This window comes from Tauraco erythrolophus, chromosome 6, assembly GCF_009769465.1.
Source record: "Tauraco erythrolophus isolate bTauEry1 chromosome 6, bTauEry1.pri, whole genome shotgun sequence".
Taxonomy (NCBI): Eukaryota; Metazoa; Chordata; class Aves; order Musophagiformes; family Musophagidae; genus Tauraco; species Tauraco erythrolophus.
In genome coordinates, this window is record NC_141470.1 from 34,364,908 (window position 1) to 34,474,702 (window position 109,795).

At 46.5% G+C, this 109,795-nt stretch overlaps 1 protein-coding gene across 1 annotated transcript; it reads right to left on the reverse strand.

The window, feature by feature from the left end:
* Nucleotides 1-21,471: 21,471 nt before the first annotated feature.
* On the reverse strand, nucleotides 21,472-101,496 carry GALNT16 (polypeptide N-acetylgalactosaminyltransferase 16). The gene is given in 19 exon segments (XM_086613352.1): nucleotides 21,472-21,609; nucleotides 28,662-28,778; nucleotides 30,231-30,372; nucleotides 31,405-31,491; nucleotides 33,673-33,765; nucleotides 34,712-34,808; nucleotides 34,811-34,847; nucleotides 39,119-39,195; nucleotides 39,198-39,220; nucleotides 40,222-40,254; nucleotides 40,256-40,304; nucleotides 41,268-41,355; nucleotides 43,410-43,531; nucleotides 44,581-44,646; nucleotides 47,041-47,067; nucleotides 47,070-47,107; nucleotides 54,900-54,998; nucleotides 58,587-58,762; nucleotides 101,287-101,496. Coding segments are annotated over 19 exon segments (1,719 nt in total).
* Nucleotides 101,497-109,795: the final 8,299 nt, after the last annotated feature.

Genomic DNA, 109,795 nt, shown 5'->3' on the forward strand with positions numbered 1-109,795 from the left:
AGGTCAAATTGACTGCAGTAAAGCTTTAATGAAAATAGCTTCACTTCAGTGATAAGTAATAGCTGCTGAAGACTTGGTATCAAATTACTGAAGAGAGAGAAATTCTTAGAAAGATATTGGGAGAGGGTGTTAAACTTTTTTCCCGCAACACAAATACAAATTGGAGATTAAACCTACTAACTCTGCAGTTGCAGTGATCAAGAATCGATTCAGTCTGTGAACATCAAAACGTGCTTCCTTTGTAATAAATAGTGATTTTCAGAATGAAGTTGGTCAGAAGTATATTAATCCACTTCAGGTTACTTAAATCTGTAAATGCTTCTGTTTGGAAGTTTTATATTCAAATGCAGCTTGACACAGTAAGTAAAACACAAAATTTGCTATTGCCCCATATAATAACATTGAAGTTTAATATAAGCAATGTTACTTAAACAGCTTGTATAGCTTATCCTCCTATATAACAAGTAGTAGAATAACATGTTCTTTCCAAACATGTTTGAGGTTTACTTCTAGTAAATGTTTACCGTTTTTGGGGTAAAAATTCCAATATCGTCATGGTGGATCATTCAAGGTGCTAAATAGGATGCATATTTGCAGTCTTTTAATGAAGGAAAATAAATATCCCCTCTCACATTAAAAATACTGATTTAATATTTTCCTCATTCTGTGAGCTTCTTTTCAGTTTAAGAAAATCAGGAAAGAGCCCACATGACTGGTTATGAAAACTGCAAGGAGCATGCTGAATCTGTGCTAATCAGGAACTTGTAACATAAAATCATAGAACCATAGAATGGTTAGGGTTGGAAGCAATCCTAAAGATCATCCAGTTCCAACCTCCCTGCCATGGGCAGGGACTCCTTCCACTACACCAGGTTGCTCAAAGCCTCATCCAGCCTGGCCTTGAACACTTCCAGGGATGGGGCAGCCACAACTTCTCTGGGCAAGCTGTTCCAGTGCTTCACATCCATCACTGTAAAAAATTTCTTTCTTATATCCAATCTAAATTTACCGTCTTTTCAGTTTAAAGCCATTGCCCCTTGTCCTGTCACTACATGCCCTTGTAAAAAGTCCCTCTCCAGCTTTCCTGTAGGCCCCCTTTAAGTACTGGAAGGCTGCTAGAAGATCATCCCCGAGCCTTCTCTTCTCCAGGCTGAACAGCCCCAACTCTCTCAGCCTGTCTTCATAGCAGAGGTGCTCCAGCCCTCTGATCATCTTCGTGGCCCTCCTTTGGACTCACTCTAACAGCTCCATGTCTTTCTTGTGTTGGGGGCCCCAAAGCTGAACGCAGTATTCCAGGTGGGGTCTCACGAGAGCAGAGTAGAGGGGCAGAGTCACCTCCCTCAACCTGCTGGCCATGCTTCTTTTGATGCAGCCCAGGATACAGTTGGCTTTCCGGAGCTGCCAGCACACGTTGCCAGCTCATGTCCAGCTTATCAACCAGCACTCCCAAGTCCTCCTCTTCAGGGCTGCCCTTAATCCGTTCTCTGCTCAGCCTGTATTTGTGCTTGGGATTGCCTCGACCCACGTGCAGGACCTGGCACTTGGTCCTTAGGTTCTCACAGGCCCACCTCTCCAGCCTGTCAGGGTCCCTCTGGATGACATCCCTTCCCTCCAATGTGTTAACCACGCCACGCAGCTTGGTGTCATCTGCAAACTTGCTGAGGGTGTACTCGATCCCACTGTCCATGTCACCAACAAAGATGTTAAACAGTGCCAGTCCCAATACCAATCCCTGAGGAACACCACTCATCACTGGTCTCCACTTAGACATCGAGCTGTTGACCTCAACAATTTAAGTGTGACCATCCAGCCAATTCCTTATCCACGGAGTGGTCCATCCATCAAATTCATGTCTTCAATTTAGAGACACATGTTGTGCAGGACAGTGTCAAATGCTTTGGACAAGTCCACGTAACAGCTCTCCCTTCAAAGAACCTAACGTTCAGTCTAATAAAAAATTATTCCTCTTTCTTGGTTTTGATTCTAGTATAGCAACTGTGCAAACTAAGACCAGTAAACAAGCACAAAACATGAATTTCTCATGTTAGAGCAGAAAATGGGAAGAAGGTGCTTTAAAGCAGGAAGTAATAAGTCTTTCTCCTTTATGAAAGGGACTTTGTGAAGGTGGTTTTTGGAAAGTTAGAAGGTAAACAAGCTTTAACTTCAAGGTTAATTTATGTGAATTTTTATGTTGTGGTTTTGGGTTTTTTTCCACTTAAACTTTTGTGGTCATCCCAGTAATGGAAGTTTTCATGGAATTGGAAAATGCAAGTAAATGTTTCTTTCATACCTCTGGAGCCGGACTTGGCTTTCTGCTGATGTAAAGAATATTGTCTGTAGACCACTTTCAGAGAAGGGACCTTTGTGTCATCTCTCATTTCCCCTTTGTCACCCAGCTACAAGTCATCTTCCTCCCCCACTCCCCGAAATAAGCTACTAGTTAAAACTCCAGTGCATAGTTCTTGAGCTGCTGTTCTCCATATTCATTTAGAGTTGCCTTTCACTTTATTAACTACTTGTGAAACAAAAGCTTTGTTGCTTAACTGAGCAGCTGACTGAATACACTAGAAGGAGAAAAAAAAAAAATGCTGCAGCATCTACCCGGTGTACAACTGGTTAGCAAGAGGATCTGAAAAGCTGCCTCCGACTAATGACTGCCTTCAAAAATATAGCGAACAGGGTTATGAGCAATTGGAAACACAACATGCTAGTAGGCATTCTACTGGTACCTAGTAATGTAGTCTGCTCTAGTAGGCCAGTTGAAAAATTACTCTCCAGTTTGCTCCTTGGCTCTTTCCAGTAAAGGATGACAGCAGTGTCATCCTTTGTCCAGTCGCACCTGTCCTTAGAGGCGTAAGACATCTTCATATCTTCTACTAAGAGATATGAAACATTTGCCTGAGTTCTGCTACTTTAAAAGTGAGTTTTGTCAGCAACACTTTGCAAGTAAATCCATAAACAAATTGCATGATTACAGAAAGTATGTCAGAAAAGCATCTGCCATCCCATGCATGCTTTGCCTGTTGCAGATTGTCTGGTGCATCCTGCAGGATAGGTACAAGTAGCAGCGTAGGTCCTACCTGCTACGGTGTGGGAGTAAGCGATAAAATAAATTATATTTACTGCTGTTTCTGCAGGAGAGTGGTACAGTATTGTAAAACAGGGATAAAGAATGGAATTCAGAGACCAAGTATTTCCAAGTGTGGAGATACTTAATTTTTTTTAAAATCAAGTCCATTAAGCAAGCCTAGCCTCAGCTCCATGAGATATATGAGCCCAACCAGGAGTACAGAGCAACTGACGTGCTTGCCTGGCTTCAGCTTGGCTTATGGAGCCATGAACCATGCTGCGTCTTTTTTAGTCACAGAACAGAATAAGAAAACCCTCATGCAGTCTCTGAACTGGCTGCTACGGCTTTCAGGTCAAGGCATGACCAGAATGGTACAACTCATTTCTCAGCACAGCTGTGCACTAAGAAAACAGTAAGGAGAAGTTCTGTGAGATGGCCGAGCTAATCTAACAGTTCACTGTCCTTGAAAGGCATAGGCGACTCCACGCTACCGGTCTTGGGTGTTGTGGGGGAGGGGAGAACAGGACTGCCAATCAGCACCAACAAGCAGAGTAGCTGGTCATTTAAATTAAAAAAATATCTCATCGGAGGCTTTGAGAACAAGGTCAAGCATGGTAGAGGCTGTTGCAGAAAACAGTAGATAAATCATCATATCTATATAACAGACCAGTTTATCTACCATTGCGTGCTCCTGCCAGTCAGTAATGCACTGGGGCAGAGGAGGATGCCTGACACCATTCTGTCACTTACATCAATTAACCCTTTGGTACAGGCCGAAATCTTGGAGTCAGTTCAAGGACCTAGGTCTGATGTAACCCTGCTAGGATTAAAATTTGAGTCGTATTTGACACCACAATAACAACAGGATGGATCTCTTACAGGAGCCTCACTCTGCCACCTCCTTCAGTATGCTGAAAGGATCGCGAAGAGCAAAATTGAGTTTTGTGTTCCTGCTTTGAGGGTGAAATAAGCTAGGTAGTTAAAATACTTGTCTGCAGTTTCTTCCATCATCACATTCTTTTAAAATAGACTGAAATCATGACATCCATCACAACACTTCGTAAGCACAGCAGGAAAGTAGCAGCCCTGTCATTACATCAGTCTGTTCTCATACTTAACATCTCTGTCATGTTCAGTGGGGAAAAAGAGTAAGTAGTAGTCGAGACCACTGTGTTATCTTTGTCAGTAGCTAATATATATGCTTTAGAAAAACCTATTTAGAGCAAGAGGAGACTTCACCACTCATAGTATTTTTTGGGTTGGAAGAACCACCAGACTTTTCACTCACATTAGGAAGAGGAAAGTTGCTGGTTGTGATCTCATTACCATATGCCAAGCAATGGCCTAGTTTGTGATGACTGAAAGCAAGGATGCTCCCTAAGATCACTTACTCCCGGAGGGAGGAGGGGAATGCTCCATCTACTTTGCTTTAGAGCAGGTAAACAGTTATGTACATTTGCAATTCCCACCGAGTGGGGCCTGATTGTAATGGAACTCAGCTATGTTAGAATCTCAAACAATCCATCAAGAAAGCTAATAAACAGCGAAAAATCAAGGGTAGCTGGATTACAAGTACAAAGTTATTTCAAGCTCCTGTTTTGCAACTGCTATGAAACTGTTAAGTGTCTGCTAGTCCCTGGAGAGCATTAAAACAAATAAATTATAAATTCTCTGTCTTACTGTTGTCATAGGTTGGAGGAGGAAGTATTTGTGGGGCCAGGGAGTATAATTTAGTAATTCTTCATAATTTAGCAGGAGACAAGGTATGGCTGAGGCTAGTAACTGAGTCTGAGATTCTCAGCCTCACTGAGCATCTGAACCACTCGCCTTAGGTACCCACTTTCCCTTGAAGTCTGGAGTGCTGACTTCAGTATTTGTCTCAAGATAAAATGATAAATAACTTGTACTAGCTATACATAAACTGTGAGAGTAAATCTGTTGAAACAGGAAATTATTCTAAAGCTCTGCCATTTTAGTCAATTCTCTGAGGTTTTCTACACCGAGTGTCTGGTCTGCTATAACGTTATGTAGTGTTGGCTGAATAACACAGAAATAGCAGAGGAATGAATTTGCCACTGAAATACACTGAATGGGGATGTTTGGTTTTGTGTAGTACACGGTAGCTCTCTATTCTGACCCATCAATAAATGCTTCATCCTCACTATGTCTGAAAAGGATTGAAGCTAAAGTAAGGCCCATCTGGATTTGTTACAGGGAAGCATCATATTCTAATTAGTTTTATCATTACTGTAGTCTGAGCTATGCCTGTATGAACAGTTTATCTAGATGAGGTTTGGGCACAGCTCCAATTTATAGGTTTTATTCCTACGCTTTGTGCTGAGTTTGCATATGACATGCAAGTAGAACTTGCATGCCTCATAACCCAGCTCAGTGCCATCCTTGGTAGAGCATTAGCAAGGATTTTGTTGTCAATTTTGTACGCTCCCTAGTCAATCTGCTGCAGGAACTTCTGCAGTGTCTCCATAGTCCTTCCAACTAAGACTGTTACTGTGCAGTGTCACCTTAGCATCAGCCATCGGTGACATACAGTGCTTCCGGAAGCCTGTGTAGCTCCTGCATGCCTTTTGTTTGTGCCATGTAAATCAACAAGACCTGGAGAAAAGAAAAAATTGGGCTATGTAGTTAGAGCCTATGTTTCTGGACTCTTATCACCAGCTAAATATAACACTTGTATGGCTCAGATCTCTAATGCATCAATGCTTCCATCTAGTGTATTTAATTCCTGTTCAGATGGCTTCTGCATCGCCCCACTGACTGTGCAGGAAACAGGCTCCTCAGTCTAAATCATCGCTTTCTTAGTTACCTAGGGGATTTGGTTTCACACACTCCTAACACAAACCTGTTGCCCTGAGAGGCCAGGGAATATCCATCCTTGGAGATGTTCGAGACCTGACTGGACACAGCACCAAGCAACCTGATCTGGTTAGACCTGCTCTGGGCAGGACTTGACTAGATGACTTCTGGAGCTTTCTTCCAACCTAAATTATCCATCATTCTATTAAACTCACTGCCAGAACATCCCATATCATGAAAAATGGGAAACCTAAGCGTTGAATCCCTACTCTGACCAATTCCATGCAGCCATTTGAACTCGGTGTTCCCCAGGCCACCTAGGACAGTGCTGCAAACAGCAGCCTATCGAGTACTTGGGAGCGGGTTTGTGTGACACAACAGTAGTAGTCACCTGGCTACAGAAAGCACAACTAATCCCCAGTGTCAAAGACAGGGTGCAGAATAGTCAGATTTGATCCTGTTCTGATATTCTCTTTGAAGGAATGTTCACATGGGACACTGAGAATAATAATAATGCTTTGTTGAAGAGGTTTAGTCCTGAGAGGTCATCTGACCTGCCACCCAGATGCAACCCTGTGCCAGCCCCCCATACACTCACACACACCTTTCTAGCCCTCAACAAATTAAAAAAAAAATCTGTATAAGAGCTAAAAGGCCTCAGAAATCTGTGATGTACTGATAGGGAAGCTCAAGGACATTGCAAAATGCCAAGGGAAGGTGAGAAACAGGCGATGCATGACAATGGAGAGAAAAACAATCACACCTGTGTCCCTGCCTCCACCCCAACGCTGCCTGCTAATCTCATTGGGAGGCAAAGGCATCCTAATACAGTATCCAATAACGTACTTGCAGGGAGAAGAGGAAAATCAATGCTACTAGGACTAGAAATAAACCTCGTTCCACATTTCATTTTTAGCTATGCCTAGTCTCAGGTTCTGAGCAGGGAGAGAAGGGGGAGGGGGGAGAAGAAATCTCTTCTCTCTCAATACATTAACTTGATCTCTGAGGGAATTCTTAGCTTGTACATCTATTCCACTGTAACACTGGAATGCAGAAGTAGCATCAAGACATAACCAGAGTGTAGCAAGCAGAGCCAGCATTTGAGTCTTCCCTTTGAAGAAGCGCATTTCTCAAATCCAGAATTGTTTCTTTTCCATTCCCATCATCTCCCCAGGTTTAGCCAGTGCCAGACCAATGCAGCTTTCCTTGCCTGGCTTGCAATGCTGCTCCAGAACGTGCTTCTCAGCTCTTTAGTATCCTCCTGAATTCTGAGCCAAGTGAGTTTAATTTCAATTTCTACCCACTTTGTGCTAGTAGTATCTTTTTGTCTTCTTTCTCCAAGTACTTCTCCCCTCATCTCCCAGGAATAGCAATCATTCCTCATCTCAATTTTGCTAAATTAGTAACTTGTGATTGATAGTATCTTCTAGTACAACAAGTTGCTTTATCTCCTGCTCATCCCAGCAGTTTTCTGCATCTTTTCCTGTTTAAGTTTGTCTTTGATTAAACATGGCTATCATTCTAGGCACCTGCAGCTCTAAATGAAGTTTACCAATCTTTCACACTGTGGTAATGATACCTCCTTGGTCTTAACCAAAAATGAATCATTTAAAGCCTCATAAAATTGCATGTGTTGGTTTTGTGTTTACAACACACTTAATTGTTCAGTGATCATTCAGTGCACCCTCTATTCCGTTCCTTTATCCTCTCTAAGTAAAAGCATTCATCATTCACACAAAATGAAACATCTTCAGCTAGAAAGCTTGAGAGAGACACACATGAGAATAACCCAGCAGTTGATCTTAATGAGGACGCTTACCTGGGATATTCCAGAGGACTCAAAGCCTGTCTGAAACGAGGAGAGCGAGGGCTACATTAACCACAAAACTGTGTTGCTCTGTTTCTTGGCAGAAAGGCACCCAAATCAGGTCAGCCATAGCTCCAGGAAGTATTTCCCTTCAGAAAACCCCAAGGAAAAATAGGCCACTCCCTCCATCTTATAATTAATGGACTAATCATCTTGTTACCATCTTGCATAACCTAGGCAGCTCTCTGCTCAGCATGCTGGCTCTATGTCTGTCTTACTCCTCAGCCCTAATCCTCCCTAACCAGGGGAAGCCTAGGCATCTCATTTAGAGCCCCAGATTCCTCCTGTGGGGGAACAGCAGCCAGTAGAATTTTTATCAACCTCCTCCTGCCCCCCAGGACACCTGAAATAAAACATTTTAAGCTCCATAAGCCTGAGTTCTCCATTTAAACTGTTTCTGTAGAAAATTCATTACTACCTCCAGGCATGCTGTCATTCCAAGTTAGACACTACTTAAATCTAGCTGCAGGGAGAACAAAGGTCTGGCCTCAAAGGTGTTTGACATGTATTTCAGATTGAAAAACTACCTGTGTGACTTGTCCAGGCTCTCGTCTAGCTCCTGGAGTAAAATAACAATAATTTTACTGTCCCAGCCCAATACTGGCTGAGCGCCTTTGTCCAATTCCCTCTTTCCTTCTCTCACACATGCATTAACCTAACTAGTATCTCTTACCCTACTTTCCATCAAACACTGACACTCACCCTAACAAGCAATAAGTAGTGCTAATTAGTTAATGCAGAATACCCTCGAAGAATTGAAACACACCCATCTTCCTACTTATTTAGACAAGCCTCATAAAGAGAAATCCATCAACGGTTGTTAAATGCAAGGTTGCCATCCCCGGCTCGGGATGTCAATGCATTGGAAGTTACTGAGGGCCTTGTGTTTTGGGAGAGTGGCACCACACGATTGCCCTGTTCTTAGATTTTTCCCCTAGACCCTTGGTTTAGGACACTGACAGAAACAGGCTAATGGAGTAGGTGGCACTTTTATCCGATCAGACACACATAAGCATTCTATGTTGTGGGGTTTTTTCCTACTTGACTAAGGTTTTCCACAGATGTTTTGCAAAGTGTCTATGCAGACCTAAGGTAGATAAGGAGGTGCAATAAGCAGCATCTTTCTCCGTTTTGTATTTTCCTCATTGTTTCCACTAGATCGGTGTTTTGGACACAGTATCATGAGAATGAGAGAACTGGAGATGATGTAACTCTATCTGATCTAGTTCCTGTTTAGGAGCTGTTTACCCACGGACTTCATGGATACCCAGAAATACTTGTCCCAGAATGCAAGTGGTACTATAGATTAGTTGAAATATCTGCTTCATGGCACTGAGTGGTTTTTAAAATTACTATTAACATGGCAGATAACTTTTTTGGTAAACTTAAATGCAATTAATAGTACTGATTTAGCCACATGCGTGTTTCTTTGAAGTCTAATGCTTCTGCACTCTTACAATTACTTCTCCAGATGAGTTCTAGGGGCCTTGGCAATTGCTTGCTGCTGCTACTTAGATCCTATGCCCTAGGAGTATAAACTCAGTTATAGAAACTCCATCTGAGTCCATCTAATGAACTACATGAATCAAAGCCCTGCAATAAAGCCCAATTAGAAATGAGAGCACAGAGAATATTGATCCCCTTAAAACCTTTTACAGCTTTCAGGAACTGCTTGGTCACTCATCGCTACAGCAGGCACCGAGCCTTTCCTGACAGTTCCCTTTCATTAGCTTGCTGGGATTATGGTCAGATTAAGACATGACTGAACACATCATCTGGTGAGGGCCCTGGGGTATGAGGGAGAGCCCCCAGATAACCCTTCTCACATATGCTCACAGTCCTCTGGGTCAGGTTTTATTACCATCTAATTCAGAGGAAATTTCTACTGCAGTGCTTGCTTCTCTTCTGAGCAACACCAAAAAAAAAAACCCTTTGAGATTTTGTAATCTGTTTTACTAATGGACACGGTGTCTGGAGGCTCCAAGTTCACAGAGGTCACAGATGATAGCATTACCATGCACAGCAAAGCCATGAAAGGGTCCCATGAACTCTAATAACTCAAGACCTTCAGCCTTATTTGGAGTATATTACAGGATAAAGAACCTCTGAGGTAACGAAGCAGACATTATTCAAATGAGACATTTAAACAAGAACTTTGAGAAGTGTGCATTAAGAGGGATGTATGGCATCCTAGCCAAAATGTAGGGCTCAAAGTCAGATAATTTCAGACTCTTTTCCAGCTGTACCCTGGATGATGTATAGTGTCCAGAAGCCCAGATCCAAAGGGTGTAGGTGGGATATGAATCATTGAATGTCACACTGGAATCCAAAAAGCCTCTATTCAGCTGTTGTCCAAAGCTGGACTCACCTCAAACGTACGTCTCAGCCTTCACAATTCAGGATCTGCTCCAACACCTGCCCAGAGCACTTTAGCCTCAGCTGTGTTCAGATCATCTCTGTGAGTAAGTGCTAAGGGAACTCATAAACAAGGTGTTCCTCCTTTTCCCTGGATTTGGTAAGCCTTCCTGGAGCAAAGCCATTGCAAATAAACACAAAAATAAAAGAACAGTCACTGTTTAATTTCAGCAAGCTTGTCTGGGGCTGGCAGGAGGGATTAGAGGGCAAAACACTGAACGTCTTATGGTGAGGCTCTTTTTAAATCCTTGGTATGGAATATCTGAGGATGACCTGCACCAGAGGGAAAGTAATTACAGTTTTCTAGCAGCAGCTGGGGCATTTGCATGGCAGGAAGATCCTGTGTTCCAGGCACTGCTCCAAAGCCTGTTTATGACTTGAAATCAAATGGTTACAGAATAAAAAAGCAAAGTAATTCCTGAAGCAATCTCAGGCTCCAGGCCTTGCTCCAGAGACAGAAAGCTCTTGAACCACTAGGCTAGAATCATACATCCTTTGTCTAAATTAAGTTTTATTATCCTGTGAGGCGTAATGTAGAGCAGCTTCAGCAGGTAGGGCTAAGAACGGCTCCACCTTGAGTCACCCCAGTTTTCCCAGGGAGTCTGTTCCTTTGGTAATATATTGCATTGGTACACGGGTGCGAGTGATTCCTGACATCCGTATGAGGTGTAGTGAGCAGACTCCTATGGATTTCCTCGAGCAGGGGGCTCTGCTTGCTGTGGGAATGCTGCTACAACAGCCCTGGGGCAGCCCCATGGAGTTCATGGCATGTGCTAAAGATGTTCCTGGGCCAGGGACTACGTCCATGCTGGCAGCTGCTGGTCCTGACAAGGGCTCTCGGATGCTGCAAGCAGCCACCAGTGACCCAGCTGTGTCATCTTCTGACCTGGGAAAGAGGAGCTGCAAAGAGAGGGGAAAGCCAGCTTTTCTACCACCCTGCCCCTCATGAACTCAGTGCTAAGCTCATCTCCGATTTGGGGACCGAGATTAAGCTGGTGCCAGGTCAGTGTCACTCACTGACACTATTTTAATAAGATCAAAATGAAGCTGGGAGGCAGGGGAGAAGGGAAGAGTTCCGCAGAAATTCAGACTTCTCTCTCAGGACAAAGGATTTGTGCTCAAGAGGCTTCACAAGCTCTTCAGTGTTGGCTCAGCTCTTGCAGACACCTGACAAAATCCTGCCAAAAAAGTTGAGAGTAAACAGAGGTGATGTGTGACACGTTAAATATTGTTAATGAGCATCAGGTGTTTGCAGGGGAAAATGGCTTCTTGTCTAAGATATGATAATTATTTAAAGATCTATTTAGCATTTAGATTGCTTGGGGGGAAAGGAGCTTGGAGCAGCTGATTGCCTTGAAAAATGCCCCTGTATTAAGTGGGTCTCTTTGAACATTGCTTTCATCTACTCAGACAGAAAGCAGAGGTGACACTTCAGCTTGGGATAATTGGGACTTTGACATCATTTGGTTGTCCTTGTCAACAGCATTATAACCCGTAGCCTCTAGTTAAAAAACCCGCACATAGCAAATCTCACGCAATAGCATCTAAGAGAGTTAAAATACAAAAGATAAAACGTGTTGCTCCGGAGCCTTGAGAAGAGCCATGAAAGAACCAGCTGAACGTTCGTGCTCCATAACTTAATCCCAAGCATAAGCCCCTTTGGTATGCTTTCAGATTTAGCTATGTCTGTCGCATTTTTAATGCCTATTTTCATCAACAGACATTTACGGCTGCAGCATCAGCAGCTCTCACAGGCTGTGATTTAGACTAAACAAAACTCTTGGAGGTGAAGGCTCCCAGGAAAATCCCAGATATAGCAGGAGGTACGAGCGATTGCTGAGCAAGGGACCGCACTCTCTCCCATGGCAGCTGAGTATCTCAGCCCACAGCCAGGCTAGCACTGTGCTGCTCTGTGCCAGCAAGCCTGGTCTAGGGGATGGTTAAAACTACTCAGGGCTGGCCAAAAGGACAAAGCAGCCTGCAAGCCTGATACACCAGGCTGAGCAAATCCAGCAATTTGGAATCGAATTTCTGCTACAATTTGCTACTTTTGCTCAAAAATCTGAGAAATGACCTAGAAAAAATGACTTCTGCCTCAAAAAGGTCCCTCCATGCCTGAGTTGCTGAAACGCCATTTACATGCTTCCTGCCCTGCAGCATGTTTCAGCAGCAGAGGCAGTCCTGATGTATAAGGCCCACATAGTCGAGCCTTCATCTACGCAGCAGCTGTCATTAAACTGATTTAATGGGGAGGAGTATCCATGCAGATGAACAACCTGGGCTAGGTAGGTTGTTTCAAAAGGGGAAGAGAGTGATGCTGGACACCGAGGGAGGATCTGTACAGAGCATCCCCTGAGCAGTGCCAGTACAGAAAGCAGACCTGCTGCAAGCATTACTGTATTTGTCTCCTTCCTTGTAGCCATTTCAATATTTAAATCATATTAATGGTTTGCTTATGTCTGTGTGCTGAAGAAAAACCAAGCGGGGTGACCACTGAGCTCTCCCCTAGCTGCCCCTTGGGCCAAACTCTCTGCTGCTTCTTCTGCCACAAAGCCAGCGGCTGCTGCCCAGCAGCATTCTCCCAGCCACTCACATTTCTTAAATCCAACAGCATTTAAATGCACAATCAGAAATTTAATCCAAGCAGCAACAATGATTTAAACTGAGTCTGTTTCCCAAAACTGACAAGCGTATGCACTGAGTAACACAACCCTGCAAAAAGAGAAGGAAAACGCAGCAGTGAGGAGAAAGCCCACCATCAATTTCTGCTGAAAAAAACGTTTCTCTCTGTCCTGTCTCCTCACCCATAAAGTCTGTTTTAAGACCAGAAGGAGAAAAGGAGATGTAAGTGAAGATGATGGCAAAACACACAGAGCCTAAATAGAGCAGGAACGTCACCCTTGTTGTCCTGCCTGGCTGGGAAGGCAAGGCAGGACGTGCAGGTGCACACACCTGCGGCAGGGTGGTCGCTGCTGTGGTCAGCACAGCCAGGGGATCTGCACAGGCAAACCTCCCTGGCGTCGGTGTGGTGGCTCAGGTACCTTTGCAGCCCACCCTGAGCTCCGGGCAGCACCGGAGCCTTGCGATGACTCGCCAAGCCCGGTGCCTGTGGGAGGGCTTGCTTTTCTCACGCTGCACTGCGAGCCCAGCAAATTCGGAGATTGATGGAGCAAAGAAAAAAACTCAACAAATTGTTACACAACTTGTAGGAAAAATTGATTCAGAAGCACCGATAACAAAAACAGTTCTTCTTTGCCACGGAGAAAGTGCTTTTCTAAGGTGGCTGAATTAAGTTCACTTCATGTGGCAGCCAGATGGAACCGTCCCAGCTCCAAGAAGGGAAGAGAGTACTGGGAGCTGATGTGACTGGGTTGCAGTCACTGAGGATCACAGCTGACAGCACAACACATCCTTTTTGCTCTGACCCTTGGTAAGACGAGGCAAAACTCAGAATTAACTGTCCCCATTACATGTTCCCCACTAAATTTCCAGCTGTAGCACTGGTGGCTCTTGTGTTTATTTAAAGGGAAGGAATCACTGGTATGAGGAGCAGAAAAGCTCTTTTAGTTCAGACCTGGCCACTCTTGACCGTCCAGTCCTCACAGATCCTGAGAAACAAGACTCAGGAGACATATTTCAGAGACATCCAAGGAGAGAAGCAGGTGGGGGTGCAACTAGGTCCAACATCTGGGCTGGGACATTCAGCCTCAGCTCACCCCGGTGGCCCCACCTTCTGCTGCAGCCTGAGAAACAGACACCCTCATACCAGTGCGGCCCTGCTGCCAGCTGCGTGACATCCCTCCTCCGGTGGGAGCCAGCCTTGAAAGTTGCAGCCTTGTCCTGCCGGCTGCCCAGCACAGGCCAAGCTGTCCCCCGAAACAGAAGGGGGACAGCTTGCAGAAGGGCTGGGGGCAGCAGGGATTAGAAACAAAAGACAGGTCTATGTTGTCCTCAGAGCCCAACCCACAATTTTCTTGTCCTAGAAACACTCCCAGCCACCATAGGAAGACACACCTGTCTTTCACACCCCTTTCTTCTTTACCCTGTTGCTCTACTACTGATTGGGCTCAAAAGCACTCATCAGCCATCTTCCCATTTTTTCCACTCTGAAAACCATGGCCACATTTGAGTGCTCTCATACCTATTTCAGCACTTTCCCTTCCACTGCTTTTCTGCTTGCTACAACACTGGGAACAACACTGCTTCTTTTTAGCAAGGGCAAAATTCAAACTATTGCCTTCAAACACACCAGCATTGACATGATTTCTGGTTTGCCCTCATTATATGTTGGGAAGACTGGGGAACAAGGTGTTTTGGTGAATAAAGAAATTCACACAAACTCTGGCAAAACATAAAAAGATGTCACTTCTTCAAATAAGCTGTTTTCTCTACTTTGCATGCAGCTGCCCCACTTCTTTGAAACGTTTGTGGTCACTTCCAAAATACAGCTATACTGCAGGGCCAGTTCTGGTTGCTCAGCTGCTGAAGGGAAGCCAACGGCAGACAGCAGCATGTCTAGAGGTTAAAACTAAATAACAGTCAGGAGATCCCATGGCAGCCTCACAGGGCAGTGACGTGAGATGCCATGCCACGAGGTGAAGAGGGATCTCGAGAGCTGAGGTGAAGCCTGTGAGAGCTCATGGCCACCCTAGGAGCTAGCAGTCACCACGCTTACAGGGAGCTCAAGCTGCGACAGAAAAGGTGTTACTGAAATCCACACATTGGTTGAGACCAAGACGGGGAGAAGACAAAGCAGACCTGGGCTCTGACCACAAAATTCAGGGAGAAAACCCCTTGGGTAAAGAAAGCTGAGACAGATCAGGAGGTGTGAAGGGACCCATGGGTGGCTTTTTGGGTCAGTGGCCGCATTTTGTTCAGTTCATGCTCAGGAATTTGAGCCTCCCTCTAGGCACTGGCCAGCTCATCACCCAGCCCACTGCTACTGTTGTTATTGCCAAGCTCAGCCCCGCTGCAGGCACTGGTAAGCAGCGTTGCTGTCCTAGTTTCCATGGAAATCAAAACCAGAGAAGCTGGTTTCCACCAAAATCACATTAAAACACAATTTCGTCCCAAGTGGATTATTTTGTTATCTTTTCTCTCGTTCTTCTTTTCGCACCATCCAGTACAGATGAAGCTGGATTTATTTTAATGACTCAGATATGTAAGGCACAAGTTTCATCGATATGTCAAGCAGAAGCCACTATTTCCATTCGGATGGGATGTCCCTGACTCAAAGACAGGCAGATCTGAACACTTATCCAGTGTCACTTCCAGCACAGAAATACTGCCTTGTTCTGGCCTGGTTTTAATCACCAGTCAGTCGCAGGTGAGATTTAAGCAGCGTTTCTCAAACAGATGCCCATCAGTCAAAAAGCAAAAGGTTGTTAAGCTCCCTCCCGTTTCCAGCCTCCCATCGCCCAGTGGCACCTTTGCAACACGCTGCTGCACAGAAACGCTTTTCACGCAGCTCTGCTCTGTATCTCAGGGGTTTGCAAAACCCCTCACAGAAACAAAGCCCTGGAAACATGGACGACAGCCCTGCTACCTTGCACCCAAGCTGGGGGAGTGGCGGAGGGGCAATGCCTCCTGTCCCACAGAGCTCTTCGTTGCACAAGCAGAGCCAGAAGCCCGGCATGCCGCAAACACCCTGTTTATTTTCATGGGGCAGTGCAGCGCTGATTTTTTGCTACCATAGCAGCAAAACAAACACGCCGAAAACAAGTTTTGTTTCAAGTAGATCTAAACATTGAATTTCAACATTTGCAGTTCTCCAGGGCTTCTTTGCTTCTGTTTAAAATGCTCACAAGTCACAATAGAGGAGTGAATCTTGGGTCTCCTAAGAGGGAGGGATACAGGCACTCTTCAGCTGTGTTGGCCAAGCAGTACAAGATGAAAGCAAAAGGATGCAAGAAGTGTATTAGGATGCTTCCCCGAGGGAAGAGCAGCAGTCAGGTTTCCAGAGGCTTCTGCAATTAGTATGTACTTCTAAAATGCTGAAGAGGTCTGATTAGAGGGACAGAGATACCCACCTCAGCACAACCTGTGGCCCAACAGCAGAGGGTTTTGAGAATGAAGAGACACATAAGGGCTTTGCATAAAGCAAGTCCCTTTTAATAGACTGCAGAAAAAGGAGATCTCCTAGCACCTAATTTCCTTATTGAGCATAGCCTGGAGAACATCTCTGTTTCTAAGAAAATAATATGCTTTGTGAGTGCTAAAATGAACTATTTGAGCATTTAAAAAAAAAAAAAAAACCAAAACCAAACACCACAACGAATCCAAACAACACTTGATTTGCCTTTTAAGACAAAGCATTTACCAAATTTGACCCAACTACGTGACCGCTGTGGATGAGGTGCTTCTATGTTTTAACTTCCTGCAAAGAAATTACTCCCCTATAATTTTCCCCACATAAATCCCCTTTGATGCAACTCTTTTTACTCCAAACTATTCTCTCCCTCATTTATGTGCCAGACCACTGCATGTCTGACCCTGTCCTCCTCAGAGGGGAACCCATCCCTCACTCATTTCTCCTCCCTTCTTCCTCCCCTAGTTTGGCTCTTCAGAAGATCAATATTTCATTTTCCTAGACAAGACTAATTAAAGTTTTCCCAGCCATCATTACAGCCTGAGAATCTCCTGGTTTCTAGGACACTGCAGCAGTCATCACTCAGGGTGTGCATGGCAGGACTCCAGGGACATAGACCAATGGATGTCCTGCTACAGAAGCAGCACTAAGAGAGAAAGCTCTGACTCTTTTCCATTTTTATCGAGTTCCCAAAGCACTCAAACACCAGATATGTTACCAGGCAGCATAGGGAAGCACTGGTTACCCCTACACCAGCTAACTTCCAGCACACCTTCACCCTTCTTCCCTAGACAGAGGCTCTGGCACAGCTGCTTTCTGTAGAGGCAGACCCAACTGATCCTAGTTTGAAAAAGCCTCTGTGGGTGAACTAGCAGGCAGTTAAACTCTGATTTTAAACTCAAAGCCTCCAAATTGACATTGCTTGCTGGGCTTTTTTTAAATTTTTTTATTAATAAAGTGAGATTAGGAAAGCTTACCAGCCTACTCGGGGAGCCACAGTACTTGAGGCTCAGCAACGCACATGCTAGGAGGCATCTGTGGGTGGTGATGCTTCCCTGCCCTCAAGCTAGAGGCAGAAGAAAGACCTTCGGGAGGCTCAGTAAGGAACAGGCAGGCTGATAGCCTAAAGAAAAGATCAAGGAGGGAGTTACAGGAAGAATTAATTCTCCCCACCTCCAGCTACTTCTTTCAGCATGTAAAAGCCAGTCCATTAACTGCTCTTAACTTTTGCCAGAAAGGCACTTTCCTGCCTAGCCAGCTGAGGAGAGCTGCTTCGGTCATTTTCAACTGATAAGCCATAGTATCCTAGAAATTTCTCTGCTAGCTCCTGCAGTATCCCTCTAGAAGCAATCCAGGAACCCATGCAAACAGGTAGGGTATTTATGTCTAGGGGGGCAATGCCATAGAGAGACAGAGGCAGGGACCAGGCAAGAAAGGATGGAGGCTCTTTTCTGATGGGAAGTAAGGGGGAATAAGAACAGGCTGAAACACTTGTTTCAAAGTGGATTTTATTCCAGGCATTAAACAGATTCTGGCACATGCTTTCGTCAAGAAAAGGGAAAACAAATCTGGGCTCCACATAAATTACATCTGGCAAAGTGCAGCTTACAAGTGAGTGGGGAAAATAAACCTTTTGAAATTGATTTTGTACAACAGTAGTTTCAGCTCCTCTTAAACAAACCCCCATTGGTTCACAGCACATGAAATTACCTTGGATGATCTAATAGGGTAACAGCTTTCTTAAAAGGTATTCCCATGCAAATGCTCTGTCTTGACAGTCTAGAGGGCTGTTCAAAGTAAACAGGAAAACAAGGGCGAGCATGCTTGTTCTGACTGTTAAAGAAACAAATGACTGGGCCAAATTTGAGAGCTCAGTCAGTTTGCTTTCAAAAACCTCACCAGAGTCCTGTTCCAAAACATGGCATTGCATGGACCTTGAGGAAAAAAACACATATAACATCATTCCTCCTTTCCTTCAGTGCAAGGGAAATTGAAAGTACGCTAATAATGAGTCTTTGGACAGAACTTTGTTTATTCTAAGAAGTTTAGTTTGCCCACACTTGAAAGCAGCCTTTTGTAATGTACCTTCTTTATAGCAATTGCTAAAATCCATTGGAAACCAACGGCTTCCAGAAGATGATGTGGGGGGAGGACCTGCCTATAGGAAGGTTCTGTGAGCAGTGCTTTAGCTGACAGCAGAGTAAGCAGTGGGGAGATGACCTCAGGAGAACATGTTCAAAACCAGGTAGAGTTAGGGTTCTGGTAGCCCCTAACTCCAGGGACCGTTTAAGTTATTGACATCTAACGTATGGCCACCTTTTCCCCTTTCTCCCCCAAGCTGGGGCACCTGGAGAAGGAGGGTGTCCAATCTTCAGCTGCCCCACTCACAGCCTCAAACGGACGCCAGCTCACACTCTGCCAGGTGATGAGCAGCAGGAAGAGAGGCACAAATCAACACAGCTAGTCCACGTGCCTCTGCTCCGGGAGCGGTCAGTAACCTCCAACACTGGAGCCAAGCACGAAGTCAAGGGCAGTAGCCAGCATGCTGACAAAAGCCCTTTGGACCAGGGCTGGCCCACAGCTTGGAGAATGTACATAAGCAGGGCTCCTGTGGTCTGCAGCAGCTGCGAGAATTGTTTGTAGAGGAGCTGGGTCCTGGTCCCGCTACGGTTATGAAGAAGGAACTGCAAGAAAGCTGCACACACACAGTGGAAGCAAGAAAGAAGGAAGCAGTACCTGGTGGAGGAGCAAACACGCTGTTAGCTGCAACCCTTAAGCTGCTGGAGAGTGAAATGGGGGAAGCTCAGATGTTCCACTTAGGATGCGTTTTGATGAAAATATGTAATCCTTTAGCACTTCATTGTATACAGAGCTCATACACAGTACCTGCACAATGGCCTTTTGTCTGTCTTTGCATCAACTTTTTTCAGCAGGTACCTGAAAACTTGACTGTTCCTGTCTCCTACGGCTTAATGATGCTGTTCTGGAAGTAGCATCTCCTGCATATTCTTGTTTAAAGAAGCAATTGCTAGTAGGATAGCATCTCTCCCCCTTGACAGGTCTGCCAGCCCTGCCCTCTTCTGTTCCGTGGCTATTTTGTTTCCTTCTCTACTCTATCCTGGCCTCAGTGGTTCAGGCCCAAAGCTCCTCTATATAGGGAAAGAGAAGTCTCTGCAGAGTCAGTCCCCCCATTCCCACACAGAAGTGCAGCTGCAACATGCTGTAAGCTTGGAACCAAAGGGAACTGCCTCCTGAGTTTTCACAGTGCAGGCAGGTCATTCATCTGGTTAATCAGTGTTGAGACAGTGAGCTGATGTCAAAGTGAAGGGGGGAAACAGGAAAAGAGCTGCCACCCGGCTGATTTAATTTTTTAAATAAAAGAGCTCCTGCCACCTGGCTGATTTGATTTTTTAAATAAAAGAATCGAGAACGGAAAACAAATCGTCCAGTTCTCACACAAGCACCTTCAAGCACATGCAATGTATGAAGAACAGTATCTGTTCTTTTGTCAACTGTTTGGGCTAATACCAAAGTAGGATAAAGAATTAAAAAGGGACACAAGCATGATCAAAAGCAGCCAGCTGTTCAGAATTCAAACAAACATTCTGTTTCTCTTACATCAGATCAGAAAGGATCCAGGCAAGCAATTGCCTTCTGAAGGTGGCCCCACCATCTGGTTCTCCCTCTTGGAGAGGAGGGTTGGTTTATAAAACCTAGCTCCAAGAGGAAAATTTAATAGACCTGGTAGAGGAAAGTAACGTGTGGGTATTTTTTTTTTTATTTGAATGGTAATCTTCCTCTGGCAGGTCTGAAAACCCACACTCAGCTACAGCTGATAACTGGGAGCAGGACTGGGATGCTAGCTAGAGACACCAGCTGTCTTCACTATTTCCAGAACACAAAGGCAACATCTCTCAGGGCAGGCTTGTACTGCTGCAGTATTTGTGCAGGTGGCAGTTTCACTAACTAACCTCCCCAAGGTGCCAACCATAAGGAGAGCTGGGCGTCGCGAGTAGACCAGCCCCAGGCCTTTCTGCCTCCTTTTTCTGAAAGAGATGGGGGAAAGCAACTAGACAGAGGGATTGGGTGGCTTTTCATGCCAGGCTGTGTTCACAAGGGCCATGCAGAGCCAGAGAGCCAGCAAGAGGGCTGTGCTTCTGTCCAGACAGCAGCAGGAAGCTTGTGGTGACCCCCTTTCTGCCTCTGGCAGCAGGGAACTGGGTGGGCTCCTGCCACAGGCCTGAGCCAAGTGCAGTGGCACTGTCAGTGTGTGCTGCCCACACAGCTCTGTGCATCACCTTCAGTGTCTGGTTGCACCAGGAAAAGCAGCCAGAGAACAGTCTCAGCTTCCCCAGCATCCTGAAGTGTCGGCACACCTGTCTGACCAGCTCTGCAGGAGTGTGGTACCCTGAACCCAAGTCCAGCTGGGCTGCCTGCAGGCTTGGATCGCTCGTGGAGGCAGGGCTGGCTTTCCACCTGTAAAAAACTGGAAGCAAGAATTCAACAGGGAACAGTTCCCAAAACAATCCCTGGTTATGCTGCTAAAACAGATTGTCCTTTTTCCAGCTCTCTTGTCAGCATTGTGCCCCATTTCCCAACCTCAGACCATTTGGCTGTAGGGCAGCTACTTTGGGCAGAGGAAGGAATGGGTTACCACAAAGAGGTTACGGACTGGCTCCCAGGATCTGCTAGTTCCTTCCCAGCCCCTCCACTCATCATGATGATTCTTCTTCTGGTCAGTCCTCACTGAGATGCACATGTGCATAAATGATGCACAATGTTAGAGTGAAAAGCCAGGGAAGCCAAAGAGCCACCAATGTTTGTATAAGCCTCGTTTAAGGTGTTGGACTGAAGGTAGTGGAATCTGGATGCAGAGAAAGGAATGGATGGGGAGAGCTGCAAGGCAGTTCTAGTCTCTCCGAGTATTGGGCTGGGTGTTCCCCCCTCTCTGAGTGCAGCTGTGCACAGACATCAGCTACAAAGGAGAAGTTAAGACAACAGATGGGAAGATTTCAACAACTCTCCTCATCCTTCTCTCACCTCCAGTTTCTTCTCTGAAAAGCTCAAAAACACCAAGTGCTCAGCTGAAATGGTGGCTTGCAGATGGGCACAATGAGAACATTTAGGGTCAGACACACAAAAACATTCCTCCCTTCCCGATTCCTCTCTGTTTCCAAGTCTCATGCACAAAGAAACAAGGAGATCTCTGTGCTACCATCATGTTGCTTGTAGCAGCTCCCACTGTTGGCCAGGTACATCTGCTTGGCAAGGGTTGGTCACTACTCTCCCAGTCTGGTTCTCCAGGCAGAGACCGCTGACAAAGTGTTGAATGAAACTGCCTTTCATCTTCCATTTCTGTGAGAAGACAGAGAAGAAACATGCTGTTACTTCCATTTCACCAGGAAACTGTGCCTCCAAGCTGGAGGAGAAAGGTTGAGCATAAACCTCAAGTAAACTCCAGCAACTGGGGAGACTGAAAATCTGGGTATGGGCAGCAACTCTGAACACTCGTTTCCTGTATTAACAATTCCTGAAGTTTGAGTGTAGCTGAATTATAGGGCTAGATATTCAGAAGCATTTAGAAGGTAAACAACACGCAACAGCACAACAGCATTTAGAAGGCAAACAAAATCAGCAACTACTGGCATTTTCAAAGCATATTATATTCACAGTTCCCCTGCCATACTTTGTCCTGCATCTCTAGGTATCCAGACGCCTGTCAAAACCTGAAACCTTTCTGTGGTTTCTTTCCAGTCTGTAGAAAGCAAAGCATTGAAAGCTATTGCAACATGGAAAGCAATCCATTCACAGAAAGCAAAAAATCACACTTCTTGCTGCTTGGCTAGATTGTATCTCTCTCTCTTCCATGTCCCCTCACCTCTCCTCTCATCAAATTCAAGATTTTTATCAGCACTACATTGAAAGCTCTTCATAGCTCTGCACCTTTCTCAGTTGGCTCTTCTTCATAATCTTATCTGTCCTGCCAACATTTCAGTTTTTAAGTGTCCATTTGACGGCTTCTCGGTAAATATTGCTCTGCTTTCTGCAGCGCTGTCCTCTGGGTCTGCTCCCCTCAGAGCATATCCACAAGGTCCCACATGCAACCCTTTCCTGAAGGCCCACTTTGGTTGTGCTGCTTTCCAGGAAACAAAACATATGTCCTAACCTTGAATTGTAAATTCTGCTGGGAAAGGGCTGCACCTTCCATCCCTGCTGGAAAGAACCAGGACTATTGTGGCTGGCAGTGAAGAGAAAAAAAGTAGAAACAAGTCTGTGGACTTGGGATCTCCCAGGTGAGGCTGTGCCATTTCCCTGCAGTGGGGCATAGCTGAAATCTGCAGGTTATTGGATTGAGTGCTCCAGGCTCCAGTGATTTTCCCATCACCCTTTTCAGTCACACAGATGACCTAGTTAGAATTAGGGTCTGCGTGCTCAGTCAGTAAACTATGACTATGAGGATATTTTGGCTAACCCACGAGACTGATGGAGAAAAAGAAACAGCTTGACAGCACTGATGGGCCTCAAGGTTGTTGTAGAAATGATATTCAAAGGGAATTAAAAAATTCCTGCAATATCCAGACAACGTCAAAACCCACCAACACTTTAATTCTTGGTAACACAAACTGCCACATGCTGTGTTCTTTAAGACATCCAGTTATGTTCACATATTGCTGGCAGCTCTCCTCAAAATCTGCATGCTAGTTATGTTTCTTGGAGGACAGGGCAGTTGCAAAGCCCAGAGTAATATGTATCACATATTCCTTCAAGACTAAATACCAGGGGCAGGATCACTTTGCCAGCAGTGCTAGCCCCGACTGACAGGACACCACGAAAGGAGAGCTGTTTGTGCAGCAGGAAGAAGCTGGCTTTAATAGGCAAGAGGGCAGAGGAATGTAGTGATGATGGAGAGGAAGATACAACACAGTCTGTGCACAGCAATGCCCTCGCCAGCTGCTGCAACTCAGTGCCTACACAGGTCCCAGAGCCACCGGGCTCTCATCTGGCAGAAGTCTCTGCAAACAGCTGAGGAAGAGTTAATACCATAAAGCTGAAGCTGTAATGACACAGAGTACAAAGCAGGAGGTCTCCCCTGGAAAGCAGCACACTGTACCGAGCTGGTGCAATCTCTGCACAACGGCCTCCCCCACCACTGTTTCACAGGGTCACAGACACCTCAGCGAAGAGTCTCTTTACCTTCTCCAAAGCACACCTACTGTACAAAGGGAAGCTCTTCCTGTCCTCCACCCTCCCCCTGCCTCTCTATACTTGCAAATTGCCAGCCTTCTCCTTCGCCTTCCTCTGTGCATGTGCTAGAGAATGCCTGCCAGCCACCCCTCCCACACACCCCATAGCTCACCAGAAGACTCTGCAGTAAAGAAATAAGCTGTTATGAGGGTTGAGATGGAGGACAAGGGCACCAAGACACACTGGTTTTCTTCTCCCCCCTAGCCATTCAGGAGAAAACTAGCATCGCTGAGAGGTTCGCTCATGTTATTCCTCCAGATCAGAGACCTGCTGCCGTGTCATCTCACCATGCTGAGCAGGTATCCACTGTGATGTTTGCAGGGAGAGTCTACAGCAACAGACACAGCAGGACACCAATAAACACTCACCAGAGCACCTTTTCTGCTGCTAACAAACTACACCAAATCAATCCACTTTTCAGTGAATCACACCACTGGAAGGCGCAGCGTTTCAAGTCACCCAGGGTCCCTATGTTCAACAGAAAGTGAGGCAAGGATGGGGAAGGGGAGAAGAAATGCTGAAAAGGTGATGGAGTTGAATATAAGGCTCATCTGCGCTGCAGGGAGGTGCCATGCATGGAGCTATTACAAAGCGTACTGATAGTAAAATCCAAAGTAGGGCTTCTTATCTCACATGGTAGTGGTATTTTGGAATGATGGATTCTACCCTTCTGGTCAGAAACTATGCTTTGCTGTCCTCTGTGAGATACCAGAGCAACTCTCCTGACTTCACCCGAACCTTTCACAAGACCCCAATGCCTGACTGCCAGACCACAGGATCACCAAGGACAGCCCAACACCTAACCCTGTAGGGACACATCATGTCTCAAACCCTTGAGGAGGGTGGGGAGTAGGAATGAGCAGAAACCCACCGTCAGCCACCTCAGAGCTGGGTACTTAGTCTAAACTAGTCACCTGGTGACGTACTTATGGAGAGGTCGAAGGTACAAGCACCTTCTGGGAGGGCTCAGCTTTCTGTACAGACCACAGTGGAAGCCTGGACGGCTAACTTTTAAATGACAGTGATGATGTCCATCTTTAGGAAAACCAAACAAACAGAGCAGACACTTCCTGCATACCCAGCCAAACATTACAAGGAGTCCTCTCCTCTCCTACGCCCAGACATTATGACTGGCCTATACTTGGAAGGAAAGCTTTTGGAAGATATACGCATTGCACAAACTGAGAAATTTTGGCTTGAAAATATTCCTTGGTCTCCCTTTCTTGTGCAGATGGAGATAATACAGTGTACTGGTCACAACAGGTTCGGAGCGGAGATGGAAAACTAAGAATCCACATTTTCTTTGAAACATTGTGTCTTGATCCTCCATCTTTATTATCTATCATTGTAAAGTACTTTGAGGTGACTAGAGAGAAGCACTCCATGTGCAATTACTAAGACAAAAGTCAGAAATATCCAGTCCTTGTCTACTCAACGTATATGAGAGTTGAAAGTGTTCACACTAGTGTAATTTTTCAGGGTAATCAAAAGTCAGGTGCTTCCAGAACAGACAGGTTTTCACTACTTCTCTTTTCTGATAGTCTATGTAGAGTTGCATCTGTTTGCACTTTGGATAATATGATGCACTGAGAAGCAAGGTGGGAAAATTTCCCAATCACGTCCAAGGAACACAGGACTTCAAATACTGTTTGTCTCACACGAAAACTTAGTGTCCTCATTTTCAGGCTGGGGTCACATTCCTTCAGCACATTTTCATGAAATATGGCTGTTTAATAGGATTTCTCAGCACGCTTCTTGTTCTGTTGGGGAATACTGTGCCAGTGTTTCTCATTTTCATTTTCTTGTTTTAGTGTCTGAGTCTCACTTTGCCTTCTATTTGTCCTCGCTATAATACAAATTAAAACACCACTCCCACCGTCAATCAGAGCCAAAAACAAAGCTAAAGGCAATAATTTATTGTGCATTCAACTAAAAAATGCTATTCTCCAAATAACATTATGGATAACATCCATCTGGTTTGAAATCTAGTTCTGATTATGCAGAATAGCTCTTGGCTGGTCTTCTGCTAGCAGTGTCAGCTGTTGCTGTTGAATGATCAATGGGATCATGGTGCCAAATAGATTTTGTTCCTGGTTCCTTTCAATCCAAGAGAGAATTGTCTAACAGAACCAAAAATCACCTAAATTTTGACCATTTTGACCATTGTATCCTCCTACTTGCAAAGTTCTAGTCTTATTTTGAAGTAATACTCTGGATACTTCACTAGAGTATTACATGTGTGTTAGAGGGACTATTGTTAGCACTCAAAAATAACAACAAAACTATCTGCCCTGTGGACACACTTAATGCACAACAGCTGTGTAGCATGAGCCCAGATTCAGTATATTTGAAAGCAGAAAGCAACTTCAGGAGCTGTATGGTGCTGTCATAAGGATCTAACCAATCTATTCAGGTGACACTAAAAAACAAAGCCATCACATGCCCCATCTTTTGTCAGAAATCTTGCTTTTACATCACTCAGATATAGACATGAAGTCTAGATCTAGAAAAGTCCAAATGTCTCCCACCACAGACCTCTGATGACAGTGACACCAGAGATGTTCAAAGCTGGGCTTTCATCATGCCACCATCTCCTCTTAAGATATTGTATGTGTAATGTGCATTTCTCAAACTCCTTCCACTCAGACCACCTACTCAGGGCTCTTGCTTGCCACCTCCATATCTCTGAAGTAGCTCAGCTTCCCTTTCTACACTTTCACTCAGCCCCTCTGACTTTCTCAGAAGCCCACTTGAACCAAGGAGTGGCTACACTCATGTGTAGTTTGAAAACACTGCTCTCCCCCAGCACTCACACTTGGGGCTGTGAGTACCCATGGGGAGACAGGCAAGTTGTGGGGCAACTGAGGGAGTTTGTTCCCTCCAGCTTTGCTCTTTAATTTCACACTTTAAGTTTCTACAGTAGTGGCCATCTCCTTGAAACTCAGCCTCCCAAATATCAGGAGCTGGGCTTGGGTGACATCCTAGACAGGGAGTTCTGCACAATGACAACCCAGGAAGAAAAAACACTCTCTGTTTCGGCTTTCTGTTGCCAGAAGCATGCCTTGTCGGCCCAGACATACACTCTCAGATGACCCCCATAAAAGTTGTTAGCTTCACTTTCCGCTCTAGCTCAGACTCGGCAGAGAAAGAGTCAGTTCCCAAAGTAAGCAGAAAACATTCCGTTACCCGCAGGTGGTCCCTCTAGAAAAGAGATGGAGGAGAAAGAATGGAATAGTTTGCTAAGACGACTGACTTCGAGCTAATTAATGTCAGTATTAACAACAATTACAGTTGTGTTTATGGAAGGAAGGGACCATAACAACATTCCTCAAGAACACAACAAACTTAAGCACTGCAAGTTGAACTGGCTTTATAAGTAGAAATCTGAAATGGGAATGTGAGACTTCCAAAGAACCCTAAACATTTCAGAGCATTTCAACCTAAATTAGATTAAAAATTCAAATGCATTTCTCCCACCTCATCCCCATCTCATCCCTTCAGCTGCAAGGCAGTTTGGAACGACAGCTGTGATTCAAATCAGTCTCTAATTATTTGAAATGCTTAAACAAAATCCTTGCTTATAGTCAGTTGGCTAAATCATCTGCTAGGTCAAGTCCTGATTTAAGCGCAGTTTGTTCGCATAAGGTAATGGAAAACAACAGCTCACATCCTTAAGTGCATGTGCATGTCTTATAATGAGCCTGTATATAATCAACACATCAAGGCTCAATAAATCCTATTCCAGCAGCAGAATGAGCCTGCTTGTGGATTAATCTCTCTTCTGGTTGATAGAGCTTGCACTCCACCCTGCTTCAGGGGACCCTTGTCCTTCCATGACAGGGGAGGTGGAGGAAAGAGAGCTGATTTTGGCAGCTGCTAGAGTGCTCTCTGCTGCCAGGGAGAAAAACGCTGCAAGGCACCTAAGGGGAGGCTAAGTGACCTAATTACACAGCAAGGAGGTGAGTGATTACCAACAAGAAAAAGGAGCAGGCAAGCACAGCCCACCTGGGATATCCTTGCAAGCCTAATCCAAACTCAGAGTTTTCCCAGCGTATTCACGGTGACAACTCTTCAAGACGTTCCTGCATTAACCAACTCTCCAGAGGAAAGTCTACACAGGCTTTCCATAAATGGGGAAAACTGGATTTCAGCGCTTTCTTTCAGGAAGAACTAAATTCAGAGATTCGTATAGCATTAAAAAGTACTGTACAAAAGAGGATGCTGCTGAGGACTGGTAGCAAGCTGAGCTGTCTCCTACCTTCGGGCTATCAAAACAATAGATGTGTCAGAAAACACAGAGCCAGCATAGCCTTAGATGACAGAAAACATGCTCTCTTTTAGTGTAGAGGGAAGCTACAGGAACTAGGGATGAAACAAGCCCAGTCCACTGTCTGCCAGTGCCGCATTGTCACCTGTTGTTCTGATAAAAAGGCACATCACATCTCTGCGAGGGCACCCTGGCCATCGCAGAGGCTGTCTCTTACCTCGTTCTGTAAGGCAAAATGACTTACGTGTCCTGACAGATCAGGGATCTACATCTTGGAAACAGTGTAAGAGTCACTGAGCTGCATTTTTTGGGAACACTGCATTTTGCTGGGCACACTGCTGCCGTGTATTTTTCCTCAGGGAGCAGTTTGGGTGGAACATATGATGCTTTATGTTAGTCGGTATTTCTCAAATGAGTTGCACATGCTCAGTTCTAATGGTCTGTTCACATGTCCAAAGACAGCACAAAGAACATAGAGGTCTCACTTCTAAATAAGTAAACAACTGATAGCAACACCACCCCTTCCCTTGGGTATCTCAACACATTTGCTGCTTATCTATCCCTCTCTGATGCTGTGCTCCATCCATGCACCAATCTGGCTGAACATAAATGTATCCAAGCAGTGAGGCTGGGGTGCTACTGAGCTGGAGCTAACCATGCTGCTGAGGGCCCAGGCAGAGCAAACACCCACCCGCTATGTGTGGTCTGCGCTCCCCACTTTGGCTGTGGGCAATCTCATACCTCCGAGTTTATTAAACACACCGGAGAGGGAGACGGAGAAGATGGGACTATCACACACTTGGATAGTACTAGGTTTGGCCCTGCAGGCTGCACTGATGTAGGAATGCTGGTATGTGGCAAGGGAGGGATTAAAGATAGGTGCACAGTTACCTACCTGTCTGCCGTCTTTTTGATTGCAGGCTTCCAGTGTGATTTGAGAGCCAGTAGAGAAGGAGGCAATGGAAAGACACTTGTCCTGCTGTCTAATTAGAGGATCACTGAATACCCACTCCTTTGGCATAAGAAAAAGAAAGGTACCATTAGGATCATAATGGTGATCAGATGAGGGAGAAAGAGTTTTTTCTATCAGGTATTTCAAAAACTTGTATCCTTTGTTCAATTCTTGCCAAAGGCTCCCTGGGAAGACTATGGCAGCAGTCTTCACCTGATCAGAAGTTTATGCTCAGGTCCATGATATGCTCAGTCCAAGCATGAACTCAGGTCCAAGTTTATGCCCAGTCATGATGGACCATGGCTTGGTCCATGGCTTGGTCCATCATGACTATTTCAACGCCTGGAGCTTGCTCCCCTGGCCATCTGAGCTGTCCGATTAACCTTGGATCCCATGGAACTCCCTGCTCTGCAGCTTTACAGACTCAGGCCTACAAAGCAGGGAGGAACCCAACCACTGATTTAAATGACGTTCAACTGCTTCTGCATATTTTACATACCAGACGTTCTATAACAGCTACCTGGGACCTATAGATTGTCAAGTAAAGCAAAATACATGCAAGTGTATCCGTGGATTAACATATATCACCAGCACACATAAAGCACAAGCCACTTCATTTTTCCCCCCTCTCACTAAAACGGATAACCAATCCATCTAACGCAATCAACCATTATTATTATATTTTCCCCATGGAAGAAATACAAAATGCAATAAGTTTCAGAGATTTCAAATGGCAATGACATGGAACAATGAGTCAGATTAAATGGTATGTTGAATGCTGGCTGCAAACTGGTTTCCAACAGTTAACAGATGTGAATATGTATTTCCTGGCATGAAATATCCTACTGTGACCCTTAACTTTCTCAAGCCGCTTCTCTGCTGCTTTTGGTCACCAAAAGAAGAGGCTGAGTGCAGATCCTCAGCTGGTATAATCCAGCACAGCTTCACTGCAGTTAGAGGCGCTGCACCAAATTACTGCAGCTGGAGTCTTGGCTATTTCAACTCTATTTGGGCTTTATACTGATACACATCTGTAAACAGCACAATTCAAGCGGTCTGCAGCTACAGATAACTGTCAAACCAAGGAACATTTCTTACCCACGTGCCAGGGTACTAGCCAAGCACACCCCAGGACCTGTTCTCATGGGTTGGACAATGAAGCAGAGGACACCCAAGCAACGGTCTGAGTGGGAACAGCTACATGACTCAACTCTGGCCGCACGCCTACTGCACAGACTAGTCACACCCCTGAGCAATTCAAGCACTACCTGTTGCCTTTGAGTGACGAAAACCCTCCCACTGTATGCCTGACTGCTGGGTCTGTTGAGCCAGCAGAGCTCTAAGAGATGGGCAAAGCTTCTTTTTCTGATTACTATTAAAATTATTAACATGGCCAAATTCGTCCTTCATTCACCTCTGTACAAACCCACCAAGGCCAGAGATGACTTTTGATTCACCAGTAATAAAAAGGGCAGAAGCAGGAGCAAAGCACCAAACTGAAGCCTGCCTTACCTGAGTGACAGGTGGATTGTTCACTGTTCCCTTACAGATTCCCATGCCAGCCAACGTATTCCCGGTGGTATCCTGTGCCCGAGACTCCAGGCAGTTTCCTCCTTGTTTAATTATTCCTGGAATCAGCTCCTTTTCAGGAACCCTTGAAGTAAAACGACAGTTGCATGGCACTTCATACACAAAAATGTTCAAAACACACACACATTTAGAAGGCCGTAAATGGCTCCTTACTGAAACATAGTTCCCTTTATTTGACAGAAATGAACAATACTATGCTAGCTATCCACTGGAAATGTCTGGAGGAGGCAAAAGTCAAAGGAGGACTTGGTCAGAGGGCTGGCACCCTTTTGTTTCAGAAGGCATAAGGTGCTTTAGGTGCACCCCAAGCAGTTCAATGTGATGTCTCTTCTGAAAGAGGTCATTGCCAGTAAAAAGCCATACCCACACTGATTTATCCTGCTTCTGCCTCCCCTATTTCCAGACCCTTCCCCTCAGTATTAGCACATATTCACTGTCTCATTGGTAGTGAGACAGGAAACACAGGAGAGATCAGCCAAGGCCAGACTACAGCTGGATGTTTTAGGCTCGTCCCATGTTAGCCACAGACTTTGCTTGACTGAGATGTAAAGATGCGTTGTCAGAGTGTGTTAGCCAGCAAGTGCTAACAACACAGCTCTATCCAGGCTACCTCCCAGCAGAGCAATGCCACAGCACTACTGCATCCTGACCTGGGGCAGGGGAAGCCACAGGCACAGCCGGTTCTGGCACTCACCAGGGCTTTTCACCACCCGCACCTTTGCAATGAGGCCGTCCAGCTCTGCTTGGCTCAACTACCTCGAGGCAGAGCACCCAACAGGCAGAGATCAAGCCTTAACAGGGAGGGATGTAGTGCTCTGGCACTTGTCTGCACCCTGCACCTCCAAAAACACCACTGTGGCACATCTCTGAGGGACAGCTGTGTGGGAAGAGCAGAGGGCTCCCAGAGGCAGGAGCAACAAAACTTTTCCAGAGTTGTTGTGATGATACAAGCCAGGAATCACAGGAAGTTTCTCACCAAAAGAACAGAGGAAAATCTTTCCAAGCATGTCTCTCTTGCCCGCTGATGCAAGGCTCAGCTTCTCATTGTGACCCACCTCCCAGAACCTTCAGAGATTTCTACAAGCAGAGAACTGACTCACTGAGCTCAGGGTAGACATTCTCCAGATACCACTGGAAAGATTTACAGTTCAGTTTGCGTCGCTGCTCCACTCGGTCTGCAACACTGGAAACATGTGCAGGTTGTTGAGGATAAGGTAGTGAACAGGAGGGAGGAGAACAATGAGATCAGTCAGGAAGTTTGAGGGAGACTATATGACTTTTTCCCCCTTACTAATTCTCCCATCTAGTTGTTGCTGGGTTCAGAGCACTAGCAGTGACTGATGTGAAAAGGTGCAGAGAGGCAAGTGGCAGGAAATAGAAAAGGAAGACAAACACTTTCAGAGACCAATTCTTGCACTTTCGTTGGCTCAGAACGATGGCAGAGCCCAGGTCCTACCTCTTAATGTCTTAAATAATACATTAGAGAAAAAACTACCGTAGCACCATGAAAGTGTTTCTGCCTCTGGGTGCTCCTGGTAAAGGCATATCTTGAAACTTGCACAACCATCAGCTCCTGAAAAGGCCTAGAAAGTGTTGGTGCTCAGGTATGTACAAACAGTTAACCTGTGTGTGCTAGAGGTGAGGGAACACAGCAGCAGCTCTAGGCTCAGCTGAGTTTCAGACCTAAAGACCACAATTATTTGTTCTTAGGCAGTTTTGGGAAAGGAAAGGAATATAAAGGGAAATTAAATGAGCATCTCGGTAACTGTCTGCTGCAGCAGTCCTCCCACCACTGATTTGCTTGGCTTTAGCTGACTGAAGAAGGGAGGACTTCCCTCAAGCAGTCCTAATGAGCAGTGACTAGGGACTCTCCTCTTCAAGCTGTACCATTACATTTGTCTGTTGGGATGGACTTTCAACTGTACCCATACTCCTGGCCATCCTCAGCCCGCAGAGGCCACTGTACTGCCATACTTCAGGAGGAATGTACTTAGATCCTATATTCACATCAAATTATGAGGAAGAAGGGTCTATTTTAGGCCTAGTTGACAGTGATGGTGTCAGTGGCATTTGCATTCTAAAATCTAGATTTAATGCAGGTTCATAGGGCTGTTACTACAGGTCAAGAAATCGCCTGGAAATCAAACGCTACAGCTCTGCTGCAGCTCTTATTCAGCCAATGCTGCCAGTAAAGACACTATGAAGTCTGCGTGAACAAGAAACTGCAGGCTTTGGCCCTAAAACACATTAGCAATATATCCACGTCCAATATGCAATAGTCAGGTTCCCTTCACAAGCAGCAGGGTTACTTGCTATTTGGTCTCAGCCCAGCTGCTGCAGTCAGCTCAAAGACAGATACTTTAGGTAGGCAAAGCTATTTGTACAAAATATGTAATGGATCATGTTAATAAAGAACGATGTAAACCAAAAAATGTGTGTGGGTCAGAACAAACCTGCTTGTCGTTAAACAAGGCAGGAGATGCATCATTACCTAGTGCATGTAGCTACACATTTGAGATAAAACCACAATTGGCAAGTCCTTCAGCTGATACAACAATAGTCTCTTGTTCACAGACTGATATAACCTGCAGATATAATCCACAGATATACACCAGTCCTAGGATTTTTTATATTTACTTGTGAGCTATAGGGGTTTGTTAGCACAGAGAGCAAGCTCTCCCCTCATCCCAGGTTTGAGGTCCGTCACTGATTTCTGGGTCACAAAGAATGCTTAAGCCCATAACAGCAAATTCCATGTGGCCTGGAAGTGTCTTTAGCAAAGGTGTTGTAAGGACCTCAATTCTCCATAGAAGTGGGCTCAGCAGGTGGTGGAGACAAGTCACAACTAGACTGTGTTTCTAAATGAGATTTCTCACCATTGTCCATGCTCTCTCCTTCCCTACAAACCAGGCACACCACCCATTCACTCATCAGGAAAGAGGGGGATGCACCAAGTGCAACCTGCCCCACGTGGCAGCTGGCTGTGCTTGCCCCAGGATTCTGCATCCACACAGGAACTTTGGATCAAGCTCTAGTAACGGCATAGCTCACATTTCCAGAGCAGCAGCATGCTGTGTTAGAAATATTCTTATTTATCCACTTAAAATGTCTGGCCTTTTAATTTCATTATAGATCACTTCAGCCTTCTGCTAACAAATTATTTATGCAGGGTTACTAGGGGAAAAATAAAGTGGATTACAAGCAAAACTTGTTATCCTGACACTCAAGCTGCAACCTCCCTGGCAAGCCAGCAATTCAGAGCATCTCTGTTTCCCAGACGTAGCCCCAGGGAAGATCCAAAAACTATTTCTTGCTAGCGAGGTGCTTACCAGAGCCCTCCTACCAAGATTTGGGGGCTACTTACCTTCCAAATGACTTCCCAATGGCAGATGGCCGGGCCTCATAGTAGTACTGCTTGTATTCATCCATCCATACCTCTGCTGTGCGCTTGGTGTTCCTGCATGGGGATGAGGAGATGCTTTGCTGAGTGCTGCTGAAGAAGCTGCCCTCCCAGCGAGAAGGCACTGGGTGGGCAGACCCAAGGCCCATCTGCCAGGAGGGAGTGAGGGACAGTCCCAAATATGACACACAGTGGGCAGTATAGATGGATATAAATCAAATGTGTTAAGTCTACAAAGCCTTGCAAGGATGTTTCAGTTTAGAAGTTAAAATTTTAACAGCCACAGTTTACCATGATTTTTTCACACGTGCTTCCTCTGCAGAGACGCCTGGACTGACTGTCACTATCATCCTGCTTTACAGTATCCTTTTCCCCAGACTGGAATAAGACCATGGAATAATTCAGCTTGGAAAGCACCTCTAGGTATCACCTGGTCCAGCCTCCTGACCAAAGCAGACTAGCTTCAGGTTAGGTCATGTTCTTCAGGGTCTTGTCTACTTGAGTTTCGAAATCTCCAAGGATGGAGATTTCACCACCTCTCTGGGGTCCTGTGTCAGTGCTTAACCACTCTCATTATGAAGCACTTTGTCTCATCTTTTTCTCCTCCCCACTGTCCTGCAGTGGAAGTTGTCCTTAGGGCTTGCCTCAGGACACATATAACTCAGTACGATCTCTGGACTCAAAGGCAGTCCAGAGACAAGAGACGTGACTGAGGACTGCTGATAGGGCAGTATCCACGAACGGCCAGGGTCCCTCTCTAGGCTACTGCTCCTTCTTTCCATTGCAGGCTGAGGAAGAACAAGATGCACTAATACAAACAACAGAAAAGGGAACAGGTTTTGTTCACAGAAAACAGCAACTCATCCTTCTCTTGAGAACAGATGCTCAGCCACAAGCTGTTCTCCTCTGTCATCAGGCAGAAGGACATCAAAGAATTCAGGCTTATTTAGACATGCCCAAATCAAGGTCACCTGGCTGCTACCAGGAACAACCCAACACCTACTTGATGTAAGTCAGCGCATTGCCCTCAGGGAAGTCGTAGGGATGGCGCTTCCTGAACACGTGTCCCACTCGACTGCAGGGAACAATCTCCAAGCTGCACCGCACATCCACACTCGGAAAGAGAGCTCTGGAAGAGACTCAAGAGTCAATACAGCTGCAGGCGGAACAATAGCATTTCCAAGAACGGCAGCTTTAGCGGTGTGCCTGAAAACCTTGCCCCTCTGCTCTAGATGTATTGCCTGCAACAGCAAAACCAGGTAAAGTGATGCCATGGTGAGAGTGGAAAAACTATCCTCCCTTTGTTAAAATAGATGCAACCCTTGTGGCTCAGAGACTTCCTAGCCTTCTCCAGTCCCACTCTTCTCTTTGGTCTCCCAAGCATTTCAGTGAGACAACCTTTCCTTAGACCAGGTCCTTGTGGCTGCTGTCAGGCTTTCAGGATGGAATTTTGGCAACAGACCGAGATCACCCCCATGACCACCTTGGTTTGGACTTCTGTAACTCTCCAGCGCTGCACACGGATGGCAGGAAAAAAAGAATTCATCATGTAAAGCAAATTGTGTGAGGAAGAAAGGGAGTTTAGGAGACAAGGAGAAAGAAGATTACAAGATGAGAGCATAGAAAGTGAATCAGTCTAGAGTAGAGTCCTCTCGCTCACACCTCTATGTTATCCACTCTACAATATCTTGTGGTTCTTGTTCTGCTTGGATCTGCTAATTAAAGAAAAATTTAAAAAGGGTGACTGGGTTACAGTTTGCCACCAGTTGCCTCTGTTGGGGGAGCTACTGAAAGCAGAAATCAGTCTAATGGTGTGACTACAAAAATACAGAGAGAAGTCCGCTACTTGAAGAAATCCAGCTGATCCTGAAGCGAATTTAACATTTGTTAAAGGATTAGAAGAACATGGAGCTTGATGTACAGGCCCTTATTTGCATCACAGAAGAGATGTGACCTCGCTCAAGCTTATGAGTCTGTCCTCGAAAGTTTAATCACTGCCACACCGGAGGGGTTTTCCGCTTGTGTTTCATGTGTCGGTGAGAAGAGAAGAAGGAAGAAGGAAAATGAAAATTAGCTGGGTAGTTTGGTAGTCCTTACCAAAAGGGCTTTGGATTGTGCAGACTGATTACTTCAAAAACTTTACTCAGTTGGGATCTCCCTCCAGTAATGCCTGAATTACGGGGCTCTGATGTTTACAAATTAAAAAGAAATTATGTATCCAGATCTAAAGGCTGTTTCAAAGCATGTACACACACTGACATCTTCCCAACCTTCATCTTTCGCTATAGCTTTCCTCTCTAGCTCCTGGGAAAGGTTGTTTAAACAGTGTGTTTTGAGGCGGGAAGACAGTGTATTTAATCTAGCTTCTAAGTAAAAAGATATTTTATTAGACTGTGTTTTGTGGCATTTCTTATTAGCTCTTGTCTCTCCTTGATTCCTTCCTAGAGCTTAGTAGTTTTGTCTCTTTTCAACAGGGAGTTCCAGCTTCGAAGAGAGGAAGGACTTTAAAAACAAACAAAAAAAGGCCAAGACACAAGTTTCTGTCTGGTGGTGTATCCAAATGGCATTTGCTCTCCTGGAATGAAGTTCTGACTCACTTTGACCTGTAACAAACCCAAAACTTTCAATCTAGCATGCATAACTTTAAGTGACGTCCATTTCCCAAGAGAAGATTCTTCGTGCCATATTGATGTCTTTGGCGCACAGACAGATTGCATGTCCAGGTTTGTAAATGATAGAATTCTTGAAAGAAAGGGTGAAAGAATGCAGATTTTGGGCACAGAAGAGAAAATGGAGATCAAACGTAGCTTATTAAGGACTTTCACACATCCTCTGATAGAAAGCATAGCAGAATTTTTTGCTGTATATTTTCCAGGACATGATGTAGTCCGTATGGGTTTTAAATTACTTCATCACTGTGGCTTTTCCCCATGGAAAGTGGGGAGAAAAAGGGGTTACCAGCTCACATCCAGCTGGAAGGATATTTAGGCAGCTGGCAATTGCTGCCTGATCATTTCTGTGTATCTGCTGGGTGTGCAGAGCTTGTCTGGCTCTGTGCCCTTCCCATACACTCTCTTATCCTGGCTCCTAACAGGTAAAAAGTTTCAAAGAAGTTTATTTAAAAATGGCCTTCGTGGGCAGGGAATGGCCCATCTCACCCCACTCAAATTATCCAGAACCACTTTTCCACCTCAGCTGCAAATGGTGACCTTATCCAAACAGTCCCTTCCCACACAAAATTGTAATTTGTAGTAAAAATAGTGTTTCAGACCATTATCAACATTTTTCCTTGATCACAAAATCTAATTTTCAATTAAGTATGGAATTTATTTTTAAGAGGTAAATTAACCATTCTGAATACATGAAAGAAAATTAACACTTTTTGTGGTCAAATACAGGTGGCTTCCACTCCTTTGCCATGCAACAGCAACAGGCTTGAGGTAGAAGCCACTGGTTGATTGTTGCCTCACGTTAAAGTTTGCTTTAGAAAAAGAAAAGTAGTCCGTTTTGTCTTTAAAATACCTTCCCATTGCCATCATCACAGCGGTGGTGTGGCAATGAGGCTCAGGGACAGACCCCATTAAATAGAGCATTGTGGACTTTTATCTTTGGCCTCTTAAGTGAACAGTGGAGGTGCAGGATAAGAGACAAGTGATAAGAGACAACAATTCTACAGGGAAACCACACAACAAGACAAAACTGGGAAGCCCTGTACACTGAGCTCAGGCCAACATAGCCTGGCCTAGCCACTGCCAGGCTTTACAAGAGCAATTTGAAGAAGAATGAAGCAATTCTGCGGAGGTTTTGATCAGCTCCACGTGCAAGATGGGCTGTGGGTGCGCAGGTAAATTTCTGCCACTTATGGCAGAGCTCTGCTTAGCATCAAGCTGCTGACTAGGCACCAAACAACAACACTGGGCTCCCAGGTGGGCAGAAGCAGAGAACCAAAAGCTTAAAGAAATATTCCTCCTCCACCTTTGGGGTTTACAATTTCATACAGCTGCAGCTCAGAAGCTGGAAAGGTGGCCAAGTGGCTGGCTCTGCAGCTGGAGCAGGGCTAGTGACAGCAAAGAGCTGAGTTAGGCTGTGCAGAGGAGTCTGAGGGACACAGGAGAGGGGACCTTTATGCTCAGATAAAGGCTGCCTGTTAATTCTGTCTACAGTGCTTAGCTGATGCTACTAGCACTGCTGAGATCCCAATTCAAGCCCCATTTAATATCTTTTTAATATGAGTATCATAAAACCGAAGAAAGACCTCAGAAAACAGAGAATACAAGCACTCATTATTAGATACTTTTTTTAAAAAAAGTACCTTGATATTCTGCTATCAGCCAAAAATATTATTCCTGGCTTCAGAGAGCATTTCAGAAAGAGGCAGGTCTCCCAGCTGTGTTCAGAGAAACAAAAATTTCCTCTTCTTGCTATTTCTTTCTTTCTAATTGGTCCTCCAGGTGCTAGAAAACACCATATAAATTCTTCTCTAAAGGAATTTTTTTTACAAATCTGTGACATTTATGGAAACTGCAGAAAACAGAATCATTTTCTTGGCAGCTTTAGCTACAGAAAAGTCTATTTAAGTTGACTGCAAAACAGAGTAAGGCTTTTATCTCTTCAGCTCCACCTGCATCATTGCTAAATGAATGTCCCAAATACTTGAAGGTCTCTGTGAACCTCTTTTCAATACTCTTCTTTCTTTTGTCACTAACACCTGGTGACATTGCAGCATCCCTTCACTGGGGGCAAAGAGATGCTTGGATTATCTGTGCCACCATTAAGTGCAAGGAGATGGGTTCAAGCACCATGCCCTGTAACATAACAGCACTGGATTGGACAGACTAGCCCGGGCTTCTGAATTCTCAGATGTTCAAGATGCCCCAGTCTGCTTCTAAATGTTTACATTCTGAAGCTATTTGTACCCAAATTCCACTTACAAAAGGCTTGTTTTATTAGGAAAAACATCCTTCTGATCTATCAAGCTGGGAGAGCAACCTCAGGCTTATCTGGAAGAGAGGAACAGGTGTAAGAAGAGAGCATAGGAGTGACTGTCCACTTCAGAGCTGAGGCAACACAGACTGTCATGTAAAGGACTGGAGGAATGTTCTCCCAAAACAAGCAACACTTTAAATATCAGGAGGTACCTCTTTTTCACTTGTACTGTGGAAGCACTTGTATAATAGTGCACGTGCCTGTAAGAGAGTGTTAGCCCCCGATTGCAAAAAGGCCTCCATTTACTTTGCACAAAGCTGACAGCGATAGGATTCTGAATGGCACGGGGATTACCTGACCACATCTCTAGCCTTACATCAACATGCAGATCAGATCTCTCAAAAGGAGAGTTCTGGTAGGAGATGAAGACTTGGAACTGGTTCTACATTAGTGTGTCATTCCCCCTAAAACACCCTGAACTTACCAAATTTTCTCCTCCCCAGATGTCCATTTGAGTATCATATTTTCCCAGGTGGTTAAACCAGGACTTGTCGATCACAAGATGCCTCCTGCTATGACAGGGGTTCTGGAACAGAACACACAAGCTCATACAAAATACTCACACATATATGTAGCATCACCATCTTCATTTTAGAGGGAGGACAATCTGTCCAGGACTGACAAATGTATCTCATTTAAAAGAGAAAGATAATAGAGATGGGACATGAACCTACAGCAGGCTTCTGAGATCCCTCTCACTAGATCACCCTCCTGCCTTGCTAGGTGGTTCTGCAAAAACTACTTGCCACGAGTAATGTTGGGTCTTTTGCATTTGTACAAATTTGCACAGTGTGAAGGAATGACAGGGGCACTGTCTGATGACTGTGTTCACCAAGGAGACACGGTGTGAGAGACTTTGCTGAATATACTGCTCTGCTGTTAGTAAGCTGGTTGCTTCTGGTGTAGAAAACAGAGACTCACAAATTACACAGAGGAACTGAATGATACTTTTATGTTACAACAGGGAGTTGTCTGCCTATGCAGACAAGTATTGTGACTTTTTATATCAGTATTTGTCACATTCTACATGCCCCAGAGCCATGTATACAGCAGTGAGTCTGGCAATCACCATTCCAGCCAACTGAGCCTGTTTTGTCCATGGAACATATTTAGGAGGGAAGGATAATTCTGTGCCCAATTACTAGGCAAGATTCAGTCCCAGGTCTGCTTTACACTTCCTGGGTTACTGTTTAACTGCTTCGTTCCTTAATTGTTCACATGGAAGATGGAGGTAATTAAAAACCCCAAAGGGATTTCTGAGAGATGCAGAGTGTTGAGTGAGACCACAAACCAAACATAGAGAAGAAGTGGCATGCCTACAAGCCTATGATAGAATATAATTGCTATTCTTACAATATTCAGGGAGTAATACTTGCAGAATTAGGTTATAGACCTCAATGCATTCAGAAATAATATGAAGAGTTGTCGTCATCAAGTGAACACTGTAGCATTTTGTTCTCAGCAAGGCAGTCCCTGGCACTCCTTGCCATACAGGTGGAATGCTCACAATTCATTGAAGACAGCTACCTTATAGACTGAGTTGGGTCGGTTCTGGACATTCTGCTCTATAGGAATCTGCTCCCACTTAAAGTGAAGGCTCCAGTCAAACCCTGAGAAGGAAAAAAAACCATATGAAATAGGTTATTGTATCTCTGCTAGCTTCAGTGATAGTCTCCACCTTTACGTCACAGGACTATCCTTTTGTTTTCCTTCCCTGTCCTCCCTTGGTGGTCTACCCAAATGGCAAAGTTCTATCCCCATGTAGCTAAGAAGTCCACCAGCTACTGTCCTTGGCATCCTAATCCCTTAGCATTACAGATCTCTGCTCAATTCCACTCCATATCTTCAGGAGGGGGTTGTTAGTGCGAGATGTAATTGCATTTGGTCAGTCTGTCTTACACTTTCCTGTCTGCCAAAGGTATGAGGCTTTAATCAAAGGACTTTGCAGAATGTGATGTATTCTGGGAACAAAGGCCTGTAGATCATCACCTCTTTCAAGACTACCATTTATTTATAGTTGGCCTGTGGTGGATAGTTGAGCACATCACAGTCGCTAACATTATACCATTGCTAAGGGTAGCCACAGAACAAGCAGCCTTTGGTGGGCAAGCAGCGCAGCAGTGAACCTCAGCCACAGAAGAGGCAGAAGAGCACCAGGCACTGTGGATGACCACAGGAAAAGCTGCAAGGGGGTTCAGCTGCCACGAGAGAGGTGAAAATGCTTTTCAGAAGATGCTATGAGATAGCTTGGCAGACAGGAGCAGCAACTGGAAGTGCCTGTCATGTTCCAGTGTACATGTAGTGTAGGGAGGGTATGATGATATGTTTAATCAGTTATCTAAGCCCTGAAATTGCAAAATGTTGCAGTGATGCAAGCTCAAGAGGAAAACACTAGTTAGTTTTTGTCTTAATTCTGCAAAAGATCTGACTTTGCAAGTTGCAGGAAAAAAAGAACAGAGAACCCATCAAGAAAGATTATCACTCTGTTTTCTCAGAAAGCTGAAGAGAACATAAATTTATTTTTCAGGCACCATCCCTCAGGCCTAACTTACACAAGCATTCATTATACCCACCTCCTCTCAGATCGGCTGATGCTGGCCAGGTAGGCAAATTATCCAGGCTGATAACATCTATGATTGGACTCCACACTCGGGTATAATCCTGAGGGATAGAGAGAAAGGGAAAAAAAAGGAGTCAGGCTTTTCTTGAAGGTCTGGCAAGGCTGCCAGAAATCAGAAAACACAAAGCTGCACACCGTAAATCTTTGTCTGCTTCTCCAGTACAGTTCTGGTAGCTGAGCAAAGCGATTTGTGGGCCACTACATCCAAACATGGAGATGGTAGGGTATTAGTCAACTGCACACATGGACATGGCAATGGAGCCTGGGACCTCAACCACCCAGGACTGCTGATAAGAAACAGCTCTCTACTTCCTGCCCAAGTCACAGGACACGAATCACTGTCTCAAAAGTTTTGTGCTTGGTTTCGATACCTACTGACAGCACACCTTCTGCTCAGCCATCCTTGAAATACCTCAGCAGCAGCAGCAAAGAAATGATCAACTCACTAATAAAGCATCTTCTTAACAAGTACTATGAATTAAGAACCCACACTTAAGAATCACAGTGCAAAATGAGAAAATCCATGATATAATATTAAGATATTGGGGATACTTTATTGTTATAGGGGTATAGATATTTACAATTTTCCTTTGTAATTCTTTTATTAGGTGGAGAGATTAAAACACTTTTCAACATCATGAGACAGGGTATTAAAAACATTCTCATGATAACTGAAATACGTGATAAAACTGAGAGCTGGCAATGCCAGAAATAGCACCTTGTTATCGGATAGCTGCCAGCCTCCATGCCTTTCCTATCAAACCTCCATTTTGTGCCTTGCAATAGCTCCTTCTGCTGTGGCCTGCTTGGTCAGGATGGCACATCCTAGGCAAGAGCCTATCATTCATGCATATTCCCCTTTGTGCTGCAACAGCTGCACAGCAAGGGTATGTCTGCATAGCCTGAGCGCCCCTAGAACCCATCTGGCAGAGCAACCCTGTGCTCCAGCCACTGCTCCAATCAGCCAGCATTGGGCTGGCTAGGGCAAGTCTGAAAGCTGAACCAGAAAGCACACCAGAAATGTAGACAGTAGGTCTGAAATAGGCTGACTTGAAATCTGCTCACTAAATAACACTCGAGTCAACACTCAAGCTTTTGCAACTTAGACCCTTCTAAGCTGAAGAAACTAGCGAGGTCCTTCTGCTTAGGGAACCCTATGCTGATGCTGCTGCAGCTTGATTAAAGAGCAGCAGTAAGGCAAACATTTATGGGCTTCTGAGATGAAGGATTTATTGAGCAGGAATAAAAAGTAGAAGCTTTCAAGTCATCAATCCTGAAGTTTGATCTTCTTCCACTCCTTCACATTAAGCAAAGCAGACATGAATACAGGCAGCATTAGAGCCTCCAGCCCTTCTCCTGGGACCCACTACTCCATGGGATCCTCCTGTCAGAGAAGGGTATCAATTCCAGCTACTTGCAAGCACGGCTGTGACTTCTCCCATAACCTCTCCCCAGTTTGCTCTTACAACAGAGCCATGTGTCTCCCCTCCAGCCCTACAGTGCAGTCAGGGTGACAGCTGCTAATATTACTGCCTTGTTTTCACTCTTCCAGTCTCACGTCAATCCTTTCCCAAGAGAACCAGCAAAGGGACATCCCCGAACTCACAGGCAGTTCCTCTGTGCTAGAAGCTGCATGCATTCAGGTGGGTGTGTTGGCAGCTTGGTGGGAGCATTAATGAAACAAAAATTTTGGCATTGACAAGGCAGAGGGGAAGTTCCAGGAGCAAGAAGGAAGATGGCAACCATGGAAAAGTTGCACAGTGTGTGCTGCCAAGTGGCTACCCTATGAAGTGGACAGGATTGGAAGCACAGCTCCTGCAGGAGACATGAGGTACAAGTTGGTGGTTCAAGCGTTTACCACTGCGTCCCATCACTCAGCACCTTCTGCCCTGCCACACTGGCAGGAGGATGTAGAAACTCATCATGGATCACTCGCCCATGTGGCTCAGGCTGTACCTTTCTCTGTAACAGCCTGCCCGAGGAGCACCTGGCAAGCTCTGTCCTCACCAATACTGCTGATGGCATGTGAGGACAGAGGATCCACCAGCACAAGACAGGCCAGCCACATCCATCCCAGAGGGGACACAGTGCTCACCTCTTTTACCCTCTGAAGCATTGGCTGCAGCCACTCACTGTTGACTTCACAGTGACTGTCCAAGAAGGTGAGGATATCAGCAGTAGCCACTTCAGCTCCTCGAACCCGAGAGCGAATCAGCCCTACAATGAGGAAAGGACAGCAGAGGAGCAGGAAGGTCAGAAAGGGAAACAGCTGAGCCTCCTTCAAAAAATACTTTGTGTGGCCATTACAGAGAAGGAGCAGGTGGTTCTCCTATATCACACCTCCATCAGGAGCAGAGAGCAGCTTTAACAGAGCATCCACTGGGGGATACTGTCAGCTGAGCCCTCCCAGCACACAAAGAATGACCTTGCCTGTCAGTTCTGCCCATGCCACTGAGCTTTCATGTGGTTCCTGCTGTGATGACATCCCCTCTTCCTTCCAGTCCTCTCCACAGGTACCTTGCAGCTGCCTGCTCAGTATCTCTTCCATTAGAGTACCCTGCTGCCTCTCTCACCACTTCCACGGGACCAAGCTTTACTCTCTGCTTGATGCCTTTCTTACTGCTTATCTGCTTTATTCCTATTTGTCTTTTATTCTGCATTCTGCCCTGTGGGTCAGAGATACCAACCTGGCTTTCAGATGTCTCCTTACTTTCTTACAGACCATCCCACTACCTGGGATGCTTTTTGTGAACTAAGCAGTGATTCCCATCTCCCCTTCCACATCCTTGCTCCAGGCCTGCTGCTGTGCACTGACAGCTTTAGAAATGAGCCAGCACAAGTGAGTTAAACCAAAGAGCAGCTGAGAAAGTCAGTGTTACCGTTTATGCACATAGGAGATATATGAGAAATAACTTTCCTTAATTGTATCTCTTTATGATAGATATATGATTGTTTTTCTCTCCTAGATGGCTTGTTATCTTGCACTCTGAGCTTAAAAGAACAAGACTTACATCTGCATCTATATTCATAAAGATCTTAAAATGCGGTCCTTCTAGCCAGGGTCTCTGGACACCACTTCGTTATTTAAAGTATGAAATGAAGTATGAAGCCTGAGAGTTGATAAGCCAGGTTCTCCCTCTACCAAACTCTACACTGAAAAAACAAACTGTAACTATAAGAAATACCATGTAAACAGCTGGTAGGCAAACAGGGCCATGTGGGAAAACCTGTAAAATCTTTGTACCTGCAAAGCTTTCCATACTCACCTTCTCGCCGAGTGTTTCGTAGACACTTAACCTTTGGGATCTTGGTAAGGAGCTGGCAGTCCTCAGCTTAGGGAAGGCAAAAAACATTTGGCGTACATGCATGAATTATTTGGCTTCAACAGAACGCTTCAATTAACTGTTCTCCTGCTTCTCCAAGGGAGGGGAAATTCTGCTTTCACTTACATCACATTAATCAGCCTGATGGCCTTAATCCTATTGTCTAAAAGAGTACACAGAAGAGCACTGCCTGCTTGCTGTCCTCCTCGGATAGCTGAGCCTCTGTCTCCTGATATTTGGAGCAGCCAGGCCTTCGCCCTCCCGCACTCAGCATTTCACAAGAACAACGGGGCATGTGCTGGCAACGTGGCACCGAGCACTGATGAAACAGAGGGACCGCAGAGAGCCAGGGCTGCAAATCACTGAAGCACCAAGTAAAAGAGAGTCCTGTCATATAAAGTGATCTCATCCACTCTCTTTGCCTTCGGCGGTTCGTCTGGGCATTTCTCATCACTTGTTCTCGGGGTAGTTTCTGCTTGGTTTTTTTAATAAAGGCCACGGGGATGTGACCCACTTCCTTGGAGATGCCATTACATTAACACATGGATGCCTAATGGGGGGCTTCACTGGCAGCTTGCCAGAAGCTCATGCCATCCCTCAGTTACATTGCCCAAGGAAGATGACAGAGAGGAACAGCTACCGGCTCCAGCCCAGCTGTACCAATGAGTGCTGGGTCTTTGGTTCTCTATTATCCTCTCTCTATTCCTGCCCTAGCAGAGGTCACAGGAACAACAATTTCTAACTCACTGTTTTCCCTTGCTCCACCAAGATCACTCCAGTTTCCATTTTTATTGTTCCTTCTTTTTCATGTCTCACACCTCCCCTTTCCCGCTGTCATCCTCCCACAGACTAAGTGCTCTGGGAGAATGCAAAAGCCATTAGCCAAAGTGCATCTCTTGGTGTGTTCCTGCAGGAGCATTTCCATTCTCAAGGATACATGCAATCTGAAATACTGCTCTTGTGTGGGCAGTTTGGCAGCCGCTGCATCATCCAGGCAATGTGGCAGGTGCTCTTAATTACAGAGCACTGAGATTTTGCTGGACATCTGCTACAAGAGAAGGCAACAGTCATCTTGGCCAAGTCACAACTTCAAGTAGTATGAGAATCTCTCTGTATCATTGGAGAAACCAAGGTGGATATTAAAGCAAAGTATGAGACCTCAAACATGCGCTAAAGTGCCTCCATGCAGGTGTCTCAGGGGAGTAGCTGCATACTCACATATCCAGTTGTCAATGAGAAAAATGAGAGCTGTCATAGGATGGGGCTATTTAAAAATCTTTCCATTTATCTAGGAGCCTAAATGGGAGTTTCTGGCTGAGCCCTGTGCCATACAGGTCCCAAAAAATCCATCAGTGTTGATCTGGTACACTTTGGCCACTGAGAATTGAATTTCCAGACGCCGAATATGGGACATTTAGGACTGTTTGTTGGAGGTGCTCAGAAACACCCAACTCCAACAGCTGTGCACAGCTGAGTACTTATCTAAATCACACTCTATAAGACCCTCAGAAAGTTAATCCCTAATCTCAGCATCCACCTTTACTTTTTTTTTTTCGGCCAAAGCTACATAGGTATTTAGCTGCAAAATCAAAAGAGCAATGCTTCCTTACCTCAGCAGGCCAAGGTGGGCATTCTCAGCTATCTGTAAAGTATTCTGAAGGAGTAATTATCAATTATTATAAGTGGCACAGAACTAGATTGTCTTTGAATCTAGCGCACATCATGGGAGAAGCAAGATGTCTTCTGTCCCCACCACCTCACTACTACTACACAACAGCCAGGATCAAGAGCAACTGTACAGATGGGAAAGAGTCTATGGCCTCCAGTTTGCAGGTCTGGTGGGACTCATGCAGAAGACACTCTATCCCTGTGTCAAGCAAGCTGCAGGAGAAGGTATGGCGTTGCCCAAAGCAATAACCCTTCCACAGCCTCCCACAGGGACACCTAGGATCCCAGACGCACGGAGGCAGGCAGGCAGTCTCGCCCCAGTCTGCCTGCAGGACCCCAGGCAGCAATTTTCTGTAGGCTCCATTGCATCCTCTTGCTCTCCGTTGGTTTGTAATTACCCATTCTGCTCATCTTCACCATTGCTACATATATACCTGTGCGAAACAGCTCACAAAATGGTGCATAATGAAAGCAGACAGAGATCTCTGGCAACCTGGCCAAAACTGCCAAGCTGACAGAAAGGGGAGATCCAATGGAAAGGAAAAAAAGAGGAAGAAGCTCTGGCCTCTGCCATGCATGGACATAAACTAAACACCGAAAAACTTCCTCCCTTTCCTTTTTCTCTTGCATACAGGCAAGAAGGAAACTTGATGAGGGAGGAGACTGAACAGAGCAAAGAAAACAGGGAAAACAGAAGGGAAGAAACAAGTGCAAGGGAAATAGGTCCATACTTACGATCTGAGCTGAAGTCATCTACCAAATGATCTCCTGGATGAGGCTAGGAGGGGTCCGGTTCAGGACGCTGCAGGGACCCAGGGAGGAAAAAGACAATCTTTGTGAGCTGCCATAATAATGACAACGGTAGGACTGATACAAATCTGCTGTGCTTTGCATTACAGCAGGAATACCAATTCCAGTAGTGTGGAAGAGGTAACCTTGCCCTTGTACCCAGGTTCATTGGCAGGAGCCAAACCAGGAATATCCCAGAGAGCTCTGTCATTTCAGCCAGACTTTACAACCACCCCCAGCCAGGAAGGTGACTGCAGGACTTGCCTGGGGGCAGCTAGCAAAGGACGCTGCAGCATGTTCTCACTTCTAAACAGAGAGGCAAAGAGAACACCACCTGCCCCGAGGCAGTCAAGAGGCAGTTCCCATCTGCCAGGTTCTGGGCAAAGCTCATCGCTACCAGGGAAGGAGCGGAAAGAGAGCTGCCACTTTCCCCAGCAGGAGCTCAGTCTCAATGCCACAGATGAGGGCTGCTGGGGCTTTCTAACCCGCTCTCTTCCTTGGGAGGAAGGCAATTTTTTTGGCAATACTGTGGATTTGGGCTTTTTTTTTTTCCTCTTTTGCTTGTTCCTTGTCTTTCTTCCAAACCAGCCCTCTTATTTGCTGAGAGCACCCACCTTTCCTCAGGCTGTTCACACCATACCCCACAATACCCTCGGGACTGCAGAAGGTTTGCATCTGCAGGTCACAGGGGCTTTCACACACAAGGAGGGCAAGAAAAGCTTCTGCCCCCCTCAGAGGTTGATGCATTCTCGTACCCTGGAGTCAGAGCACTCTGATTCTGACCTCTTTGTCTTTCTCATTGTTTAAGACACTTGAACTAATTTTTCATAACCTTCTTCAAGTCCCTCCCCTGGCTCTATTACAACCACACATAATATTCCTTTTTCGAGCCTCCTTTTCCAGTGCCTCTATGCACAAGCAGGCCCTCATTGCCTTCAACGAGATTGCTCAGTCACATTCCGTCGCTCCAGCGATGAGGACAGCTATGCAAACTTTAATATTAAAAGACAGAGGTAAACACTGTTCTCATGGTTCTTGCAACCCACCTCATTTCAGTGGCACCCACTCTTCTGATTTTGAGCAATTCTGCAGAAAGATTATTGGCTTTTTCTTTTTTTCTGGCTTTTTTGTTTTATACAGGAAACAGAGAACAAGAGTGTGCCGGGTTTATGTGGTGGGGTTTTGGTAGTGGGGAGGGGCTACAGAGATAGCCCCTGTAAGGAGCTGAGAGAAACTCCTGGGGCTCCAAGTGAGACCTGCCTCTGGCCAGGGCTGAGCCCATCAGCACCTCTGTGAATGACACATTTAAGAAGGGACAAAGAAACCACCTGATGTGGGACGCGCAGTGAAGAGAGGGAGAGGTGGGGGCCTGGCCCCCAGCCTCCCGCACAGGCGGCTGCCCTCGCTGGGCTACTGCCACGCAACTGGAGATGGCCACAGCAGCGCAGCTTGGAGAGCTCCAGAGTGCCTCGCTCCCGGCACTGGGGAGGGTCATTGGGCCGGTTGGGCCCGGTGTGGCTGCAGCAGAGAGAGAGTTGAGATCTGAGAGAAACAACTACACAGACACCAAAGTCAGTGAAGATGGAGCAGGAGGAGGTGTGCCGGAGCTGAGATTCCCTGGCAGCCCATGGTGAGATGGCAGGCAGCCCCTGCAGCCCATGGAGATTAATGGTGGAGCAGAGACCCACATGCTGCAGTGGGTGGCTGCACCTGAAGGAGTTTGTAGAGGACTGTCTCCCATGGGAAAAGGACCCCACACTGCTGGAGACTAATGCTGGAGCAGAGGTGCATCTGCAATCTGTGGAGGACCCCATGCCAGGGTGGGTGGCTGCACCTTAAGAAACCATGACTCCATGGAAAAAGCCCACACTGGAACAGTCTAATGTGTAAGGACTGGATTCTGTGGAAGGACTCACATTGGAGAAGTTTGTGGAGAACTGTCTCCTGTGGGAAGGGACTCCACATTGGAGCAGGGGAAGAGTGTAAAGACTCCTCTCCACCTGAAGAGGAATAAGCAGCAGAAACCATGTGTGATGAACTGACTGCAATCTCCATTCCCTGTCCCCCTGTGCCGCTGGGAGGAAGGAGGTAGAGCTGGGAAGAAAGAAGGGGTGGGGGGAAGGTGCTTTTTAAGATCTGGCTTTGTTTCTTGTTATCCTCTCTGAATAAACTAGTAACAAATTAAATTGATTTGTCCCCAAGCCAAGTCTGTTTTGCCTGTGGCAATGGTTGGTGGATGATCCCTCCCTGTTCTTTTATTGATCCTCAAGTCTTTTGTTAGATTTTTCTCCTCTCCACCCCACAGAAGGAGCAAGGGAGGAGTGAGTGAGCGGCTGGGTAGTGCTTAGTTGCCACCTGGGGCTAAACCATGACAAAGCAATCCCATAATCCCAGGAATGGAGCTGTAGAGAAATAAACTACCATCTTGCAAAGTAGCATCAGTGATGGCTTTGCACACAGAGCCAAAGTTTCCTCAGTTTGGGAGTGTTTTCTGCTGTCTCACACAGCAAAACCCTGACTGCTCTGCTGCTCAGTATCACATCCCACTCTATTTCAGATTTATGCTGCTTCATATGTCTCTCAGAGTATTTGTGTTTTGAGCTTATATGTCCCTAGATGACTGAGCTTGCATTTTTCAAAGCTGAATCTCATTTACTTCTCTTGGTTTATACCTCTCTGGATCTTCTAGCATGGTGGGGTGGGAGGTGGGGGATGTTCCTCTTTGCATTTATAAGTGCAGCTTCTCCCAGCATAGCCATCATCTGCATATTTTACAGACAAGCTTGTCCTGCGCTGAAATTCTTGTCTGTGCAAACTCAATGCAAAACATCACCAATCCAGACAGGCTGCATCCTGCAGTATAATGGCTGTAAATGGTATTCTACACCATCTCCCACTAGCCTGACTATTAGTAACACTCACATTTTCTCCACAAATTTCAGGTCTTCTAACTCAACATAACTGGGGAAAAAAAAAGCAAACATTTTGTTCCCTCTTCCCCAGCTGTCCACTGGTTCCCCAGTAGAGAGAAAACACTCCTTGAGGAGTTCACAGCTCATTGTTCAATGCCAAATTTTGCTCTCAGCTCTGCAATGATTTGCTGTGGATCCCTAGGAAAGGTACTTAATCTTCTTTGCACTTTGTCTTGTCTGTCTTTTTAACAAGGAACACAGTAATCCTAGTATTTCCCTCCAATAAGGTGCAGAGACTGGCATGACAATCGACTACTTTTAGGCACAAAATGTATTATTGGGACTCCAAAATCCAAACGACAATTGCCTCTTACAGCAGAAACACAGACTGTTCTCCCCTCAACTCATGGTTTCCCTACCTCCTTTGTCTTTTCTCACAGCTTCCTTCTTTCAGTATCAGTGCCCTTACTCTGTCACATGACACATAAGCATTGCCAACGAGTTTCTCCCCTCTGCTGATCTGTCCATCCCTCGTCAGCCCACAGATAATCTCGTTTATTCCAGATGTTAGCAGAGGAGCATCTCTTTTTTTCCTTTGCTCTAAAATAATCTCCTTTTTTTGCCATTATTTAAATTCTCATTGTAATGAGTTGCTATACTAAATGCTCTAGTATTACAACAGCATCCTTTTAATCAGAATTTATACAGGTTTTCTGCATAGGCACCGAACCACTGACTATTCACCTTTACATTTGCACCAAAGACAGACAGTAACCACTGAAATCAGAAATAAAGAGACAGAAAGAAACCAAGACAACAAAGCAGTTGATTTTCCCTTCTGCAAGAATGGTCACTGCAGCAGAAGTGATGGTATCGCTTAATGACTAATCAGGCATAGACATCAATCACACAAAATGCCTTTTGAGTGACAGTTACTTCTGAGAGAGAACAGGATGCCAAGCAAGTAACTCGTTTGAGAGTGACAGCTGAGGAAGAGGTATCATACAGGCAAGCAGCTCTTGACTGACACATCTCCTGCAGGACTGAGGACACCAGCAACAAGCCATTTGAACTGGCATGTTCACAGTTTCTGGTGGATAGCTCATTTCCTTTTTCTTTTTCTCCCTACTTCCTCTTCTTAGTCTCTTGCTGGATATTTTAAAACCAATTGTCCCCCTCTACACTGAAAACGAACGAACAAAATTTATCTGAAGGACTCCCTGCATGGGATCAGTAGGATTTGGGGCAGCATGGCCTATTGGTGTGCTGGCCTGGTCCCCCGGCAGCTTGCAGGTTGAGTAGCAGGTCCAGCTGCCTGTTGCCTTTACCTGAGGCAGAGGAGGAAAATGGCTGGAGCCCACAGCAGCAGGCAGGCATGCAGTCCACGCTGGCTCTGGGGACCAGGAGGGACAAGTGACAGGATGCCAGAGGGAAGACATTATTCCTTCCCACAGTCACTCCTCTACTTCCCCCTCTCCCTCTTACGCAAACATTTCTCTCACCCTCAAGTGGCAACAACACCACATCGCTCCCAGTGCATCCACCTGGCAGCAGAAATCCCAAGGGCAGCAGGGAGAGCCTGGCAACTGCTGAGCTGTCTGGGTGCTTGTGCAAGTCCATGTGTGCACACATGCAGGTGTGGTTAGCAAGAAGGGTCCACAGATCAGGATCTGGCCCCTACAGCTGCCACGTTTAGATCACCCTGAAATAAACTATAATGCAGGAGTCTCATCTCTGGGTCACTTCCCGAGACCTTTTGGTACCAGCATTGCCACTCAGCTGAGTTACTTTGCATAGCTGTCAGAATAACACAGTAAGACAGTATCTAGCTCAGAGGAGCACATTTAAGCTCCCCCTAGTCTTCATTTAATATTTCTTCCATTCTGGTACCCTTTTTATATATTTTGTCCTAGAATTTCCTAAAGTTTTACAGCTATTTTTGAGTGCCCAAATTTAGACACTCACCATCTAGGTTTGCAAAGATCTCAGGTACGAAAACTTCACTGGTAGTACACATTCTACCCTAAATCTAAAGACTGGGCCTCTAAAAAAGTCTTCAGCCATAGAAAATTCTGCTCATTTCCATCAGTTGTCCTCTTCCACCCCCACTTCTCTCATAGCATCCTCATAGTATAATTACGATAACTAACCTTGAGGAAAGGCCCATAATAACAGTCAAATCATACTTAACTTTCACCAGATGCATCTCAAATGGTTAATTATAATTACCTAAATAATGGTGCTCTATCTGGCTTAAGAAGGCTTTTATCGATATAGAAATAATGACAAGCTGCAGGCCTGACTAGTCAGCAGGTAAGCAGGCAGTGCAATTTTATGCCTCCTGTTGCTTAATATCACTGTGGTCCTCTGCAGACTCACAGCAAGGTCACAAGCCAAACAGAACAGAAGAGTCCGGTTCCTTTGATACTTGACTTATCCCGAAGTAAAAATTACATAGCATTTGGTGCACTGACTGCGTAAGCGAATTGAGTGACAATTATACTCACAGCAGTAACTCAGCCTGGCACATTCGGATGTGTTTTGCTGAAAGACAGGACTCTCCAGTTACAGAAGAAGCCTTGAAGAGCATGTGAAATCTTCAACACCCTCTACAACATCAGTGTCAACCTGCAAGTGGGACTCAGCCCCATGGTTGCAATGGTACTGCCACGACCTGAGCCTTCACCTCAGTGTATGGTTGTCAAAACTCCTGTGCCTCAAAGACAGGGCTGCTAGCCAACGCTCACTTGGGTGACACTGCAAATACTGTAGAGCTCAAGAGGAATTCAGCCTTCGGGATCCCTCATCAGACAGGGATAAATCATGGACACTTCTGACATTTGATGTAAGCAAGGAGTAAATCAATCACATGCACTGGCTGTAAACCATCTGGCAATGAAGGCTCCAGCTGTAGCCAGAGGTTTGAGAGGAAATGCCATCCAACTCACCATTCACAGCCGAGTGCAGCCACTCCCTCACACAGTGGCAGCAGGAGTGCAGGGACCAGTTTGAACAGATGGGTCATCCATTTTTCAAGGTCTTTGTTAGGGAAACTGTGTTGCAGGAGACCACATCTGAGAGCCTGGTAATACCACAGCTTGAGTGCTGTGTCCAGTTCTGGGCTTTCCAGAACAAGAAAAGGGGGACATGCTGAAGCAGGAAGAGAGAACCACTAAGATAATTAAGGAACTGAAGCATCAGATGTATGAGATGAGGTTGAAACAGCTGGGGTTGTTTAGCCTTTAGAAAAGAATGCTCAGAGAGGTTGCAGAATCTCCATCCTTGATGATACTAAAAACTGACTAGGCAAAGCCCTGAGCAACTTACTCTAGTTGCCCTTGCTTTGAGCAACCCTGGCCTTTTAATGCATCAGCAACACTCATCTGTTCATTAGTACACATCACCTCCATAGGATCTGGATATCAATTTTTCTCTCTATGCATTACTGATGCTCTGAATGTCATGTTCTTTTCATTTTAACTATCATGGCATTTGGCTATTTGATTGGCTGCCCTGAGATTTCCTTAAGGATTCCACTACCATGGTTTCTGAGCACCTAACCATTTATTGTCTGACCTATGATGTAATCGGCAGAAATCTCCTCCCGTTGCCCTAGCAGCACCGTAGTTCCAAACAAGTCTCTCATTTTCTGAACAGTGGCGCCGTAGAACTCATTTTATGGTTCAAATGAAAAGGAAATGATAGAGGTAAAAAGGCAAAATGTGTTAATGCAATATATACAGGTCTCCAAAAAAACAGCAGCACCAAACCTGGCAGATAGAAACCCAGCCTTCTAACCGTGAGGTCAACTTCAAAAGCCTGTTATTTATTCACAAAGTACATTTCTCTAAGGCCACAGGATCTGACAGGGGAAGAAGTGGTGATGATGAATAATGCATTCCTGTTAGTGATACCATCAGCTGAACCTTCTAACTGGACAATTCACTCTTCCTTTGGCCTCCACAGGCTGTTCCTGGACCTGCTTGCAGGCTTCAGAGACCCTTTGAGAAATGACTTGCTAAGTTAAAGAGGGCAGGGGGCATTTTTTTTGTGTAAAAACTAAAAGGAAAAGAGCCTCCCTGGGTTCTGTGGGGGTGATGGGGAAGGGAAGGAGCAGATGGAACGTTGCTTTGTGGTACAGATAATTGCATAATTGCATGCTCCCGTCTACTTGGGGACTCTGACAGGCCCCATGTCACCCATTTACTTGGTTAGATTGGCCACTGCTGATACTCAGATACGAGGAGACACTGGAACAAGATAGCAAGTGTCCTGCAGGTTCAGCAGGGTCTGTGTGCAAAACCCCAGGGCCCTCAGGTTCAGCAACTGTTTACCAGCAAGTGACTCTGAGCACCTGCTCAGATTGCAGGGGCTCGGTCTCTATGAGACTTTGAGTTGACCACCTTCTGTTCGAAAGACTTGTGAGCCGTGCCCCCTGCCCTCACTGAGACAGCCCCAGCTCCTGTAACTCATGCCCTAGCAGGGGGCTGGCTGCTTATTCCCGTTTATGGAAGACAGTCCCTCCCAAGCCCCTTCCCTCGTTTGCATCTAGCAACACACAACATCCCCTTTGGTCTCTCTTCACTCTTCCAAACCAGGCTCATACAGACTGTTCCCACCTGCGGATATAGGCCCAGCAGCCCCGTCCCTGTTGCTAATGATTCCCCTCACAGGGGCTACATAGCGGCTAACCGCAGCTACGTTGTTTTTGAAGATATGCCCACTCCACCAATCCAAGCCCCTGACCTGTCCTAGTGGGCCAGCTCGAGCGCAGATCACAAGCACTTGGGACTGCAGCCACTCTACTTGCCTAACTGGTGGAAAACATCTAACCCTTCACCAGTACTCTTCCAGGCACCATCACGTGAGCCCAGCACCCCTCGCTGAACTCACCTCTTTACCGTGCGGAGCAGGGTGGAGCGCGCCTCGTTGTGGAAGGTGATGATGAGGCTGGTAGCTGGCAAGTCTGTGTCATAGCGTACAGAAGTACACCTGCAACATGGGAGAGCAGAAGTGTAAGCCAAACATTGCCCAGCAGCAGCCACTGCAGCAACATACCTAGAATTTCTAAAGTAGAAGAGAATAATACACGAAAATCAGAAACAGCACAGTTGAGCTGCAGTAAGGGAGACCTCAGCAGCCCCTGCACCAAGGTTGGCAGAACTTCAAAAGAATCATGCCTGCTCAAAGGCAAAGTTTTGAGGCTGTGATAACTAACGTTTGATGCTACGTGCTGAGGAGAGCATGTGGGTTTCATGGGGATCAAGGGTTCAACATTGTGGACTCCACTCCCTGGATTCCCTTGTGACTCAAGTAAAATCTTGTTTATTCATGCACAGGACATATACATGCTAAGGATGCATGGAGCTGGTACACCCAGGCATCACTATATGAAGCATTTCAAATTCTTTGGGCATTGGGCTTTCCAGAAAGGGAAGACACTATGTAGTACTGTGATCTGCTTTGGGGAGTTGCTGAGGTTCAACACTAATACCTCAGGTGCCAATGAAAAGCAATTCCATCCATCTTCTTATCTGACCTTCTAATGTAATGTACATACATTCATTCTCATACTCAGAACCAAGAATTAACTCAGGATCAGCTTGCACCAGGGCCGCACACACCCTGTGGAGAACAAGGATACTTGGAGGAGAACAACTCACAGATGTGAATCCTGGATCCAATTCTGGCAGATATTAGGAATGGCAGATTTGGGCTGATCTGCACCTCCAGATCGTCCACCTTCTTAACTTCCAGCAGTCAGTCTGCACTAATTCCCTGCCCAATGAAGAACCCACACCTGAAATTATGGCCTAGTGTTTTTAACGACTCAACACCATTCATAGACTGAATCCATCCTGGGAGGGAATACAATTCCATTCTTATAGCTGCTACTTATACTCCCATATTTACTTAGTATTATTTTATGGCTATTACTAAACTGTTACTGGTTTTATCATCACATTCAGTCCTACCAGATTATGACTTTTTCACTGCAATATTTTATTAAGGGAATAGCAGCTTCTTACAGCAATTTTCAAACATATAAAGAAGCCTTGATAAAGACTAAAGTGGAAAACCTGAGACCAGACAGGAGACATACCACATTTACTATTGCTTCAAAATAACTCCATCATATAATGCATATAAAATGCATTAAGGCATCAGGAAGTGGAAAAGCAGAAGAGATTGGTGTATGTGTTATTTGGGGAAGTCTTCCCAAGATCTCAACACTATTACAGCATCACACAGGACAAGGATAAAGTTTGTGCTTGAAAGTTGGCCATCTCTTTGCTTTGGATCAAAAAAATAGCCACGTGCTAGGTCAGAGAGAGCTTGTAGGATGTGGAGCCAAGTATGCCCAAGCTCTGCTTGAGTGCCTGAAGAAAAAGCGACATATTAGTGACCTATTGATCCCTCATTCCTTAAACAGAGAGCCAGGTGCATATGTGACAGAAGGATGGGCTTCCCTCAAACCACATCTAATTTGTACCAGCTGAAATAAGTCCTCATCCTAAATTGCCATCCCAGCAACCATCCCAATAATGCTACAAGACAAGGTATTAAAAAACAACTCCCTCATCCCCAAACTGCTTCTCCTGCAAAGGAGAGGCACATGGAAATAGGTTTATCTGCTCTGACTGTACACTGCTTTGGACTCCCAATTGCTGAAGAGAACCGTTGCAAAGCTGAGGCTGAAATGGGCATCAATTTCCAGGGAATCACATATATGTTGGTCTTCAGATTGAAGTGCACAGATGAGGCATTTCACAAAAAGCATGCTCTGCATGCTACCACAGATCAAAATAAACAATGATTCACCTTTGAAGTGAGCTGGTTTTAGGCCAGAACATGAAAGCAGATTAACAGAAAATGGCAATTCTGCATGGCAGTGAGACTTGTCGCTAACACAGGACATGGCACTGCTGCCTCCGAGTCTCTAGGAAGCCAGTCCTGAGTACTATGCTGGGGAGCAGGAGCACAAGAGTTCCATCTCACAATGAAGGTCCCAACTGCTCACAGTCACAAAGCACCCTGATGGCTGTCAGTGCTGGCAGGCTCACAAAGCTCCATGTCTGCTGACATCCCTTTCACAGTTTCAATCAAGTCAGATGCCTGGTTTCCTGTTCCCAGCAGCTGTGAGGTGTTGCTTTACAACCCTAGGTAGGGTCTAGGTTCCAGCCCAGATAGACGGGCATTTCAGACATGGTTAGTTTGCTTCTGTTTTTCTCCACTGAAGTAGGCCGTTTTACACTACCCTATCACTAGCAAACCTACAGTTTTCAAGGTACAGCATTATCTTTTTGTACTCTAGAAAGTACAAAATAATCACCTGAGCACTATAAGCAATTTAAGGATGACTTTAGTCAGCACAATAAGGACAGAACAATGAGCACTTTGCAAGCAATGAAATATTCACTGTATTCACTAGTTAGTTTCATCCCCACCCCAGCAGCATTCATCCAAACCGTAACGTTCAGACTGGAAAGCAAGCCCCAAACCAGCTTCAGACAGCCAGGAGGGCACAGCAGGTGAGGAATACCAGAGCAAAGCGAGGCTGCAACAAAGGCTTACCTTGCAGCCAGGACAGAGGGTCACTGAGAGAAGCCATGAGTGTGAGGGGACTTGTGCAAAAAACAGCTGCCAGATGAGCAATTTGAACTGCAATGGAGGGGCTGTGCTGAAACCCAAAGCTGAAATAACAAGACGGTGCATGGACCTGGCAGAAGAGGTGCTGAAAACGCAACAAGTTGGGGCCAAATTAGTCAGAGGTCTCTGAGTATTTGAGACCTTCCCAGATTGGCAATGTGCACTGGCAGCCCAGAAAGCCAACCGTATCCTGGGCTGCATCAAAAGGAGCGTGGCCAGCAGGTTGAGGGAGGTGACTCTGCCCCTCTACTCTGCTCTCCTGAGACCCCACCTGGAATACTGTGTTCAGCTCTGGAGTCCCCAGCACAAGAAGGACATGGAGCTGCTGGAGCGGGTCCAGAGGAGGGCCAAGAAGATGATCCGGGGGCTGGAGCACCTCTGCTATGAAGACAGGCTGAGAGAGTTGGGGTTGTTCAGCCTGGAGAAGAAGGCTCCAGGGTGATCTTATAGCAGTTTTCCAGTACTTAAAGGAGGCCTACAGGAAAGCTGGAGAGGGACTTTTTACAAGGGCATGTAGTGATAGGACAAGGAGCAATGGCTTTAAACTGAAAGAGGGGAGATTTAGATTAGATATAAGGAAGAAATTTTTCACTCAGAGGGTGGTGAGGCACTGGAACAGGTTGCCCAGAGAAGTTGTGGATGCCCCATCCCTGGAAGTGTTCAAGGTCAGGTTGGATGAGGCTTTGGGCAACCTGGTGTAGTGGAGGGTTTCCCTGCCCATGGTAGGGGGGTTGGAACTAGATGATCTTTGAGGTCCCTTCCAACTCTAACCATTCTATGACTCTTATTAACCATGAAACACAGTGAAGTAATGGACCAGCCCTGGTGAAATGAAAACATCCTTTGTCAACATTGCAGAACAACACAGGAGGGCAGCAGGCTTCCCACACCAAGCAGCAGCTGTGGCTTGGAGGAAGGGCTGCAGGGTACCTGTAGTGCCTGGTGTCCCGAATGGGCCGATCACTGCTGAGTTTGTCGCTCTCCAGCTGATTAAAAGCATGCTGGCGGTAGGGGTCTTCTCCGGCCTTCAGCAGCTTTGAGGACAAGTAAGCCTTTTCATCAAAACCCTTCCGGCTGTTCTTCTCTCCTTGCGGAGCCCTTGTCATCTAGAGCAGAGACAAGTATCAGAGCAGCTGACTCATGTTTAGACACAGGTTTAAGCTCAGACACATATACGGTAAGGCACGCCGTTCGCCACACATCTGGAAGTGGCTCAGGTATGGGGAAAGGCAGGACAGGCAAGAGCTTGGAAAGGAAAGCAGGAATCCCTCACAGATGTGGTGTTACAATTGCTTTCTCCGAGCAAAATTGTAGGCCTCGCTATCTTTACCAACTAAGCTTGAGATGATAGTTGCTTCCCTGATAGCACAGGCAGAGCCAAGTTCCCTTTAGCATTTGTGAACGCAGAACATGCGAGACTGCAGGCACTTGGAAACAAAACCCTTTCAGGTGTTTCAGAGCAGCCTTCAGCCACTGTGGCTGAAACACAGTATTTTGAGGAAGAACAGTTTCAGTCCTTCAGCAATCACTATTGCATACAAACACAGAGGTAGTTGATAGAACACATTCACTGTCGTACCTTGTCCAGCTTTGCCCAGTCTCACAGAGGTCCATGATAAAGCTGGAAACTGCATGTGACTGTTACCAGTCCCACGCAAGAGCTAAAACACCTGGACCAACCCTCTCTTCTCCTAATTTTCCTCTAGCTTTCCTAGGCCACAGAGTCAGTGAGTGCAATGCCAGCATCTGACATTCACTATGGCCACTGGGAAGGAGGACGGGCACAGTCCTAGCCTGTGCTGAACTCTCGGAGACGAGATTTTGGTTGGAAACAACCTAGAAACTGTAAAATTTTATTTATACAATAAAAGTAGTTTAACAAATTGTCTACGGTAGCTGTTTCATAGACCAAATCATGACGAAGCCATAAAATGCTCCAGCCTTGTACGAAGGAGTGCTAGAGCTCCCTAAAACTGCTGGAAAAGGCAGATTCTGGCACATCCACATCTCATCCAAAGAACTTGGACAAGCCCCATAACTTGAGATCCTTCCATGTAAAACAGTTTGGATATCCTCTAAAACTAGGCTTGATCACGTTTCTTCCTCTGCTGCAAAGCTCCTTTTAGGAGTTTTAGAGGGCAAGAGACCAGGGACTGGTCCTCAATATCGCACAGCGTTTTGGTTGAGCCATCTTAGTGGGTTGGGAAACAACTCAAGAGACCCAGCACAACAGCAAATTCCTGAAGCAGGAGAGCACTTAGAAGAACAAATGTCTCTGCACCTTACTCTGAGAAGGGCTACCCTGCAGTGCAGACAACCCTGAGAGAACCAGACAGTTGGGTAAGACGGTGGCAAATGAAATTCCGCATAGAAAAGTGCAACGTAATGAATATTAGAAGAAACAAAGTGAACTACTCATGCACACTGATGGATTTCAAATGAACCGTGACTACCCAGGTTACGGATCTGAGCATCCCCGTGGACAGCTCAATGAAACGCCATGCTCGGTCCGCCGAGATGGGAAATACAGCAAATTGAGTGCACTGCAAATGCGACAGAGAAAACTGAAACCATCGTGAATGCTGTTACACAAAATCAGTGACAGCTCAGCAGCCGTGGCCAGAGTGCAAGTTTTGTCAAACCCGTCTCTGGAAGGAAGCTACTGCAGGATGGAGGGAAATTACGGTTAGGACTATTCAATTTGGAGAGAATATGAATGAAGTGAGAAAAAAATTGAAGAAGGCCCATAAAATTATGCCTAATACAGTCAAGGTCAGCCTGATGCACAGATTTCCCTTTCTTACCATACAAGAATGAGGGAAATGTCTTTTCATAAGGAAAAAAAAAAAAAAGACTCACTATTTTCAACACAAAGAAGCTCATTCAACCCCTGCACAACCGAGCTGCTGCACAGGGATTTACCCTGGCGCAGGACTCGCGTAGGTGCGCTCTGGCAAATACCCTCCCTGCGTTCCGCCCCTCTGGGCAGCGAGTGTGCTGCCCTGTCCTGCTGCCTCTCAGCGAGGGATGCTGTCTTCCCCCGTAGCACCGGCCAGGCACGTCGCTGGGTCAGGGCAGCGGCTCAGCTATCTGTACCACTGGCTTCACAGCCTGCTGCCCACGCTCTGTCTTGAAATTGTATTTTCAGTACGAGGAGGAAAATAATTACCTTAGTACCTCTAGACATTGAAACGGTTTCCTCCTTTAATTCATACTAGGTGTTTTGTCAAGCTTAGCTTCCATTTCTCTTTTTTCCTCTTGCCCTAGAAAACAACACTGATTTGTAGCGAAAGCCTGGCTTATCACGCGCCTTTAAATATTTTGCAGTCACTCGTCTGCCCTTTACTACTTATCTCTGTCTCCCCGAGCCCTGGAAAAACAACAGCTGGTTTTGGTTTATATTGCCATGAACGCTGTGCAAAAAGCTGGAAGCAGCAACAAGCCTTCGGAGCCATTTTGTCAGGGCATGGGTGAGGGTTCCCCATGGCGGGGTCAGGGCAGCACCTGGCAGCCAGGGCCTGTCCCACCCTTCGGCCAGGAGCGGGACAGCTGGGGGGCACCAGAGCAGCTCCAGCCCCGGGCATTGGGCACCTCTGTGGGGATGGGCCAGGCTGTGGGCCCACCTTACTCACATTACTCAGACATAAAATTTAAAAAGTGGTAAAAGCACTGGGAATTAACTGTCAGTTAAGAACATTTCTCGTTTTTATCCCTGCCAGTATATTTTCGTGCTCTCTTCAAGGAGGGAAAAGGGAGGATTCGGGGGACAATAGCTCAGAAGGCTGAGCTTCAGCTTCCAGACAGACAGCTAATCAACAGGTAATCAACAAGTAATCAAACACTCATCTGTGAGCACCAAGAAGATAACAAGGTAATAAATCGGACCCAAGTGAGATTTGTCAAGATCGCATCATGTCAGACCAACCTAATTTTCTCCTGTGATGGAGTAATCAGTCTTAAGTGTGTGGAGAAGCTGTAGATAGATACATCCTGACTTTGGTAAGGTTTTGATAGAGTCTGGTAAGACCTTGTCATTAGCAAGCTAGAGAAATAACAGTCTAGATGAAACTAATGCAGAATGGGTGAAACTGGTTGGAAAGCCACTGTCAGAGCAGAATTACAGCTGTTCACTGTCAGAGAAGAGAGGCTACCGTGAGTGCAGGTCTTATGGGTTTGTTCTGGATCCAGCGCTTATTCAGTATTTCATAAGCACCTTGGATATTGAGACAGAGTACGCTTACTGAATCCATAGGAAATCCAGCAAAGTGTCAGACGTATTGGGGAACAGGATTAGAATGCAAAATTATCTCAACAAATGGGGAAAAGAAGTCTGAAAACAATAAATACAATTCAATAAGGCTCCATAGACCTCTGCGTTCATCAGGTTTGCACTAATACAAACAGCAGGTAGTAGCTCCTCAGAAAAGCCCTAGATATTACAGCTCACTAGAAAGTGCACGATGGCAAAGCCCAATAAAGAGAAGAGAGCAAACTCAAACCTGAGTGAAGCCAGACAGCTACGAATAAGCCTGGCAAAGCGAATATAAAGCTTATCTTTAAGGACTGACTCGCTTTATCAGATTCTTTTCCTAGAATATAGATGTTTGACTACAGGACATTTTTTCACTGTTAATTGAAAACACACTTGACAGTAGCAGCACAGGTTCTCTATGAAATAGTAGTCAGTCCCCTGCCAAACCCTCTGAGGAGGGCAGACTGACATCCACTCTCAGTTTCCTCTCCCTTCACATTAACAGCTCTCACTTCAGGAAAAAGGCAATATAAGCAAATATGAGCTTTGGGTATATTAAAGGCACAGTATGTACAGCTGAGTGCAGAATAAGACTTTACCACAACAGGACAGTTCATACCTGTAAGCTCTCTGTGTAGCTACACACCCTGTATCCCCATGCTTGAGGCTGGAACAACAAGTGGGACTTACGGGAGCAGAAGAGCCCAGTTCCTTCTGACTGATGCTCTGTGATAGGCAAAAAAATTGCTAGATGAAAGCAGAAATAAAGATGATAGGCACTGGAAATGTGAGTGTCTAGACTGGGGTTTAGCAAAGCAGTTTGCACAATTAAGGTTGTCCCAAACATTGCTGAGACCTCCAACACAATTCACGTACCAGAACTTCAGGAAATACTGTAAACCTTCTAATCTCATTTCACCACATACACCTTTCCACATACACCATTTTCACATACACCTTTCCCTTCAGTGACAGAGTGGACTGAGTTGCTCTTCTGCTGTTGAAAGCACGTTCTTATTTGTATTTTGACATGGTTTAAGAGATCAGAAACTATTAAAGTAGTGAAATTAACTTTGTAAGCAAGGGATTAAGGGAAAGGAATTAATGGCATGCACATCTATTGAAAACCTGAGAGGCTCATTTCTCGACTAGCACAGAGATATCCTCTAGGCCTAATCACTTGCAAAATAGCAAGACTACAGCACAGACAGTGCCACTCACCTCCATGCATTGTCACAGTTTGCCACCAGAAACAGGCATGCCAGCTCCAACATCGTGCAAACAGCCACTAAAATCAGAGCAGCTGGGCACTTCAGGGTCTCAAGATAATTTTTTGTACCCGCAGTCTTGGCCAAATTCAAAAAGGATAACCATTCTCCAAGGGTCATGAGGAATCATTATTCAACTAGAGTAAGGTATAGAAAATTCTCAAAGGTAAGTGCAATTAATCATTTTACAATTACTGTGAAGTTAGTCCAACAGCAGTTTTATATGACAGGACGTATTGCAGCTTTTGCATATATTTCTTGCAAGTGTTTAGCTCTAGTACAACAAATGGAGCAGGGGGCTGCCATGCTTCTCTTTTGTTTCAAGCTCTTTTCATGATTGTGTCAGCTCTGTCAAATCTGAGGACAGAAAAGCATCAATTACAAGCTGTCCCAGTAAGTGTCTTTTCCTGGAAGAACTAACTGATCAGGAAGATCTAACTGATGAATATGGACACAACCTCACCAAACCTTCCTCCCTCTTAAGGTCTCCCTTTGATTTATCCTGCTGCCGCAGCCTCACATGCTGCCATTGCCATGATCTCCAACTCTGCCAGCTCCTCCCTCCCACCAGCCCTGCAGGTCCAACTCTCCTCAGCAGGTCTCCCCTCAAAATGGTTTAATGCCAGCTTCAACCCGTTGGGTTGAGATACAACCTTGCTGGCGGAGCAAATCCTCTTCCCTCAGAGGCCAGGGCTGAGTCACCCCGGTAAACCACAGTGGAGCTGCTGGGGCCCACACAAGTGACATTTTTCTTCATGGGCTCACTCCACTGCTCCATACGCTGTCCCAGTGACCTGAAGACAAGTCTCAGAGAGGATAGGACAGCACAAGCCCCACCACTAGCAATCAGATGCTGGGGAGCACAGCAGTGCTTGGGGTGCTATAGAGACAGGTGCTGCTCAGCTCTGTGACCCATATGCTGGCACATGGATGTGCTATGAATGGCACAGAGCATGGATAGGGCAGGACTGAGAACTGCAGCAACTCCCAAGAAATTCCCAGGAGATCCTGCTTGCCCAGGGAGCAAGTTACTCTTGATGGGCTGAACCTGCAAGATACCGTCTCTTGAATGCCTGTTGCCAAAGCTTGTGTTTTAGAGGGTGTGTTGCATTTCCAGTTGGGTTTAGGAATCCCAGTGTGCACATGGCTCTTGTTACGTCTCATGAAATAGTTAGTATACTTCTCTGAAAAATTGCTCAAAATACTTTAAGAGCAAAGGCTGTGCCTGACAGCACAGGGCCTATTTTATTCATGCTTTGTTTAACTGTGTAAATCATTTTAAATGTGGTTTAGGAACTATGCTCTTATGGAACTTCTGTTATGAAATGTTAATAAAAATTACCACAGTTAAATAGAACCATCCTTGTTCTTCGAGAAGTGCAAGTGCTGACAGAAGAGCTCAGAGACCGATTCGAATGTTTTGTTTGTAGTTTGCACAAACTGGAGTAACACAGTGGAAGCAGTAAAGCGACTTGAATGGATCAGCTCCCACACTAGCTTATTGGTCACAATAGATTTTCTACTGTCATCGACACTGGACAATCTTGAGGCCTGCTGCCAGTCCCAAATTGGGCTTGGAAAGACCAGTGGTGGGACCCCAGCAGAGGCTATTTTCAATGCCCTCTGAGAAAGGGCCATGGTTGCCAGCTCACAGGCTTCTCCAGGCCTTGTGACAGAGTTGTAGTCACCAAGGGATGGTGGAAGTGAGGAGCAGGGAAAGTCTGCTGAGGCTTGCTTTCCAGCACTACTGCTGCTTGTCCAAAGTGCCTCTCCACCTCCCTATTCTTTTCCACTGTCTCCTGGCATTTATTGCCTTCTGTGCATGCAGAGGCAATGCTTTGCCAGACTGCATCTCTGCTCTCTTCTGGTTTAGCCATGAGAAATCCTTTCTATCCATCCCTGCCTTATGACTAGGACGTCATGGGATTCCACCAAACATTTTCTATTTTGTTCTTCTCTTCTTCCCTCATAGTTTTGCCAGACATAGAGCTGTTGACAAAGAAGCATCCTCAAGCATCTGGCCTGAAAAGGTGGAAATCCTGTATAAGGCAAGAAAGAAGAAGCAACTATTTTTTCTGTGTTGGTTTCCACAGCAATGTTCTCCCCACACCCATTAATTTTTGGATGCTACTTTCACGGCCTCCTCCAAGAGACACAGAAAATGGCACAGTGTTTCCATGTTATTGCCTACAGCCTGGATGAGTGAACATCACACTCTCCTATGATATCTGTCACAAGCAGACATGAGTTGTTAGTGCAAAGAGTTTAGAAACAGGATGTTGCTGACTTACAGGTCACAATAGTGTGTTGATAGACAAGGCTTAGCCACTACCTTTCAAGTGGACTGCCATGATTTGACAAGCCAGTCTTTTGGGGCAGTTTTGGGGAAGAAAGTAGGCAACACAAGAGAGGAAATAGTGTGGGGGAAGTTTACAGGGAGAGCAGCAAAAAAAACCCCAAGAGTAATTCAGTTACTACCTCTGTCACAAGTGGTGGTTCTTTGATAGCTTAACACACCCCTACCCCTCATCCCACTTCTCAGCATACGGATAGGTGACATCTATCCTACCACGGTCCCAACTCCTTGCTTTCATGTCTAAGAACTCACAACCTTGCTTCTGAGGCAGCCGTGAGGCCTCTGCCTAATGATCCTACTCAGCCATCTCTTTAGTGACCCTGTGGAGAAACACCCTTTTTGTGATATTTCATCCTGATCCTGCATGTCCTTGTCTACAGAAGGAGGGGTGACTTCAAGGAAGCACATCTGCATCACTTGCCCAGCCCCAAAGGTATGCAAAGCAGCATGGGTCGACAATTGGAGGGCAGCCAAAAGTAACACACAGTGCACGCGCGCCAGCACACTCTCATTCATTTCGCAGACAGCAGCCCTACAGAGTGCGGAGCACTCACTACCATGCGGGTATGTGAGCTCAGCATTGTAATGCATGCAAACAAGTCACTTGCACATGCAGTGGCTGGCTTCAGCATGAATTAAACCCTCTCCACCCTCATGTAGATAGCAGTCCACACATAAATCATGCCTACTTGGATTCCCCTCTGAGTACAGTTTCTGATGTATATTTCATCGTAGAGTGGTACACTGGAGAAGCTGGAATTTACTATACAACTTCACATGTGACAGGTGCAGTACACTATCAGTTATCAAGCTCTATTGCTGGCCAAGACAGATAGAGCATATACAGACATACAGCAGGAGATGACTTCTATAAGTATGTTCATCTTCGACCCAGCTATGTAGTCTTGAATAGACCTTGGGCAGTTAGCAAGGGCTGGATCCTGCAAAGTCTTCTGGCCCAGCTGCCCAGAGGCAGGAAGAGACTGCCCATAACTGGAGGAAGAGGACATGATGCCCTGGGGCATCCTTCTAGTCTTTTGTTTTTAGGAGTGTTGAATAAAGCAAAGCAGTGGAATCCAAAAGGGCTTCAAAGATTGATGCTCGAGGGCAGTCTCTTCCAAACAACTCTGAGGAAATGAGCCTGCTCAGAACTGTGGAAAACCAGACCCCAGATGAGGTGAAGCAGTTGCCAAGGCCTATTTCTTCCCCCAGTTTGAAGCCTAATGCACACAGATGTCCATTAGGCAAAATTGAAAATATTATTACAATTTTTGGTTTTAATATATTTATGACATACACATATATTGATTTTGTATAAACATCCACATGTCCAGACATACAAACATCTGGCTTCTATGTTCATTTGATCTTCATCTCATTCCTGGAGTAAAGCCATTTTTTCCCTATTTGGCAAATTTTCTTGTGACATGACACTGCCGTTATTGCTGATAGAAACCTTTATGCTTTTGTATTTCTCTCCAGGACAAAAACAATGTGGAGAAAACCCTGAAAAACAGTGAGGGAATGATCTTCAAAATTACGGAGAAGGAGCATAAGAGAGGAGTGTGAGATCTGTGGGGTTGTTTTTCCCTGAAACAGCACTTGTTTGCCAAGCATACCTCTCTCTATCCGTAAATACCATCACAACATCTGGTGTCAGAGAGAAGATAGACATGACAGCACACTCTTTGAATACCTAAGGGCCTAGGCAGTTCATGCTGGCAATCCCACCAAAACAGCAGCATTGTCAGAAAAGATACCAATGGGTAGCTGGGGACATAATGCCTCTAGGAATGAAGGTTTCGTACAGAGGAATGACGGTCACATGGACATGAAGCTGTCTGCATTCAGACATCTGTTTAGTATCGCAAACCTCCTTAGCAAGAGCCATCTTGGTTACTTACTGTACATAGGAGTACTGCTCTGGCTAAGGTTATACACATGTGGTTTGTAAAAGTGTGTTTTGAGGGTCCTTCAGAGCAACAAAAAAGACACTATAGGAAGCTGCACTTTTCTTCTGGAAAAATATCCTGGCCTTTATAGACATTTAAATATGTAAAGAATGTCCCTGGTTTCCAAGTGATTTTGAATTACTAAAACTAAGAAGAAAAAGGCATAATGTTCTGTTACTTGTCTTCTAAGTGTCAGATGCTCAGTGGCCATTTAGACATTACCTGAACCCTGATTACAGCATCTGTATCATGACAGACTGACAGATAGCATTCTGTATCAAGACGGATGATGCCCTCATGATTACCTGGTAGCACCTATGAAGCCAATAAAACAGTTCAAATGAGGGTGGGCTAGGTCTTCATTAAATGTATCAGTCACATAAATTGTGTCCCTCTATGCCCAGTCCCCCACCTACGCTGTCTGCACGTGCCTCCTGTGCTGATGTACTGATCTATAACCTTTGAACCCAACTGACCTACACTCAGCCTTTCCTCCCAGTGAATCACAACCGTCTAGAGTGACAGATGCCACCACAGATATTTTCACAGAGAAGTTTCAAGAAAGCAACTTGAGACCTCATAAGCTGCTAATGTAGTCAGCAGTGAACTAGTTACCTAAGAGATGAGCAGAGGACAGCTAGCACTAAGGAGCTGCCACTGCTCACCCGAAGTATTAAACATTAATTATATTAAGCTTGAGGCTCATTTTCTTTGCCTTCAAGATCACACTGTAAGGGCTTTTTGCTAAGGCACGAGAACAGAAGTTGAAGTACCTTCTTAATCATTCGTCCTCAGAGTCAGAGCTCTAAACAGAGATTAAAAGATTAAGTATAAAATAGTGAGGTTTTGCAACAAGCCAGCATTGACACTGCAGAAATACTGTGCACAGGCACAATTGAGCCAGGAGGACAAGGAGACATTTTTACACCCCTACCAGGGACAAACCCAGCCCCACTGCAGGAGGTGGCAATTTCTTTCCCATCTTCCAGCAAGGAAAGACCTTTCCCTAACATGTTTTTGTTAGCAGGTCTTGCTCAATGGTCATGATTTTGAACAGTTTCCAATTTCGCACCAACTCTCTCCTCTCATGTTAAATCAATTACCAGATAGATGCTGTTACAGCCTCTCACAGATAGCTGCACCACGCAAGCGGAAAGTATGGCATATCCTGCAGACCAAACCAGGTGACAGACTGGCCTCAGGGAGTCACAGTCCTGCCTTTGTGCCGGCTGGGGTACCATGCTGCTCCTGGAAGATGGCCCACAGCCCTGGAGCCTACACGGAGTTTATCTCCCCAGATTAACACCTGGGTAAGACACAACCTTGACAAGTCAAGTAATTTACCATGATGCTCCACGCAGCTCTTCCTCACGTTAGCTTTTGAACATCACACAGAAAAGCTCTTGGCAGGACCTGTTGGTTGGGAGTTAGCCAGGCCCAATATTAAAATGCAACTTGTCTCTAAACTGGTTAACACCAGAAAACTGGTGGTTAACAGAGCGACATAACTCCTTATGTCACCTTGAATCATGACCTGGTTTCCTAGAGAAGCTCAAGAACTACCTTCATCCCACAATGCAGACTTGTACTTCAGAGGTTCGAAGCCATGAGGTCTATCCCCAGGGCCTGGACTGGTACTCTTTCTATAGTGACAAAGGTGATAGTGCATATGCATCTGCAATTTATTACAAAAATGAGTTCTTCTGCACAAGACCTTGTTCACTCAGGTATGTTTTCTGTCATGCATTCAGCCCTGCGGCATGCAACATGAAGTCTTCTAATAGAGGAAAAACTCATTGTCTATTTGTCAATGAAGGTTTGAGAATATCAGGCTGTTGGCATTTTGTTTAGGAGCCAAACAATATTCCATTTTAATTGATTAATTTTTCAGCTACTGCACTGCCTCCAATTCCAGCACTCAGCAATCAATTTGAACTGACAAGACCCTCAGAGCCATGCTCTGCTCCTGCTTGGGCCTACATTTGCAAAGGCATTAATTCACTTCCCCAATAGCAAATTTAATCAAGGACGGTGCATACCAATGAAGAATCATGCAATGATATGCCATCAAGTACGAAAACCCCTGTGTTACGCTAATGCAGGCCTCTGTCATTCTAGACTTCAATCACGTTATTAATAGCGACCTCCTCAACAGCTTCTCTGCTCTGCTGTTTAATCACTGTCAAATAGGAAAGAGCTGGGCATATAAGGAAGAGCAGAACCGTCAAAGCGGGGCATCACAAAAATACACTCAGGACAGGCATGTCCAAAACCACTGCTCCTGAAAACATAGTTCTGCCCACGCACAAAGTGCCACGGTCCCTCCCACAGCCACTTGTCTCATTCTGCACGTGCAAACTGCAGCAAGATAAAGTAAATTATTGTGATGACCATCAAGGATCCATAAAATCCATTACTCTGTCAATCCTCATCCAATACAAAGGGCAGCCATCATCTGCCTCCGCAAACACAGTGCTCACAGTTCTGTTGCAAGTCGCGTATTGTAAGATCGTCTCGTAAAGATGCAAGTCCTTGGTTATACTGTTAGGAGAAGTCACAGCTTTCTTTTGAAAGGATCATTTTTTGCCTTCGTAGTTGCAGAAGAGAAAAGGTGGATACCTAGAAATTCAAACCCAGAAGGTGAAGATAAAGGACACAAAACTTGATTTTCAAATCAAGTAATGTCTGAATGTTTGTGGTGAGCAAAAACACCGCTACCGAAACCTTGAGCTACAGCTGGTTTTTGGACAGGCTAAACCATAGGTCTGATCAGGCAGCTTTTGGGAGCTGCTGGTTTTGAGTTCATGCATTGAAACATATATATGACTTTTTCTCCACATATTCAACTAGTGAGTTTTAGCCCAAATCTCAGTTTCAGAAAGCTCCCAGAGCCCTGCAGTCCGGTCCCACTTTCCTCACACCACGCAGACCGCACTCCTGCCAGCCAGCCCCCATCACGGCTGCCTGCCTCACAACCCAGCCACCAGCTCAGCAGTTTCCACGCCATGAGCAAGGTTTCAAACTAAAAGTTCATGCCTGGGTCATAACAAAATGTGAGTGTCTGTTTCTGATGGCTGGGGCTGGGACCTTGACCTTTTGTTTCCCAGAGGAGTGTTGTGCGAGTATAACCAATGCTGTCAAGGAAGACAGTTTTCCCTTCTCAAGATCATAGAATGGTTTGGGCTGGAAGGGACCTTAAAGATCATCTAGTTCCAACTCCCCTGACATAAGCAGGGACACCTTCCACTAGAGCATTGGATGCTTTTTTTAAACTCTCCTCTTCCAAAGCATGACATATAACCAGTAGGACTGTGTGATGTCCATTGATGTCTTCAGGCAGTGTAACAGCCTCGCTACCTCCCACTGCCTCGGAGCGCCAGGCAGCTGCACTTTTCACCATGTAGATTCATTTCACCAAAGAGAGAGGACAGCTCCAAAAAGCCACCGGTGCTGTAATGGCCAAAGAATCTCACCTGGGCCTTCAGCACCCTTCCTAAATATGAATGAAAAATAGAGCCTAGATACATCAGTCCTGTCACAGCTCCACGAAAACTACAGGGTTGCTCAAGAGGATGAGGTCTGCTCGGTGAGGTCTGCTTGCTCCTCTCCACAGAGAGCATCGTGAAGCACAGAGGCATTGTTTATGTTCAGAAGAACACAATGTAAAAATCTAGCCTGCTGTAAATTACTAGTGAAATCCAGTGGCAAAATTCCCAGTGACATCAGCAGGACAGGATTTCAGCCACAATAAAAATATAAGCGGAGAGGAACAAACACACACTGAGTGCTCATTGAGGCCCCATTTTTCCTATACCTTTCAGTCATTCACACTCATGATCTTACTACAATCTACTATAAAAATCAAACTGATTAATACACTGAACTTCCCCTTCTTCCAAATCTTTATTTGCCCTAGAAAACGGCTTGTATTTAGAAACATTCTAAGTAATATGTTGTTAGATAGCCTTCATTACCCAGAAGACAATAATGTATAAATTTCTAGCTAGAGGTTGCAGTGGCAAGGTAAAGGTTAATGCCATACAGCTTGTTAGAGACATGGATTCTGTAATGCAATTAATTTTCTCCCAAATAGAAAAAGATATTGAGACATTCTTCACATTTCTGGCTTGCTCTTGTTGGGTTTTAGTATTTTCTGGCTTCAGAAGGAGCATGGAGATGAACAAACACGAACAAAGGAAATGTGCTGACAGGTTTGTTCAAAGTAGGTTTGAAAAAAAAAAAAACCACACACAAACCATAAAACCAAAAGTAGAGCTGTGGTTGCAAGCGTGGGGACAGATAGCACCAAAGATATCACAAAATAAACTTGAAAAAAAAAAAAAAGAAACAACCAGAAAACCAACCACAGAAAAGCTGGAAAGAACTGTTAGACAAGGAAAAAGATCATAGAATCATAGAATCATAGAATGGTTAGGGCTGGAAGGGACCTTCAAAGGTCATCTAGTCCAACCCCCCTGCAAGGAACAGGGATATCTCCAACTAGATCAGGTTGCTCAGGGCCTTGTCCAACCTGGCCTTGAACGTCTCCAGGGATGGAGCATCCACCACCTCTCTGGGCAACCTGTTCCAGTGTTCTACCACTCTCATAGTAAAAATTTTTTCCTAATATCCAACCTGAACCTACCTCCCTCTATTTTAAAACCATTACCCCTTGTCCTATCATAACGGGCCCTCCTGAACAGCCTCTCCCCATCTTTCCTGTAGGCCCCCTTGAGGTACTGGAAGACTGCTATAAGGTCACCCCGGAGCCTCCTCTTCTCCAGGCTGAACAGCCCCAACTCTTTCAGCCTGTCCTCATAGGAAAGGTGCTCCAGCCCTCTTATCATCTTCGTGGCCCTCCTCTGGACCCTCTCCAACTGGTCCATGTCCTTCTTATGTTGGGGACTCCAGAACTGGACGCAGTACTCCAAGTGAGGTCTCACGAGGGCAGAGTAGAGGGGGAGAATCACCTCCTTCGACCTGCCTGGCCACGCTCCTCTTGATGCAGCCCAGGACGCGGTTGGCCTTCTGGGCCGCAAGAGCACATTGCCGGCTCATATTGAGCTTCTCGTCCACCAGTACTCCCAAGTCCTTCTCCTCAGGGCTGCTCTCGATCCAATCACCACCCAGTCTGTATTTATGCCTGGGATTGCCACGACCCAGATGTAGGACCTTGCATTTGGCCTGGTTAAACTTCATGAGGTTGGTACGGGCCCCACCTCTCCAGCCTGTCAAGGTCCCTCTGGATGGCATCCCTCCCTTCCAGCGTGTCGACGGCACCACACAGCTTGGTGTCATCGGCGAACTTGCTGAGGGTGCACTCCATGCCACTGTCCACGTCACCGACAAAGATGTTGAAGAGGGCCGGGCCCAACACGGACCCCTGAGGGACGCCACTCGTGACCGGTCTCCACTTGGACATTGAGCCGTTGACCACTACTCTCTGAGTGCGGCCATTGAGCCAATTCCTTATTCACCGAGTGGTCCATCCATCAAACCCATGACTCTCTAATTTAGAGAGAAGAATGTCGTGCGGGACAGTGTCAAAAGCTTTGCACAAGTCCAGGTAGATGACATCCATTGGTCGACCCTTGTCCACCGATGCTGTCACCCCATCGTAAAAGGCCACCAAGTTGGTCAGGCACGATCTGCCTTTGGTGAAGCCATGTTGGCTGTCACCCACCACCTCCTTGCTCTCCATGTGCCTTAGCATGGTTCCCAGGAGAATCTGCTCCATGACCTTGCCAGGCACAGAGGTGAGGCTGACCGGTCTGTAGTTGCCCGGGTCCTCCTTGTTCCCCTTTTTAAAAATGGGGGTTATGTTCCCTCTCTTCCAGTCATCGGGGACCTCGCCAGACCGCCACGACTTCTCAAATACAATAGCCAGTGGCTTGGCAACTTCATCCGCCAGTTCCTTCAGGACCCGCGGATGGATCTCATCAGGTCCCATGGACTTGTGCACCTTCAAGTTCCTCAGATATTCTCGAACCTGGTCTTCAAGTACAGAACCTGGTCTTCAAGTAAGATGCGGGAGGCCTATCCTTAAATGACAAAAGGTGAATGTGAAAGAGGAATTAACTTCTAACTCTGCATTGCACAGTCTGGAATAAGCATTTCTTACTGGAGCTGGCTGGGTGTAGCAAGTATTCTAAATAACGAGCCTGAACATGGCAGGACTAGGGTCAACATCAACTAGGCAGTGTATTCACCCACATGGTCTATTTATTTCAGGCAGTCTGTATCTGCCACTGCTGAAGGTGGTCTGACCAGCAACACACCCAGCATCAATAAAGAACAATATTCTTTAGCAGAGACGCACCTCCTGCTGAATAAAGTGGTTTAACAGTTCAAAGATTTTTGATGAGCACAAAGGCAGCTGTCAGGGAGATCTCTGCAGCTGCAGGGCATGAGCCAGAGCACACACGGCAGCTCTCATGCCCAACGAACAACATGCACTGCTCAGGATTCAGCAAATTGCCAGAACAGCATTTTTCAGTCTTTCCCCCTAATCAATAGATGTTTAAGCAATATAAAATGGTTTGGGTTGGAAGGGTCCTTAAAGATCGTCTAGTTCCAACTCCCCTGCCATGAGCAGGAACACCTTCCACTACGAGTTGCTCTGGCTCTCTGAAGCCAGTGATGAGAGATGTACCAAAATTCTACAGGAGCACATCCTTCAGGACTTTATCTACCTTAGATGAAGGGCACTTCACTGTCTGTCAGTACATATATATATATATATTACTTCATATAGCTCTCTCCCTTGCTCCTTCCTCCCCAGACCAATATTAAAAGACATATTTAAGGTTGCAGAGTTGAGCACTTGGGACAGAGGGCAATCCCGAATTACAATTGTCAGCGTTAAGCTAGTTCTACCATGCATGTCCACTACAAGTGTTAATTGGCATGACTGCACATAATTGGACCAGTTGGAGAGGGTCCAGAGGAGGGCCACGAAGATGATAAGAGGGCTGGAGCACCTTTCCTATGAGGACAGGCTGAAAGAGTTGGGGCTGTTCAGCCTGCAGAAGAGGAGGCTCTGGGGTGACCTTATAGCGGTCTTCCAGTACCTCAAGGGGGCCTACAAGAAAGATGGGGAGAGGCTGTTCAGGAGGGCCAGTTGTGATAGGACAAGGGGTAATGGTTTTAAAATAGAGGGAGGTAGATTCAGGTTGGATATTAGGAAAAAATTTTTTACCATGAGAGTTGTAGAACACTGGAACAGGTTGCCCAGAGAGGTGGTGGATGCTCCATCCCTGGAGACGTTCAAGGCCCGGTTGGATGAGGCCCTGAACAACCTGATCTAGTTGGAGATATCCCTGTTCCTTGCAGGGGGGTTGGACTAGATGACCTTTGAAGGTCCCTTCCAGCCCTAACGATTCTATGATTCTATGATTCTATAATTACATGCCAACATGTGCCCTGACGCAGGAGACTGAGCTCCCTGGAGTTTTTCCTCTGCCTCCCTGCAATCACTTGCAAAGTAGAACAGAAAGAAGTGGTATGCCAAAAGCATCCAGACCAAGTCCCCAGTGACATCTCATCACACTGAGTAGCTTCAGCTAATTTTAAGCCAGAAATGGTAGTCAGGAAGAATCAGCCTGTGACTGGGTCCCAAGGGAAGCTGGAGCAGCAGCAAGCCAGAGAAGTCCTTGCATTACAAGAGGCAGCTTCCTTTTCACATGCACACTGTGCCAGGATCCTTTCAGGATCATTGCCCAAGCAGGGCTACAGAGAAACAAGACCTCTTTTAGGAGGCAGCATTTTGAGGTCTTTTTCTCCTCATCAAAGCCAGGCATTCTCAGGACAGCTCTTCTTCTCTCCTAACATCAGCCTCCACGATATAACAGGGTCCCCCACACCTCTGTAATTGCCCTGGGGAAGTTCCTTCTCTTTTTCTCCTGCCCCATTGCCCAGTCTTGCTGTATTTTTGGGGAGATGCTTGTGGAGAGGAAGATGGCTGAGTTGCCAAGACACTCCAATCCTTTAGGGGTGCTTTGGAAGAACCTGCTCCATCTCAGTCAGAAACTCCAAGCTCTCTGCTGGCACCTTCCCTCCTACTTCACTGGTTTTAATGCTGCCCATGACAGAGTGAAAATGGAAAACAAGAATGAAAACAAAGCAAAATCCAGAAGCACTGCAAACACAACTAAACACCATGCCAGGGAAGAAGCTGAGCTCCCTTTGCCTTCTCCTGCACCTGCCAAAGAACGTGCTGCTGGAAACTGCAACTAATACACTACATGCAAAAAAAACATAAGTCTTCTCCAACTAGTCAAAGCCTCCTCAAAAACCTGACGGGAGGCCAAGGTGTTCTTAAAGTCAAAATGCAGGATATTCCAATACCGATCCCATAATCACCCATTTCTGCTCAGCCGTAACAGTGCTGTGAAGTACATTTGGCCTCTCATCTCTCATTGCCTTGGTGGGTAGTGAAGAGGCAATGAGAGATGCGTACCCACAGCCTGCAACTGCTCCTAGCCCACCTCAGAGGGAGCAGTAGGTGTCATATTTGGAAAGATCCCAAGGTATCATAAACCTGCTGCTGTTTTTCCTTTCCAGCATCATTTCTGTCCGTGATTGCATATGCCATCATCAGGGCACAGGCTATAAAGCCCAAGCCCGCAGGGATACAAAGATCTGTCTGCATTTCTAGATGTTTGTTACCATAGCAATACCATAGTAATTTTTAGTTTGTTTTGTGTCTTTTGTTCTTTTTAAAGCTAGGTTCTTATTCAGTGCAAACAGAGCCAGTTCCCACTTATGTGAGAAGGAAATGAATACTCACAGCCTGCTGTGGATGCAGCAGGGCAGGCTACCTGGGAGCAGGGTGCTGAGAGGAGATGCTCAGCTTCTGCCTCACACCCCACTGCAATCGCAGGGCTCTGCCGTCTTCATTCACCAAAGCCATTCCTGATGCCTGCACCCAGCACAGTGTTGCTGCCTACCCACGCTGATGAGTACCACGCTGCCATGCCTCCTTGCCTCCTCAGGGAGCTCTTGTGATTAACTTTTTTCAGAACAACCGTCAGACTGTCATGAGCATCCACTTTCAGCTTCTCCCTTAAACAGCTCAGCCAAAAGCACTTTACAAAACCAGCACAAATAATGTAAAGTCAACTTTAGAATCCTTTCCTAGAGTGTACTTCCAGGGTCTGGTAATGATCTGTAGAAGCCTTAGTACAGCTATCATAAGGGTGTTTTCTGCCATATGAACATACATTGCTCAACAGCTTGGTTTTCAGCATGTCATTCATGGGCTACTCCAAAGGCACTGCAAAAGATGAAAGCAGCTGATGGCCAGACATTCACCCTGCCAAATAAGTATAACTAAAGTTCAAAGTTAAGGATATCCAAGGGAGAATCCTTCCAGAAGTAGAAAGAAAAGTATCCTTTTGCAAGAAGCTTAAAAGAGCCAGCACTTGGTACATTTGGGCAATTTGGGAAAGCTGACCCTTCAGCAACCAATGCCCTAACTAAGTGGAGCAGAAAAAGCTTAGCAGCACACTCTTCGTTAGAAACTAGCAGTTAAGTTTAACAATAGAAAACCATGTTACAGAATCAAGTCTTTGTAAGGTACATCCATTGTCAAGTGGAGAAATTTTTGCACACCTGTCCTTCTGAATTGCTAGGACTGCACGCTACTCAGTTCTGTATGCCGGCTCACAGAGGATAACTGCCTGGTACTGTTCCTGCAAATGAATAACCAGTCCTTAAACACAGGCAGTAGACGTTTGTACTGCAATGCTAAAGGCCTGGGGTTGATCCATACCTGCCAGCCATGCGGAACAACAGAATGAATAATTTTGTTAAAGGAAAACAGAAAGGTATATTTCAAAAGTCCACTGATCTTTAATTATAGATTAGGGAAGAAATCGTGTTTCTCTTTGCAGTAGAGTAAGTGATCTTCCTTACCGAAAGCAAAATTGTAGCGTGTGATGGACTGTTTCAAAAATGGCTGCCTTGGAGAGAGACAATTGACACAGACCACGCACCGTGGAAAAGGTAATGCAATAGCAATTTATATCTCTGCATTAACCAGTGCCACACACATCAAATCCTACTGTGCCAGGTCTGAGACATGATGATAGGTGTCAAAAGAGATACCTACCTCAAGGAGGCTCATTAACTTGAGAGCACTGAAACATCTAACAAAATCTCATGGATTGAGGTATTACAGCTTCACTTAGTCATCACAAGCAAATGCTCATTTATTGCAGTTTTAATCAATGGAGTTGAAAGTGCTTCACTAGTTTTTGCTGGTGAAGCCTCTGCTGCAAGGCTCAGACATCACCTCCAACTAAAGGGGCCCTGCCTGCTGCACGTCACTGCTGCCCTGGTTGGTGATTTCACCAGAGGATGCACACACCAGTCATCCCGTCTTGGGCAAGCTCACCCTCACACAGGAGGGTACTGTAACCTGGCTTGGCCTCAACTCTTGGATGCCCCAAGTCTTGCTTAGGGATGCCCCAGGCAAGAGAAATCCTAGAGGAAGGAAGGTATCTGGGTCCTGGAGCCACCTGCCACCAGCCCCTTCTGCAGGATGGCTCTGGGGCTTTTAAACTAAAGGCATCCAAGATGGACCTGTGCTTGGTGGGGACAGAAGTGCACTAGCCAAACTGATCAGGTTTGGTCTCTTACTAGGTAGGTATCGCAGTTTCCTTGATAGATACAGGGAGGCATCCCTCTGACCTCCAATGGTCAAACGGTCAGGAGGTCAAAGGGTGTCGTGGTTTTTGGACTGAGGGTCGAGACAAGAACCGAGCGGGAGCACCCACCAAACATGGTCTCGGGCAAAACATGACTCAGGCTTTCTTAATAAAACAAAACAATTTATTAACAGTTACTAAACAAAAGACAAAAGGGAACGAAACCGGTTACTTGAGAGGAGAAAGAGAAAACAAGGCCCGATCTTAAAACAACACCTCCCCACCCCCTATTTTCCTTTCGTTCCTGGCTCTGTCTTCCCCCCAGCGGCGCAGGGAGACAGGGAATGGGGGAGTACAGGTCAGTTCATCCATGTTGTTCACTGCCGCTCCTTTCTTAAAGGAGGAGGAGTCTTTACACCATTTTTCCCTTGCTTCGGTGGATCCCCTACTCACAAAGAAAAAGTCCCCAAACTTTTCCAAAGTAAGTCCTGCCCGCAGGATTGCAATCCTCCCCATGGATCGCACCAGTTCGGGCTTTACCAGTCTCGGCCTCTTAGGGAGCTGCTGCCACTCGCGTCGGCGTGGGTCGTCCCACGGTCTCCAGATGCCTCCACGACCTCGTCGTGCATTCCATGCCCCATTATCAACAGTACCTGGTCGCGCATCCCCTGCTCCACGACCTCTCCTGGGCTCAGGCATCTCCTTCCCGACGTGGGTTTCTCCACAGGCCACGAGTGGGTCGCTGCTCTGCCGAGTACACCCTGGCTGCAGGGGGGCCGCCTGCCATCTCACACCGATTTGCAAGGGAAGCCTCAGCTCCAGTACACCTCCTCCTGCTCCATCTTTGCTGACCCGGTCGTTGTGGTTGTCTTCTCTTAGATATTAATCCTCTCTAGAGGAAGCTCGGCCCGGTGGGCACCCCGGGAGTGGGGCGCTTACCGAGTCCCCCATGTGGCTCCCCGGCGCCATCTTGAGCACATGGCGCCGGCCCGGGCCCGAGCGGCCGCTCGGCCGGGAGCCCGGAGCGAGGGCAGCGCCCTCCTGCTCTCTCCTCGCTCCTGAGCCAAAAGCCCTTTCCCGCCCCTTTGTCCCAACTTAAATAGGGCAATTCGCAGAGGCGCCGCCTTGGCTCAACCTCCCCCGGGGGGGATGGGACTCAGATCTGGTGGCACAGGGAGCAAATCCCCTCCCCTGCCACCAGAACACCCCCACACACATCAAACTATCACAAAGGGCTTGTCACTATTTCATTTGTACCACTCAGGGCAGTAGGAGAAACATTCAATCTGTATTACTACTTTAAATAAAACAAGAAAATAAGTACAAAGATGATGAAAATCTTCTGTACTGACAAAAAGTCTCCAGAAGTTACCACAACTGAAATACCATTACAGCATGCACTCACAGCTGGGCTGCAGCACGAACCTCAAGGCTGTCAGCACACACTCACACGAAGAACACATACACATCTCCCAGACAACTCAGTTCAGAAACTGTGCATGGACCCACACCTCAGGTTTCCTAAAAGATTACTGTTCCTTTCTGTCTCCATCTGAAAGTGAGGAAAGTCTACAGGGATGTTTAAATAGCTGCTGTTCTCTGCAGTCTAGAGCGCAGAGGAAAAAGCACAAGGAAACAAAGATGGTCCTATTTCGCCACATTGCAATATACTTCCCCTCCAATTTAACTTTCTTTATCCATCCTGCCTGGCCCCCTGCAAGCTCTCCCCACTCCACGTCACTTAGATGCAGTGAGTCAGAGGCTATGAGACTTTTCTCTCTCCAGGTTAATACTCACTCTCTGGGTTATGGAGCCACCACTTAAGCCAGTGGCTCAAACTGCAAAGATATTTCCAGCAAGGCTGCTCCAGGAGCCCTTGGAGCTGAACTGAGGGCTGCTAGTCCAAATGCACCTTTCCACCTAGTCCTTCCACTGGAAGGTGCTGAACTGGAGCTCAGGGTGCAGCAACCACCCCAGCAAATGACCATCTTTAACTGGTAATATCTTAACAGATGAAACCTCACACAAGTACTTCATCACTCATCAGACATGCCTTTAACAGACTCCTCCTATTACAGCATAAAGAACAATATGCCAGAACCAATTCCCAAATGACTGATAAATTTTGGAGGGAAGTAGCAACTGGGAAAAGCGTATATAGAACACCCATTCCCATCCTCTGTTTTCCTACACACATTCACCCTTTTGATCTCTTCCCAGAGCACCATTTTAACCTCTCTGAAGCAAAAAGCTTTAAACCAAGAGGGAAAGGAACTCCCTCAACTTCTTTTTGTTGATAACGACTCAATGTCAGCCTTCACTGCATGCTTCCACATTACCAGGCAAGTGACAAAGTCATCATCCTCTCACAGCCCCTGGTTAATATCAGGCTAACAAGAAGAATTCTCTTTGCAGTCAACCCATCTGAAGCAAAACATTCCCAGAATGGTGTCTTTATCTCCACTCAAGTGCTTTAACCTTGAGTACAAACATCAGTGGCAACACAGCAAAAATGCTTGTCCTCAGGGACCACAGCCAGCAGTCGGTGGAGACTAACTTGGCTTTCATTCCTCCTGTTTCCCTCTATGCTCCTTCCAAACGTACCTCGCATCCCTCAGTGTCTTCTCAGCCCAGGTATTGGAAGATGACCCCTCTGCCCCCAGGCCTCTCATGACCTAGCCAAGGCCCCATCTCCTGCTGTTATGAGGCTGTTATGGCTCAGCCCTTGCCTCTTTCACAGCCCAAAAGGGAGGCAGTACTCAGGGACAAGGAAATATAAGCTCCATTTGCAGACAGATGGAGGGACGCCTTGGTAAGACGAGTTTCTCCTGTGTTTCTTATCTCTCAAGCACTGTCCCTGCTGGCAGCTGGCAAAATCTGGAGGAATGGCATAGTTGTTCATGGTAACCTGGAGAGCAAAAAGTAAGATCAGCACCTCAACAGAGCAAGAGGAGCAGTAATAAGTGCCTGCAGGCTCTTAAATCAAATATTCTTGTTTCTTTCAGCAAGCTACCACAGCTGTCTATCCCTTCTTCCAGCTGCATGGCCCCAGCAAGATCTTTTGGAGGACAAATCAATGATGTTCACAAGACTGAAGCAATGACTTGCAGAGCCCTTGAGGAGTGATTAACACCTTCTTTCCATCTCAGCTCAAAGGGAGAACTGCAAAGCAGGAAACGGCTTCATAAAACACCTACTTCCAGGTCTACCTAAGTCCTTCATCTGAAAGACCTTGCAAATTTCAAACCCAAAATGTTTATTTTAATTAACTGTTTCCATTCACCGTAAAAATACAAAAGACTTGGACTTATCTTTTTTTTTTTTAATGGAAAATATTGTCCTATAATTAAAAGTAGATAACAATATTCTCTGCTGGCAACAGCCACTTTAAACTCCTATTTTTAGGCTTTTTGAGCCAGTAAGGCAATTTTACATTACTCACATTTAAAGAATAAACTTTTCTAAAGAAGAGTTTAATCAATTAATCCTCAGTGCAGTACATGAGATTTATATGGAGAAATCCAATAAGCTACAGATTGTCAGTAAATTCTTATCAATTTTAACCAAATTCTTACCTGTTCTAGGGGTCTGTAACTCTTGTCCTCAGACATGTGACAGATCTTAAAATCATTCATGTCTGGGCCCTCAACTGCAAGCTAGATGTTTACATAACTGCACAGAAACTATTCTGTTTTTTTTTTCTGGACAGAGAAGGTATCACAGCCCTCAGGTCAGTGACTCTTCAAGCATCTTAACAACTTCACAACAGTCTGTTCCTCTTCCGAGAGCAATAGGCACTGCACACTGGAGAACAAGGATAGGCAGAAATGTTTGTTCTACCCTCCTTCATGTTGAGATATTTCTTTAAATTCCAACTTAATGTACACTCACATTGGAAAAACCTCATACTCAAATAAATAAATCTTCCAGGCAAGACCTTTCATCAGATCATATTTGGCAGAGAAGGCACTTTCATCTCTAAATCATGACATGAGAGCACAGAAGACAAGGCAATAAAGAAGATTGCTTAACACTTTAATCCCAAAGAAAAGTGCAAGGTGTGTGCAGAGAGCATCTGCAACAGAGCACTCGCTGAAGAGCAGGTCTTAATTAAACACAGGACAAACATTCGTCTCCTCTCCAGTAATACCACTGATCACCTAGCTTTTGTGTTTAGAGGACAGACTCAGCTGAAAATCACAACTTTTATGTTCTGTAAGAGCTGGAGTGGGATTCGGCCCAGTACAGTATGGATGTACCCAACTGCTACAACACTGATCTCCTCAAAAGACACTTTGTCTGTTCTTCCTGGGAATCTACGTGGGCTTCCCTTTCTGCCTCTGCCTGCCACACTGGCATTGCTCTTCAAGGCTCCAGGGGTGAGGGCAAAGTCTTTGCCAAGTTAAAAGCGGGCTCAAAACTTGTCTCCATGAGACAATGTCATGGTTTGATGGGGGGGGCTTGTTCTGGTGGCAGGAGAGGGACTTTGCCACTGTGATCTCCCTGGTTTTGGAACTGGGTTAGACCTGGTTCTGGCCACCGGATCGGGCTCCCATCCCCCTCGGGGTTGAGCCAATTGACACCTCTGCGAATTGCCCTATTTGGGTCGGGACAGGGGAGCCAGAGGGGGTGTTTTGGCCCAGGGGCAGGGAGAGAGGGGAGGAGGGCACTGCCCGTGCTCCCTGGCTCCCGGCTGGGCAGCTGCCTGCGTCGGGCCGGCGCCGCCCACTGAGGATGGCGGCGGCAGAGCCGGCTGGGGAACTCGGGGAACGCCCTACTCCCAGGGTGCCTGCTGGGCTGAGTTCATCCGGAGAGGACTGAGAACTGAAAGAGACGGCCGCATTGACACCAGGTTGGTGAGGATGGAGCAGGAGAGGGTGTGCCGGAGCTGGGTTTCCCCTGCGGCCGGTGGCGGGATGGCGGGCAGCACCCCTGCAGCCAGGACGGCCTCAGTGGAGTAGAGACCCACTTGCAGCCCGTGGAGAGGAGATGCCTGAGCCTGAGGAGGGTCGTGTTGGGACGCACGACAAGGCAGAGAGGCATCTGGAGTCTGCGTGACGACCCACGCGGGAGCAAGTGGCTACAACTCCCTAAGAATCCAAGACTGTGGTAAAGCCCGCACTGGAGCAATCTGATGGGGAAGGATTGCATCCTGCGGGTAGGACTCACGCTGGAGAAGTTTGTGGATTTTTTTCTTGTGAGTAGGGAATCCACTGGAGCAAGAGAAAAGGGTGTAAGGACTCCTCCTCCTTTAAGAGAGAAGTGGCAGTAACAGCATGGAATGAACTGACCTGCACTCCCCCAGTCCGTGCCCCCCTGCGCGGAGGAGGTAGAGCCAGGAGGAAAAGGAAAGGTTGGGGGCGGGGGAAGGTGTCAGTTTTAAGATCTGGCTTTGTTTCTTTTTACCCTCTCAAGTAACCGGTTTTGTTTCCCTTTGTCCTTTTAAGTAACCATTAATAAATTGTTTTGCTTTGAGAAAGCTGAGTCTGTTTTGCCTGGGACCATGGTTGGTGGATGCTCCCTCTGTTCTTGTCTCGACCCTCAGTCCCTTTATTACATTTTTCTCCTCTCCACTTTACTGGAGAAGAAGTGAGAAACCGGCTGTGTGGAGTTTAGTTGCCGGATCGGCCTAAACCACGACAGACAGCTTCCATATGTTCACCTCCTTTTTAGGCAGGGCAAGGAAACTCTTCTCCTGCTTATACCATCATACCCACCTGGACAAGAAGAAAGGAGACAAACCAGCTAACAGAAAAATTCCTTGAGGAGATAGATGAGGATTATTGGCCAAAAAAAACACATAGAAACCAACTCTCGAGTGGTCTCTAATTGTTCCCGCCAGCTTCAGAGGACAGCCCTGCTGCACCTCACTGGCAAGCATTTCAGATAACGCTTACGCACCTTGGAGCCAGCAAGATGTCCTTGCAGTATTCTCTGTGAAAGACATAGACCGTTCAAAACCTGAATGTAAGCAACTAATCCTTGGTGTTGGAAGCTAGGCTTCACATAGAAGAACCCAACAAGCAATTTTAATGTCTGATTCTTGAGCTTTACACAGCCAATGGACTTTCTCGGACGCTTTCAAAAAGCATCCCTTGGCCAGTTGAGAGAGGACAGAGGGGAGAGAAGCAGGATGCAAGATCTACTTGTGCCCCAAATTAAGCTGTCAATTTTGAAATTATCATAGTAAAGGATCTCCTTGCACTCTATGCCTTCCTTTGCTAGTGGCAGTATGGGAGAGGAGAACACATATTTTAGTAGAGGGCTGCTATTAAAATTTAAACATGCCATGATTTTCCCCCTTTATCACTGCAGATCTAGAAATTTCTGAATATGCAAGTTTTAAGGATCTCCTGATCAGCACATAGCAAGCCTTGTGGAGCTACCTCAATTCAGAAGTCAGTAATTCATTAAATAATTCAAAGCATAATAGTGGCAGCACAGCAGTATCATATAGAACCTCATCTCTGTCTGCAGACACCAAGGACTGCCACATTTCATAGAAATAGTAAACAACAGACACATTTCTGCTGATTTAATTAATCTCTATCCCTTGTCATATTAACAAGAGAAAGATACCTGTGTTTATGATGAATCCTTCTAATTAAGAACCCTGTACAAACCCGGAACCCAGTTCAGGATAAAATTCAGCTTCATAGCTAGGTAAGCACAAATCACAGTGACACTTTTCCTCCTGCTAGGCAGGAGCCAATGAACCATCCCTGGACAACTCATTACTGTTTGCCTCATTTGAGCCACTCATTACAAGGGCCTTCACCTTGCGGCACTGCAAGATGTCACACTTGCAAACAGACACCTGAGCGCTCTCAATGCTTCATCCCAAAAACACCCCAAGAGGAGAAGCATCATCCTCGGGGAGCAAAACATGCTGGCACTTTGCATCAGCAGGGGATATTCGCCTGTTCACCTTGATCCACCTCCCCTCTCCGCAAAATAGCCGTGGCTATTTGAACATGCACTGAAGCTCTAGGGAAAGGGATGTCAGTCAAATGCCCAGCAGGAAAGACATTCAAAGAGAAAGTCAATGGAGCCTGAGCAATCAGTGTAAATCAAGACTTTAACCTTTCTGAGCCTCCCTCAGACTCTTGATCTGTAAAAGAAGATGCTTAAGCACTTACTACATTTCTGAAGAGTCAAGTGCACCAGATGTGTCAACGCAAATTATGTTTATTACCAAAAGTACCAATTGAAGTGTCTCAATCATACTGTCTCTGGACTGTTTGCCCTGTAAAAATCATCAGGCAGAACAGACACTGCTACAATCTGTTTAACGTAGAAATACATATTCACTTTCAGCCTGTACATCTTTAGTACGTAGATCCTTGGCTTGCTGCAATACCTAAGTCCTAACCAATCTAACACTAGAAACTAAGTCACAACTATAGCAGCCAGTACCCCAGTTTCTGGTGCATAAAACAGCAGCTGCTATTTATTGACCAGCAGAGAGAAATCTATCTGCCTAGCAGCTGAATCAGATGGGAGCAGCCCCTTGCCCATGCAGCAAAGAAAATGTTCAAGGAAAATCATCCTCTGTCTGCTGTTCTCTGTGGTAACACCATTAGGCCACGACACACAGCCAGGTCACTTAACATACTAGGAAAAACTTCACAGATAGCATTTCGCTTGCCTGAATGGAAGGCAGGTTCTTAAATTAGCTCTGGAGGAGCTGACAGGTCTCTCTAACAGCAGTTTTCTCCTCCCAAATCACATATTTTCAAAGGAGGGGATGCAGCCAAGCTCCTTCTGCAGCAAGGAGCAGCCAGCTCCAGCCCAGTGACATTGAATCCTACTCTATAATCCCAGCATCCTTAGATAATCTTTCCTTCTGGTTTCAGGCCCTAAGCATTCAATCTGGCTCAAAACAGACTAAAACCACAGTGTTGTGCATCCTACAAATTATATTGTCAACCTATTTAATGGGACGGAGGGAAGGAAGAGCTATCGGATGGTTTCCGTACCTCCCCAAACAAGCAAGAGAATCCAAGAGATGGTGTGGGCCATTATTACAGGAGGCAGTCAGCGTCTGCAGGGAGGCTGCCTGGATGATACAGTTATTTTAACATCTCCACTTTCTGTGACTGACTCAAGCAACACCATATATGTGAAGAGGAAATACAAAAAAAAAAACCTCTTTTTTCCTAATAAACTTGAATAGCTGAACTGACAAGGTAAGAAAGACAATATTAAGATTCCACATTTCAGCAAACATTAAAATGTTTTAAATATATTTGGATACTCCCACATCCACCCTACACTAGGATCATATACTAAAGACAAAAGTTCTTGCACCCCAGGCTTCTGCATACGTCTTCCTCATCTGCAGGGAGGATGAAGGAAGCTCCTCCAAGGTCATGTAAGCCAGTTCAGCAAACCAAGGAGCATATTGCTGTTCACCTTCACACTCTCAGAATGCACCAAATCAATTAATAAACAGCTAAGACAGACTTTTTTAAATTAACAGGTTTTTGAGAAATGCACAGCGATAAGTTCTTTCAGGTCAACACTTACTGAAGCACAGCATAAATACCTTTTTCCTCGTCAGATTCAGTGTCTGTCCAGAGGACAGATAGCTGAGCTGCCCTCTAAATGATGCTGAAGACATTCCCACACAGTTGTTTTTCACATGTGCTTTGGTAAAACTAGAGGTACTGAACTGGCAGGAGAATTGCAAATAGTTCTTCTGGAAGCACAACCTACAGGGAGCCTGAGCGGCCCTACCAAACAGGTGGGGATTTTCCACTCATCCTTCTCAAGAGCAAAAGTATTTCCTTTAGATCGTCAGGGTTTTCAGTCTATTTTGGCCATTTCTTTCCCCTTGCGTAACTGCAAGTAGCTCATTTCTGCTCACAGGACAGAGCTGCTCTGAAGAACTAATTCTGTCCCAGTCCTGTAGTGCTGTAAGGAGATGTTTGAAAAGCAATAGCAAGTATATGTCAAACAGGACAGACTTTCCCAGGGACTCGGAGTTGCTTGCGGCTGTTAGGAGACTTCTTGAGGTGGCATATTGCTGCTGCCCCAGAAACATTGGTCCTCACCTCTTGGATCAGGAGAGATGGTCTCTAGCGTGCCTTGCAGAGTGGGTTATCCAGCCCAGGTACAGTCTATACCCCAGGGCCCTCACACCTTAGACAGCCAAGCTTCCCCTGCCTGCATCACAGAATTACTAGCAACGAATATTACCCAAAATCACTCGCCAAAATAATGGGGGTAAAGGCCTAGTTATCCATTTGTAACTCTTCATCATCCAACTGATGTCCAGACTGCTAGAGTCTGACCTAGTCACCTACCCCTTCTCGACATCTGCAGCAGCGGACGTCCCACATTCAGACTCCTATTTCGGGGGGAAATGAGTACAACTAGCTGAATTCATCCTTGTAGAATTCTGCTCCTACAAAAGTAGATGCTGCTGCTTGTGCTTGCATTAGCCTATTAATAACTTGTGGCAAAAAGGCCATATGGCCAGTCAGATGCTATTGCCCATTACAACTTGCGCCATGTGCCACCAGACACGAATATAAGCGTTTCAGCATGCAGGCACTCATGTTGCTGTTATCTATCTGCTTTAAGAACCTGGTAGAAAGGCAAAAAATAAATACAGACTACAAATGGCAGGAGCGTATTCCCAGATGCAAACACTCCTTTTTTTTTTCTGCAGAGAGAATGATTAAAGTGCCTACAGTGTATTTTTTCCCCTAAGAAAAACAAATCACACAGGCTACTGGTCTGAGCATAGAACTAGAATCCAGATGATGGTTACGGATGTCACTCGGCATTAAAAACAGCATAACATGGGGAACCTCACCTTACCCTGATAAATTTGAGAATTTAACTCTCCAAAGGCAGAGTTCATACTGAAGAAGTAGCAGCAGCCCCAAGGAGCCCCACTGCCATGTGGGTTGCCACCCCAGCCCACGAAGGAGTGTTTGAACACCATTCAGTATTAGAGCTGAGGTGGGAGAGGCTAAAGCCCATCTCCTAGAGCTCCTCAAACACCCTGAGATTTATTTCTGTTCAGCCTGGAGGGGCAGCTTATCATGACAAGAAGTCATGCTGTTAAGCAGTAACAGGTTTAATGATTAACATTTGCACATACAGGAATCATTTAGAGCTTTTTCTAACCTGTCTCCCCACTCCTGCTCCCAGTGGCTTATCCTCCAATGCTGCTTCTTCCTCAAAATGAACACATAGAAAAAAAAACAAACACAAAAACGTGCACCAAAACCTGAGCTGGCACTCAGGGTAACTGAGGGGGTGCAAAGTTCCCGACCTCCCCAGACACGAGCCAAAGTTATTCTCCTCAAGCTATCTCAGCTCTCTCAGGTTATGCAAAGTGCCAAAGTGGTTTTTAAGTGGCCAACCCACCACTGACCACACAGAAAGTACAGAGGGTGGGAAGGTGATCCAAATTACTGAAGCAAGTGAAACCCCAGCAAGAACGAGGTACGGCCGGCTACAACAGCAGCTACCACAGGACAAACGGAGTTTTAATTTTCTCTGGGTAGTAGCTTGAATCCAGTATCAAGTTCTTTGAATTCATGTTGGTACACAGTTACTATCCAAGCTGTCTTGGCTTCACTGGTATTTTAACCAGAGGCCTGAGCTAGGAGCAAGACATACAGGAGATCTCAGGCTGCATAATTTTGATGTGCAAATCGCTCAGAGAATGACAGCAAGGCAACCCGTAACTCCAGGAGGCTTGCAGCAGCCCGGAACAGTTTGTTATTCAACAAGTCACCCTGCCTCACTCTCCCATCTCAGAAGAGCTGCAAAACAAGCCCCTCAGATACAGAAAGAGCCTGCTACGGAGATACATATCCAGCTATGCGCCGGGCAACGCACTGCCCTCGCATACAGAGTCACAGCCAGGGCAGGGGAAAGGCTGGCAGCTGCCAGAGCTGCCTGAGTTTTCATAGAGAACAGCCTCTCTCCATGTATCTCCTTTTGCACCTGAACCCTGAGCACACTGCCAACACTCTTGCCAAGCAGACCCAGGTAATGGCTGGAGCCACCCCGGTCACAACCCAGTGCGGATGCGAACCCTGCATTGCAGAGGTGCTCAGCACACCCCAGGCTAAGCAGCCTCTGACTCTCAAAGGGCCACCAACTGATAGGCAATGAGCAAAATGCATATAAATTTACCCACATCAGATATGCGACAATGGTGATGATAAGGGAATTTACCTCGGACAGAAAAATATTAAATTGATAACTTAAAGCAAATTCTGATCTAGCTAGAAATATTTTCCATTCAGATTCAACTCACCTACACAAGACTGGAAAGATATGAATTGCCTTTAATGATTCAAAATAACCTTCTGGCAACACACTTCATGGCTATCCTTGCCACAGAGAATGGCATGGACCACAATTAAAGCTTCACACAGGGCCAGCAAGTTAAATATAGCAGTGGAAAGTGTATTTCTAGTGGAATTATAAAAGCATTAACAGAAAGTTAGACCAGAAAATTGATAATGCAACATGGATCCTCAAAATCTACTTAGTCTTAATGAATCTGTCACAAGGCTCAGTTTCGCAAATTCCTGAACATTTAATAAATGCTGCATGCTGCATTATTTCCTAATTTCTTAGACTCATTGCCATATACAGTAGGGAGTTCAAATGGTCACCATGCATTTCTGCTTTTTAGCACTTTGAAGGATTCTCTCACAGTGAATAGCACCACTCACCCACTCCCCAGAAAAAGTCCAGGTATTTGATTTCAACTTTAGATGTTGTTACAGTGTGGATTCTGTTGAAGCCCAGCTGAAGGAACTGAGTTCATTTGCATGCTGGATTTTCTGAACGTGCAGCCCACAGGCAGCAACGAGTTTCTTTTGCGCACTCATGAGCCGGGGAACTAGAATGACACCTTACAGGGCTCCTAAGGTACAGGAGGTACAGAAGAAAAAGAAAGGGATCCCTTTGTGCACCCAGTTCCCGTCAATGCTCTCCCCTCCTGCAGCTGCTGCTCCTGCCCAGCTGACTGCCCAGAGTCCCTGCTCCCGCACACCAGGTGATCTGGGGACAAGGACTAACGCCCGCGTGTCAGGGAGCTGCCACAGCTCTGAAGGCCACAGAGCATCCTGTGCAGACCCTGCAAGAAGGCAGGTGCGAAAAGGTTAAGGAGAATTTTCTCATCCCTTCTTCAATGCTTGCGGTGATGTTAATAACTGTTTATCCATGCCTGTCCCTTCTTTATGATGCTTCTTAGGCGATAGTGGGAAAATGCAGAAGAAAGACACAGAGCATTCCAATCCCCTCTAAGCTCTATGCGACAATTATAATCCTCTAACTTAAAAGAAAGAGGAGGAAAAATGAGATGGGCTTTGACAGGTTGGGAGGACTAAATCCCTGTTAAGTAGGGCACCAAGATTTAAAGGGCTCAGCTTTGTACACATTATAATCATACGTCTCTAACAAGGTCCCTGCAGCACACTGTCCCTGCCAATTCCTCAGTGAGTAAGTGCAAGCGAGAGCTGGTTGAAGGATGCCGGCAGTGGGCAAGAGGACTCTACTACCAGGGCATTGCCATGCTGAGACTAACGTGTCCAAAACCATGGGGTTGGCAGGAGCACCCAGGAAGTCCCCTTGATTCAGAGGTGCAAGAGGCAGCAAAGGTCAGAGTGGTACCAAGCACACAGGGCTGAGCTGCACAATGAATGTCTGAAGAGCAGCAGAACGGAGAATATACCAAATAACCTATTCTTCACATTAGCCCACCGAGCACAACCATTTGCATCACCCCACCGTGTTTCCCTTCAATTCCAGCACATCTTTCCTGAAGGTGAGGCTTTGGGCCTAAGAAAATTTACAAGTAAATAATATACAACTAATAATTATTTTTAATAATAAGCTAAATGGCATAAGCAGATCAGCAGATTTTCCCTAATACCCGATGTGACTCAATCTGTATCCTGCACTGTGAGGACAGTGATGTTTACTTTCACTGTAAACCACCTCCTGGCTCACCTAACATGTAGTGTGAGATTTGTCTCTGTTCAAGAGCCTGACCCAAGCCAGCAGTTCACCCACTGCCTTAAAACTCTTTCACGCTTGGCCAAAGGGAGCTTTTGATAGGTGCTTGGGCAACCTCTCCAAGGCCAGACCTCACCTGACCACATCTCGTCACTGCCTGACCCTACAGACCCTCTGTGATAACCACAAGTAGCTCTGAAGGACCACTGATTTCCCAGCCCTTCCCAAAATTTCTTTGGGAGTGCCCAGCATGCCTGGTCCAGTTTTCCCAGCGGACTGGAAACGCCCCACGGGGCTGCTCAGCTGGTGGGAAGGCACAGTCACAGGGCATCCCAGGGCACGGAACAACCAAACTTAGACCACCCAAACGCAGAAAGGATGCAAACAGACACAAGTTTGCTCAGATTTGCTCCAACAGATTTTTTTGAAAGCGTCACTTCATTGCAGAGCATCCGTCCTTCTGCTGCCAACCCAAGCTCAGTATAAACACCACATTGCACTTCGAGCAAGCAGAGAAACATGACTGCGCTCGTCCCAGCCTGCATCTGGTACTGCCAGGGGAGCCGGCTCTGCTGTTCCCCAACACAAAACCAAGAGCCTCAGCATCACAGAATCAAGTGTAGCACCAGCAGGGATGTGGCAACTCAGCGTCCCCGTGCTGGGGATTTTCACTGCCCCTATCGATCTGCCCAGAGATCACTTTGGAAGGCTGTACTCTACCTTTAGTTGTAAAATAGGTACTTCAGCCAAATTAAGACATCCCAGGAAGGTTAGGAAACACCTACAGCCTACTCCACCAGCAGCCTGCTGTAGCTGGTAGTTCCTAGCATGCAACTAGATCCGAAATGTCTCCCAGAAAAGTACAAAGAAAAAAAGATCAAAACAACAACACAAACATAGTATAGCACTTGGGAATTACAGCAAGATCACATCACTGAGCAACAAGAGTTTGCAGTGAGCACTCGCAATGTTCACATTTCCTAACTCTAATACTTTACTAGTAATTTTTACAATTTAAAATTACTTTGGAAAACTACACATGGAGCACAGAAATTTTTTAACTTCACTGTAGGGGTGTGATGGCTCCCATTTGCACTGCTGCTGTATCCCTGTTCCCACACTCAGAGACTAACTCACCAGTTACCCAAGGAGCTGCACTGGTTTTTGCAGGTCCTACATGCTCTTCCTCATTTATTTGGCTTTTTACTGCATACTTGATACCAAAAGGCACAAAGGTTCTGCATGGCATTACTGAGCATGGCACATTCTGGCACCAAATGCTTCGTTCAGGGCACTCAGCATGCAAGCAGATGGAAAGCATCAGTGTTTTCCAATTTTGTCCTGCAGGAAGGTTTTAGGTTTTTTCAGAGAACCTCTGAAGACACCTTCATTGGGTAAGAGCACTTTTCCAGCCAAGATGCAGCTGCCTCAGGATTCACCTTGGCCAAAATAAAAAAGTCTAGAAAAATAATCTTTTTTTTTTTTTTTTCTCCCTTCCTGGGCCCACAAAATGGCTGGTGCAGGTTTCAGCACAGTTGTTTTTTCTCTCTCCGCTATTTTAAAAAAAAGCCTCCTCATGAGCACCACGTTTCAGCATAAAAGATGCAACATTTGGAGAGTGGGAGAAAGAAAACAAGAGGTTAAAGTAGATCATTTTCTGCAGCTTTAGCCAAGCGTCATCAGTGCTGCAACAGAATCAGAAGTTGGAGCATTAACCCAGCCTGACCATGGTAGCCTTGAAGCCTGGACCGCAAAGTCAACCCTGCAGTTCCATCGTGGCAGGATGACCAACGAAGCATCATCAGACTGGCCAAAACAGCTTCCCTGCCCAGGGGCAGCCCCACGCAGGACCCTTGTTCATGTTGCAGGGCAGCATGAAGCTCGCACGCCAACAGTGTGGCTGGACCTCCGCTGCCACCGCAGAAGGAGCTGGGGCAGGTCTCTGCAGGGACGATGCCCTTGAAGTGGCTCCGAAAAGAGTACGCAGCTGTCTATCAAAAACTCTAGCTCTACCAACACTGAGAAATTACCCATATGCTCAAAGCACATCACAACACGGGTTATTTCTCTGCAAAGACGAGGCCCAAGAGACTACTTTTTTTTCTTTTTTGTTTAATGTACTCCTATATATCTCACTGTCTCCACAGCCACAAGCATGAAATCTGCTGAGGACAGTCCAGCTCCTGTCCTTTATCACTTTTATTAGTTGCAGGAATACGTGCTTATAAAAATAGAGTGAAAGACAGCAGCAGGTAGGACACAGCCTTCCCTCATCAATCTTTCCCTTATCAATCCTGCTGTGCAGCACACAGCGCTCACCGTGCTGGGCCTTCAATGTCTTCCTCTTGCAGCAGACCGTTCCCAACCTGCTGCATTTCTGCTAATCCCATTCTTGGTTCAAATGTGTACCAAGGGTGAACTCAACCAAACGTTTCGCCAAGGTTATCTCATCTCCAGCCTTTTACAAAACTTGCAAGCTAAGCCTCCCAAAAGGCCTGTGAAGCAGGTAAAAATCTCCTTTTTAGACTGTGGGGAAACTGAGGCACAGAAGCCTGTAAGGAGGATGAGTTTGCTGCTTGATCAGTAAGCCAGATCAACTCCCAGTCCACGGGTCTCGCTTTAGTTACAGCTTTACCCTAATGCGATAGTTCGGGACATGTTGTAGCTCACAGCCTCTGCACTAGGTGCTGTACAGGCAGAACAGCAGCGACGACTGACGCGACGAGCCCCAGAGAACCTACAACCCTGCTACAGGCGCCGGCATACAGGGCTGGAGGAGTGCAAGGTAACAGTCTTCACCTCCGAAACAGGAAAAAGAGAACGAGGTCCTGGGATTGTCACCGAGATACCGTGGGACAGGAACAACCAGCTGGCACCCTGGGGAGAGCCAAGGAAGAGCAAGACATACCACTCCGCCACGCTCCGCGCCGGGGCTTTCCCTGCGGAAGGGAGGGGATGTATGGCACAGGTGAGCCAGGGTCCTTGGCTGACCCATAAGCTTCATCCCCAGCACGTTCGCCTCTGTTTATTTCATTGCCTTTGTGCTACGCTGCATGGTTTTCTAACAGGTATAATTAAGTCATTTTTCAGCACTTCAACATCAGCAGCCCCAGCTCGGTGCTGCTGAACCAAAACCAGATCTTCTCCCCTTGCCTTTCAAGTGATCCTGACCTGCCCGCCTCAGGATCAAGCGCCTGGGCCAAGCTTCACCATGGCAAAGAGTGACCTGAGATGTCTCTCAAAGGCTTCTGTTTCCAGCAAACACTGCTAAATTTTTAGCTTTTAAATTTTAGGGCAGTTTTGTATCTGCAAAGACAAATCTAACGGGGGAAACAGCTGAAAGAATGCTGTAGCTCGCTAAAACTTGCAGCTGCTTCACCCACTGATTTAATGGAAAGGCTCTGGTAAAAAAACATCTTCGGGAGGTCTGCATTTCATCCCTCCACCCCTCTACACACCATCCCAGGCTGCCCGGACTGCCATGCTCCCCAAGCCCCAGCTACCTCGCTGCAGCTACCTCATCACTTTGATTAACAATTAAGGCCAGCGCTGCCAACTGCATTTTATTAATATTATTATTGTGAACCATTTCTTTTCTTTGCCTTTTATTTTTTAATGTGCCACATGGGCCACTGGGACAAGTTAAATATAAAATCGTTTTCTGCCATTTAGGCGAACAGCATTCATTCCCACATTTTTAGAACATAAACACTGTAAATAAAATATTAAGCTGTCAAACTGTCACTGAATCTTCCTCCTGCAGTAGTACCCCTGGAGAAATAGTTACCCAGTCATCCTTTCCCAGGGAACTGGCATAAGGCCTCTCATCTGGCATTTATAAGAATCCCACAAAGATAAAAAAAAATCAGTGTTGCAGGGGTCTGGCCACAGCAGAAACAGCTGCCACAAAACCCCAAGCGTTAAGGGCTGTCCCCCACCCTAAAATTAACTGTGAAGAGCAGAGGCCATATAGGTGCAGAGAAGCGCCGGGCAGATGCTGGCTTTTGGCAAGGGAATGAGCCAGGCTGAATGGCACAGCCAAACCCAGCGCTTGGAGGGGGCACCTTCCCCCTGCAAAAGCATCTGCACTATGACCTGCAGCTTCTCTTCCATCTTGTTTCCAGCACCCCAGACATTTGCAGAGCGACAGGGAGTGGAGCTGCTCTGCAGGCTGGCGTGATGGAGAGCCCAAGTCCTTTAGCTTGAGATGAAGATGTTTTAAGAAAACAAGAGCATTTCATGAGCTGTTGAACACGGAGACTTCACCGGCTTGCTCACCGTGCGCCGCTCACCGTGCCTCCCCGGACTCAGGTTCCTGCTGCCTGCATCTGAGGTCTGGCTTACAGGCAGTGCAGCAGCCTTGGGGAGAGCATACAGCCTCCTGTGCTGCGTTCACATGTGTGCAAGCTGACACACAGCTGCTCAGAGCAAGACCAGAAAGAAACCTATACAGCCCCATTCCCGGTCTTTGCCCCAAAAGACAGGAGGCTCAAGAGTGAGAAACCTGGTAAGAGTCAAACAGCAAGGAGCCTGCTGAAATGAGCTGTGGCATCTCATTGAATGGCCTTCTCTCTCCATGGCACAGCAGGACATGAAATCAAACCTAAACTTCACAAGCCTGACAATATGCCAATGCAAGGAATTAGTGCTCTTCCCCCTCTTGTTGTTTTATTTTTATTTATTTATTTAGGCTCCACCTCAGTTCCTAGAGTTATATCCCCAAGGCTACAAGCCCTGCCTCCGGGCAGGCATGCGTGCCGGAGCCCCATGGGATACAAGTCCCTGAAAAATGGTATTATTTACTGATCCACAAAAGCTGCAGCTTATCCCAGTTGTGACGGAAACAGCATCCCTGAAAGCTGCACACAGAGGGAATGTGATGAGGGGATGAGAATAAAATAATTCGCGAAAGAACAGTGAACATCAGCCAGTGCCTGCTCTGCGGGATTCAGATACCCACAGCCAAAGGCAACAGAAAAAAAATGCAGCAGAGTGCACTGTTTGGCCAAGTTAGTTAGGGTCTGAAGAGCATACATCAAGGTGGTCTTACACAGTGGCAAATACAAGCGCGGCTAAACTTGCCAGTTCAGCTACTCAGAGAAGTCCAGCCACTGCCTATCTTCTGGCTAAACAAGAGGGGAGAATCAAACAACTGACAGTTGTTCATCCTGGAGAAGAGAAGGGTCCGGGGAGACCTTCTAGTAGTCTTCCAGTACTTAGAGAGGGCCTACAAGAAAACTGGAGAGGGTTTTTTTTACAAGGACATGTAGTGATAAGACAAGGGGCAATGGCTTTAAACTGAAAGAGAGTGGATTTAGATTAGATATAAGGAAGAAATTCTTCACTGTGAGGGTGATGAGGCACTGCAACTGGTTGCCCAAAGAAGTTGTGGATGCCCCATCCTTGGAAGCATTCATGGCCAGGTTGGATGAGGCTTTGAGCAACCTGATCTAGTGACAGGGGGTTGGAACTAGATGATCTTTAAGGTCCCTCCCTACCCCAAACCATTCTATGATTCTATGATTTCTTCATCAACTTGCTTGATGCCTACAGACACCTCCTGTTTTCAGCAGCATGTCCCAGAGGAGCCTCCTGCCTCCCCCAGAGGAAGCCTCCTGCTTCCTCTCTTAACACGGGCAGGTGACGCTCAGTTCAGCAATGTTTGCAGAGCATTTAGAAACCCTTTGCTACAAGGGAAAAGGATGCCTTGATCGTATCTCCCCAGTGCTCATTTTACGTGCTGAGCAGAGGCAGGGAGCAGCCACGAGAGCTGAGCCCAGGCAATACGAGCCAGTATTCCAATATTGGGTCTCTCAGCTGCCAAACTGTCTCTAGTGGGGTCACAGCGGAGCTACACAGGTCACAAAAGTTGGCAGGACAAAGATAAAAGACAACATCGCTCCAAAGAGTGATCAGGTACCAGCCTAACATGACCTAGAGCACTTAACTAAGGCTCTTCTTCCTCCATCTTCCAGGCACGTTGCTGCTTTCCTACCACCCCAGAGAAGTCGTCGAGCTGGAGAAGCCCGCAGGCAGCCTTCACATCCAGCTTTTCACTGGGAAACGGAAGCAAATACTCCCATCCTCAGCTCATAGTCAGCCAAAAGCAAAATTCCCCTTTCAAAGCTACCTACCAGCCACCCCTCTGACTAACCAAGCTTTGCCCACAAGACAAGGATGGCCTCACTCTCTTCAGTGGGAGACAGGCTGGGCGAGCTTCCCACGCTGCAATTTTTAGAGGCGGGAGGACAGAGTCCTGGGCTCTGCCCATCAGCACTGTGCTGAAGCAGACGAGCAGCACATGGTGAATGATTAACTGCCCGTACGCAGTGTGGAAACGATGCCAAAGTTCCTCCGAAAGACACATTGCACATCTTCTGCCTCCGGGAAACTTCCAAGGAGCAGAAGGCAACCTCCTGCCTGGGAGGGACAGGAAAGAGCCCAGGGAAGAAGTCCCATCTCCAGAAACACCCAACTCACTAATCAACTGTCAGAGGTCCCAGGGCTCCTCCTGATTGATATGAAACTATGCTGTGCTCCACAGAAAAAATGAATTTCTAGGACTGTAGTACTCCGTCGTGTTTCCACCCTCCATGGTGAGCAGAAGGGCAAGCATGCAGGGGCTCAGCATGCTACTGAGCCAGCCCTGCCCTTTACCAATTTCTGCATTTTTATTTCAAGCATAAGTAGGACCTGTTTCAAAAGAGGCTATTGCAGAGAGCCCACATGTCAAGATTTCTGGCTATAAACCAGAGATCCGGAGGATCACTGTTAATGCATGAGCTATTCTGGGACACTGATCTCTGACGGCTCCCCGAGCTTCAATATTCAAAGATTTCCCTTGCTGACTCTAGGAGTCAGATATCCACATTTTAATTTTAAAGTTGTGCTAATAAAGATGAGGTCAACAAATAACAAACCTGTTTCAAGCTGAGATTTGCCATCAACTATATTTTTTAACCTGAGGTGATTTTTGTTCTTTACATTAGGAGAGAATAAAGAAGAAAATCACAAGCCCAGAAAGCACTTCAATTTTTAAAAACCATGCAATTCACCTTAATTTGCCCCGGATTTGAAATGTCACAGCATAAACGCAAGAGCAGAAGTCTTGGACTCGCTCACACCAAACACAAGATTTTTTTGTCCCAGACAGAAAAGCAGCCAGTTTTAGAAAACTGAAAAAATATTTTCCGGAGACCCATAAGTCACATGAGTCACCCTTATTTGCAGATGAGCCCAAACCTGAACTCAACACCATCACTCATGCAGAGTAGAGGAAACCAAAAGCTGAATCAAAATGGGCAGCTTGCCTCAGTGTCTCTGCAGAAGGCCACGGGACATGAGAAGCACGCGGAGTACAGGCACACCTCCTCTTACCCAAGTCTGCCATTATATACTAAGTAATCTAACTTCGTGGGGAATGAACTCGGGGTTGAGGGCGCTGCGCTGCAAGAGGACAGCTGTTTCTCTAAACCCATCATTTCTACAGCGGGGTGGTTGAAATGGCACATTTTCTGCGCTGGCTGGGAGAGGGCAGTTGGCAGTGCCGCAGCCCGTGGACCGTGTGCCCAGGAGCCAGCATAAGGATGTGTGCCAAGGATCACTTCGCACAGCTACAGCCCCAGTGCAATCAGCCCCGCAGGCTCACATGGACACCTCGGCCCATGAGACCGATCGCTCGGACCCCAGCCAGATGCCACCCGCTGTGCAGGGGTGCTCTCCCCAGGTCCCTGCCAACCTCTCCGCTCCGCGCTCACCTGCAGTTGCTTCCCTGCTTCTGCCCCAGCAGTGCAGGCAGAGGCCGTGGCCAGGACGGCTCGTTATTCACCTCCAGTCGCAGCGCAGCCCGTCGGCTCTCCGATAGCCATGCTGCTGCATAGTTACAGCAGCACCCATACTGTGTTTTGCCAGCTTGTCTCTCACGGCAACACACCGAACCCTTGGGAGACCACTCCGTGTGCAGAAGGGGAAACCCAAACACCACAAACTGCTCCAGTCTCCCTTCTCTGTGCAAACAGGTCACAGCAGGTCAGGATGTGGTATTTACACCACGCCCCGCTGCTGTCAGGTGCATCAGGAGGGGATCCTCCTTCATCCCAGCTGCTGCCTGCTGAGGGGACCAGGACTCACCCAGCAGGGGCTGGCCCATTGTGGGACCTCGGTTATGGAGGAACAGGAGAGGCAGAGGATGATTGTTTTTCCCCGCTAATAGATTTCAGGCATGGAGCAGAGCTGGGATGCTTTACCAGGTGGTTCTGTGAGCAGGACCAGATTTGGAGCGGCTGTTGCATGGCACTACAGCTTGTAACGAGAGGCTTTGTGGTTAGCCACAAGCGCGTACCGCCTCCCCCCAAACAGCAGCAGTATAACAATGTGCGGCACTGCCACAGCATCCTCCTCCTGAGGATTTTAAGGTGCTTGGCAGATGATATGGATTCATGTAACCTCACAGCCCTCTGAGAGGGAGTAAAGTAAACGCAATAAAAAAAAAAAATGGAAGGGATAAGCAGGCAAATGGAGAAATAAAACTGCCAGAACAGCATGTTCAAGCACGCACAAGAAATTAAGGGCTCAGGGGCAGCTTCCCTGGCTGCTAAGGTGGAATCCGACAGGCAGCAGCACTCCAAATCCTCGGTTTGTTCAAATCAGCCCTGGCCAGCCTGAGTCCGCTTCCCAGCATGCTCCAAAGGGCTACAGCAATAGCAGCACTTGCCCAGAGCTCCTTTCCCGGCAGGCATCACATTCATTTCCACTCCTGCTCTGTATAGGGTCTCGCAGCAAAACAGCCTGAACTGCTGGCAGCCCCTGGCCCTAACGAGTGGCAAATAACATCCTCACTCTGCCCGAGAGCCTCAGTTTTGACTTTGAAGTTTTGGCAGCTGCAAGCGATGGCCAAGGGTCTCAGCAGAAGGATTTCCACCCTGCTGCCCAAGGGCTGGGGCTGCTCTGACAGCATTTTCCAAACATTCACAAGGCTTCCCAAACACCTCCTCCCCACCTACCACCCTCAGTTTACAGGTGGAGAAAAGAGAGAGGCCAAAAAACCCAGCACCAGTCGAGCAACGAAGCAGGGAGCCCCAGCGCCCGGCCCCTGCTCCAACTTCGACCAGGCTGCTGCTTTTGTTCACTTCCATGTGTGCGTAACCGGCTGATAAATGGATTTGCAGCCAAAGAGTGACACACAGCGCAGTTCCTGAACTGCTTCAGCAGGATCACTCCTGGGAATGGTATTGGTGGGCCACTTTTGCTCCAGGGCTGGTTTATTTTTCATTAAGCTATTGCCAGGAGTTGGGAGAGCTTTATTGATGCTATTGCACAGGCTGAAGGAGGACAAACCTCCTCCACAAACAGAGTAGAAACGTCCTTATCATCCTTAAGTGAAGAGCTTGATTTTATCACCCTACCAAGCCCACAGATACCCAGGGAGGGCAGAGTGTGGCGCTTTGAAAGCAAATATGAAGTAGCACAACAGAGCACCACTACCACCCCTCGGGTCAGCAAGGAGCCCCGAGGGCTCCCTCATCTCCCCCTCTGCACAAACCCTTGCCTGAGCCTGACCTGCAGACTGCCGTCTCTGGCTTAAAACAGACCAAACTTGGGCGCTGAGCCCAGGTCCTCCGTTCAGCAGCAAAGCAGAGGGAGCCGAGGCAGAAGATGGTACCAGCTGCACAGTCCCCCACAGCAAGTGCCGCTCGCATCCCCCAGCCCCATGTCCAGCAGCTACTGGCCAGAGGAAGGGCTTGTCATGGCTCTTACCTGGTCCTGATGGGAAAAACTGCGATTACATATATGTATGTATAGATACATGTATGTATGCGTCTCTTGAACGCAAACCAAAAACCTTCCAGCTGTTTCACTCACCCTCTTCCTCCACCAAGGGCACCCGCTCTCAGCCGGAGGAGCAGAGCCCGGGCGAGACAACTCGCAAAGACTTCCCCCACGGCAGTACTCTGTTCGCCTGAGGTTTGCCCACCCGGCTCCCCGACTGTACCGGCTGCCATGGTGACGAGCACGAACGCTACAATAAGCACAAAGCAACCCGAAGGCACAGCGAAGCCCCCCTCGCTCCCCTTCTCCCCCCGCCCGAGGCGGCGGCTCCCCGAGCATCCCTCCCCGCCGCGGCAGGGCGGGATGCTCGGCAGCCGCGGCTCACTCACGATGAGGGGGATGGTCCTCTCCTCCCGGCGGAGCTCCAGCCTGCCCGCCGCCCTCTGCCCGCTCCGGGCGCTGCCGCTACCGCCGCCGCTGCCGGCGGACTTGCCGGCGGCCGCCGAGCGGGGCTTGTTGTCCTGCCATAAGTAGTAGAAAGTGCCCAGGATCCAGGCGACGGTCAGGATGGCGATGGCATTGGCCCTGATCCTCCTCATGCCGAGCGCCCCGGGGAAGCCTGGGAGAGCCGCCTCGACGGGCAGGGGCGGCTGCGGGAGGAAGGAGGGGAGAGGCGGCGGCGGAGCCGCGGCTCCCCCCGCACCGCTCCGGCTCCGGCCCCGCACCGCCCAGCCGCCGCCGCCGGGTCCTAACGCCTCGCCCGCACCCCACTTCCCCCCCGCCGCCGCAGGGGGCGGAGGGCTCCGCGCCGCCGCCTCCTCGTCCTCCTCGCGGCCTGGCCGGTGGGGGGAGCAGCCGGCCGAGGTTGGCCGCCGGCCCGCGGCCTGCGTGGGTGCCGGTGGGGATGCTCCTGGTGCCCCAGCGGGAGCGGGGAGGGGTGCTCCGGGAAAGCGGGTGCTCCGGTGTGGTGGTGGTACTTCTGTGGCAGGGAGCGGGTGACACGGGTTCAGGCCACGAGGGAGCCGCTGGGACACGGGTGGCACAGCAGCCCGTCCTCCTGCACCCCTAGCCCAGCTCCCTGACCTTGGCGTCCTCAGCACCACACGGTACTCTTTGCCATAAGGCAGGTGGCCAGGGAGGGGATGTAGTGGCCGGCGAGGCCGATGCACCTCACAGCACACAGGATCTAGGCACCCACTGCATGGAGACAGGCACATGCTCGGAGGCATCTCGCACTGGAGCCATGAGGGTTCACAGAAGTGGGTCCCCTGGGCTGACGATGGAGCTGCCCAAGCTCCTGCTGTGGTCACTGCTACACGCAGCCGCGTGGCAAGTGCTACAGCCACGGGGCCTTTCGAACCCTGCGGGGGCGGAAGCCTGGCAGCGGAGGGGCAACGATGATACAATTCCACATTACAGGGCATTGCCAAAACCGTAGTGGTAAAAAGCTCACCGAATCCAACCCTGCGGCCAGCTTAGGCAACAGACCATCCAGCTTGTGAAACCAAGCTACCTTTAGGCTCAGCACAGCTGCTGTGCAACTTGGGCTAAAGGGTTTGAGAGAGCAGGAGAAGGTACTGAGAAAACTCTACCAGTGAAGACAGGTGCTTAGAGAATGTGGGTGCCTCCAAGGCACCTGATGTGAGGGGATTAGAGGATTTGAATTACAGTACGGAAAACAGCAGCAGGGCTTCTGAATGACTTTTTGCCTGCCTTCCTCCTGGCCAAATCACTCTAAACGTAATTACAACCTGCCCTGGTAATTGCCATTTCAGGTTTACCTGTGCATCACTTGTTTCCTGAAGCACAGCACGGTATGAAATTCATCTATCAGATTTGTACTGTGCTAGCGCTTGAGGCAGAAAGCTATTGCTAGGACCACCACCTCTCAGGGTTGCAGCACTGCTCCACACCAACCTCCCTGCAAAGCACACTGCACTCCTGATGCAGAAAGGTGCTACAAAGCATCTTACATCCTCCTAGGTATTTTTCCCAATAACCCAGCAACCACTCGCACCTTCCCAGGCTGGCTGATCATAGCCAGCGGCAAGGGGAAGTTTGACACATTCAAGGCAAAAACAAAGTCCTCCAACAGGTCAACAAAACCATAATTTGTCCAAGCTGCCCAGTCCATGTCTGTCCCAGTGGTACAAGCTGGGCTCCCACTGGTTTTGGTCTCCCTCTCTTTCACAGTCCTACAAAAAAAGGGTGGCTGCTCTCCCATGCGGGTTGGATCCAGCAGCTGCCTGACTTGCAGAGGGACATGATGAGAGGCAGAGGAGCTGCATCCAGGATTCAGAAAAGGGAAAGACATGGGAGAAAGACATGTTCACGTCCCTGTGACAGCAGAGCCAGCCCCATACACTGTCTCCTCTTTCACCAACATGCAGTTCATACCAGACTTGGTTTGATTCCTTCTTAGACTTTTCTCACCATCCTCTGAGATTCACTACAGAAAAGCAAATCACTCAACAGTAATGGAGAAACGTGTGTGAAACCTGACAAAATCCTCTGCCCCAACACTTGGGCTGAACAGCCAGTATTTTCCTGCCTTTCCAGGCACACCGCTTCCCCTTTCCATCACAGCCATTCATTTTCTTCCTCCATTGCCCTCCCTGCTAGCACACCCTATAAGTTGCCATGCTGTCACCATTGCCTCCCCACACCGCATTTCACCACTTTCAATCATCCTGATGGTGATGATCCTCACCCCACAAACGTGTTGCCCTCAGCCAAGCCTCTAACAGTTGAGAAGTCCCCTGCAAGGTCAGCCTAGCATCTCCTCTTTTCTGCTCAGAAGAAACCCACCTCCCTGACTCTTCAGAGTCAGATTCTCCAGAGATAACATCATTTTGAGCACTCAAGGGCCAGAGGAGCCCCGTATCTTCCCAGCGTTACCACTTCAGCTTTGCAAGTGCAGTCTAATGATTGCCATCTGCTGATAAAACCCAGCACCTTGTCCATGCTACAGTCCGGGCTCCCACTCTTAGGGCTGGTCCCAAGCCTCCCCCTGCCTGGAGCAGCCATCAACCCCTCTGCTAAGTGAGTGCAAAGCACTGCCAGCTGAGCAAGGGAGCAGCATAATCCTGTCCCACTGTGTTTCAGAGCTGCAGATGCTGCCCAGGGGAACGTTGTCAGCATAGGTCTCGGTTTGTGTTGGCACTTAACACCTGTGCACGCATGCAGGGAGCCATACAGGGCAGGGCAGCACTGCCCGCAGCAGGGTTCACCAGGTAGCTGCCTGCACCCAGCTGGCCCTCATCACTGGCAGCACCTTATGCACAAGCCTTGTAAGCTGATCACGTGCCGGTGGGTGCTCCCAGTCATCAACGAGCTCATCCTCTTGAAGAAGAGGCTCTCGAGCTCTCAGCAGCACTTTCTCCTGCTTGCAAAACATGCTGCTGAGCCCTCTTTGCTATTCTGACCCCATCACATCCTGTTATTCCCAGAGCATTGCCAGCAGCTCAGAAACAGCACAGAAAAAACCAAATCTCAGAGTTTACTTGCACTGCCTGGGTACTGTGACCTGCTGACAACTTACACAAGTGACAGGAACCCTCCTGTGCAGAATGACTACTTTCCTTCATTAAATCAATTTGTTAATTACAAGAAAAAATGCAATCCAGATAATTTAACCCTTTCATTTGAAGACGGCAAATCCCTTTCACTGGATGGCCTGTAGGTAAGTGTCAGAAACAGATAGATGATAGGTCTACAGGCAAACTTCAGCAGAGCCCTGAATATTAGTCAGCCTTGATGTAGGAAGGAGAAGCTGAAGTTCAAGGGGTCTTTCTCCTAGGAGAAAGTGGCCGTTATTCCCCTCTCCCTCCAACCTGGAGCAAATGGGTTGTTCCTGCAGAAACACAGACAGAGCCCAGGATAGAAAAGCTCTGTCCTAGCCCACAACGCCAGCAAAAACACCGAGTTATCCACCCTCACATCTGTTGGCTGAGCAGCTCATACTTGCCTGCAGGTACCCAGTTCAGCACAAATAAGATTTGCAGAGACCCGTTGCTTACATTGCTTAAACTTTGGGACCTAGTTGAGCTGGAAAGGGTTAGGGAGTGCTGATAGGAGCACTAGAGCTGACTGACTCGAGGGAGACAGGACCTTCAGCACAGCTCCAGCAGAAAAGACATGTACTTTTGTAGCACAAGGCTTCCGCATGCTTTGAAAGTGTCTCCGCAGCAATGTTTCATCTTCAGGGCCCAAATAGCTCACTGCAAGATGACTAGCTCCCAGGTCCAAGCTATTCGTAGCCAAGGTCGTGTGTTCTGCAGCCGGAATTTGCAATGATTTCACCTCTGACCACAGAGTTCTGCTCCAGGATCTCAACTTTTTTCTGAACTGCACTGACATATAAATTGTTCAAGTATAGCTAGACTGTAAGCTGCGATGTTGCATACAGGTATTTATAGCCAGCCCCATCAGAGATAACAAGAGTACCAGGAGCAGTCTGGCACAGAGATCTCTACTCAAGGCAGCCTGCAATGTAGACGTACAATGAATATTAACAGTGATAATACTTCACTGCTGATCTTTGCAAATGCATCCGCTAATTCAATAAATGCCCTAAGAGAAGAGACCTGAGGAACATAATGTAATAAACTAAACAAATCAAGATTACACAAACCTCACAGCAGAATTATGAGGTCTTATCACCACACTTGTTATTTTTCAGTTTCCTCTATGACTGTTACTTCCATGTGAGAGACATTAAGCCTTTTCTTATTTTGTCACAAACTTTGTACAGTGGAATAATACAAGGGACCCTTTGACAATCCAGGTGGCTGATCTTTAACATGAGCATAGGCAAAGTATTCAGCGAGTAATCTAGATACAGAAAGGGAAAGGAGGAAAATGAGCAGCTACATGGAAGAAATTTATATAGGGGATTAAGAACTTTGTTTTATTTATAATCACCAAGGCCCTAATCAGCATCGCCTTCAACGGAAAGAGATCTCCTAAGACCATGAATACTAAAAAATACTCTCAGAAAGCCAGTTTTGTGTCTTTGGCTGACAGCCTTAGCAACAACATCTAGGGGAGCAGATCTGATGTCCCAAATTGCCCAGATAAAATTGAGAAGATCTTTGTTGCAGGGGAAAAGACAAGCATCGTCCAGATTTGTCTTCAGAAAACATGAAATGTGGCTGCTTTATGGTTATGATGAGACAAAATGCATGTTTTTACAGTCATCTGACGTAAAATGTAGCTGAGCTTTCAACTATGAAACATCTGGAGAACGCCTAAAGGTTTTTCTTAACATTAGTTTGATCTGAGAAATAATGTCCATTATATTTGTGGCCTCCAGGCATGGAAGTGCCATCTGAAACATGAACATAAGGTCTGTCTAGACTCTGGAAACAGTTTGAATAAAGTCATCCATAGTTTAGCTTAAGAACACTTAAAGAAAATTAACATTAGGGTCAGGGGCTGGAGCAGGTCATGCTCTAGAGAGAAACAAGAGTGGCATGTTATCTTGCTGGGATGAGAGGACTTGCCCAGAGAAAGACAGCTCTGCTTGCTCACAGCCAGCCAGGAGCTGAGCTCCACCTTGCCTGAAAGTACTGTGCACCCAGCTGGGCTCCTGCCTGCTCGCTGCAAGTGCTATGGACTGGAGATCCAGAAAGTCATGTATTCTGAAGCCAAAAGGGACAAGGACATGAACACGGCTTGGCTCTCAATAGCTCTTCAGCCGCAGGAGTTCCTTCTTATAGTTCTCACTCTAAAGCCCATCCATACACACAGGTGAGACAGCTGTCTTAGCTAAGCCTCTGTCATGGCTCCCAGCTCAGTTATTCAAGGGAAGAGCAGCCTCAGTTCACAGGTATTTCACGAGAGACCACTCCTCAGAGAGCTGCTTCTGCACAGGCAGAGCAGGATGCCTGGGAGAAGGTGAGACATCTCAGGATGTTTTCTCTGAACTTGCTGCCACTGAGTAGCTCCTTCCTCCTCCTCTGGCCCATCCCTGAGCTGGACACTCGTCCTCCTTGGTGAAGCTCCTGGTCTTTTCCCAAGCAGGGTCAATGGTCTGCTTCCAGGTCAGGAATAAGTGGGTAGTAGTGGGTGAAAGCAATTTACCTGTTGAAGGGAGAGGACTCAGAGCTCGTCTCTGATTTCGATTCAGGAAAACTCCAGGAAAAGGAGGAAGAAGGGGAAATGTTTGTCCCAACAGGCAGAAAGAGCTGAAGCCCTTTCCCCATAATTGATGAAAGGGCCCTCTGATGGTCTGACTGTAGCATCTCACCGTGCTCTTCATCCAGATCCAAGTCATACCCCTGTAAACCTCCAAGATATGTTTACCCATCCCATAACACCAAGATGGCAACGTGCGTGCCACCATTCTCCACCACGTGGTTGTTGAAATGAAAAAGAAAAATGTTATCTGCATTACTTATCTACTTTGGCCAAATTCCTAAACTGCCTGAAACACTCTCCTTCTCTGAAAAAGCTTTCTCATGCTGGTCAGAGGGCATGGGGATGTGTGGGGGTTTCTGAAAAACCATGTTGCTGTGCCTCAGGTCATATAACACCCTTCACATCCTTGTCCTCAGTCACCACTGGGAAACTACAAGGTGCATCAGAAGTCCAACAGCTTGTCTTGATCATACCCTGCCTAGAGCTAGACACAGTTCACGCAGTCTCCGGCCCTTCACCACCAATGCCATGGCCACAGACACCGTAAAAAGGCCAGACAGACAAATCACTGCCCCAGGAGCGGCTCCATCCTTAATTTATCCTGATGCCCAACTGGAATAGGCACAGAGGGTGGATGCCAATTATTTCTTCATTTAACAGAAGATAAGCTGCCTAGGGTGGCATATATGCTGACCAGGACAGAAATACCTTTTGGTCATTGTTTCTAGCCAGTGTGCAAGCAGTAAGGTGATGAAGGAGAGTGACTCAGGGCCAAGTTAAGGCAAATAGCATATTGTTAATTGTTAACTGGGAACTAGGATTTCAGTTGCTTTAAATTGTCTTAAGTGCTATTTAAGGTCACAGTAATCTTAACATTATTTTCATGAGCATGTTTCTTAATGAAAATAAGAATAGAGAAGAATTCCCAAGGAGCTGTAACTAACGGTTCTACATTGCATTTGCGCTCTCCAAGTACAAAGAGAAAAACATCTGCTGAAAGGCTAATGGTGGCAAGATGAATGCCTTTAACAGCATGGAGGAGCCAGGAAAATCTTCAGAGGTGGTTATCTAGGACTCAGGACACCCCTTCTCTCCCTGGGGAGATGGTGCCATTAACCCTCTCTGAGCTGGGTAACGCACCATCACAGAAACTGTCCACCACTGCAAGACTGTGCAGACTTAGTGAGGAGTGGAGTTACGAGGCAGGAGCTATCAACAGCACCAAAAAATGCTCTAAATTCATGCACCCATCGTGCAATCTTTTAAAAGTGTAGAAACAGAATACACATTTAAGTAGTAATAGTTACATATTAATACAACTTATTAACTAGAAGATCCACTTCTAATTAACCCAATTCAATTAATGAGCCTGATATAAATTTTCCTTCTCCCTCCTACCACTCTTCTCATCTCCTTTTCTCACCCCAAATCATTTGCTTCTCTTCCTTGGTGCATCTTTTCTAGGACATGGATTTATTTCCCACCTTTATGGTAAAGCACATAACACATTTTCTGGTGCTCAGAATTAATTAACAATAAAATCTTTTTATTACGATCCAATGACAATTTGCTCTCCTTTATTGGCAGCCTGTCACAGTGCCGACTGTGACCTGAACTGCAATTTAATCCTCATAGAAATTCAAATATTTTACAGCTCAATGTAGCTATCAGGTTAGTGCTCGTAACTGTCCTCTTGGCTGCAAAGCAGAAGCAGCTTGAAACACTCGTCTGGCAAAATGATGAAACTCCTGTCTTCCACTACACCAAGGAATTCCATGCAAAAACATGACAATCTGGGAAATAACCTGCAAAAAATATGCTACCCGGTTTCTCATACATCCCATAAAAGGGGCTTGCACCCTGCACAGCAGAGTGGGTTTGAGTCAAGTGCAGTGAAATATACTTAACTTTCCTAAAAATCACAGCAATATATTTATGTTAGAAGCTCTGTCACTCAAAATAGCCTAGACAATTAATGGAAAACTTTCCCAAAACATTCCAGCCCTGGCACTAAGCGTGAGAAACTCCAAGCTGAGGGGAGGCCAGGAATAGAAGCCATGGATCAGTCAGCTCCAGAGGCACTGCAGTGCCCCGGCAGTGAGGCTCTGTCCTGTAGCCTTTGCCTGCCGGGATCAAGTCCCATCTCCAGGTGGCAACTGGAGTGTGCAAGAAAGACAGGGAAGATAATGGAGTCCAGAGGACATCAGGCATCTCTGTAATGTCCCCAGCCACATTCCAGGCAAATCAACACGATGCTGAAGATTTATCAGTTTCTGCCTTTTCCATCTGTGTTGTATTGGAACATCTTTACTCCCAGGAAATTGGGAGAAGGGGACTTCAAGGATGGCAAGAATATTTATTGAAATTACAGCCTCAGTTGAACTACAACCAATAAAAACTGCTGACTTGCAGCAGGCCAGCAAGCAGCTATGTCAGTCTGGAAGACACCAGGGTGACCCATGGGGCAATGTGCAAACAACTCCATCAATAAGACACTGTTTCTGATTTAACAATAAGGTGCACAGTCTGAGTCTGGTAGCATCCATTTCCATTGCAATCGTTGTAAACAACAATCCAGGTATTGCTAAGCTTCCCCTTGACAGGGACCTCAACAGGCTGGAGAGGTGGGCCTGTGCGAACCTCTTGAAGTTCAGCAAGGCCAAGTGTAATGTCCTGCACATGGGTTGGGGCAATCTCAAGCACAAGTACAGGCTGGGTAGAGAATGGATTGAGAGCAGCACAGAGGAGAAGGACTTG